The sequence below is a fragment of the Aphis gossypii genome, chromosome 1, assembly GCF_020184175.1.
Source record: "Aphis gossypii isolate Hap1 chromosome 1, ASM2018417v2, whole genome shotgun sequence".
In the NCBI taxonomy this organism is placed as follows: domain Eukaryota; kingdom Metazoa; phylum Arthropoda; class Insecta; order Hemiptera; family Aphididae; genus Aphis; species Aphis gossypii.
In genome coordinates this window covers 26612839-26734734 of record NC_065530.1, presented here as the reverse complement: position 1 = coordinate 26734734, position 121896 = coordinate 26612839, and the positions used below count along the sequence as shown (strand labels likewise).

The window sequence follows — 121896 nt, the reverse complement described above, 5'->3', positions numbered from 1 at the left end:
TAAAATTGTTTGGTACTTATTTTTTTGAAATACCTAGTTTTAGATTCTGAACGAAATGATGAATGTATTGATTTCACAATGATGTGTTTTTTTTTTGCTTTTGTGTCTGTGTACAGCATAACTTGTCGAAATAATAATGCTTGAATTTCAAACTTCAGGGGTTACATTTGTATTGTATAAAGTTTATTTACTAGAAAGTAGTAATGTATTGAGTCATAATTTTTTATGAGTTGTAAAATTGGTATATATTTCAAGTATTGGGGGCTCTGTGAATTTTTTTTAGCTTCTCAACCACAAAGACTTTTAGAACCACTGTTATATTAAATTGTATGTTGTATATTGTGTAATGTGTTATGAGTTTTCTGTGGGTGTATGTTGTCGAGTGATATAGTTGGTATTATATGGTAAATATTGATTATGCTGTATATGTATTGCATTTTATTATTTTTAAAACTGTTGTTTAAAAAAAAAATAAATATATATATATTTTACATTTATTATTTTTATATTTTACCATAAAAAAAATGCTATTACCTACAACCACAGATATATAGAACAATTATATTATTACATAAATATATTATATTAATATCATTCTATATTATAATAAATAATAATATTATCTGTGCCTACAACCGACAAAATACCAAAATGTCGGAAACTGATAATAATATACAGACCTTATCAGCTATTCTGTCACTGTAGTTGTACGTTTTTCTTCCATGTCACTATTGTCAGCTGTTTTCATATTAATTTTATTTTCCATCCCATGCTCCCCAGACGTCCATACATACCGATACCATTATTATTATTATTACTATTATTTTCTCCAGCGATCAGCACCCGCAGCACTGAGCACGAACTATTACCAAGCCCCCCGCCGGTCACAGCCAGCCACATTCTGGTTTTCGCGTCCGTCTTGTGTTTATCTCCGTCGCTCCGTCACTCGTCTCGTGGTGCTGGTAGCTGGTTGTTTCTAATCATTTTTGTTTTTTGTTATTTTTTTATATTTTTAAAATCGCCACCATCCGCTATTTCGCTCGAGCCTATCGTACTCTTCGTGATCAAACATTTAGTAGTGTTTTCTATCGTTTTTATTACACATTTGCGATTTCTTAATTCGTTTGAACATCGTGCCAATGCCGTAGACCGAAATGCAGCTGCTGTGTTCGTCAAGCGCAATATTTGTTTGATAATAAAGAAACGAGAACACGGATAACGTCTGGGACCCTTTTGTCATCTCCGATCATGTTGTTAAAACGAAATTTGGGAAGTGCGTTGACCATTGGACTAGGGATAGCAACAGTTGCTGCTAAATCAGGTACCTACAATTCTTTATTATTATTATTATTATGTTTATTGTTACAAGTGTCAATTTTCACAGGTTATCAATACTTCTCTATGTGGTTGTTATTTATAGTAAAAAAATAGAGACTTTTAAAATCACATACAAATACTTTAATTATACACTTATCATCTTATTCTACTTCTTGTCTTGTAAATTACATTTTAAAGGTAATAGTTATTAGATCGCTGTACACTCATCAGTCGACATATAATAGACCTTCTTATATGCTTACCGCTAGTGATATTTTTACAATAATATTTATTAAATTTGTATCATTGATGTAAAACTTGGGTGTTTTTTAATTCATTTAGATTGATTTAGATTGCCATATGTCACAAGTATGCAATTGGATTATATACAATTTATACAGTAACATTAAGATAGGCATAGAAAATTGTTTTGTTATTTGTTTTTGATTTTCCTTGGATAATATTATACCTATAACTACAAACAGTTAATATATGTACCAATAGTTTAATTTCTATGACTTAATCGACTAAAAGCAACTGTATTGATTTACAATAACACAACATTATTGAATTACTACATTAAAAATATGTTAGGTGTGTATTTAGTACATACTTAGATAGGTGTCTACCTTGTGTTTGGGTAACATATTGTATTTAGATACACAATTTTGCTATTCTTATATTATTTCTAATAAACGAGTACCTACATTATTATCTAATGATACAATGCTTATAATTTTAACATATTATGGTATTTTAGCACTTCAAAGTACCATAGCATTTTACCTATATAAAATGATAAAGTAAAAAGGATTCACAATTTGTGAATTTCTTAAAAAAAAATTAAAATAATAACTAAAGTAATTATTCACTTACCTAAAATAAATAACATTTTTTGAATAAGTGTAATAGGTGTGCCTAAAATTAAGTAGCTAGTGGGTACTACCTTCTATTATGTTAAACATTTTTATAACTCAGTTATCTAACATTTTTTTTTTTTAAATAAAAATAACAAGTTATTAATTTAATTTTTTATTTGAAATTTTAAATTATGTACCTACACTGTATATACCTTTAGATATCAAAAATATGAGTACATTAGGTACTGTTTGATTATTTACTTAGGTATTTATTTCCTACTTTTAAATAAATATATTTTTATTACCTAAATTTATATTTTATTATTGTTTGTCTTCAGTTATATTTTAGATATTCTTGTACAATATACTGTCTAAGGTACTGATAAATCCTTATCTATAGGTATGGTTAATAGAAATATTGTTTTTGCTATATGCGAGGCTATATGTCAAATAGGTAGTGTAAAATTAATGTCCAAAAATTATTAAGTTTTTATATGATGTACTTACCTAATAAGTAGAATTATAGTAAGTAGTAAGTACCTACATTGATTAGAATTGATTGGTCTCCACTAGATTTCATTATTTTTCCAATTAAAATTATTAATATTATAATCTATCAAATGAGTATGTGTAAATTAAATATAGTCAGTAATACCCTAGGTCCTGTTTAATGGTATGTGTGTAATTATGTGTATCTATTTCAATTTATGTTTTTTATTTATAAGTACATTAACAACAAATTTCGTTGTTATGGTGAATATTATTAACTTTAGGAGTATGCCATATACAATAATAATAGGCATTTATGTAAAGTATGCTCTAATAACTAATAATTTATTGTTAGATATTCACTTTTCAAAACATTTTTAATTTTTAGTAATTAATGTTTCTAATTTAAATTACCTAAATAATATTTATAATCTTCATATGTGGCTGTTTATTATATATATAAGTATAATAAGAAAATTGTAAAACTTAAATGGGTTTAATTGATTTGTCTTATCTTATTTTGTAGTAAGTATTATGATTTATGTTTAAATAATCATAAAATAAGTGTTTAATGGGAGTAATACTTGTTGATATTAGATATTAGTATAATATACATATTACTATGTATAGGTACTAGTTAAAATTACGTTAAATTATGATTATTTCAGCTCTTAATATTATAAAATACTTATCTATATTACTTCTTTTTATTTTATTCATGTAACACTGAAGATTTTAAGTTCTACAACTAACTGTATTTCTACCAAGTTGACAATGTTAAGAAAATAGGGACTGCCACCCCAAAAATTTTTATCCATTAAACTTTTGCCCTTCTAAACTTGCGTAACTGTCCCAGTAGTCATAAATTATGTTTTATTTGAAGCTATTGAGATCTCACCCTCCAAGAAATGTCATTTAGTTTTGGAAGTAGGGAACACACTATGTGCTGTGGACTATACACTAACTATAAAATGTACCTCCCCTTGTATGTTAATCTCTGAATCAATAGGACCCTTTTATGGATATGTATATTATATTATGTATTTATTTATAAATGTGTGTGTGTGTGTGTGTGTGTATTGTTTAGAGTTTTTTTCCTTATGAATGACTAATCTCTTCTGTATAAGAATCTGATATATTTATATTTTGTTTTTGTTATTAAAAATGTAGTATACAGTAAACTAAATGTGTTATGTGACTATAATATTAAATCATTCAGTCATTACTTCATTAGTAAATACCTTTAAGATCATATTCTTTTGTTTTGTATTTATTTTAATCTTAATTAATCTAAAAGTAAAAATAGTTCTATTAAATTATTACTATTAAAAAAATAATATTCTTGTGCATTAATTATATTTTTTATTACTTTAAAACATATCAAAAATATTGAATAAAATAAATTATTTTCTTATATTTTTAATCACACATTTAAAAAGGTATTTTTCAAATTTGATTTGCATTTAATATAATTACCTAAGTCCTAAGTTATCTAATTCTTGTTTAATACACATTTCTAAACAAAATTCATTGATCTGGTTGATTAGTAGATATGTTGAAAATAACTTGCATAATTTTAACATTGTATTAAACATTATATCTTAGTGTATGTATATAATATGTAAATATGTATGTACATATTTAAGTATATTTTATGTTTTACTATATTATTGAAATATCCATGGTAAAAGTGTTAAAGTAGTATTGATATATATGTACCTACCTATTATTATTCAAAAGTTAAAACTAATAGATAATAAAGATCAATGGTACATTATTTATGTATTATATTAACAGAAACATGCCTACATAATATTGGTAAAATTGGTTTTAATGTATTTTAAATAAATGGTTTGAATTAAATTCAATCTCTAAGCAATAATGTGTTAAACAGTAAATCTCGTTCTCTTCATCTATATTATTTTTTCTTTCTTACATGTTAAGATCAAAATTACGACCGAATATTTATTATATAGGTAGGACTTTATTTTATTGATACCTTTAAAAAATTGTCATTATACCTTATTAGAATATGTTGAGTATTTTTTATTTCTAGTTATTACTATTTTGTTTCAAATTCAAGACATTTAACATTGATTTCAGTTGTTGTGAACATATTATATTATATTTTTATGATTAGCATTGGTTCAGTGGCATAGATACATTTTTATTGAAAGGGGTGGGTATATATACCTCTAAAAACTAGCAAATTTTCGTAAAAAATAAAAATAATTTTTATTTTTTTTTATTATTGGTATAATGTATAAAAAAAGGTCATGGGGATCCCTCCTCCCATATCGTCTCTGTGTCTACGCCCAATGCCATTGGTATTAGTAGGTATTTGTTTATAAAAATAATGTTATCTTTTATCAATTACAGCTGTTATAGGTAGCGTTATGTAGGACGTAGGTATAGATTTGAAATTTTAATAAGTTTTAAAACAAAATTATTTACTATTGTCTATTTTTACTTATAAAAAATACGATTGTTTTGTATATTTATAGGCATAATATATGGTTATATTATTGTAATTTAATCGGGGTATGCTTATCTTGAAAAACGACGTTATTGTTTCGTTGTCTTTGTACAAAATATTATATTCTTCTCGCGTACGCACTACGCAGACGTTTTCTTACTAGTGTGGCGTTTGAACATACAGATCGACGTAGATACGTTTCTAAATGTAAACGGATCATTATACTTGCAGTAATAACAAATAGGGTTTCTTTGGTGTCTGAGATATTCGTTCCAATAAACTTATAGAATGCGAAACATAATAATATATTAATATGTATCAAGTATTCAAGTACCTATATTAATACTAATAAGTAATAACTTTGAATATATACACACTAAATACAGATTAATAGATACTTGCATATTTATAATATGTTCTCAGAACATGTAATATTTGCATACGTATTACATTTTTTGGGATTATCTTGGGACAATTTAAATAAGATATACATTTAACCACATCAACTACCAAATCAAAAACGAAACTAAACTATTTGCATACTGATAACTTTAAATTATTTTATTAATTTAGTTTCAATTTGTATTTTTACAATTTATTTTAAATTTTCAAGAATAAACCAATTAAAAATAATAATAATTTTAATTTGCAACTATTATTTTCAACGTATTGTCAATTTTCAAAAATTATAAATAATATTTATTACAAAATGTTTTTGTTTTTTTATCCTAAAATGATGTCTTATTTTATGAGTAATGTTAAAAAAACATTAGACATTTTAATTTTAAAGCTAGTACTTATTGATGGCGATCCTAAGTCCCACGAAATGTTATTATTTACTACCTAAACAGTCGTAGGACCTTGCAAATTGTGATGCTGTGCGGCGGAAATAACGGTTTTTTTGTTGTTGACATTCGATAGTCGGTTTAATTATAATTATTTTTTTTTAATAATCGTACTAGACTCGTTTACTGCGCAATGGGCCCGACCGTGGTCGGAAGGATTTTTTTTGGATATGTGTTTTGAACGTGTGGCGCCGGACGACGTATTTTTTTTTTTTTTAACGAGTTGTCGGAGTCTGCGGTGTCGGGTACGGAGCACCAGCACAACACCACCGCAGCCGACGATAGTGTCCTTGACCCTCCCCTCAGGCAACGCACACCCGGCCCTTGGTAGCGGACGTGGTTTCTCCGCCGCCGCTGCGTGTAATAATAGTAATAATAATCACCGTCGTATCGTGTATAATATTATGTACGTGCACACGCACCGTGTACGCCAGGCGTAAATCGCGTCGAGGTGTTGGGCGGTTCACGCCTACCACGCGCGTCCGTCACGACTCCGCGGGGCTAATAATATGTAATGTATCATTATGTATGCGCGATAATAGTAATAATAATAAAAAAACGAAGGGGGGAATATTATGGTAAAAAAAAAATATGTATATTATGTACGATTTGGATCTCGGAATTTATGAGAAACGATTTGCATCCGTCCGTCGGACGACGACTTCCGCGCCCTAAAGTCACTCGTTCGGCTGCGTGTAGGCACCGAGTCCGGTCCGCGGTGAACACCTCCCGCCCACGCACTGTCGGTCGTCAGCATCCGCCGCTGAACGGGCGCGCAAAAATAGCCGATACTCGCCGATAACACACCATATACTATTATTATTATCGATCCGCAAAAAATCGCAGCGTGATGCTCGAACAGTTCAAAAAAGTTATTAATGAAATATATATTGCATAGACATTTTTGTCTTGCTATACTTATATAATATATAAGTGGCGTCGTTTTGCAAAATGTCTATACGAGACCGTGAAACTGTAACGTTGTTATTTTAAGTTTATTACGCTCGTAGCGAGAGTATAGTGTATACGCACTTGAAATCATACGGAGAGATGATTAACAATAATTAAGAACTCGCGTCGGGTTGTTCTCCCGAGTTATTGGCACTCCCATCGCAATGATGGTAATCATAACTATTTATTAGTGGTTAATGGTTGTATTTTATAATATGCGCTGCCGGTCGGCGGTGTTGATGTAGTCGTCATTGTACGTTTGGAATTTAATTCTTCGACTCGTGTACACGCGTACGACGATACACACGATACAGAGTTTATATACTTTATAGATGACCATCAGCTATAAAACGTGTACACTGTTTGGTGTACGCGCAGGTGTTGTACAACACGATTTACGGGCTCACGTTTATTTTCATATTTTTAAACGTCTACAATTAATGTACAATGGGTTTAATAAGTGTCAAAACCCAAAGCGTTATTTGTAATGACAGATAGATTGTGGCAGGCGGCTGCGTAGTATATACGCGTTGTTACAGCTAAATAGTATAATATTTTAACACTCTCCTACATATACGTTTTTATATAAATTATATACATATGCAACGACGTCAGCGCAGCTATATAACATAATAGTATTTAATAAATCTACACTCATAAATCAATCGACAAAGAAGATAATCAATAATCGTTTTGATAAACGAACGTAATTATACGGTATTAAATAAATGATGCGTATATTATTGTTATATCGGTTATCTAAACATTAAATTGCGGTCGTTTTCTACATAGTTTGATATTATTCATTTTTTTTTCTAAGATTTAGAATATTCTCGATTTTATTCTTCTTTATAAAAATAACGTTTCACGACTCGCCCGATAACATTACAAACAACATTTGTCGGTCGTCGTGCGCATATTATAAGAATACAACGACACGCAAATTCCGAATACGGACAAGTGTCACACGTGCATTGAAATATTTCACACTTTTAGAACCCGACGGCCGCGTTTTGCTTGCGAAAATAATGTATGCCTCGTTAACGACAACATCACAGCGCAAGGCTGTTAGTGAATAATTCCATATGGGGTATATATGCGCTCGCGCGCGTGTGTGTGTGTGTGTGACTGAATGCGAGAGAAGCATATGCGGCCAGGATAGAATCTTATATTCTCATCGACGGAGACACGTATAATATATACCGTATGCGTTTTTATTTATCCGCGATAGCACGCCAGTTAAGTTCTTCGAGACGGCGACGGCCGCGCGCGATCCTTGAGAAATCCGGATTCACAGAGAGACCAGATCAAATCAGTTTTGCCATAAAAAAAAATTGTTTAAAAATAAGAAGAAGCGGGTATACGTATATTATTATACACACATATATAAATGTATTATAAGTAAAACGAAGCCGTATAAATCCTTTTGTGCATACAAAGTCATTGCGTGACAATGTGAGAATTGTTCCGAACGAGTATTATTATTTTTTTTTTTTATACCTACACACATATTATATGTATGTATACGCACGTCGTATGCCTACACGCGGCTACACGTATATGATGTTATGTGTTGTTGTTGTTTTTTTTTTTTTTATATTTATTTCTTTTACTCGCCCCCCTCTTCCGGCCGTCGCGGATCTTTTATAGCCCCGCGATCGTAATATATAATAATATCTGATGCGAAGACTTTTATGCGCGTACGTGAACACAATATACGCGCGATAGATGCGTTATCCGATAATGGGAAGAAAACGCCTGCAATGACACACACGCACACAAAACGTATTTTATACTCGCGATACGCGTGTGCACGCCGCGCGGGATTTTATAGGCCTCGACCGCCGTTGAATATAATTATTGTTGATGACCTGCGTTGGAGCTGTGCGGGAGAAAAGAGAAGACGAATGTGCGTGCCCGTACTGTACAGAGTGAGTTTGTGGCCAGATGGTCTGAGAAAATGCATCATATATATATATTATATTATATTGTAATACGTGTGGTATATAATATAATATTATATAGGTACTGTACTCGCATATACGGAAAACCGGTCGGCCACACGTTTGTCTCGTTATGGTCAACTAACCGTTCGCGTAAACCGCTGCCGGGCATTAAATTCGATAAAAACCAAACGTTTGATGTAACGTTTTGTTACAGTTCGTCTTTATCATTATTTTTTTTTTCTAAAACAGCCTCCAGCACTAACACTCGAAAATATCTCCGATACGAGATTCCACCGTCGTATATCTCGCAGTATATATATAATTGCACGCGTTGTATTATATATGTATGTATACATAAAAAAAAAAAAAACAAATACTTTTATACACTTGGGTGTGTGCAGTGTGTGGTGTAACGACATCGTCGTGTTTCGAACGTGCTTGTGACAATTGGCGGTGAGATAGCTGACCCAGAAAACCCGTTGTTTATAATGAAATTGAGGTGTCGGCGGCAAATACGTGATTTTTTTCCTCTTCCGTATGCCTCGTATTCGGTATAAATTGGATTATAAAGGTTTGCTCTGGTAATGTGTGCAGAGGGTCATCGTACAGAATAGCTGTGTCTATATACCTACGTTATTTAATAGGTATGAACATCTAAGGTTTTTTGCTTTGACAAAGAATCGGTTCGTGATCGTTAGCCAAATACGTGACTTTTTCAACGTATTCGGGATAATTTTGGAACATTTTCAAAAAAAAAAAAAAAAACACGCTGAGCGTAATCCTTATGCAGTCGTAACTTAGATTTTCAATTTTAGAATCTCTATTTTTACTATGATATTCTGTTAATCTCTGAAAGTAGGTATTTTTTCAACATAGCGCTTATTTCACAATGTATATGGGTACTTGCCCCTTAAGACGTTGATAAATTTCATAAAAATAAAATATTTACTTGTGACTATCTGGACTATCGCATCTTCTTTTGGAACAGTAAAAATTTCAACTGCGGTGAGGATAATTTCTTGCTGCAAAATGGATTGTGAATGAATCGATACTTTAGTGGATTAAAAGTAAAGCGTAATCGGGAAAAATCAGAATTTTATCTGTTTACCAGTTTTTGACAAAATTAATTTTTTATATTGTAATTATAAAAATGAATACCTAACTAAGACTTAAATTTGTATTAGTATCTTCTACTCATGCTTTAACTAAAATATTTTTGTTTTTTATACTATTAATTATTTATAGACATTTTAAATTTTTTCTATTTTGTTTATAAAGTAGGTATTTACAGTATAATTTTTGTTTGAAAGAAATTAAAAACAGTTTAGTGATATGCATTATATGTCTTATAGGATTCAAAAATCAAATTTCGGCGAGAAATAACAATTTTAGTTATTTTGTTGGAATTCAAAATTCTAATAATATTATTTGTTTAGACTTGAAACTTTTCGTCACTATGATTTTTTTTATTTATTACACCTATACATAATTACATTTTTAAAATATTTATAACATATGAACCTATATTCACACCGTTCTATGCAATCGTCGGTATTGACTATATAATAACAACTAGTAATATATAATATATGTGATTTGTAAAAATAGTTAAACTTATTTTATTGTACTAATAGAATTATTATTTCCCAATAGAAAAATATAAATTTTCTATGTATAATACAATATTATATACCTACTTATAGGCTGTTAAATCATTTTTTGTATTCAATGGTTTATCATCGAATTCAAATTTAGTACATTTATTACAGTAATCATCTGTTAATTATGTCGATGAAATGTTACTTGTATTATACGTCAGAACGTGTTATTCAATTTTTAAATTAGGTATGTTTTTAAGATGCTAAAAACTAATAGTGCATTTACGGTAGAAGGATCCAGGAGTTTTAAGAGCCAAAAATATAAATAAATAAATATTATTAATGTTTTTGAATTATATTCACTTATATTATAAATATTTGTTTTACAAAATATAATATCCATTATTCTCCCTACCTGCAGCATTAAAGCTGTGAATATCAATTACTATTTTATTTAATATTTTAAGCTGATGAATTTATTGTTTTTTGCCATGATAAAATAATTACATTTTCAAATCGTTTGTTCGTGCAATAAAATATTGAAAATTTAATTTTGTAATGGTTACTACATCATGTTTTGTATTCTGTAAATTGAGTATTGGCACAATTTCCTTGGATAGCAAACATTAACATTCTATACTTTTGAAATTGTGTGGCGAATATCGACCGATAAACTGTAAGTAGTATAACACAAATACACAATACGTATTTCTTTCGTTGTAATTGGATTTTCCTCCAATTTTCAACACTAATTTCATGTCTTTTTACAAAAAATACCCTTTATAATGATATTTCAATGACAATGAAACTGAGTTTGATGAGAACGTATTCGGTAGTTAGCCAGACAAAGCGTGACCGTAAACTAGCGTTTTTCCATCGAAAAAAAACATCAAAATAAATTACCAAGACGCTGATGTACCGAGACTTCTCGAAAGAAGATGGCAGGTATTGTATTTTTGATAATGTACTCACACCTGGCCGTATATAGTATCCTATTGTCTGATAAAATACAGGTGTCGTTGACACTGTGAGTTCTACACATACCTACTCGATTCTGTGAGCCACTACATTGAATTTATCACGTTTCTGCATTTTTAATGGTTTCGATAGTATTTTGGAATTTTATTTTGGTTAAAGATAAATATTGAAGAAACCTATGTTACAATGCAAATATATCGTTCAATTGTTTATACTATACGCTATACCAAACGATATATAAAAATATTTTCTTGATAAAAAAAAAAAATACTTATGCGTAGGTAGGTACTAAGTTTAATTTTATCTCATAATAATGTATGATATCATGTTATGTACGTTTTTCACTAAAATTACAAACAAAAATTACTATTCATATAATAGGTATTTAACTATTATTGTTGATATTTTATTTCTGTAAATTGTGACAAATTTAGTTTTTTATATTATCATACTACAATTATAATTTAATTTCTAAGCAGAAATTTTAATCTATTCAATACGTAATATAATATTAGATAGATTGCTTGAAATAATTTACGCTATTACTCATTTTCTTGTTGTGTTATATTGTTCCTTATTCCTAAGATTTAAATTTAAAATGGCATTGTATACCTAAATAGATTTATACGCCTAGAAAATAGTTGATAATATTAAACATTGTTTACAAATCTCATGTTGTGTAGGTTATCAATTACATTGATAAAAAATAAAAATCAAGGAAAACACTTTTCTTGATTTAAATAATTATACTTTTGTCGCTGGATAACAAAGATAGTGCAATGCAATGAATATATTTTTATTTTCTGTTTTTATCATAATGATTAATGAATTATGTTAGTACTTAGTATATAGGTGTGTAAAATTCACTTATATAATATGTATTATATTTTATAAATTATTAATCGTTTTAAAATTATTTATTAGTCATTAGGTAGGTACAAGTATTCGATAAACTAAAATAAATCATAATATAATAATTTATTTGATTTTAATTAGGTTTTTTAGAATAATGGAATTTCAAACCGAGTTGCTAAGTGCCAACGGTTGAAGTAATATATTATATTTTTGTTATCTTCAAACCGGTGGAAAATTTAAATAAAATATCAGAAACAATATTGTTGATTATTAGTTTTGTGTATGGTTTTCCTATATCGAAAAGATTTATTCTAAGCTAAAAAAGTTTCGGTAAACAAATAACGAAACGCGAAATGAACTCGACCGAGGTGGTGCACGAGCATATTACGTGTAATATATTATTATTGTGTAAAATACTAAAAAGTACATATCGTATCTTCGAGGCAATAGTTTTAATTATTGTTGTCGGGCGGTATGCTGTTGGCAAAAAAAAAAAAAACGTGACGATTCGTTTGAATATTACGTATTTTATTTCAAAAACTGGTACGTGCGTACCCGGCCGGTCGTTATATTAGGACTCGTCGGATAAACTGTGTGAACGCTGGTGGAACATGTGTGCAGCGTTTGCGCACCGACGAGGGGGTGTTGCATGACGTTCCTATAAACAGGTACCGAACGCTCATATTGTATATGATGATTATTGTCGGGGAATAATATAATACAATAATATAGTATAATATATTATAATAAAATATAATAATAATAATAATAAGGGTACTTTGTGCGCAACATCATCTCGTCGGCTTGGTGCACATGTGTTGCTTTCCTCCTCGGCCGTGTTCGTACACCCCCGAGAGAAGAAGAAGAAGAAGGGGTCGTTCGAGAGAAAGACGTGCGTTCTCGCGTTCTTGCTACGGCGGCGGTCCGTCCCGTCCCGCGTCGCCTCGCCCGTGTCGAACGTGATTCCGATGCACGAAAACAGATTGTTGTGCGGACGGTCGAAACGCAAGAAGAGAGTGAGAGAGAGAACGGACGCGTGAACGAGCGAGCGAGACGTATTATATTATATACAAAAACCGAAACCGGTCGCGTCGGTCGGTGCAGCTGCTGCCGCCGCCGCTGTCACCCGTTGACGACCGTCGTTGGTGTTGCATGTGTTCAGAGACCGGGCCCAGTGTTTTGTTGCGGCGGGGGCGGGGGCAGGGTTCGACGCAACAAATCACGCGGCGGACGTGAAGGGACGTGTGGCGGGGGCGATCGCGTTCCTCTCGCGCGCACCACAGTGTGTGTGTGTGCGCGCGCGCTCTTTTCTCGTACGTAAACCGCCGACACTACGGGCGGACGGGGGGAGCGGCGGTTAGAGGGAACCGGTGCGCGTCGACCGAACCGGCGGCGGCGGTGTTCGGGGCCCGGGTAACGCGCGCGCGATTGTTTCTCGGACACCCGACACCTTTGGGCCACCACACGGTCCACGGATCGGAATGTAATATTCCTCGGCCCGTACAGGATTATTCGACGCCTCCGACGTGTGTCCAGCCATCGCGTGTCGGTGCACCGTAAAACGAATAACATATTATAATATTCGATATTAAACGTTATTATATTTTTGTTATTGCATTATGATAATACTATACGTATAATAATATATTGAAAGTATTTTAAGATCGTAATTTTTTTTTTTATTTTAATGCGACACGCCGACCGTAGTAATCCGACACCCTCCTCCAGAAACCGGACGGCCGCTCCCGTCCGAATACGTTAAAAAAATATCATATTATAATAACAACAATATAGTATTATATTTTTTATTTATTTTTTACGAAACGAGTGCAACGCGTATATTATTTTATATTTTTGGATATCGAATTTATCGTCGTCAATTTTGTGCTGATACCAGTAATAATATTATTGTATGTTTGGGCCGACGTTTTTTTCTCGATCGGTGTGACAATCGACCGTGATGATCGACTATAATAATAGTTGTACATTAATACTATATTTATACGTATACTATTATTTAGGTGTATATAATTCGTTTATACCGTTTTTCAATTCGGCATCATGGCGTGCGTCCGTTATTATAAGGAAGCGAAATGTACTTAAAGACTTAAAACCCGTATATTATATTTTAGGTCAATTATGAGCCGACATTAAAACAAAACGTTCAAGTCTCTGCGGTATATTATTTCCCTTAAAAACCCAGTGGATCCCGTAGACACACCCGAAATTATGTTTTATGTACCGGAGCCTCGAGAGTAATAAAATCGTAAACGCCTAAACGGCAGGTAACGAAAAACCCATCAGTTTTAATTAGTCTTCAAGAATAAAAAAGTTACCTGCTCGCTCTCGCATCATCCACCGAATGACTCCTACGTGTTTAATAATATTATAATGTAATATCAGAGCGACAATGCGGGCATTCAAGTCTCTCTCTCTCTCTTGTTCTCCTTTTCTCTCCCTCATGCGATTTATTACCGATTAATAATTAAATGTCTCGGTAACACCATTATGCCGCCCACTGGCACATAAATCATAAATTATGTAAATGACTGTATCAAATATTCATATTATATGAATAACACGTATTCATATTTTTCTGACGTGAGTTTTTAAATGGTTTTTTTTAGGTGTGACAGATTTAGTTGTATTGTTGTAATATCTCATGGCTGTGTGAGGTTTTAAATCGCTTATCTTAGTGTGTATACTGCGGTATATAGACGGACCAGGTTTTTATTATTCAACGTTTTATGTAAAAGGGGTTAGTTGGATTGACCCAAACGCATATACTGCGTATCCATTTTGAATTTTTATGTATAGCACTGTCGTCGTTGTTGTTGGTTAACAGCTCTTTGTGTCTGATTTTACCTGCACTCTCTTTACCTTCTTTTATGATGTTTAATATTTATAAGGCTAAGCAACAGGTGTTTTTTATTATTATTTTTAAAGTAGGGGAAGATTTGAATAAGGATATTTTAATCCCTATGTATAGTTTATACAAAAAACGATTTCTCATCGTGTAGACTGAAGAGTTTACTCGTATATTATATTTCAAAGTTTGAGATATAAGACCGAGAATTAAATAAATATTTTAAGATTTAGTATTCGGAAAAAAGAAATGTAAATTTTGAGGTTTATATATTCTCTTTAATTTAACACCACCTAATATCATATTATTTATTTAATGTATTTTCATCTAACATTAAAAAAATATTTAATCATACTGTTTGTAAAAATGAGAAAATTTCTTGATTCATAGAAATTAAAATAAACAAATTATTTAAATTAAATTAGGTAGGTACTTAACAAAAAAAAAAAAAAAATTATAGTAATTATCAATACCTTAAAAAATGTTTGAATGTTCAATGTATTATTTTGTTTTTATATCTTATGTCAAGGTTTCTCAATCTTTGTATTATAGTGACATATTATAAAATATTTCATACTTTGCGACGTAATAAAAAAAGAAAAATAATGAATAATATTTAATCTTGAATAACAAGGAAAAAATATAACATTACAAATAATGGTAAATGTGGATAATAGATAACTTATTTTTAATTATTATAGAAATTTGTATCAAATACCTATTAATTTTTGTTAATCTTGTTAAAAATATTTGTAGTTTTATGTTATTTAATATACTTCGCGACGTATTTGAACTTATCTGACGACACATCAGTGAATTTCGATACACTGATTGATAAACATTGTCCTATGTTATAATTTATAAATACTTAGAGGTATGTTTTTTCTTTTCTTATGAAACTAAACTACTTAGGTGGGAATAATAAAGGTTAAAAAACGAACTTGGATAAAAAATTAATGTAACATATTTTATGGATTGTCTATATACAACGGAATGAATGTCCAGATGAATTTTAATGAAAATATCTGGGCTACCGGTTTTTAATAGTCTTTCACTTTGTTCAACGAATGGCGCCGACAATATACGAAAAGATTTTTTGATTCTTTCTTTGATCGTCTTATAATATTTTTATTGTTCTTTTTAACACATTAATTTGTTAGGTACCTAATTGAATTGGAATTTAAACACTAACAGTTTTTTTTTGCAAACTTTTATTTACAAATTAATTATGAATGAACCATTGTAAATTAATCTGTAAGTTAACAACACGACGTTTAATGAAAAGAAAAATTTAATACATTGTATTTTATTATATCATGTATTTCAACTGTTAAAAATTAAAATATCTATAAAATTTATATTTTTTTTAATTTTAGTCCATGGATTGACGTGTTATTGCGAACACCAATGTCCAGACGGCCAGACAAACGGAACATGTGTAACTTCTCGCTATTCTCAATGCTTTAGTGCTGTACACGAGGAAATAAACGAAGAAACTGGTGAATATGAACCAATAGTATCTTATGGGTGTCTTGCGGCTGGTGAACAAGGCTTCTTACAAGTAAATATTTTTAAAATTTGATGTGTATACTTATATACAACATACTGTCATAGAAATTTTACATTCTTATTTATTTATTTTTTTCTAGTGCAAAGGTGGCAATTCTTTGTATGGCCTAGCCATTCAGTGTTGTAACTCAGACATGTGTAATAAAGATATAAGACCCATGTACATACCACACAGTACAACAACAGTACCACCCAAAGTTCATATTAATTCTGTGCCTTACATTGCATTTATGTTGTCAATGATTATCTGTCTCCTAGTATCTGCAATCATCATTGGTTGGATATACCTTAGATATAGAAGAAGGGAAAAAAATCGGCTATATGCTTTAGCATCTACTGATAGTTATATATCTGGCAACAGTAACTTGTTACAAACGCTTATTGGTCATTCATCTGGTTCTGGTTCCGGAATTCCATTACTTGTAAGAACCAATATGAGATTAAAATAAAACTAAATACTATTTAAAAAAATATTTTACTATTTAGGTTCAAAGAACAATTGCCAAACAAATACGTATAGAGCGGCAAATTGGAGAAGGTAGATTTGGTAAAGTATGTTTAGCTAATTGGAGAGGTGAACATGTAGCTGTGAAAATTTTTACTACTATTAATGATCAGAGTTGGCTACGAGAAACAGAAATTTATCAAACTGTTTTACTAAGACACGAGAACATTTTAGGTAAATTATAAAATAAAATTATTAATTTTGATTGTCTAAACTCATTATGTTATTTGAAAAAATTTAAGGTTTCATCGCAGCTGATTTAAAAGTCAGTGCTGGAGGTGCTCAGATGATGTTGATCACAGAATATCATAAACGTGGTTCTTTACATGATTTTTTGAAAGAGAATACTATTGATACAGCTCAGCTAGTTGTTATGGCGCGATCAATAGCTAGTGGTTTGGCACATTTACATGAGCCAATTAATGGTACTCATGGCAAGCCATGTATCGCCCATAGAGATATTAAATCAAGAAACATTTTGGTCAAGACTGATGGAGAGTGTTGTATTGCTGATTTTGCTTTAGCTGTCCGATATGATAGGTAGTTATCTACTTTATACTATATATATCTTGAACCTTTAATAATTAATACAATTTCTATAATTTTAGTCGAAGAAATGAAATTGACATCGCTCCCAACTCAAGAGTAGGCACAAGACGTTATATGGCTCCTGAAGTAGTCAATGATACTATTGATGTGACATCATTTAGCGCATTTAAATCTGCTGATATGTACTCAACAAGTTTAGTGTTTTGGGAGTTGTGTAGGCAAGTATCTTAACAATTTTACTTATACTATGATTTAAAGTTATTCAATTTTAATAATCTAAATTTTTACTTAATTTTTCTAATTTACAGAAGAAGCAGACAAAGTTGGCCAATTGGAGGATCACCTATGCTTCAAGCTGACGAATATATGTTGCCTTATGCTAATTTGGTTGGCTCTGATCCTTCAGTGGAAGACATGCGCTTAGTATTAATAGTACAAGGAGCTAGACCAGATATCCCTATTCGATGGAAATGTGATAATGTGAGTATTATAATAATATAAATGTTATTTGTTATTTTTTTTTTACATAATTATTTGCATTTCAGAGGTTGAGAGTGATATCAGAAATCATACAAGAATGTTGGCATCAAAATCCAAATGTAAGATTGCCAGCATTGAGAGTTATGAAGACACTGCGAAAACTCGAGGATAGTGAAACCTTGGAAAACGGTATTCATCATGTATAATCCAGGATGAATTTAATGTTGCAGCCATAAAAGCTAAAATGTAGAATTTTATAATTTTGCCCAAGACTGTGTAGATAGAATTAAATTTAATATTACTAAATAATTGCTATTGTCAACTTTAAATGAACAACAATATTATTTTTTTTTCAGTTGATCATCTACTTAACATTTAGCTTATAAATGTGTGCCATTAATGTTTTATAGCAATGTAAATATTTTTTTTATCTTTAATATTATTTGTGTTTTTTTTTATATACATATATTTGGTATACAGTAGAAGTTGATTTTACAGATTAGCCAGAAAATAGCCATCATTTTTTAATTGTATTTTAACTATGAATTTTTTTGTATTAAATTTGTTTTAACCGTTTTATATAGTTAACCATAATTATGTATTTATATAATTATTTTTGTGTGTTTATAAATTATTTCCTCACAATGTTATTTAATAATCACTTCAATTTTACAACAATTTCTACTGTATACATGTGTCTTTGATTTAATGGTTTTCCTTTTTATGTACAATACAATTAGAATTTAATTTTCAATATTTTCCTATATTCACTAAAATGACGTGTACATCTCTGTATAACTAATTGTGGGGTTAAAGATAGTGTCTTAACATGTGTAACCAATTCAAATTAGTTAATTATTTAATATTGAATTTCTATAATTTTATGATATATATATTAATTATAATTATAATATAATATGGTTATATATTATAGATTATTTTTTTTACTATGTACATTAAACAATCATTGTTATTTATTTACTGCATTATAATATTTTGTTAATATAATAAATTGTTTTTATTCTAAATGTATACTTACCTAGTAGATTACAAGTCAACTTATAAAGTTTATGTAAAATGTATAAATGTATACAATATATTTATCTATAATTTATTTTTGATAGTAACGTTTGTGTTTTTTAAGACTAAATCATTTTTTAAACTGCAACATGTTGCTCGTAAAAGACTTGTAAAAATTTTTTGTTTTATATAATACTATAATTATAAATAAATTGTGTATACCTTTTATATCGTCATATTTATTTATAATCATGAATAATGTTAAATCACATTCTAAAATATTTATTTTGTAGGATGAAGATTTGACTGTACTGCGTTAACAGTTAAGAAACGTGTTGTATTTTTTCAATAATAATTTGATTTTTATTAACATATAATTTGAAAATTCTAAATGTGAAATTAACAACGTTCATGACTGCATGTTAACTATATGTGCATTAAACTTTGTTCTGTCAACGCATTATACATATTGTTCCATAGATGGTTGTGGATCGAGTTAAACTTAATATAGAATTAAAAAACTATATATTTCTAAATTTTAAAAATATGATGCAAAGTTTCTCATCAATAGTTGAAACTGGAATCGTATAGTTTAAAAAAAAAATATATAGTCAATTATTTTTAATAAACATTTAATGATAAAATTTTAACGAAATGAAGGATTATAACAATAAAGAACATGTTAATTATGTATTTATAATTTAAAAACATTATTCATGGTAACTTGAAACTTTTACGGACCTATATTATATTACTAGGGATTTCACTAAATGCAATGATATTTTTGATAAAATATTACATATTTATACCATGAACTCATTTTTATAGTTGGTGGTATTTACAAAACTATAAGTATATTAACCATTAACCTACTATAAATTATAATACTAAAAGTAAAATAAATTACAATAGATATACATTATTATTTGCTTTTAATTGAATCGATTTATTCTAGCAAAATGTACTAAACAATTTATAAAAACTAATCAATTACATACACGATGCAAGAATATAATACTTATTTAAAGTAAAGATATTTTTGAAAATATTATGACGTGTAGTATTATAGTGTATCATAAATGGTGTTATACTATAGTTCTGTTGATTAAGGTCTCGTTTCCAGCATGAATTAAGATATTATTCATGGTCACAGATATAGATAATAGTAAAAAAGTCATAGTATGGTACATTTCAATAATTTATAATAAGAATACACAAATGACCATGAGAATATTAATTGAACATTTTTACAGCATGTTATTTTCGTTAATTCTGTCAAAGTATAATATATTTAAATTTTATAAAATTAATAATAATACAATTGTAAAATAGTTATAATAATAAAAATAATGTAAAAAATGTATAAAATGTCAATTAAACCTGAGGAGTAAATTGTATTAATTATAAGGTAAGACTTGAATTAGAATATAAAATTAAATAATTTTGTCATTAGTAGGAGAATTATTTACATGTTTGACTGTATAAAAATAATTTTTTCTACTTTTTCAGTAGTAAGCCTGGTTCTTTTGCCATTGAGTATCATACCAGCCTTTGAAAAAACTCGTTCATTGGGAATCGATATTGCTGGTACACAAAGTCATCTTTTAACCATTTCATATAATCTGGGATATAAAAGCTTTCTATCAAACTACCACTTCAAAGGATCCAGTTGACGATTTAATAGATTTTCACACTTAAGTATTTGTCCAACTCAACAATGCTTGCCATAGATGGATTGTTTTGACCAAGAACAGAACTGACTTGTTCATCCATAAATCTATGTGTTCATCTAACTGTTTCCAATTTTCCGGAATACTCACGATTATAAAGGACTTCTTTAATATAAAGAAAGTATATTCTAAAAAGTAGAAAGTAAGGAAAGAAAGTATAGTCTATATAAAGATTAAAGAAGTTCTTTATAATCGTGGGAATACTATTCTTATCTATCTCAGTGTTATCACCATACAACATAATATGTTATGTTATCACTAAGATAATATCTTATTTATAAATCGCGGACTGCGATATATTTTAGTCCGTGATATTAATATATAAAATATATAATAGAATATAACATTATTATAATTTATAATGTAACATTGAAATATATTTAATATTAATACGATAGAAATAGATCCACGATAAAGGAAGATGGACTTCCCTATGTAGTCTTATTAGTTTTTCATTGTGTATAACATAAATGAATATTAGGTGAAGTCCAGAATTCACTGTTTAAGAAGTTTGCTTATGTATTTCAAATCATCGTGGCGGACGGCGGTTAGTGGTTTCTCCGATTGTTTTTTATTATTTCATTTTTTTTACAACCAGTCGTTTTAGTAAGAAAAGTATATGTGCGTTATAGGTATACGGTCTTTATTTGTCGAGTGATTATGGACATTTCCAAAGGATGCAGTTGTAGCTGCTGCGACCAATGCATGCGACACCCGACGTTCCATACAATTCAAAAACTTTGCGACATCAACGCGTGCTTAGATGGCTTAACTACACTAGATATAAGCTCCAGTAGTATCCGTGAAGTACCTGATTTTATCGGGAATCTTGTGAACCTAGTTAAACTTGATTTATCGTCAAATGAATTGAAAACGCTTCCATTGTCACTCGTTAAATGTCAATGTTTAACAGATCTCATTTTGTCGCACAATACTTTTTCGCAAATTCCACAATGTCTGATCGATGGAATGCACTCTTTGAAAACACTCGATTTATCTCACAACCAGCTCTTGGATATCAGCATAAAACCGTTTTGTATTCAACAGTTGCTAACACTAAATATCAGTAACAATTCAAAACTGAGTACATTTCCACAATGGTTATGGTCCAATGAATGTAGTTCACTAGAGTCATTGGATATATCGTTTACAAAGTGTCTAGACAACATTGAAGTGGATCCTTATCTGTACATGTATGGTATTAGTAATCATCTGAAATATTTGTATTTATCCAATACAAATTCTGATGTTAGGAAATTAAATTTTATCAAACATTTAAAAAATCTAAGAAATGTTGTTTTGGATAACAAAGATACAATGATCAAAAATTGTCGTAATTACTACTGTGATGTACCACTAGTGTTTAATTATCGATTTAAACATGTTGATTCTTTAAGTATGATAAATGTTAATTTATCAACCATTGGAAGTCGTGTTTATTTCAGTTTCCCATGTATGCGGTTTTTGAATTTATCGAATAATTCTATTGTATTATTACCAAACTCATTAAGTGAATTGACAAACTTAGAAGTCTGTGATTTTTCAAATAATCAGATTTTAACAATTCCTGAAAGTTTTAAAAGCTTAAAAAATTTGAAACGTTTGATATTAAATAATAATTGGGTAGGTGTGTTTAAAAATTTGTAAATAAATATTTTATTTATTTTAATTTAATATTTGTTATTAGTTATCAACATTCCCAGAAATTATTGAAGATCTATTAAACCTTGAAATGTTGGATTTATATGCTAATAAATTAGCTATATGTCCATCTTGGAACTTAAACTCCAATATAAAATTACTCGATCTAGAACAAAATCTATTTTCTACTGAAACTGATATTGATATAAACATTTATGTAAGTATTAGTAGGTACTATACCATTACAGACACCACTTAACTTTATACATAGTATAGAGTTCAGTGATAGATACAGATTCTATATTATAGACATTCTTTATAATAAGTAGATATAATGTGTAAATTATAGAATAATGGATTTTTTAAATAAATATTTAAACATGAACTTTTAATAAAATTAACTTGTTTGTTCTGAGTGAAAACATTTTTTGGTATCAAATATTTGATGTGTATTTTTATGATTCTTATAATGTAGTATTATTTGTTAACAGACTCAAGTCCAAAAATATTTTTACAAGTCGAGTTGTAAGCAGTAAGTTTATCGACATTGGCTTAAAAAAATGAGACTACTACTTATCTAATATATTATGTAGTTAAACTTATTCTTGTCTTTTGATCATATTCATAAAATACTATATTAGTTTTAAAAATTTTAATTAAAAATGGATAATAAGCACATAATAACATCAGCACTTGTTAAAAAATAATTTTTAGCATTTTCTTTATGAATCATGTATTTGTTATTTCTGTACTGGTCTAGTTGACCCATCACACAGGTTTAGTTGACAGCTGTCACTATTATGTTATAATCAATAATCAATAATTTAAATAAAAATGTACAAATAATAATACATTATACATTTATGATTGTACTTAAAAATTCAGGCAATAAAAATAAAAATAGATAAACAGTATGATAATATAATATGAATAAATAAATCGTAAAAAAATTATACATCAATCATATATGTATAAAATAAGTATAATGTGCAGAAAATAACCAAAAATTATGCATGTGGCCAAAGCTGCAGTTTATACATTTTCTAATGTCGAAAACATGAGATATGTAAGTGGTGGGGTTCAACTAGACCAATACCGTAATTTCTCTATAATTTTTAATACTTTTCTGGAAATCCATTTATTACATGGTTAGATTAAGTCTTTTCTGTAGTATTGTCAAAAGTTGGTGTATTACTTAATGAATTTATTATTTTTTCTTAATAGGCCAATTATTCAAAGTTATTAAAAAATCTGCGTTCATCAATTACCGAAGATCGTGTTATAGGACATTTATGTTTTGAAGAACCTAATGATACAGAATCTGAAACAGATGGATCAAGTAAGAATTATACTCGTATTACAATTATTTGGTAAAATATTGTTTTATTCTTTATAAAGTACCTATTTTCAAATAATTTTTTATTTAGGTAGCCATTGGTCAGAATGCAGTAATCATGAGTTAATAAATATAAGGTATTTAATACTGTAATTTTGTTGATAATTAGTTAAATAATACAATTTTTTTTCAAAGATACACATTTTTTGTAAAACATGTGATAAAATCTTAACACCTCAACTGTGCTTTACCTTTTTTTTTTTAATAACATAAAAAAAAGCTCCCTTATGCTCGTACATTCAAATGGCATAATATAACTACATGTTTTAAGACATGTGGTTAATCACACTAAATAATTATAAAATAAGATACTTTTTGGTTATCCCAACCTACAAAGAGTCTCAATTCAAATACTTATTTATTATTACTATGTATGTAATATAATTTAAAATTTGTAACCATAAACAAATAATTATAATATTTAACTGAAACTTCTAAACAAAATAAGCTTTAATTATAATATGTGATATATTTTAAAACAAAAAAAAAGCCGACTTGGCGCATTATCTTTTTTTTTCTTGTCCGGTTGATTGGCGTTTAGATAATTGGAATTTTACTATATATTGAACCCCAATTGGCGTCAGTACACAGTAAACGTGTTAAATTAATTTCAGTACATGAATTAGTAGACAGTAGTTATAACTTATGTATGAAATAGCTTAAACTATAATTATAATAAAACATGAGATTGATATGACTAGTATGAATCTATTGTAAATTCTAATTGGATGTACATATCTTCTTGGATATACTGTTAATTATTATTTATTTCTATACAGTTATGATGAAATTTCTACCTTTGTATGTATAAATTGTACCTACTTCTTGAAATGTTAATTGATAGATCCTATCACCCATGACAAATTAGATTATTAAATATCAAATTACCTTATTTGTCATGCTATCATCTTAAACTGAATTTCATAATATTGTAACATTAGATATTTTATTACAGTACTTAAAATTGTGATTGAATCCTAAAGTTTTAATACACTATCAAAATTTAAATCTAAATACTCCTATAGTTCTAATACATGTTAAGAGAATTAAAAAAAAATAAAATGCTGCCTTATCAAGAAATAAGTAAAATCTCCATAATATTCAAGAAAATTTGAATGCTAAACAAACAAAATAAAAATTAGTTTACCTAGTTAATAAAATTTTAATAAACCAATTTTATTAATTTTTACTTCTTGTCTAAATGTGACACAAAAAATATATTATGCAATTAATAAATATTCTGATATATTGATATAAAATACATTTTATCACAATCAAATTGTTCTTCTCGTCAGTTTAAATTAAACTCTTATAATAATTGTTTAATTTTTCAAACAGATTTTTATAATATTATGAATTAACATAAAATACTCATACATTTAAAAATATTTTCAGAGAATCCCAAGATAATACTCATTTTAAACCAGAAGAAAGCTGGGACTGTGACATCTATGAACTTACAACTGATGTGTTCGATCCAAAAAGTTATTGTTTTATTTATTAGTAGTTAAATTTCACATCAAAATATTTTTTTGCTTGATTGTTTTATTTATCTACATATATATTTATGAATTTCAGGTTTTGAATTGAATTTAATGAACGAATTAAAAACATTAGAAAAATTATTAAATGTTGATGAAAAAAAAAATGCCCGTAACGTGCGTTTAGGTAATGAACATTATTTTTGTCCAGGCGATGAACTTCCTAAATCTTCAATTACAATATAGTTGTTAAATGTAATTTATAAGTGTTTATTTTCAGTGTAATCCATTTAATCTAATCATGCACATGTTTAATGAAACCATTTTAAAGTTTGTTAAAGCTTATAATAAAAAAATTGTTGATAGTTCACCATTTCAATTAAATTTATTAAATTGTAATATAATACATATTTTACTAAATCTATAGGCAACCAAGGCTATAATAATAAGCCTACGAATAACATTTATTTGTATAAATAAAAAAATTACAGAAACTTTATCAAGCATGTTCATTATTTTAATCTTTATTTTTACTTATCTCTAAGTTCTCCCTTATTTTGTTAATAATTAACTCATGTTGAGTTTTATATTTTATATTAGCATAAATAGAATTAAAAATCATAAAATATTTTAAAACTGCTTGGCTCTTTCAGAAACAAAAGCAAATATTTTTCTGAAGTCTTCTATTAATCAGTCTATCTAACAAATTTGATTAAGATGATTGTACATTGTATTATTATTTATTTTTATTTATTTATTTACAATAAAAATTGACACTTATTCAGTAATAATAATATGTACATTATTACAAACATATTATAGTAGATTTTTGTTATGAAAATAAATTTTTTCACGTCCACATCCACCTTACGATGTATTACATGGTGTTCCAAATTTCATTGGACAGTAGATTTCAGCATGACGTGCTTAAATTAGGAAAAAATGACCTTTATGAAAAGCTTTTTAAATTGCATAGTAAGAGTTATAAAGTATTTTGATGTTAAATTTATTTTTTTTAATCGGCATGGGGAGAATTGAGGGGTAACTTTTAAAATTCAAATGGGAACCTATATTTTAGAAATATGATTCATATAGGATTTATTTTTCAATGAATTTTTATGTTTCACTCATAAGTATGCATTTACATTTGAATTTTGAATTTAATTTGTAAAACGTCATCAATTAATTATAATAATATAATATAATTTTGTGCTTTTGTTATAGGCCCATATATTGTTGAACAACCTTTAAAATCTGTACAGATTATTAAGGTTGTAACTAACACTATTTTTTATAGTTATTTTTGGTATCTTAATTTAACTTTATATTACATAGTTCAATGTTCAAATCACATGATTATATTAATATTAATAATAAAAAAAAAAACACAACGTATGAATAATACTATAATCTTCTGTATATTGTATAATTGTACTATTTATAATCAATGATATTATTGAAACTGTTTTTATCTTCTCAATAATTTTACATAATATTTGTTAATTTATGATTTATATAATATAACATTATAAACAAAGATCATCAATCAATGGCAAAATGGTTTAATTTTGTAGTTAAAAACATCATTAAATTTTTTGTGTTTATATCTAAGGTAAAATAATTCAACACTAAGTTTTCCTTTAAGTAGCTATTGAGAAAACACGAAGCATCATTATAGGATAAATTTTAAGTGCGTTTAGATTTTAAATTTTTACGAAATACCATAACGAGAATGATTTATCCTCAAACGATTTTAAATATTTGTTAATATTCAGAAAGTATAAATCGTAGACACTCGAAAACTTCAACAGTTATTTAGATTAACACTTTCTTTCCATGATTATATTTTTAAAATATTTTGACTTTTTTTGAGCTATTTATAGACAACTGAAATTTTCGACTTTTTTGAAGTGTCGTTAACATTTTTTTGGCCGAGTCAAAATACTTGAAAATCCAGTACAAAGTTCTTTATAAGTTATTCTTATAGTGATTAAAAATTATAAGAATACATAGAAACAATTTTTTTTTATTAGCATTTGAAGTTCAAATATAGACTAAAATTCGTCAAAATCATGGATATTTGCAAATTATTTTGTAGGTATAATTCATAAAATTTTTTGCATAAGTAGCTAAGAGTTGAAAATTTAATATAAGATTTTTCATAAGTTTAGATTACTTACAATAATTATAAAAGAACTTAAATTTTGGTGTATTCAGGCCATTAAAACATAAACCACTTTTTTCACCAATCATTTGAAATTATATCTTAGGCTGACAAATCATCTTCGTTCAGAATCGTTTTTCGTATACAATGATACCTATCATTGGATTCAAAATTTAACATTCCTATAATATATAATAGTGATCCACACGGCACCTAATGTACAGCAGAGCGGTACCCACTTACTCGCTTTTTTAATTTTAATTTTTATCCAACAAGCTATATTTATATAGTCGTCGTAAATCAGAAGAACAACAATTTTTTATATTTGTATATATTTGTTTATATATGTTACGTTCTAATGTATATAGGTAAATTATCTAAAGTAAATTTAAAAATACTGTTTCTTTAATGTATTAATTACTTACATTATTCTGTCCTATTTGCATTATATCTTTTTGAATTTTCGCTTCAGTCGGCTTAAAAGAGAAGGGTACAGAATATTTTACTAGGTACTGTTTTGTAATTATCCGTTAGGAGAGAATCTAAAAGGTCGACAAATGAAAAAAAAATTCTTTTGAAGGTTCAGAAGTTAATCATACAGTTTAATTGAATCCGTCGCATTCTTAATTACTATTATAAATGAGTATTTCAAAAGGGAAAAAGAAACTCTTTGAAATCTCGTAATACATTGATAGAATCATCAAAATTATTTGTTTAAAATAAATCAAAATTTAAAGAGTAAAATAAATAGGTTGTTATATTTATTTAAATACTTATGTTCAAAAACTAAGAACTATTTACAAAAATGCTGAAACTGAAATTTCTTAAAAACTATGATTTATAGAAGTCTTATTAGTATTAATGTTAATTATTTATAAAAGACGTAGAAACATTCACAGTACACATTATTACATAAACTTTAATTAAAAATAGTGTACAGGTAATATGATTTCTTTCTCGTAAATTTATTTATGATCAATGAATTTTAATGAATATAAATAACTGAAATTTACAATAATAGGTAAAAAATAGACTATTATTATGTTTGTTATGTTATAATTTAGTGTTATATGGTCAACTCAATAATATGCTTAGTATTAGTTTTTACTGAATTAAAATATATACCTACGTCCTACATATATGTATGTATAATATAATCTAATAATATTAATGATCTGGGTAGCTGCAGTTACATCATCCGACGGCTTTGCTTCTAAGAGTTTTTTTTTTATTAAATAATGAAAAAAGTTATATTTATACTTGTACAAGTACAGGGGAGAGTATAAATAATATAGAATTTCTAGTATCTATTCACCTTTTTAAGTACCTGTATAATTACTTATTATGAATAATCAATATGACGATTTATAATTTATTTATGATATGGCTAGATATAATATTCTAAGTAGTCCTGTTGACTTCTATTTTCTATATTTCACCTATTGATAAACATTTTTCCGAATTTAATATTAACCGTGATTTTTTAATTCTTAATAAAAATTTGGTACGTGTATTTAGCTTACACGTTTTTATAACTTTTTTTACTTGAGTCCGATCATAAAAAGTATCAATAAAATGATGTAATATTATATCCAATGAATATTGGATTGCACTAATACAGTATTCTTTTAGAAATACGATTTTTTCTTTTACTGCCATGTTAACGAAGCAAACAGTTGAGAAATAAATCGTTTTTAAGATAAATAATATCTTGAGTTAAATCAAACAGTTTAAAATGGAACTCGCGCTTTGGTTGGGTAATGTTCTATATCAGTTCTGTTAAATCGTCTTTTTTTATCAGTTATTTACCTGCTCCAGTACAAGATACCGTCAGTTGAATTTAATAATAAATAATCCAGTAGTCAATTAGTTGAAAAAGCTTTTTCTAGAAAATCACCTTGCAAAATCGAACGTGTTTACGCATCAACGGTAGGTATCCCTTATCAATGTTTAATTTAATTGATTGGACCCGGTCTCGTTGATGGATTGATCGTGTATTTTTCACTATTTCATTTTACCTTGCGCCGAATTATCCAGTCGATTAGACTTGAGTTCATTAATTACGCGGATTTTTTTTCTCTGCTCCGTCATTCAACAAACTTGGCAAAACGTTTTTCGAGCTTTGGTATCATTAATCGTCCATTCGCTAAAACATTCTTTTCTCGAACTTAACCACTTCCTTTACAGATTATTACTACTATACTACTATAATTATTATTATATCTATTTTTTTTTTGTTACCGAAAAAAGTCATTTTTTTAAATTAATGTTTTTACACTGTGAGGCTCAGAATTAACTAAAGCGAAACATTTAAAAATGCACTTGCTAGATTTAGTTCGGCAAACTACCATTACATGTTGCCCACTATCTTGTATACATATACCTATATAATATATTCAGCTACCTACTCCGTTTACTTTTTATTTGTTATTTATCCACCGGGTTAAGGTACTTGAACAGTAAATAAGCCTTTTTTTTTTTCAAATACAATTTGCTCTTTAAAATTCATCCACAAAGAATTATCGTGAATGTTATATTATGTGCTAAGGGAGGTAATATCCGGTGTGTACATTTGAATAGCACAAACAGTACGTGAGGTCTCATGAATATCCCGGAATCTGTACATTTGAAATATTATAATATTAAAGAACAAAAAAAAAAAAAAAATTGAACACGTTTCATTATAATTTTGCTTAAGTACGATGTTAAATTAAACAACGAATTAAAATAATTACTTCGAACTTTCCGAGTGTAAGTAAATATTTGATTTGTATAGGCGTTTAATTTACTGGATCATTATTTTATAATACGAGTATTTAATAGGCGAATAAATACCATTGTTTTTAATCTTGCATACTTGCATTGTATGAAATATGTTTGATACTCGCACCAATTCGAAAAATAATTACTCAGACATTTTCTCATATCTGTGTGGAATATTATCATACAAATTTTAAAACCCGTACGATTAGAAAAGAAGATATATTATATTATGTAAAAGCTGTGTTATTTTTGCGATTAAAAAATATTACAATGAAATTGTTTTGCTTCGTTTAAGTACTGAGAGAAGTTATTGGCACACGCAAATATCTATTACTTCATAATCTATAATATTAGGTATATTTAATATGTGCACCATCTGTAAAACGTCATAATTTGACATGGATATTATTAATATTTGCTACCTGCAGTGCAGACGTATCTAGCATTTTTTTTTTCTAGAGGGTTAATAACAAGATATTTAATTTACTGATCGCCTTGGTACATGATGGTACAATATTATTAGTTCGTATAAATACATACATAATATACATATTACATTATTGTAGTATAATACAATCTCAAACACGATGTTTCGAGGCTCAACTACTCAAATAATTAAGGTTTAATTTAATACCACGTTCCATGCATGCTCATGGTATTTCCACTAAATTATTGGATTGTACTAAGAATTACCGGTTTTAATCAAACCTCGAGGTTTCGAGAATGCGTTTCGTAAATTCCAGCTTAAAATTCGATATAGGTGCGCCACCCCATTATTAAATATGACCAAACATGAAATATTTGGGGGCTAAATTTCGTATTAAAACTTTTTTTTGCGTTTCTGTGTTCTTCATTTTTCTAATATTTATTGTACACAAACGTAAAATTAATTAAATAATTAAAGAACGTTATAATTGATTTACATTTTATGTTTATAAATATTATATTAACGGCAATATCTTAAAATCATTTATTTTAGATTTATACTTAAAAATAGGTATACCATTTTCTATTTTTTGGTAAAATGATATTGATTAAATACGTTTTGACTGTTATTGTATCAATGTACAATGTAAATTTGGAACAGAATAAATTTATTCGATTTATTCAGAATAAAACAAAAAAAGTATCACTTCTAGAATAGGTATATTTATACTTTATAGTCTCATAATAGACTATAATAGAGACCAACTGGTGACTTTATAAATTGAATTTATCCACTTGTAAGTTTTTTGAACTTTTGAACAGCTGTCTTCTAAGACAACTTATGTCTTGTTTGAGTCAAATTGACGATATATTATTGCAGTGAAAAATATTTTACAAATACCTCGAGCAAATATAGTTTAACATACTTACCGTCTCTGCTTGAAATCGTTTTTAATATGCAATAATGCATTATTGTGTTAAAATTTAACACATCAATGTTATACAATAACTTCAACGGTGAGGCATACTAATATTTTGATTTGCATTTTTAATTAAAAAGGGTAGTTTACAAGTATTTATCTAAGTTTTGTATGTTCTATAAGTGTTAACCAAAAATAAACGAAAAAATGTCATCAATGAAAAATCATCTTCATAGCTATAAGAATTTATCAACATCATTAATCAATTCTATAATACAATGTTTGAGGTAACAAAAAAAATAATTTAGTCCATAATTATTGGTTTTTGTTGGTTATAATATTGAAAAGTTATCTTAGCACTTAATCAATGGCGCGGCGGTACAAAAAAAAGCTTAAGGATTCTTTACGGAGCACGCCTTTGGTCATCTCAAATCCTTAATTATGTATAAAAAATATAATATATACATAATATGTGTGTATAATCATTTTGCACTTATGTGAACAAAACAAAATTAATGATTAAAATGGCTGTTTTAAATTTAAACGAAATTAACGGATTAATATTTTTAACGTTTTATTTTTTGTTTAATAATGTACAATAGAAAATTACAAGAAAATTATATTTTTAAACGTATCGAGGTCTATTGTTAGGTACATAAGTAGGTATATTTTGTATGTTCTATCCAAGTTTTTACACGGTGGCAAGGGGCGAATTCTACATAAATTGGTTTTGTTTACCGCGTGGACACAAATTGCACATTTTATCCACGCGAACACAAACTACACATTTTATAATTCTTAGTTAGTATCTGTTTAATCTATTCCGGAGTTATTTTTGTGTGTGCACGCGCGTGTTTCCATAGGTATTCTATCTTTTATTAAAAACTAAGAATTATAAAATGTGCAATTTGTGTCCGCACGGTAAACAAAATCAATTTATGTATAGAATTCGCCCCTTTTCACCGTGTAAAAACTTGGATAGAACATACAAAATATACCTACTTTCATAATATGTAACTAAATGTTAATTATATTAAATATTATATAATGCGATTGGCTGTTGTCAATACGAATGTCATCATACAATCAAACTAAACATTCAGAAAACTTATTCATCTGTAAAATTGCGGTAAATGTGAATCATTTGTATTGATTTTCATTCGTAAGCATTTCATAATAAATTTCATCCAAAGGCATTATTTTCATACGGAGAGTTCACACGTCCCCAACCGTTTAATTAAATGGGCATTTCACCCCTAAACATGTCCCTGCACATTAATAATAATTACCCCTAACATTAAAGATATCGAATTCTTTGGGTCTCTTCTCATTTTAAATACAAAACAAAAAATGACCCATCTCCTCCTCGCCAAGTGGTTATTTCATCAGGTCAGAAATATTTTTACTGTCCGTTTTTTATAACTTGCAAATAAACTAATATCTATACGTTTATAGTAGTATTTATATTAATTTACTTTACTGTATATTGTTTACGTGTGATAAATACTGTGAAATATACATGTAAATTGTGCTGAACAAAACGTTACTATTTATTGTTAGTAATTTATTGATATTTACTATATTGACTACATAATTAGTTATTCCATGGAATAATATATTATAAATTACAATTAATTAAAAAGTAATTTAATTTCCATAACCTGGAAAATTTAACATTTGTGAAAATAATTAAGTTTAGATGAAAGTTCAAAAGTATAGTTAAATTAATATAATAATTTAGCAATATTACGAATGTTAATAATGTAAAATAATAATAATATTCTATGGGTAATTTATATGATTTAAACATATTATATAATCATATGAATTACGAATCTATGTATTAATAACATTATACGATTTAATACAGGAATACTATATGTCTTTGGGTTTTATAAAATATTTGAACATGTTTAATTAGTTTTTATTTAATAAGGTCCTTAAAAGCATTAACTTTAAGTATATTTTAAGTTGAATATTTAATACAAGTCTTTACATAAATTACGTAAATTTTGGACTCAGTATTAACAATTGTATCTTGTTACTTTATAAAGTATATGCATCAATTTTTTTTTTTATTTAATGGATAACCTAGGTAAGTATCGCAGTGGCCATGTTAATAATAATAATCAGTTATTAGTCGATTTCAAGAAATACTATTGTTTTGATACATAGATTTAGAGATTTTATGATATAAATTTAGACAATAATTTTGGAAGTCTTGAGTTTTTTGTGTTGCGATCGTATGTATGACATAATGATTATGTATGATTTAAGTGTGAACCTCGCATAATAATTTGTTTACTGAAGCGTTATCTTTAAAAATTAGAAACTTTTTCATTCCTATTTTTACGTGGCTATAATATACCGAGTCTTGTGGTATTTACTTTAAACTTTGGTTTTAAAAATAAATTTCCGAAGAACATATTTCCAGAACCGTTATTGTTTGTGTGAGGTGTAACAGAAGTTCGGTTATGAATTATAATAGGCATTCAGTATACGCGTATGAAGCCTTCTCCGCAGTTTAATTTGTGGTATATAAATGTGGTTTTATAAACGCGAGAAAGGCAATTTATCAAAATATTATATATTATGTTAAATATTGCGAAGCGGGCGTTTATGGTAAAACTACTGGACTTGCTATAATGGGAATCACGGTTGTCAGCGAAGTTGAACATAAATTAAAAAAAAAAAAGTAGGTATAGGTACTGTATAATTGAAAATCCTACCTTCCCTCTCGCGACTACGCCAATGCAGTTACGAGTACATAGCAACGATTTCCTCCCTCTGGTCCGCTCAATTTAACATCAATTAAACAGTTGGGGAAATTCCGATATAGGTATGTATATATATGTATACGTGTATAATGTATATCTGAATAACGGCGGAAGGAAAGAGGGATAACGTATACAATAATAAAAAAATAATAATAAAAGAAACGTTCAATAGAGGCCCTAACGAACCACACGGTGAAAACTTTTTTTTCGTCCACTGTGCTTTTTGTTTCTTTTTTTTAACTATCATACGTATACATATTATATAGCAAAGTCGGTATCGCCGAAGACAATAGCGTTCAATCGATATCACGCTCACATATACACATAAATATAATATATATATGTGGTGGAATATATAGGCGAGTACGTGGAAAAATATACACCCTTCATTTACCTACGACTCCCTATCGGCCGATACGCGTACGGTGAGAGCGTAGTTCAGAGGAGCTTTTTAGCTTTTCACTTTGTACGCGTGTATAGCAGCATTGTTTCCACGCCACATACCAGTCAACCCCCCCGTGCCACCCCATATACGCGGTTCCTTTGACAACAATATTACACTGATAAGACGTTTCCGCGACCCGATTGAGTGTGACTTCGGAAATTACAATAAATAATGTATTCCATATTATAACGACCCTTTTGATATTGCGGAAAACACAAAATATGTAGTAGGTATACAATAATCTACGTATAATATTATAATACATATAGTTTGAACAAAATTTTGCTATGCACTTGATCGCAAGTCGTTTTCGTAAAACGTATACTAGTACCTACTACAATAATAGCATAGGTTAGGTTAGGGTATATTACAACGATCTCTGGAAGATTTTACCATTGAATAGGTACATATTTTATTGTTTATTTTTCAGTAAAATAAACATTAAAAAATAATCTTCTTTGCATTACGTTGATTACGTTGATAGGTTAAATATACTCTTTTATAGATTGTAATTCTAAATTAAGTATATACTATTATTTATAAGACACTTCGGCAGTTTTAGAAATTGAAACATTTTTTAATAACGTTTGTAGATTTTATTTGTAAATAATAATTTTAACATTTTACGATAGTTTTACAAAATACTAACATAATAATAGGTGAACGAAAAATTGAATATATTTAGAAACTATTTTTAATGCAATATCCTTAAACAACAAAATATAAATTTATAAATGTATCTTCCCCCAAAATATTTATAAAAATGAATGAAATATATAAAAAAAAAAAAAATAAGAAAGGGGAGAAGAAGAAAGGAAAAAATAATTTCATTATATTTTAAAATTTATATTATGTAAAAATAATGTTGGGTAATCAATTATTTATACTTATTGTAATAAATGTGATAATGTCTAAAGGGAATTATTCATGTCATTATAATATTAAATTATAAATAGCATTACAATTATATAAATGTGTGGATAATATTATAAATTTTATATATTGTGACCTGTGGGTATATCTACATAATAATATATAATTGTCTATTTATAATCAGTTGTATCCCATATTTTGTAAATATATTTTAATTTTCATCCATAATTTAACTGAAACCAATAAATTACTAATTGTTATTTTACGGATTGCAATTTACTAGTTATGAAAATCTGAAAATCTAATATTATAAATCAACGACAAATATTCCATTAATTATTTATTTGATAAATTAATTTTCAAAAATTGTTTTAAATATTTATAGGTTATCTCAATACAGACATAATTCATCGGTGAGACACTGTGGGCTGTGGCCGCACTGGGTAAATATGTTTACATATAATATTGTTCACTTTATTTTATACATTATACGGTTTAAAAAAATATTATATTTAATACAGTATTACATTGTATAATAATATATCTAATACCTACAGACTACAACAAATATTTAACTTGTGACTCAGGATCAAATCTCATTTTAAATATTTGGAAACAATAAATTATATTTTTAATAAAAATATCAATATAAATATATTATATAATATGTTTTATACTGGTAGATATTGAAGGCTGACATAATAATATTATGGTAGTAGTATTTATATTAACTATAAACTGACAACGAAAAATATCCGATAAATGTCTTTGCAAAGTCATTATTACTAATTTTTTTTATCAAATAAACCTTTAGTGACTATGGCTAATGGCTATAACAAATTAGCATAATATATGCTATATATTTCAATTGATTATTAATTCGGATTTAATCATAAAGGAAATCATGGATTTTTGATTATCCGGGTGAAGTTTAACATTATTATATGACAGCACATATTGCAACACTTTTAATATTAAACAAAATTATTTAAGTATAACTAAATATTTTATCTATTTCTATTAAACATATTATAATATGCTCTAACTAATTAAGACAATTATTATTAAAATTTGAAACTAGTAGTTTTGAATGTTTTAGTGTTGTCAAAAATTATTAATAATACATTAAATTACAATCCTATAGTTACTGAACTAAATTCAATAACAATTCATTTCTATTTATCATTAGTTCAGTCCGGTGATTATACAGTAAAATTGTATATAATAAACTTATTGATAATTAATATACCTTAGACATAAATCGTCCTCTTAAAAACAAAAAAATGACATTTATCATTGGGAGTTTAAGATAAATATAAACTAAAAATAAAATTTTTAAATTTTTTTTTTAACTGTTGAATTGTATTAATTCATTAATACGACAATTAATTAATTTATTTATCTTAGTTGAGCTTATAATATGGTAACTAACCATTATCGAAAATAGTAAGTAAACTTGACGAAAGAAATCAAAGACTGAAGAGAAAAAATAAAATAGAAATTGTAAGAAAGTATTTAACTCTTTTATGCACAAGGTTTTGAGAATTTTTTACACCCCTGTTGCACAAGCATATACATTTTTATAATTTTTTTTTCGTTACTGTTTTATACTTAGAAATATATTCAAACACAGATTTTAGAAAAAAAACCAAAAAAATTAAAAAACTTAGGAAGTTACCAAAGGTGGGACAGCGTATATTCCACCGTGCAATAAACGGGTCATATATTTTAGATACTTACATAGTGTCGGCCCGGCTAGGGCCCAGGGAAAATAAATGTGGTCGAGGCCCTGAGCTTTTTTTTTTAGTTTATAATCATGGCGGAGGGAGAAAAATATACACTAATTCACTACCCTATAAACAACCTTGTTCATAGTAAATGAAGAAAAAAAAATGAGGCTCCAGAGGAAAATTGCGGTCCAGGCCTTTTATATGCTAAGCTGACACTACCTACATAGATTAACTATTCCTTTCAAGCATTTCATACGAATTAATTATTAATTTAACTTTAATTTGACAATTCTCTTAAATACCTGTATGCTCATAAATATTATAAACAATTAAAACTAATGATACAACGAGTTAAAATAAAATAACCCGAATAGCTTGATACAAATTTAAACTCTTCTTGAAAATTCGAATTTGTATCAAAATAGTACTTCACTTGCTGTATGTTGTGTTAGGTTGATATCTTACGCAAATAAAATTATTAAAATAATAATATTATATACTGGCGAATAACAGAAAAAAAATCAATATAACCATACATGGTTACGTTTCAATGCTTGACAAATTTAGAAATAACAAATCATTTTGTCTAAAGGTTTTGTGATGAAAGCTTGATCACAGTTTTTTAAAGTAAAATGGATTATAATAAACCTTGTATAATTAACGTAAATAAATATTATAATGGTTTTTAATTAATTTGTAACTAGAAATAATATTGTTAAGTATTTTTTTTTTAGATGGAAGATTTTTACGAAAAACCAAAAGAATCAATATTCATCAATCAGTATATATATCAATATCAATATATGATGATATCGTGACTATTAAAAATAAATTGAAAAATATACAACAACAAGGAGTTTACCCTGAATGTATATGCCAGGGGCGGTCAAACAGTCGATCTTGGACAATTTCAAAGTCGATTGTGTTAGAATTTATTTTTAGAGCCACTCGCCCTATATGTTTCTAAATAATTATAGTTATTCAATAATAAAAAAAAAATTTATATGGAAGTCGATCCTCAAAGGTGAAGTACATTTTTAGTAGATCGTGACCAAAAAAAGTTTGGCCACCCCTGGTATATGCCGATCATTCACAAAGCACTGGGCCACCACCAGTTAGTAGAAAGAAAAAAAGAAAGAAAGTGAAGAAAGTGGACATTTCAAGCTCCTAATAATTATATTATTAATTTAAAAATAACAATGTTTTTTATGTATTTATTTAAAATGTATTATCAAGTTTGATTCGATAATACTTAAAAATTGTAATTTTAATATATTTTCATGGGGAATCGTAAGTTCCTACACGAAAAAAAAAGATACGTATGTTAGTTCATACATAAAAAAACATTGTTATTTAAAATATGTAATTAAAATAATCTCATTATGTAGGCTTTGCTGGCTTACTGTGGTTGTAGATGAATTGTTTTTGCAAATTTTTGGTATAACTCTTGTTATAGCTTCGGCAGCTTTTCATACCCTTTGCTTAAGTTTAACAAAAAATTACAATTTCGGGCTTCTATATTAACCGGCCATGGTTTTTCGATAATATATATATATATCGAATCTATTTTTGTATTAGAGATAATTTTTTTTAAATTTTATATTATAATTATATTTATATTACAACTTATTTTTTATTGTTCATATATTTTTAGAAGTTAACACGCAATAATATGATAAATTATAATAAATTATATATTAAAAATAAGTAGTTATTTAATAATTAATTGATGATATATTGATTAGTATTCAATGATATCTTACACTAATTGATCTGATAATTTTCACAATTTGTCAAATTAAATTTTTATATTTTGGTATAATAGGTTAGACGGTTATCAAAATAAGTTATAAATTAAGCAAAAATAATTTCACTATATGCATATAAATTAAATAAAACATTTTGGAATAAGAATTTACTGAAGAAAATATACTTATGTTTGCATAAATTTAAAGATTGTTCAGACCTGAAATATTACAATATACTTGGTATTTGAAACTTATGTTACACTCTACTTTTATAGTAATAAGACTAGAATAGTCATCTGATTATACAATATGTATAACAAAATATACATTATTGTTAAATAAATTAAATTTGCAATTATACTTAAAATAAAAACATTGGAAAATATTTTATTTTTTGAACAAATATAAAATATAGCTAATTATTAGCTATATCCTCCAACTTATACAGTATGTAATCTTGTTTATAGCTCCGCCAAATTTACTACCAATACAGTAGTACAGTCGATTTTTGATGCCTCTGCAAATTCTCATTATTCATTTTGAAATATTTTCTGTGGCTTACTACTCGCAGTGTGGTTTGAGTAAGTAAAAGTTCACTATTTAAATTTGTGTTATATTAGTATTTATTAAAATAAATAATCATTATGTTCAGAAATCAATAAGACATAAAAATAGTTTATTGTTAGAATAAAACTTACAATGAATTTTTTTTTAGTAAATGGTTAATACGTTGTTAATATTTTCATTAATATGTTTTTAACATGAAAAATTGTTCTTCATAAAAAAAATACAGATATCATTCACACAACTTTATTATACTATTTGAAGAAATAAATTATTTACTATACCACCTTAGAATTTAGGTTCAATTAACAGATTTACTATTATAAAAAATGTAACCATGTACTAGAAAAATATTATTGTAGAACTTTTATACGTAAGAATGTAAAATACCTATATAAATGCACTTACCTATTTAATATTATATAGTAAAAATATTTATCGATATAAACTTTTGCAACGTTATTTTTTAAAAACCAAATATTTATTGTAAAAGTAAACAAATTTACATGATACTAAATTAACTTGCTTACAATTTAAACTTATAATTTTTTTTATACTATCAATTTGTTGCTAGTTTAATAGGTATAGTTATATACACGTTTTAATTACACTTATCTTCCTAAATTTAAAAATCCTCTCATAAACATGTTTTATTAATAATTTATGCTTGACAATTTCAACAGTAAATAAGAAAATTTATAATATTTGGAAACGCATTATGTATTTATGATGTAACTATATAGTACTAGGTCTATAGCCACGATAATTTAATAATTTAAAGCAACCGGCTTGGTTATATATATTGTATATGTTATATAGATTACATTTTCCCACCACTTTGAATTATTAATTCTTCTTGAAAACTCAAAGCTCAGTGTTTGAATATCCTTACGGGTGTAGGTAATTGAAACTAGTGAATCGTGTTAAAATTAAACTTGAACTATTAATCCGTTTGAAATTTTACATTGAATACCAATGAACTTTTTGATTCTTTAGCTCCTGGCATTCTTATTTATGAATTATGTAACATTTTAAAAGTTTAATCTATCGTCATGTTGTATAACATAAAACAGTAATGCCTACCTGTTTTGACTGTTTATTAACTTGAGTCATCATTTAAATTAATCTCAGGTTAGTATAGTTTAGTTACACGTTTTATAAAGGTAAAATATCTAAGATAATTGTTACATTTATAATTTGCATGGTATTAATAAAAAAAATGATTTTAAATACTGATTAATATAACGAAACATTTTCAAATCATACATTTTTTATATACGTATATGTACGTATTATAATATATACAGAACAATGGCTAATTTTACCTGCGCGTGTTTGAACACCCTCAAACCCGAATAAAAATAATATCAATTTGTCTTTCAAAAAGGGTAATGTTGGGAGAGAAATAATAATTTCTCGGGGACGGTCGTGGAAAATGTTAACGGGTCTTGGTTGTTTGGTTAATATTGTCATAATGTTATGCTAACTCGATTTGCCGACAAAACCCGTCATAATTTTAGGCTAACGCAATCAAGTAAGTCCCCTCTTTCACCCGGCCAAGACAAACACGGGACACCTCCTCTACTCACGTCGTTCTGCAATTACGTGCCGCTGCGATGACTGTTACAGCAGGAGATGCAAATTGTTTTAGTCGTCGTCCAAAATAATGCTATTTTGAAACCCGGTGGGATAAAAATTGACTGAGTTATATTATTATATACGAGTACAATACATATATATACATGTTATGTACAATATACATTTATAATTGCGCCCTCGTGCGGTTTCTCTTAATGTGACGTATATATTGTTATAGATGAATTAATATCGATTATATTCTAAATATTTGACTATATACCTAAGTATTTGGATCTGGTGTGGCGCTGCAAATCCGCAATGTATGACACTGTTGGAAAGTCGTTCGCGTGTAACGTGATGTAAATTAGTTGAATAAGTCTGTATCGACAATATTGGCAATGACTATGCTATAATTTATTCAAAGTACCTATCTATGATGGTGGTTCGCAAACGATAAACTGATATCCAAATAAAAAAAAAAAAATTTAAATATTATCTAGCATAATGTTATAGCCGTATACGATATTTTATTAGGTATTGTCTCTGTTCGGAATAAATAATAGCAGTATACACTACACGAAAATAGTTTTGTCGTCAAATATTAGTGATTTTATATCATTTTTTTTTTTATCATGGCTTCTTCACCAGGGTTTATTTTTGTCATCAAATAAATAAATAAAAAGTGCGCCCGTAGTTCCAAGTTGGTTCAAATATTTGATTTATATTTTATAATAGGTAACATACATGTAGTAGCGGTGCCCAAAGTATATTACAACTTTCAATCTCACAAAACTTAGCTTTTACTTGTACGAGCAATAAAATATTTTTAAACATACGCCGGTCACGTATTTATCTTTAAATCCATGTTACGGCAATATTAATAACTGCACTGTCTACATGCTACCATCATGACAGCAGTTAGGAAGCCGAAATTTTTTTCAATAAATGAAGAATTTGAAAGAGCCGAACGAGAGCTGCAATGATAATAATACCGTTGTCATTAAATAATACGTTGTACGGTGTATAGCGTTCTAGCTGTTTAAAATGTTGTAAACATCGAGAACATAATAATAATATGAGAGTGACGACGCCCAGGAATTCGGGCTCGTGGTGCGCTGGCGGGGGTGGATGGGTCGAAATTACACTCTATACTAACCATGATAGACAGGGTGTGGTCGTGTCGATTTATCAACATTTCAAGAACGAGACACGGGGCGAAAAGACTTTGACAAATGATCGACTCCCAAAGGTTTCACTAAAACCAACCCCGCGGCATCTCTTATACATATTCCTGTGTGCTAGTGTTCACGTACGCTTATGTACCTATATGTATAATATCGCTCGTGCGTGTGAGAGTATATGTCGGCGTTGTAAAAGGGCTACCGTTAATTTCTCAAAATGTTAAACGTTATTGAAAACAACCCTCCCGCCACCGTTTCCACCGTGTAAATATTTCGCTAACACCCGAGCGCAATTTTCCTAATAACTTTGAGAGGTATTTGCAATACACTTAAACGTGATTGACGTTTTTAAGAATAATAATTGCCGCGGAAGACGATTTTTCATTACTGCACCTCCGGCGGACGCGAGAGAAAAAAATAATAATGCCCGCGGAGAAAATTATTTACGTGTATGATCCATTGATATTATATATCCATCACGTCGAACGTCGGTGACATTTTGTAAAAGCCGTAATCGGAACATAAAAATAAAAAGATAAAAAAACGTAGTATAGATACCCAACGAAAAACTAAATTTTTTAAAGTGCTTACGGACGCTCCTTTTGGTTTTCAGTCGAACTATACGTTTACAAAGGTGCGATAATGATGACAAGTCATATCGCCGAAACGGTTTTTTAATCCCATCAATACACATTCATGCGGGCTCGTGGAAAAATAAAAATTGAAATGCTGTGTCTTTGATTGCGGAATGCGTGAAACGCAGCTAGTTTAAATTGTATATAATTATTTAAATATTTAATAAACATACAAATGTCGGAAAATCGAAACCAGCTGTTTTTTATTGTTCTAATACATTTACTGAATGACCGTGTCAATTATAATGATCGTTCACCACCAAACCGCCATTTTAGATAACCTATAGAATTAATTATGCCATGTCGACTACAGGTCGTCATCGGCTGGGCGCGCGCTCGACATCGAATGGCAACAACGCGTTGTCATCGGCGTTCGACGAGAAACACTTTTGTAACATTTTATTAGCTTTATTATAGTTGTCTATTATTTAATATTTTTGTTGTACTGTGCAGGTAAATACGGGTCATACGTATAATAGTATTAATGAAATAATTGTCGATGTTAACTTCATTTTATAGGGTACTGAATATATAATAATAATAATAAAAACAATAATAATAATTATTTACTGTTATAACACACTCAAGTTGAAGACGGTAGATGGAAAGTATAAGTATTGATTTTATTTTGTTTACGAAAATCTTATGTTTTATCGAAATGTTATTTTAGTAACATTTTAATGAAAAGCCGGTGCTTATATATTATATTTGTTTAGTCGAGAAGATTTTATGAGCCATGATTACATCTAAGTACAAGTGTATTATATCACTATATATATTTACACATTCAACAAGACTACCAAATGTTATTAATGTGTACTAAATAAACTTCCGTTTTAACTTTTGTTTATTTGGTACACCTACACTTAGTACAATGTTATAAAATCAATATAAATAACTATGATGATAAAAAAAGTTTATCCTAGAAAACAATAAGCAAGTATAGGAAAAGAAATATAATTTATTTTTGTTATAGTAGATATTTGTAGAATTTAATATAAAAGTCGAGTTATTTTTTTTCACAGTATTGAAAATAATAAATAAGTCACATTATTTTATAATATAATAATATAACTATATTACTATTAAAAATATTTTAATTTAATAATTAAAAATAAATAATAATTTATTTTAGATTGTGATTAGGCTAATGAAATTTCTACAGATACGTACTAACTGTTTTCTTGATAAATCGTTAAATGTTTCAATATTTACACTATATAAGTGTTAGTTTTAATAATACTTAGATGATTGAATTTGTAAAATATACAGTGGAACCTCGATAAGTAAAAAAAAAATGAATTTCCCTAGAAATTCGACTTATCGAGGTTTTCGACTTCCTAAGTTTTTCGAGTCACCAAGAGTTCTTAAAATATAATTTGTAGGAATGTATTAAAGTCATTTCCAATCGTTTGGCCTCATCACAATGAGTCATTCATAATTTTTTTTTTTACATTGAACAATTTAGGATTTGAAGGTGCTTTAATATTGGTTATTTCACCTCCAACAACCATAATTGATTGATAAAACAATAGCATCAAGGGGTTACACAAACAACCTCTCGGGATATGAAGCACCAGAACTTCTTTTCTGCTATCTTTGTATTTTGAGCGCCTCTGGTTTTTTGAATGTAGTTTTCTGTTTTGCTTTCTTTTAACCGAGGTGTCCTCAGTATTCGATTGTGACTTCTTAATAGAAGTGCTTACCATTTACAAAATATTGGATACTTCGAGGAGAATAGATGATAGGTTATCTATTTTATCCCTACTCTTACAAGCAAACTTACACATCACAGAGCTGTTTTCCAAAGCTTTTTCGGTCAATATCTTCAACTTTTGCACCAGTCCTTCATATCCTGGAGCAGATTTTTCGTCTCCTTGGCGAACGTTAACATCTAAGCAGCCAAAGCTGGATGTGCTCCATGCTCGTATTCGTATTTTGACAATCGTACAGGAAGTTTCCCATATCTTTGTTTGATGACTTCTTATATTTCTGCTTTGTCTCCATTATCTTCTTTATCCGTTTATTCCGTTATCTTATTTCCCTAAATATCTTCATATAATTAATTTAGCCAATTTTACTTAGATAATAAATAGAAAATAAATTAAATTTTTTTTTTATTTTACTTGAAAACATAATTATATACATGCAATTTTTACTCATAATACAATTTTAAAAATATTTCTTTTCTTTTTAATATTTTTACAGATATTCGAATGTTCAGTATTTTGATTTTATCTCTTTAAATTTTTTTCTGGTTCAAAATGCTTGAGAATGTCCTAAAAGATAATTTCACATAATTTCTTTTTATAGTTGTAAAGAAAGTAAAAATATTAAAAATAAATAGGCACAATTTATTATAATATGCATCAAAAATTCAAATGCTGACAAATTTCTACAAAATCATGAAAATTCGCAAATGTTATTGTAGTTGAAAATTTATGAAATGTGCAATTTTTATGTCAAGATTTAAAATTTTAAAATTTATTTTATTTATTTAAAATTGTTCATAAATAGTTCATATTATAACATAAAATTTTAATATTAATAACACATTTTTCTAGTCATTTTAAGCTTAAATTTAAATGAAGTTACCTATTTATTTGAAAGATGAAAATAGATATTTATTTTATTTTTTAATACAGCTCAATAATGTTATTAGTTTTAGATAAGACATATTATTTTATTTTATATAAACAATGATATTTTCAGCAAAATAAATTCAATCTTGAAGTTTAAATAAGTTGATATCCTTAGCAATTTGATACTTTTAAAGTTTTAGATAGATCACCCTTAGATTCTGATCCTACGATTTGAAATAATAAAGTATTTATCTATAATAATTTTAATAACAATTGAATAACTATAGTGTTAAATCATACTTAAATACCTTCTTAAAATATTCATTATGATTTATATTTATAATTATTAATTAGTATAAAATAAATATGTTCTTATCAATAATACTTATGCCATAAAATAATACTGTAATTATAATAATTTTTTTATGATATTCCGTATGCTATACTTATGAAAATGTTTTACTATTATCCAATTTATAATCAATACAATTAAAATAATTCTTATTACTTATTTAATACTTATTTATATACTTTCATAACTGTAGGTATAATAATTCGTTTGCTGAAGTATTTTATTGCTTTAATATTACGATGTCTTATTTTTTTATTTCTTAATGGAAACTTTTAAATTGAATAAAATAGAAATGTCCATGTCAAATTATAAATATTATTCATAAAATAAAATATAAATAATAAACAATTTGCATACATTTATTTTGAAGCACTAAGATAACACATTAAGCTATACAACTTCCAAGAGTTTGAATATTATGCAAATAATAATAATAATATATTAATTTGATTGTAAAAAATATAAATGTTTTTTATAATAGTATAATTATATTATAAAATTCCAATAAAATGTTATATTATTAAAATAAATAGTTTCGTAAATAGCGGTAGTATTAGATTAAAACTAATTTATATTTTTGCAAATATTAACGTCTAATTATCATTAGCTGTCAATGAAATAAAAAATTTCGTACAGACCATTTGTTATAAAGGTTTGTAAGAAAAAAATTAATGTAGTTACGTACATAGTATTATAAAGGAGCTAGCTAATATAAAAAGGTTTTTATTTATTAGTACATTAAAATTTATAATTATATTTATTTAATCTAGAATATAATACGGAGAAAAATTATCAAATAACTTTTTTGTAATAGTTTGCATAATAATAATAAAAAAAAAAATACATATTAAAATTATAAAGTATGAAAAAAAATTTTGAAACATTTAGCGCATAAAAAAAAGTACAGCCACGCACCTTCCTTGAAAATAATTTGGTTTCACTAATGTTGCTAGCAGTGTAAAAAAAATGTACTGAACTACTGACGATTGGCAATACAAAAAAATGGTATTGGAATAATATACATATTATTATAATGTAGAAAGGATAATCCATTTATTTGATACCATAATATAATATGTTGATTTATTTTAAATTCAGGATTTTCAACGAATATATAGTATAAATGGCGAAAGAGGGTTTTCTTTCGCACCATCGAATTTGTCGTATATATTATATACGGCGAAGAGAGCATTTCAAGTGTTGAACGAATATCTTTAAAGACATACAGACAGACGGCAGTTGTCGAGTTTATTGTGTACGACTGAGCGGTCCTATCGATTTATGGTAATAACATATGTATATATAAATATTTATTTGTGTGTATGTGTCTATTTTTGAATTCAACCATTTAAATAGGTATATAATATTATATATAATAGACTGTAAGTATACATAATATAAGATGACTCTCTCGACTGATGTGGTTTTTTAACGTTTATTTTTTTTTTATCCCGGGGAATCCTACTCTCATAACTGCGCTGCTGCAGGTTCGCGCTTCCTCGTCCCCCATCAATTAAAATCACACTAATGAATATCTCAGTCTCTGGAAACTTTTTAGATTTTGGAAATTAATTTCCATGTCCATGTTGCTTTGATGCGGTCCTGTGGTGTATACAAACCTCTAGGGGGTTCTGCCGAAGGAACGACGCATTTCATTCGACATCGCGCTGTTCAAGGGATTTTTGGTTTTGTAATCGAGTCTGTCCCGTTCAAAAGATCGACAAAAGGTCTTTTCAGTCTCTTTTGTCGGAAAAGAGTTCAGCAGATATTCCGTCCGTCTCCCGCTATCATTTAATAGAATCTGTATTATGAAAATAAGTTTTAATTACCGCTGCTGTGGCAAAAAGGAGCGCGTAAAGTTCACCAAGTTTATGTATTCCCAAACTTTGGAAATCTTAAGCAAACCAGCTCTTATTGAATGGAGATAACTGGAATATAGCATACACATTAATCAGAAATTTCATTCTTACAAAACACTGTTGTTTATTTTAATTTCATTATATGATGCGATGGATTACTACTTACTGTGTTTTAAATTGTATTCATATTTTATGATATAATAATATTATGATAATACACCGGTTTTAGTACAATACGAAATAAACGTTTTAATTTTTTATGTTTCAAACTTGTAACAGATAGACAGGTAATGATTTACTATTTATAATCTTCAATACGGGTTGAAAGTGCACAAAGTGAAATACCTACATGTTTCTATAAAACTACGCAGAAGTTATAATAATCTAGCGTTAGACAAACCATATTAATTTCATCTACGATAATAATATATTATAAAAATACAGGTAAGTGGATATTAATATATTTTACAATAACTTTACATCCAATAAAATGAGGATGTGTGAAAGATGGAATTATATTTCAAATTAAAACAATGTTAAATGTTGATATAATTAGTAATATTTTTTAGTTAATTTAGCTGATAGAGACTGTATTTACTATTTAGTATTATATTTCACGTATCTATTAGTAAAATGTTCGTAACAAGGGTAAGATATTTGAACCATATTATCACAAATTTGCTAAAATTGAGTATAATAATATAATATTATTGTTTTTATAATTTTATGGAAAAAATTGTATGTGTATTGTGTACGCTGTACGTTTATTGGAAGAAAATAACATTAAATTATTTAAAAAAACACTTAACCTTCACTTTGATAATATGAGAATAATTATTAATTTTTATAATAACAACTTTTAATTTCAAATACGAAACGATTTATATAGGTATATAAATTATATAAAGTAATGGTAATACGATACCTAAATAAGATACAAATATATTTTAATTTAAGTGTATTGCTTAATTAGGTTCTTTTGATATTGATTATTTAAAAAGATTTCCAATTATAACTATAAGTAAGTATTAGTTTTGAATTTTTCAATGGAACGTAAATATTGATCAGTGTCAAATTAGCTATAATTATTTTCTCATCTGATTTAACAGATATTAACTATTACCTAAATATAAAATGTACTCCGTGGAATAAAATTTAAAATATGAATATGTTTTATAATTTATTTTAAGTACATATTATATTATAAATATTTACTTAATTGAAAATAAAATAAGTACGAGTACATTAAGAGCATAAATCTGTTAAGTTTACTATTTTTATAGCACGCTTTTGTGTTGATAATTAACTAATATTTACGAGGTTAAATAAAAAGAAGCTCGCTGTAGAAGCGGAACTGAACAAACTATTTTAAATAGTTTTTTTCACTCGATTAATTTAAAACATTGAACAATAAAAAAAATAAATAAATAAACTACTTATATATTATTCAAGTATATAATTCATACACGTAGATACTTAGCAATATATTTTAATAAGAATAAACTATTAAGTTCACTAACATTATTTTGAAAACATTTTTTAAGGTTAAAATATAATATTAAAATTACAAATAATGGAAAATATTTTGTTCTTTGTGGTAATAGCCCACAAATTTACATAGTGGTTACATTCGAATAAACATGTATTCTATTTGGTTGTAGGTAAATTCTCGAAAGTAAATTACTATAGCTTTTTAAGGCTGCCTTTGAAATTATTTAGTATACATTGATTTACCTATAGCCGGTAAGTCAACGATTACCAAAATATGGATAGTGTAAAATGATTACTAATTATCTAATTATGAAAACTGTTGTATGGTCTATAGATACTATAATATAACATTTATCGTTTTAAGTAGTTAACGAAATTATACAAGTAAATCATACGATGAGTTACAAATGATATAATGAATGCAGTAGTAGGTATCTACAGGCTAAGTTCCTTGAAGTTTATTTGGATGTAGGTACTGGATATATTATCAATTAACTTAAAATATATGATTCAGTGAAAAATATTGTATGCTAAATTAATACTTCTGATTAGCATATTATTATGCGAAGTAATATAATTAATAATATTTTGACATATTGTGAGGTTTTAAAAACGATTGAACAATTGTTGTATTTTTACCTAGCAAGTTTATTTTATCAAATTGTAATTTGTCAAATTTTTAAAAATTTCGTTCTATAATTATTGTATTATATAGTACATTATATTATAGACAGCATATCATGCCAGTTTTGTTTTTAACTGATACCATTAATAGCATATTTTTTAAACTTTAAATGTAATACATTCAAAATATAGTATACAACTTTGTGCGACATAACTTCCGAGCTTGAACTTATCATCGTCTTTGTTTTTTTTTTTTACACATTTTCATTATCATATTTAACCTATTGAATAAGAAATAGTTAGTTGCATGAATTATTATTATTCAACATTTATATTTTTTAAAACTTACTCGTAATTTTTCTAACGAAGTATTAATGTCTTGTCCTATGCTTAATAATTTTGTCTGCATATTATTTGGCAATGTATTAAAAGATTTATTTATTAAACCTGTGATAATGTCCTTTGTTGGATTTTGCATGTCATATGATTTTGTCAAGTACGATAAATTTTCTAATATTTTATTCTTAATTTCTTTCATTCCTGGCGCCAGTAAAGAATCATCATGGTAGACCTTTAATGATGTTGAGTAAGATTAAATTGAAATTCAAACAAAATATTTGTCCATTTAACTTTAAAACTTATTGTAAGAATAAATGATTGACGATTTTTAGCCTGTATTTTCAGCCTATACTGATGTAAAATGCGATTTTCTTAAATATAGCTTGTATGATAATATAATAATACGGTTAATGCATTTAACAACTAAAAATATGTATATATATATATATATTATATTATACTATATATAAATGTCATGAAATATGAAATCTAGAAATTAATTAATTCTATGAACTTATTTATAATTGATTAAATTGGTACTAAGCAATATATTAGAATATAATATTTATATAACTGAAAAGCACTATGTATTAAATTTATGGTTTAAAAATTACAATTAAAAATACTGTTTCTATGTATTTTTTGGGTTATATGTTTTAAAAGTTTAAAAGTAAAAGTTTAACAGAAATTAAACATACCTAGCGCGTAATTTATGTCTAAAAAAACAATAAAAATGGTAGCTACTTTATAATAATTAGATAATATAACAGTTGTTATAGTTAGTTATTAAGTTACATAAAAATATTATAAATTACCTTATTGAGTTCTTTCTCTATCTCGGTAGCTTTTGATGATAATTTATATGAAAACATTTTAATTTGATCCCTTAAAAATCTTACAGGATCTTCCTTTTCCAAGTTTAAGAAAGGAATTTCTGCAAGGCGAACCAAGGACTCCTGTACTTGGCTTGTTATTTTGTCGAGTTCAGTAGGTTCAGAAGAAATCTAAGTAGGTGCAACAAAATACATAAATTATTATTAATGATTTAAAACTTTAAAATACGATTTAATTTTTTGTATAGTATTGACGTTTAAAAGTATTTACCTGAAATACTAGTGTTGATAACAAGAGACTTGACAAATATAACAAACGCATATTTGTGGAAATTAAAGAATTATAATAATTGAAAGATTAATAATTTATGTAATGAAATAAAGTGTTTACATTAACCTTATATATACCTACATTTAATTTCCTCGTATATACTTTTTTATGCTAATATGAAATAAAAATCGTGATAAGTAATTATTATATCAATATTTTTATTTAACTACGATGTTAACTTTATAATATACAGATAATAAATAATTATTATAAACTACAAGGTGAAATTATTATCAGTTTTTTTTAATCATTCATTAGAAATAAATTTGAATCATCAAATAATATTGTTTGCATAATTGACAAAATGCTTATTTGATTGTTAAATCTTTATATTATAACAATTTGAACTATGTAATACATGTAATATAATAGCCTGATATAAGAATGCAATAGTTATATTTAGCTAGTATATAATATTATTTTAATGACTGTAGTAATTACAATCTTAATAATAATAACATGACTGTTTTCTTTTAATTTAAAATCGGCATAAAATTAAAAGAATAAAGTTAACTCACGTAATTGCAATTTAAAATATAATATCTAAAAAGTAGATATAGTACATAAGTATCTTATAGTATATAAAACAGATAACCCATCATCTATTATCCTCGAAGTATCCAATTTTTTGTAAACGGTGAGTACTTTTATTAATAAGTCACAATTGAATACTGAGGAAATCTCGGATAAAAGAAAGCAAAACAGGAAACATTAAAAAAACCAGAGACACTCAAAAGATGAAGACAATAGAAAAGAAGTGTGGTGCTTCGTATCCCGAGAGGTTATTTGTGTAAGTATACATATCATACAAATTTTAGTGATTTTCTCTCAGTGCAATATAGATGAACCATCAGAAATATATTTTTTTAATGAAGTTAAAGATATGCAACTCTTGGCGGAACCAGGGACTGAAACCAAAACAATTTTGGTGGTTTCGATTTTAGGTTTTACGGTTTTTAGGTTATGTTGGTTACGAACCGACGGACGAAGTGCAAAATCAGCAGCCCTCGTGTACGTCGACATTAGAGGTACATGATGATACGGAATAGCCACCAATAACTCCGCCGGAAGTGGTGGAGATTGAATAGAGGCAGTCACAACGGCCGACATTAAGCCATTAGAACAATTAAAAGAATTGCAACATATCCGGTGTAGGTCGATGTAGGTTGTAGGTCCTATCACGACTGGGTAGGCGACTTCTCAAGTTTGGTAGAAGGTTATATTGCTGTTATTGGGTGAACTCGACTGACTTCGAAGCGACGTGGACGACGAGAAAGTCTGAACGAATATTAAATGTTAAAATAAATGTTTATATTAGTATTTTATATATATATGTATATTATATGTATACTATTGTTACTACGTGAGTTGCTGGGATCATTGATCAGTGTGTTCATCATTATTGTTTACTACAAGTAACATATAACATGTTATATTGTAAAAATTAAAACATATCACTGCGTGATATCAGTAACATATTTAATACCAATCGGAAAAGAATATATGAAAAGATTTTGATGGGAATTTTTTTACAAATATTTGAAGTTAAAATTTTAATATAATAATTATTTGTTTAGTTGCGAAAATATTTACAAATTATTTTGTAGTTAAAAATGTAATAAATGTTCAATTTTGATAGCTAAAGCTCAACAATTTAAAACAGGATTTTTCATAAGTAACTCATAGATACAAGAAACAAACAATTTGGGTACCTTGGAAGAGCCGACCACCTAGTCGTTCTATTTTTGCCTTGTTGTGGTAGTTCAAAGGAACGTATTTCAATAGTGTGCTGTAGTGCGCATTTTATACTTTGTACTTCCACCTGCTGTAGACCGCTTAAGGATTTATGATAAAGGTAAGTTATTTTAATGATTTATCTATTTGTCTTGTATAACGAATTATTGTTTGAAGACATTGGAATATCCGGTTATAAAATCTTTGACGTGATTTCCTTTGACCTTATACTGCTTTTATTGTTACAGATTTCATCCTATTTAATACAATGCAAATTGTAATAAAATACAATTTACTATAGACAGAATCCAAAGACTAGTAGTAATAATAGATTACCTATTTGTCTTTACTTACTCAGCTCATCTTGCAAGTTTCTAGTGCTAGACAACTGATGAGTTGATAACGGTAATTAATAATAATTGGGTACCTAGTGTAGAAACAATTTTGAACAGACTTCGCATGTTCGATACATTAATTCGCGTGTAACAAACCATAAAAATAATGTAATTTTCGTGTGGCTACCGTTTTACTGGCTATACATTTTCAGGAGTTTTGTTTAAATTTAATTTTGATTGGTGGCGTAACAATGTGCTCATTATACAACTAATAATAATAATAATATTGTATACCTATTATATAAATATCTAACTTAAAATAAATACAAATAAGATATCAAATCGTCAAATAATAATAGCGAATTATTATCAGGTCACCAAGTTGTATATATTATATTTCCTTTTTAACATGATAAAAAGAAAAAAATTACATTTTTATTAACTATAAGGAAAAAAGTAATAAGTATATATGTTCTGTTATACGACTATATCTATATCATAAATTATTTTTTTCAAAAAGATTGTATCCAACATTTAAAATGTTTTAAATTTAACAATGATAAAATAATGAATAATAACTCGTTTAAATAATTTTGAAAATGATATAAATTAATTTTTTAGATCAAATTTTACTTATTGGTAAATTGGAATAGTGAAAAATTTGTTCACTGAAAGTTGTATTATAAGTATAATTTACCTAAATATTTACGTATAAACAGTAATTAAAATTAAAAGCCTTTTTATTTATTTTCATGTTACTTTTTCGTTCATTTTTAAGAACAATAACTTTTATTTAGTTAAAGACATCTAGTGTTTATGTTATATGAATACAAAATAATTAATATTATAACAGTACACAATATAGAGTTGATTAAATTTGTTTATCACTTTCCATTGATCAAAATATTGTTAATTATTAATATTTATTATACGATGTGGTCCAATGTGTGCTAAATAAACAACGCACACTGTTTTCACGAAAATGTGCAACTTAGTTCATAAAATTTATTTTTATTTGAAAATTAATTTTAACTTAGCTAAACTTTAATTAGTTTAAAAAAAATGGTTACTTGCTCAACTTTGATACTACCTATTTATATAACTTGTGTATGTTCACATATGAATTTTATGATATTATATCGTATTTCTTGAAGTTCAGTGTTCAAACACTGATTACTTGCTGGCTCTTTCACACAGCCTATACTGTCTTGATAGTTGATATTGTTATATTATATAGTGTTTAGTTAGGACTTACATAATCATTCTGCATAATTAACTCATTCATAATTTTCATACTTAATAAAATTTACTTTTATTTGTTTATTATTATATAGTGGTTTTTAATATAACCACGATATATTAATAAATTATTGCATAATACGAGTATATAATATTTTTGTGGTCGATATTCGTTTTATATAAGTTATTTATAATTTAGAGTTTAGACCATCGCAATAAATTTACAAACATAATATAGTTTTTATGGATAATTATATTATTATATACTAAGGTGATTGATCATTATGTGCTTATGCAGTATATGCTTAAGTAGTTTAAATATTATTATAAGTGTGATATTCAGTTTACAAGTAAAAAATCACAACTATAACATCCACGTCCCATATGCATAGAATATGCATAATTTTCTATGTAACTCAAAAAATAGTACCATACTTTAGACACAATGTTAGTATATTTTAAACTATTTCTGTTGTTTAATTATAAATATAAAAAAAATATTTAAATTTGTCAGTAACTATGTACTATGTTTGGAATTGGTAAGAAAAAAATTGTAGGTCATATTTTGACTATTTTAGTCACTAATAGAAGTTTAGTACTTACAAATTATAAAAATATCATACTAGCATTTTTTATGTGATATAAAAATGTTTTAACTGATTCTAAATAAATTATTTAACAAATTAAAAATCGCTTAATACAATTGAAATTAAAGCGCTAAAAATTTGATAATAGTTTTTGAAAACAAAATCTAGTGCATAGTTGCTATAGTTACAGCATTAATAAAAAAATCCAAAGTGTATTTTGAATTATTTCAAAATTAAAGTTTTGGGTGTTAGAGTGAACATTATTTTAATGACTAAAAGATTTAATTAAAAAAATATTTTTGTACAATTAATAACAGCTTTACTTTATAGTTATAACATGATTATATCGTCTAATATTTAGTACGATTTGAAAATAATTGTCGAAGATCTTAATTCAACCATATTTGTGAACATAATAAATAAATATGTTATTATTTTTTATTAAAAAATATTATAGATATTAAGATATGTCGTATGTGTATAAGTTATAATTATAAATATGTATTAATAAACTACATACATATTACAAATTACAATATTATAGTGGTATTGTTTTAATGTTTGAGTTCATTATAAACGACAAAGAAGGTTAGTTGAAAATGCATGTACCTAGTTAAATAAATAAAACAATATTATTGATATGAATTCATAATCATTAGTCGCAGGTAGTTTAAAATGATTCTATAATATTGACGACATGATTTGTTGGTTCTTACAAATAATTTTGATCACGTAGAGTTATTTATTTTCTTCATCAGGAGATTCGTTTTTGGATTATGCCTGTTACAAAAATTATATGTTTTATTTTTCAATTATCTACAGATTTGTATATTATTAAATATCTATTTAAAACTTAACAATCTTTATTTATTTATTTATTTTTTTGATTTTACCTTTATTTTATGTAAAATATTATTAAGGTCTTTTCCCAAATCAATTAACTTGTTCTGGACATTTTTTGGTAGGTTGTTGAAATATGTATTTATCATCAACCTGGCTGCTTTACTAGTGTCCCGAATTGAGTTAGCTATTCTTTTCGAATTATTGGCATATTCGATAAATTTCTTCTTTTCCAATTCTCTTTCTTCCGGTGTTAGTGATTCCAAGTAGGTCTTAAAATAAAATTAAAACGATGTTTAATATATTTATTGATATATTACTTTGTTATGTGTGTAATGTGCAAACATTAATTGTGTATCTGTTAGTTATCTTTCATCATATAGGTTTATAGCCAATAACTAATATTTTTAAATTAGAGTATAAAAAAATTATGACAAGTAAAAACAAGGCAATAAGGTTAGGTTAGGCTATAGGGTATTTTATAATATTATACTTTTCCGTGTTTTTTTTTAACATTTTAAGTTTTAATTTTTATAATATAAAATATTTCATTTTTTAGAATACATGTACCACAAAAAAAAAAATTCGAACACTCGTAGAAACGAATTATTTGAATACATTATTGACGGTCTTAATGTTAAATTTATTGAAATTAACTAGATTAAGGAAACAAACCCACACATCGTGCAAAATATTGTTCCAGTTATATATAAAATACATTCATACCTTCATATGAAATTTACTTATAAGTTATGAAAACATTTACTAAAACTTTATTACTCGTTTCTTATTAAATAGATTTTAGACATTCTTTAACCGTAAAATAGGCATATTCTCTAAATTATTATAATAATTTACAAAACACTAACTACTTTCCAAAACAAACATTTCTTATAAATGATCGATTTTCTACGTAGTAAATAATTTTATTCTTCTGCAATATATTTCATTTAACTAACTTCTCCAAGTTTTAAAATAATAGTGTGACTATTTATATAAAACATTTTTAATTTATCATGGTTGATTTTTTTCCCTAAATATTTTTGTTTTTTACAGATAATTTATGACTTTAATGGTTTTCAAATAATTACGATAAAAAAACATAATATTTAAAGCAGATTCTTAAAATTATAATATAGACAATCATAAATCATAAATACAATTAAACCAAAGTAATTGTACTAACCTGTACTATTTATCTTATATGTTGTAAAGTAATGAAACTAATTAAAAATATTATTACCTTTTCGATTTCTTCTTTCTTCCGATTAAGTTTGGCTAGGATATCTTTTAAAAATGGTTCTTTTTTTTCACTAGCTACAGATGGATTTAAAACATTTTCAAGTTTTCTATATGGTATTTCTACAACGTCAACCAGAGAATGTATCAAGCTCATTGCCATTTTATCAAGCTCAGAAATCTCCTCAGATGAAATCTATTTAATAAATTTATAATATAATTAAAATCAAATTTGTACCATTTCATATCAAAAGTAGAAGTTCAAAAATACTTTCCTGGACTACCAATACCGACATTAAGAGAACGCAAAAATATGATGTCTTCATCTTGGAAGTGAATTCGAACGAATAAATTGTCAACATGTATTCACAGAAAATATAACCTACTATTTATATAGGATAAAAACAACCTTGAAAACCCTTTTTTTATCCATCAATTCTAACACAACCAATGTGTTCTTTTATTCATTTCTTTCAAAAGCGGTCGATGCCATTGCTAAATCTGATATTGTTTACGTCCGCTGTTGGTATTACGCTGTATTATATATTATTTAAGTCCACTGCAATCGCTTTATATTATTAAATTGTTTACGTCCGCCTACGCTGTATGCAATTAAATTATATTTAACTATTTAAGACTCTGGAGAAGACGTCCTGAAATATTTTCATATAGACCTAACGGTAGCTATTTGCATTTTTAAATTTGAACTCACTAATATTTAGAGAAGAAGTTTTACGGATAGAAGTACTACTCTACACGTTTAATTTAAACAACGTCAGGATACATTTAGTACATTTAGATGCATTAAACACCTAACATATTTTTGAAAAAAATTTAAGTATTAACATGTTGCAACTAATGATTAACGCCAGTGTTATAGTTTCAGGTTATCAGTTCATAAACTTATATAACTTATTCTAAAGGGTGAGTGAATGTTTGGTTGGATATTGTCTTTAATTGTTGTGTCTAAAGTATTATAACTATAAATTATAAATAAGTACTATGATAGCTGATAAAAATAAACACTATGTAATCTATATATTTCTTTTTTAAATTAAAAGTATAAATGATTTACGAGATGATTTTTAATTTTAATCAGAGTTTTTACATGGAAAAATAATGTATCGTGGTAAATGGTTTGAAAAAATTTCAAATGTTCAATCATTTTTATCTTCTGGAAGACTGAAAGCTAAATATATTCTCAGGGTTATTCCACAAAACATATTTTTGAATAAAACATACTTTAAGTAAAGGTTGGAACAAAAATCAAATTTTGTCTCTGGCCAAATAATGGCCGACGGTGATTAACGTTTGTAGATAAATAATATAAAAATGTCTCATAGTTTTTAGCTACAAGTATAACAAAGTTCGTGAATTATATTGTTCTAATAAAATATACTAACAATCATAAAACAGTATTATTCATTGCATAGAACATATTATTATTGTGCAAATTTATATAATTACATAAACAAAACAAATTATACTTATAATTTATATCACATTTAAAAAGACATAAAGTATATAGTGTAATGTACGTTTTAAGTAACCACACCATTAATATGTTTATTACTATTAAGTGTTTTAATCGATATTTAATAACATTAATTGTTAGTGTTTCAATTAGATTGTAGGTGTATTATTAATTATAATAAACTATGTTATTTATTAATGCTTCATAAAAAATATAGGTAATAATATATTATTAGTCTATAATTATTAATTTAAATACATATCTGTAAATACAATAATTGTCTTGTTTCTTATAATATAGGTAATAATAATGGATGTAGTTCATTCATTATTACTTACAATATAATTTAAAAATTAACATTGAATTTTTTTTTATTGAATCAACTATAAATATTCAATTATTTTTGATTGAGTATTAAATATTAATCATTCTTCGTGGTTTTTTTGTGGTGTTTTTGATTCATCATCAATGGTAACCTGTCCATAAAAATGTATTTGATTAAGTAATAATTGAATCAACTATGATAGATTTTCTTTAATACCACTAAACTTACCTTTACTTTCCTCAAAGAATCATTAATATCGTTTCCGAAAGCAAGTAATTTGTTTTTAATATCATCCGGTAACGTATCGAACGATTTGTTCGTTACGGTGGATGCCACTTTTGCTGCCTTCGAAAATGCTTCCGACGCATACATCGACAAGTATCCAAGAAGTTTTTTCTTTTGTTGTCTTTCTTCTTTTGGCAACAAATTAAACAAACCCTTGAACAATATTTTATTTAATATTAATAATGATTGCACATGCTCTGTAGTATACTACACATTATGATTTTGTTTATTATTATCTTTTTGTTAAATATTTTTAATTTACTATATATACAATATAAATTATACACATTATACTCAACTATTACTTTTACTTGAATAATCAAACAAAAATATAATTTTCATCAGTATAATACATTTAATTTCTTTTGAATGAAGTCAAAAGTTGATTTAATTACGAAATTTGTCTATTCATTTTTATATAAAACACGATATTATTTAATGATTATTTTATACAAAATTCAAATTATAAATTATGCAACTATACATTATTTTAATACGTGTGTAGTTATATTAAATATGATAAATTAATAATATTTATCAGAAAATGAACACTAATATTATTTAAAAGTTATTGTTTTGTTTATCTCCACCTTGAAATCTAAGGTGATTGAGAGTGTCTAACTTGACTTCAAGACATGGGTCAACAGATAAAAAAATATCCAATTCTTGAAAAAATATTTAATGTTTATATTAATTACAAATTAATATTTAGCAATTGATAAAGGTATGTTATTATATATTTTTTTATAATTTAAGCATTTACTAAATACTTTAAGACAATTCTTATCACATTTTTTTTTTTTGATTAACTAAAAATCAATTACTTTTAAAATTGTACCTACTGACAAATCATACTGTGCGTTGTTAAATTTATTCTGATGTGACTATATATATTTTATACATACAAGACATAATATTATATATACTATTTAATATTTTATGTAATATATGGTAAGAAATTAGATGTTATTAATTTCCAAACAAAATATTTAAATGATATAAAATTAATATTTTATTTCAAATTTTAAGGTTTTTTTTTTTATTCAATAAAATATATTATAACTGCAGTTTAACAATAAGTAACATAAAGTAAACGAGAAAGTGCGTAATACGAAGTATGTGAAGAGAAGACCGTTCAGTATCAGAACATCGGTTTAATTTTAAGTTAAATACAGAAATTGTTGTACATTTTTCATTTGAGATAATAATATGAATTTAAATGACGTAAGCATAGTAGTATACGCAGCTTATAAGACTTATAGATATAATGGCCAGCCTCTGTAAATTGCTTGTAACAGTTCGGACGTATTCAATTGTATTAAAACTATTCTTTTATAAAACTCATCACTTTAGTTACTTATGTATAAAAACTTATTCATAAAAAAAAAAAATAAAATGATAAAAATGAATATATTTTAGGTAAAACGTTGAAAAAAAATTGATTTTGAAAAGTTATTTATGTTGTAATGGTTTCAATTCATATTTTATTGCACTTAACGTGCGAGTAAGAAAAAAAATGTGTGAAAAGGAAAATAATTTTGAATGTGCGTTGAAAATTCATTACTTTGTGAATATTAGAGATAAAAATGCTTGCGTTTCAGGCTTTACTAAAAATCTGAAAAATTATCAAAAAAAAAAAAAAAAAAGTGGTTAAAGTTAACTTAAAGGCAAAAAAAGGGGAAAAAAAAGAAAATATTTCTTACCAAAAAAACTTACAGAGAACAAGGTTAGTTGCATTAATTTTAATATATATATAATACGAAAACCGAACAGTATATTATTAACAGAATATTAGAATGTAACAAAACACGAATAAAAATAATATGTAAAATTAAAATATTAAAATATAATATTTAACATATTATGATATGTGAAAATAAAATATATAAAATTAAAATAGCAAAATAAAGTTAAAAATTAATTCATTTTATTTAATTTTTCCCCATTTTGCCAATAAGGTTCTTCGGTTAGGACTTTATAAAACTCAGTTTGTACTGGTCCCAAAGCGAGTCTTATAAGCGGCGTCCATTATAATACCTTCTATATCGTTCTATTGTCAAATTATTGTAATGTATTATTTTTATATAAATGAATAAGATAAAATGTATTGCCCATTATACTGTGTTATCATGTGCACAATCTAATCACTATACAATATTTACTCTAATATTTTTATATTAAAGTATTGTATTAAAATTATAATTGCGCTATTGTCTTAAACGTACAAACATCTCAGATTAAAAAAAAATAACAATCAATGATAATTCATATCTTGAGTTATTGAAATCGCTTTGCAGGGTAAGCCAATTTGACGCGTGAAACATAGAAATATATTATTAGGTGGCTGTTTGCTCTTTGACTCTTTGACGTAGTCATATTCATATTTTCTACACTCGAATACTTAATATTATAATACCGTTAAATAATATATATTTTGACTTCAGAGTTTTTTTAAATTATTTTAAATCGACCATTAATTATGAAACTTAAGATAAACAAATACAAATTATTCTATAGTGTAAAATAAAAAAAAAATAAAATAAAATTTTTGAAATATTTTTGAGTTATTTATAGGCATGGCAATTTTTTTAAGTTTTTTTGTTTTTTTGTTTTTCGTTTTTTTCTTATGAATGTTGATAACAAATTTTATTTTATTCTTTATAAGTAGTTCATAATATTGAATCCATAAAATTAAAAAAAAAATGCATAATGGCGATTATTTTTATAGACATTTTTAATTCCAATGTTATGGGCTACGAGATATCTATAAGATATCTACGAGATTACAAGGCTAAGTTAGTATGACCATGCCTCGTGTCAAGGGTAATGACAAGGGTAATTTTGGACGAAATTACTTATTTAAACGATAAAATACGGCATGTTAATAAAATATTTAGTTATAATTTAAAAAATTTATTCTTGGGAACTTAAACTTTATGTATTTTATACACTATAACATTTTTGATTTAAATTAAAGTATTATCTATTTAATGGTAGGTACTATAGATCTATTTTAACCGTTTTACGGTATTTACAAATTAAGACAGATTTTATTTAACTTGAGTTACATAGGTTGATATAATATGGTATAAATATATATTATCATAATAATTAAATACTAATAATACATTTAAATTCAATATTTTTGATTAAAATTTATCAATCTACTTATCTATAGTTATACTAAAAAACATATAATTTGGTGATAAATGATAATGACAAAAAAATCGTTTTCTTTTAGAATCGTTTATTGTATACAATGATATATCATTGAATTCGAATTTAACATATCTACAATAATTATCTACTTGACATCTTTAATAAACAGAAGAGCACTACCCACTTCTCTACTTTTTTAAGTTTATGAAGTTAATTTGAAGTAACAATAGTATACATAACGAAGTTTCAAAATGATTAAATACATAGTAGTATATTATGTATATTATTTTATAGTACCTATGCTTATTGTTTAATATATTAATTATTGGTCTATTATTGAAACAATAATTAGGTTAAATTGCAGAGATATATTTTTATCTTAATCTTACAAAAATTAATGGTAGGAAAAAATGCACTAGGTATACTATATTAAATAATTATTATAATAATTAAAAAATATTTTGACTTACGTCTTGGGTTTGTTCCATAGTTCGCTTTACTTCATACGTAAATTCTTTCAAGAATTTATCTATTTCTGTTTTCGCTGCTATTTGATTTGCTATATGTTTGTAAGGTACTGCTACAACTTCAAACGTAGATGATGTAATCTTGTTGAATAATTTATCTAGTTCAGTAGTTTCAGATGAAATCTATAGTATTATTAGAAATTTTTTTACAATTAAATTAAATACAAAATATTATATATTTATTTTAAAATATACTTTCCTGAACTACCAATGTCGATAGTAATACGATTAAACAAATACGTGAAGTCCTCATCTTGTTGATACCTAAATGTTCGAATGATAATCCTAGACTTCAATAAATCAATATTTATACTGTTTTCCCTTTTTATCATGTAAATAACTTATCAAAAATAATGCAATAGCTATATTATTGGTTACAAAAAATGTTACAATGTCCAATAACTATTATTTTAATTGGAGTAGAATAAAATACATTTCATATAATAGTTGTTCATATCGTTAATCATATTAATGTTCTTTGTACCCAAGTATATAGATACTTGGGTATTCCTAAAGAACGCTAACTAAACTTAAATATAGTATTTTTATTACATCATAATATTAGAATATAATATATTGTAACATAATATTATTATGTTAGTAATAATAAAAGACCAAAGTTTCATAGAGATTAGACCACTGTTTATCACTAATTCTTGATAAAAACATTCGAAGTACCTATAAAAATGACTCGCAATAAAGTAAATGTATGGTTGTAAAAAATAAAAATCAAAAATTACGTTAAGGAATCGTAGTTGACAGTCAAAAAAATAGCATATAAAAATATTGTTTAAGTTTCTTATATAAAAACAATGTATTGATTTTAAGAAATTTAAAAAATAGTTTTATGTTTAGTAATATGATTAAAAATATTGAGCTATTTCAGTAACTCTTACCGAGTATTGTTAACTAAATTATTTTTTTTTTAAAACAAGAATACATTTGACTTTGGTGATTGAACCTTTAGTACGTCACTACACACACATAGATATAACATATAAATTATGACTAATAATATTAATTGTAATATGAAATTAAACAAAATAAGGCATAAGTATATACCTAAAGAAAATGAGAACACACAGTGAGATGGATCACTATGTTTTTGAAAGTAGCAGTCATTATTAAGAATAATATAGTGAAATACTATTTATTATGGATAAGTAGACTAAATTGGTTAATAACTTAACTAGACTACCTATCGAATTAAACCTTAATTTATTACTATAAATGATTAGAGTACATATATTGTATTCTGAATTCTCTATGACGAAATATATTTTATTTATATTATATTATTGTTTGTTGTAAAAATGTAAAATGTAAATATCTATTTAGCGTTTTATTTTTGTTATTATTTTCATTGTTTTGTATTTATTATACCTTATATAATATATATAACAATTATTTTAAAAATCATAAAAATTTATTTATTTTAAAAAAAATTTTATAATATTATATAGCTAAAGTATAATGTCAGATAAAAGTAAAATACAATATATACCTAAGTAAATGGATTATTTTCATACTTTGTTATGTATTATTATTATGTTAAAATGCATTATAATGGACAACATTTTCAAGGGATAATAATTACTATTACAATGTGTTACCTTTAAAGAAACTTACAAACTATACAATATAGTAAGTATTATGTAAAAAAAAACTAAAAGTAATAATATTCTTGTACTTTTATAGTTAAATTATCTATCTTAAATAATATTATTTATTATTACTAAGTTATTTTATAAACTAATTGTTTACTATATAAATATTGATTTAAAATAAAAATATTTGATTATTATACTAATACTAATACTAATACTAAAATTATTTTTAAATTATTTTTCGGCTTTGTGTTTAAAAGATTTTTTTTAAATATTGAAGTTTAATGAAATAGGTAGTAATATTAACAATCCTTTTTAATTCCGTCTAATTATTAAAAACAAAGCAAACATTATTTAAATCATAGTAATCATCTTATTATAACTTATAATGTAATTAAAAATATAATTTAATATTTCAATATTAAGTTGATGTTTAACACATAATACTACTACGTTCACTTTGCTTAGTTGTAAACCGATCTATATTAGATGGGATGATGGGAATCTTTTAATGTTGTCATCAGTTTTTGACCAAGACCTTTTAATATATCGTTGACTTCTTTTAAATGGTCCACGTGATTACCGATAAATCTCTTGGTCGTCTGTATTTTGTCCAAAACCGATTTAATTTTTTTTTGTAGTGAGTCATTGGAAAGATCTTTTAATCTCTAAATCAAAATAAATATTATATAGTTATATAATGGTTCAAATCACACAAGAACAATGAGACATAAAGTATTTGGGTAAAAATGTATACTTTTTCCTCGTCAATTATATATTTTTCAAGCTGTTCGAGTTCCTCGATAGACTTTGTAAGAACATCAATTTTATATACTACGTAATCTACGGTTATCGCAGTGTTTTCATACATTATCAATCCTTTTTTTTGAAATTCTTTCATTTGCGTATCATCAAAATTTGAACTATTCCGGAGACTGGAATATTGCTGTAACTACAAAACAATTGCAGATAACTTAATTTAGATAAAAAAAAATAACGTTTACACCGCAGTTGTACTGCACATAAGTCTTCATACGTCCATGATCGTGATGTTTAAATTTCCTATGAACAGATCAATCATGGCCTGAATTTCGTGATCTACGAATTCTCTTGTTGAATTTCTCGCTATTTCCTCAGTAGTCAGTTCAATGCGTTCCAATAGCTGTGCATCTAGTTCTACGAACGTGTTTTGCCTAGAAACTGGACCAGCCTGCGTCAAATACTTGAATTAATATTTTTATTCTTTATTTTTCTCTTAAAAATATAAATGATAACAATTTTTTTTTTTGTACTATACCTATACCATAGAACACTAGTGTTCTATGCCTATACCTACGTCATACATTTCGACAATAAACCAATATTATTGTTGAATAACTTTTCAAAGTGTTTACATTTTACATATATATGTCATATATAATATAGATTCCATATTATGTGCTAGTAAAGTAGTAAATAAATGTATAAGCATTGAAGTGTTCACTTGGTAAAATCATATTTTATATATTATATATAAATCTATACAGCCATATAGGTTGGCGGCAAAATAAAGGATAAAAAACATACTCTGCATTATATAAATAATAGTAAATATTATAATTTTTAATTTTTATAAAAACAATGACAGTATTAAAAATAATAAACTTTCCAAATCGCCAAGACAAACAAATCTAATAAGAGCTATTAATATAATATCTTTCTAATATATTTTAATAATATTTAGAAAATATCGTTAGTATATACCATTATTTTAATTTTTGTCAAAAATTTACTTCCGCAAGTTCTAATAATAAAATATGTTTTAAACGTTTACGATTTGCTTTTTATAAATGTGTTGTAACAATGCAAGTGACATATAATTACAATAAAAAATAAAAGTTTTTTTTTATGTTTAAAATAATCTATATTAGATTTTTTTCAAATGTATATTTGAGTTATAGCATATAAGAGAATATATAGTTATACTTATAATATGTTATACTAAATACAGTTAAAATATTTTTTTAATATTATTTTTTTTTTTTAACAAAAACAAACATAAAAACGATGATCGAAGTTCTTTATTATATTCTTTACAATACAACAGAGTAACACGCATTTATAAACCGTATACGTAATTACGTTGTTGTATGCAATATTTTCGTTGTTTAGTAAACAAATTCATAAAATTAATTAATTATCATTGATCAATTGGGTGTATTATAAATAAATAATTAAGTCTAACATATATATTTACCGCGACACTAGCCAGACACCCAGTTGAAATCAAGGCTAACCACAGTACGGACTCCATGACGGTTAAAAACGATCTGCTTTGACCAATGTGTACAGTTCACTAAAACAGACTGAAGACTAAACTTGTATAATATAGGTGTACCTATATGTATTTGTATTTGTTTTTTATATACCTTTTTTTTTTTTTTTACTGGGTACTGTTATTTTGTTTCTGGTTTTGTAACGGACGGTTGTCCGCTCGTGTTCACATAATAAATATCGTATAAAAACCGTAATACACATAATACTCGTATAATTCACAGATTTTTACAGCATGTGTTCTCAAAGTGGCGCTCAACCCCTTTTCTGGTGCGTATCACCCAAACTACAGCACGCGCTACGTTATTGCTGCAGCGTTATTACACAACACATACAGTTACACACATATTATTATTGTCAGTTGACAATGAATTGCAATTTGCAGATTATAAATTTTAATGATTGGAACGATAAGATTTTAATATAGGTATGTAAATTTACAATTGATTATCGGCCTAAAGAATACAGAGGTACGAAACGTACACACATGTTCCAAATTCGTCAGATTTATTAGATTTAATAATAATTAGCATAACTCTATCAAAAATTACGATAACGAGTTCAATTAAAAAACAATATTTACTCTTTACACAGTTACATTATACATTCCATTTTTATTTTTTACATATCATTTGATTTTGGTTCTGTGCAATTGCTATGAATTTAAGATAACAACCTACCTCAAGAATTTTGGTAAATGTAATCGAATCTATAATAAAAATAAATTACAATTAGTTTTTTACATAATGGATAAAATAATAATTATTTTTAATTTCATAATGCTAAATCTGTTTTTTTTTTTTAATGGAAGACTGACGCTTAATTTATTTTGATCATTAAAAATGTGGTCATATTTTTCTCCATAGGACATGCTATTCGTATTTAAATTACATTAAAATATGAAATTGACGTATTATTAATAAATCATTATAATATTTTGTTGCTATAATACCTATAGTATATATATATACATATTATATATATTTAATATGTATATATTCGATCGGATTAATTGTTACGAAAACCCTTATAAAGATTTGTTGTTCATATTTTAAATATTAGTCGCAAGATCGTTAACAAAATTACTATACTACGAATTTCTCCCTAATTATGTTATCATTAATTGCAAATGTGAAGCGAGTAGGTAGGAAATATTTAAGCATAGTTAATTAGTTTGATTATAAATTATAATTAATTAGATTGGATATCAATTAATTTCTTCAATTTAAATAAATACTTAAAGTAACACTTATATTTTTATGTTCGAGTTATTAATTACTAACAAATTACAATAATTAATATCTGCTATCAACTATACCTAGTCCTTATAAGTAAAGTACATAATTTAAATTTAAATATCATGTATTTTATGTTTTACCTCATTAATTTATGGAAATATTTTATATTTCGAATGAATGCGTGTATAATTTAAAACAAACAGTACCGCTATGACTAGGAAAGTTAAATACATTTTTTTTAATTTAATAAGCAAAATGTAAATAATATAGACAAATAAGTTAAAAATAACTTAGTTTTTAAACTTAATTTTAGTTGTATTTTAAGAAATAAAAAAACTTCCAATTAAATATTAAGATTCAATATTTTCTAATTATTAGTCAGCAGTAAAAATAATTATGAATAGTCGAATTAAAATTAATTAGAGTCGATGAAAGTAGTATGAAATATGATCTCAACTATATTTTAAGAATAATACTTAGTTAATTTAATTTAGATACTTTTACATAAATTCACTTGAAATTAACACGTTCATAACAACAATTGACTCCGTATGTAAATTAATTATAATGGTTTTAATTTTAGTTTTTTAATTTATTAATACCTAATCTTGATTCGCCGCTTAATATATACTAACATTGTGATAGCTTAAAAATTATCAGTACTACTTATTATGTATAATGTATATTTCAGGGTAATTCATTAAATTAATTATATAAAAAAAAAAAAAAATAATACGTATCAAAATCATTACCATTTTAAGTACATGATAGTTTATTTAAATACAATAGAAACTGAATTAATTATTTATTTTATGTGGATTATAAAAAAGAATATAACATAGCTTAGTAATTAATTGTGTTAGTTAAATAATATAGGTCATTGTAAAAATATTGTGTTTAAGACCTTTTTATGGCTACCTACTATAATTCTCCAATCGACTATTATAGTATACATAGTACACCTAGGTAAAAACACCTGTTAAATAACTAATAAATACCTCCAAAAAATATATAATATACATATTTTTTTTGGTAAACCATGACAGAGAATTTTTTAATTTTCGTTTTTCTATATTATTATGAACACAAATAAAATAGTATATATTATTTTATAAATAAACATAATATTTTGACATTTTGATGCCTAACTTTATATAATAAAATATTGAGCTTCGAACAAATATATTATAAATGGGCTATTTATGAACTGCTAACACATATTTAAACAATCTAATTTAGAAATTTCAAATTAGTAAATGTTTAAAATTTGAAATTAAAATAATATTAGAAAATAAGAACTTATCAAATATCTTTAATGAATAATAAAAACAACTAATAACACAATTTATTTCTAAATTTTGACTTTTATTATATTTTCTTCAAGGGAAAATCAATTTATAATAATTAATTTTTTTTATCTATAGATAAATAATACATTTTACGATTAAAATAATTGCAAAACGTAAAATCCAAATTAACACAAATTTATAAACGACAAATTTCCGGTTGATTTACCAACCATAACTAACAAAGTTATGTTCGGTGGTGGTTTCGACCATATTAGCCTTTTTATACTAAAAAAAAAAAAAATAAAATAAAAAAAATCTCATTAGATTAATTTTTATGGTACATATTGTAACAGTGCTGTAAAAGTATCAAATATTTTAAATTACTTTTCGAATACTTTTGGTTTTTTAATTTGTAGGTTTAATTTAACACTGTTTAAAAATACTTAAGTCTAAATTTTTAAAAAAGCTGAAATATATTTTTTAACCCTTTTTTATAACATTAGATACCTATACTAAAATTTCACACGTTATTATATTTTGTATTGAAGAATTAAGTTATTGAATAATTATTGTAATTTAAAACACGATAAAGGAAGGTATTCAAAATCACAATAAAATAAAAAAAAATATTAGAAAAAAACCAAGTATTCAGGAAAAAATGAAAGTATTTCAAATATCATCTAAAATATTTTATGTTGAAAGTGTTTAAAAATTATTTAATACTCCGACAATATCATTTGAAAAATTATATTCGAATACACAACAACACTGCACATAGGTGAATGGTTTACGGTGTACAAGACATGTTACTATACTTCAATAAACGCATGTCTTAAAGTATCCAAGTACGAATTGTAGTCCATAATTCCATTAGCTGAATTCCTCATGAATTCCTCATTGGTCTGATTAATGTATCTGAATAACGCATCTACCTCTGAAAATTGACTCTTTTTTTTCCGATGTGCTGACCTAGGTGCCTACAGGCACAACATTTATTTTGAAATATTTGTATGAAAAAAAAAACTATGATCATATTACAATATAGTATTATTATAACATCAATTTTCTACGTTACCGTTAAGGCATCAAAACATCAATAAAATTGCATTTTAACGCCACATAATATTAGACATGATATTGTAACGCTTTAGATACTCTATATTATAGTATATAATATAATAGCCATATCTCATAGTATTAAGAACATTCTTGAAAAATGAAATGTTTACTCGTAACACACAATACGTTAATTAAACAAGATATAAATTTAAAAATAAAGTATGGTTAAAAATATAGGTACCTAATATACTACATTACGAAAAAATGTCCATATAGATGAATGCAAGTATAGAAAAAACATATAAAATATATAATATTTAATAATATTTATATTATAATTAAAACGCACTTGAATACGTCAAAAAAGCAAATGTACTTTAGAAAGATTTAAATTTATTATAATAAAGATTATAATACCAAAGTCGGTACTAGATACCTATATTAAATTACATGTATTGCATGTAAGGCTATAATAGTGTAATATTTTTTACGTTTTCGAATTTGATTTGACATGAAAATGTTCAAATATACACGAAATGTATAATTTATTATTTATAGCAATATAAATTACAATATAATGTTATTTTCTAACTAATCTAACTGAATATGTTTCTAAAATTCGTTTTTCATCTAAAAAAGTTTTTAAAAATAATTTCTCAACATTGTGTTCCTTACCTCGGTAATTGAATTGTCTATCACAGGCGTCTCTGCAGGTGTTAGAATCAGGTTTTCATCTATCGTTTCAGCCTAAAAATTTATATTTTAATTTAACAAATATTATATAGGTATAGTGTATTTTAATTTTCTAGTCTCGAACAATGGGGCGTAAATTATTGAAAACATCGATATTTTACAATTAATTCACATTTTACGCGAAAGCTTATTATAATAAAAATACAGTAGGTACACAATATTGTAAACTAACGAAAATACAAATGTAGGTATAAATACCAGTGATTCCTATATAATGTCTCATTTTGTATTTATTTTTAATAAGTTTAAACCACTTTTTGTGTTATGAGTAGAACGCTATTTTAGTTTGTCTATATAGCTATACAGTCAATATATTCATTGCTTAGAAGAATCAATTACTGAATTAATTTAATATTGATGATCAATTTAATTGTAAATTATTATTTATTATTTACCTCTACATTCACAAGACACCCAGTCGAAACCAGGGCCAACCACAATACAAATGACATGACGATTAATGGTTTTGAAGTTCCACCTTAAACAATATGAATTGTCTACTAAATCGGCCCGAAGACTAAGTACAATATGCTTTATGTGTTTACATTGTTATACTATGTAAGTAATATTATTATTCAGTAGATAAAGAAACTTTTTAGTGGGAGTGAGGCGCTATTGGCTCTGCAACAATGTGTTTGATAACAATTTGTGTTTTCATACCATTAATTACTTAACTTAAAAAAAGTTATACGCTTATTATACACTTCATGTATTGTATATATAATATATATATATATCAGTTGAGAATAATCGTGTACAAATAATATGTATGTAGAAAATAAAAATTGGTTAAATTCATTAAAATTTATTTTTATAAAAACTTAATGATTTACCCAAATTGCTCCAAATTGTATTATTTTTACAAAAATATAATACTTTTTTTAATTTATAGTAAAATGTTCACTGTTTATTATTAATCATATCCAATATTGTAGGAAATTTAAATAAAACAATTATGTTTGTAGTAGAAAATGAATATGATTGATATCGTCATCATATTACCTACTAATAGTAATTTTTGTTAACTATAAAAGATTGAAATCACTTGATATTTTGTCGAAAAATATTAATTTAAATCTCTGTAAAAATTAATTTGTTCAACATTAAATATTGAGAAGCAATTTATTTTAAAATATACGACATGCCCACAGTAGGACATTATGTAATATTAAAACCCATTATTGTCATTAATTGTGAATATTTATATACATAGTAGGTAAGCATTTGTCGTAACAAAAGAAGATTTTGAATGTACATCTCATTCAACGGCCTAATATATTAATTAAAATGTATTAAATTATTATACTTCTGTCGTATAATCACTATTAACGTTGTACTAATCGTATTGTTCTGAACAAATATGTACTATTCAATTATAATAACGGACAATTATTTATTCGTTTACTCGACCGCATAAAGACGAACGCGATAAGACTCGTAAGTTTATACATATTTTATAACTCGCATCATAAACCCAAGCGGGCTAATGTATTTTTAAATAAGTATAATCCGACTTAATGAAATAAAAGTGTATTCTAAATGTAGCGTTCGCCGTTGCGTTATAATAATATCGTTACGTACTTAATTATTACGCGTCTTGCGCATACAACGGGCATAATAATAATAATAATATAATCATAATTCATAAATCACCTACGAACGGAATAACGAAATACAAAAAGCAAAAACGAAGTATAATTTTGAGATAAATTGAAAATCATTAAGGTTATCTGATCGTTTATATTTTAAAGACGGAAAAGTCAAAAAAACGTATACGAAATTACGAGATATTTGTGTCTACCAATAAACGCATCGATGTTTGACGATGATGTTATATTTTCGGGTCAAGCGTGTATTTTTCGGTACGTCGACGCACATTATAATATTACCCTTCCTCTCATCACAACTCCTTTAAGATTTATCGCGCCGTCGGGAAGCCGAGGAGCATTTTTAAAACATCGGCACACAAACGTATATATTCGACCGCCCTCCACAACAGACCATTATATAATTACTATATTCGTATATTATTTATTTTATTATTATACAAAATGCCGTATTTAATTACACGGCGACGTGGTGCCACACAATAAAACGGGCGAATTAAATGCGTGCCCGTACGTCGCAAAGGCTCGCCGTGTACCGCCGCGGCGTTCGTCGTCTTGGTTACGAGACCAAAACACACGGGACCCGGAAAAAAGCTTTTGGCGAGCCGACGCGCGAAGAACGGCGAGCCGAGGAGCGTGATGTATTACGATATATTCTTATACATTATAATATTATACATCGTGCCTTTGATCTTGGCGCGCGTTGAAGAATATTAATATTATATAACGTTTGCGTGTCTGTGCACAGCGTACATATTTATGTGCCCACTGCCCATGTATCAAGACTCGGGCCCACATTATAATTTTCATGACTCGGCGGTCATCAAAAGTCAGCTATAATATCGTGTAGACAATAGACGGAATCATCATCGAACGAGATTTTTTCGCGAAAAACGTTTGTTTTGTTCTGCTGTGGTTATTTTTTTTTCCCCCGTCGCCTGTTCCATATACTACACAGGAGCTGTTCAATTTTAATTAAAACCCGAACGCGATTGGATTCGATGGCGTGTGTATATACGTATAGTTTTCCTCTACATATATATATATAGGTATACATATGCGGCGGATGCAGAGAATATCGCTAAGTAGCGAAAGTCATTAAACACGCCAGTACTGTACGCATTATTATATATACGTCGTATACTCTTTGCCGTTTTATGGTTTAAAAGCCGAACAGTGTTTTTATATACACACACGACGCGAGTACACAAACGTAAATCGCTTACGAAAAGGGTTTTTGCAAACTTTATTTCCCCGTCCTCCCCAGGTTCGTTATTATTATTATTATACACCGCGAGAGTACAAAAGATGATCCCCTTCACGGCTGTTCAAACGTCCTGGGACTCGTACTCGTGAACAGGACGCAGGTGAGACTAGGTGGTCGGTGATCCAGGATGGGCCACCGTATATTCTCGTTATCCTATCCATACCTAAGTAGCCAACACACAGTGGTCCACTACATACGTGTAATGTCTACGTACTTATTTATTCACTATAGCGTATTGAATACAGAGCTGTGTCAACATTTTTTTCTTGAGTTACAATACATAGTTTCTGACACCGAGGTTCTATGTCACACTAGCTGTATAGAAAATATTACTCGGTTTTTAATAGAATACCCTTAAAATGCTTGTAATAGCAGATGATCGGTTTAACGCGACACTCGTTGTTTCAAAAATCATTAACGTTTACGAAAATGTTATTTTTTAATTTTTTATTTTGCTTAATTTTATTTTTATTTAAAGTCGTTAAAACGTATAATTATTTAATATATATACATGTCTACCATTTTTATCGTTGTATTTTTGTTTTTTTAATGATAACACATACTTAAAGTTCTTTACTTCAAAGCAGAATATTTTTTGGAGAACTTCGATGTATAAAAATCGAATTTTAAATGTGTCATAACTCACGAATACTTTACGAGTTATAAGTATTTAAAGTTTAGTTGAGATTAGTGTGATGGTACTACTTCGCAAAATATTGGTCCATTATTCCGTTCATCTGACCTAACAACAAATAAACTATTTGTTCAAAAGTATTTGTGTATACATATATTGAAAGACTGAGTAATATTCTTTTTCGAGACATGAAATAAAAAATGCTTGTTTAAGAATAAAAACTATTAAAAAAAAAAAAAAAAAAAAAATGATAAAAATAATAAAATACTAGAAAAGATTATTTTTCCCAAAATGTTTTTAAGTAACTAGTAACTATATGTATGGTTAATATTTTTAAAAACGTTAGTGTTTTTTCAAATAAGAATTATTTAACGTTTAATTGATCACTCCATGTATACATACTACAAAGATATGTTTGAAAACAAGTAGTTATAACGATTTACATATTTAATGGATCTAGATAATACTATATAAATGGGTTATATGTTGTCGGGGCACTGGGAGGTCGACATAGAATAACTACCTATATTGTTTGTAACGATAATAATATTGTTGATCTGTAAAGCTAAACACTTTAAAGGTTCGTTAGTTTATGCTTTCCCTGCAGTCTCCCCCCCCCCCGCCCCCGTCTTATTTCGTAGATCTGTATACTCCTGCGGGTAGCGAAGACGTCGTTGGTCGGCAAACGCGCGTTGGAATATTTGGACAGATTTTGGACACGTTTTCTCTGCGGAACAAAGGCTTCAAAGCCGCAACAACAGTTTTGAATTCCATTAGTGCACCCGTATCATTCGGATTACGAACGTTATAACGAGCCGAGTCAGGTCTCTGAGGATTCCGTTGCCACCGCGGCCGCCGCCGTCTCGTTGCTTTTTGAGGGTCGTTTAATTAAGAAGTTTTGGGGATTCATTACACTGTAAAATAATAACCCAAGTCTCCCGACTCGCCCCCTCGATCATCCCCGCCATCACGCTGGCTAGGGTAATTTCGTCTAATTATGATGTAAACGTCTGTACCTACATTACAGTAGTGGGCCCCCGTTATTTATAATGTTATACCGGGGTATTATAATAATATAACGCATAATATACATATATATTATAAATGTACCTACATAGCCAAGCGTGTTAAACTAAAGAGCAAAGCTGGATACCTACTCATTCTACGTCATGTAGGTTCAACCAGTAGTTACCTACGCTGAGAAGAGAATAATAATAGCTCTCTTCCAGCGTATAACGTAATAGTGTTACACAATATTACTTACACGTTACAATATTATGATATAATATTCTGCACCAGGTTAAAACGCATCCGGATTCGCGCAAGTTAAAATCGTAGCTTAATTCAATGATATTATGATATTGTATTTAATTACTGTCAAAATATTAAAATACTGTAATTTATTGTTATTATATAAATAATAAATGTACACTAAATAATAATATTATAATTCTATAGTAATAATATTAACTATTAAGTATCTGTAAGTGTTATAGCGATAAGTAAAGTTGTAACAAAACACGATAGTGTGCCATGACGTATAGTTTTTAACTGTTTAAATTTAAAATAACTTGAAAATATACAATTTAAATCGATTATTTTATTAGTTCATAAATCTATAAAAGAATTAATTGTTTTTTGATACATTGAAATACACTAAAAACTCACATACGTTTTACTGCCCAATCTCGTTTTCCAATTTAAAATTTCTTTTTGTCTAAATAACTATAAATATTTTATTTTTTTTTAACCATTTCATCATTTACATATTATACTTTGTTAAAAGGTCCAACATAGATTAAATCGAAAACTTTGGAGGATAATATTTAAAAACATATATTTTCACAACTTTTCTTTAATATTCATAATCAGGTGTTTATGCGATGGTAAAATAACGTTATTAATAATATAATATCGGAGTGTTTAGGCAAATGGACACGTTTTAACAGTCTGTTGGTAATAAATTTAATATAGCCGACGTAGAATACATTTTAAAAGCTATAAAATAAATTGTGGACTACGGTCTATGACTAAACAGTAATATAAAAACATTTAAGGGTTCACAGCACCGAATATAATTAATTTTCCAGCATAAAATCATTGTGAACATTTAGCACTACACGAAAAAAAAAGAAAATAGAATATCATTAAACAATTATCTATACGTTGGCGGGGCAGACATTTACAATTCTGAATATCGAGTATGAAAATATATTTCTTAGTAAAATTATCATACTGTGTACATAATATCATTTTACCATCAATGTATGGTCCACGACAATATTATTGATCCGGAATAGAAAACTTAAACAATTTACCTAAACGTCTTAAATCTTATATTATTATACATTATATTAAATGTGGTCCGATTTCTGTCGAATTCTAGGACTGTGCTTCGTACTTTATGTGGTAGAAAAGTGTTAAGGTGTAGTTAAAGTTCTACACAACAGCAATTTGATAATGACGCACGTAGATAATAGTTTTTACTTTATACGAACAACTAAATCATACGCTCGATTCGAAATTATTGTTGCATATTATGCCCGCTATTCAAATACGAAATGAAAGCGCGTGTCGTACGGTGTACACATATTAGTTATTATTATTATTATTCGTAGTAAGTTTCGACTAAGTCTCCTCACAGGACACAGGTTACTCGATATTAGTAATATATAATTATTGGGTTGCCTGTATATTATTATGTAGTTCAGTAAACATGGTTGGTCTGCATAGACTTAGTCCTTGTTCCTGAGAATTAACGTGTAAACTTTATGACAGGCCGAATCTTATAGTAGTATGCCATTGTACACATTTTGTACTCGCGTTATTTTTCTTTTAAAAATACAAAATTTGTATAAAAAAGACGTATTTCTTTTTTTTTTAACTAGTAATATTTTTAAAACAAGTTTAAAACTTTTAAGCACAGCTGCACCGACAAAACACACTTTATTTTTAAAATAATAAAAATATTTTTTATTTAATAAATTCTGGTAGTGATTTTTGTTTACTATTTTATCAACTGCAGCCCTCTAAAATTTAGAAATTTAATTAATAATAATGTATATATTATATTAATATACAATAATTAATAATACTATCCAATCCTTCTTGTGATGCATATGAAATGCACGAGTATTCACTTACAAAATAGAGGTGTAAAATTATAATAAATATTTTATTTATTAGGTAATAAAATAACTGTGAAAACCACGTTATAATCAATTCGTCAGGATTTCCTGGACAAATAAACTGACGGCCAAATGTATTTGTGAGAGTTTCTCGAAATGTTACATTTTATTTGTATACGTTTATAAGCCACATAATATAGCGTAAATACAATTTTAATGCTTTTCATTTGTGATATACAAAATCAATAAGTGGAAAAAATAAAACAAAAATATGATCAATATTTTAATTGCAAAAAAGTCAATTTTACAAAGCTATGCGATAAACCTATAACAATTCTATAGTCTGTTGTCTGTAACCAATGGTAACTATGTATGGTTATATACATATATATATTATATGAATGTAAAAAAAATATAATCATTTTTATTTTTCGAAACAAAATTCCTTTCATCTTTAAAATTGAAATTTTTTGAAATCTCTGCTTATTGCATATCTAGCGTATTAGAAGAAGGAATATTCAAACTTTCAAGTTTATATTATGTTTTGAAGTTATTGACGATAAATTAGTGACATTTGAATTATATATTTGTATAAGCTTATTATATTTCACAAATTTACATATTGATGAATAACTACAAGTGTTAGTTTATACAAACTAAAATTTGTATAGTTGATTGAAAAATAGATTTTTCTATTGAACACTTTTAGATGATTTGTGGTTGTACTCGACTGATAGGTAACTATTTAAATACTAAATGAATAATATTGTTAATAAACTACGGTGTTGGTAATAGTAGTATTAATTAACTACCGAAAGTAAACAGAATCGATGAACGTATATATGCGTACCTATATCGATCAATATGGGAGCATATAAATGTATAAAAAGTCATTTTCTTTTTAGCCACATTTATCTGTTGACAAGCTTTTTTCAAAAAAATTAATTTTAAGTGATTTTAAGAGTGTAAAAGTAGAATACACGTAAGACTTCTATAAATAGATCAACATGCTCAAGAGAACGTTGATATTTTTATTAAAATATCTGAAATTTTGAAAATTCAAATATTTATCACAAAAGACCAAAAAAAATTAGTTTTTTAAAAATATTTTGTAATTACTAACTATTAATTTTAGGGTGAAGGAGTAAGTTTTGAATTTTAATACATTACATGCATGGTTAGATGTATTCTTGAAACAATATGTAAGAATAAAAATTTATAAAAAGTTGATAATTTTTTTTTCTTTTTGGTCCCACGGTTACTTGTTGACGGTCTTTTCAAAAATAACTAATTTTACGTCATTTTATGTGTGTAGGGTTAAAGGAATTCGTGAGACTTTTACAAACACGCTATTCAAAAGAACTTAGGGATCATTATTAAAATAACAGAAGACTCTACATGCATATGATTTGGCTTGTTGAAAAATTAATAAACGCTCAAAACACATTTAAAAATTCGATTTTTTTTTTTGTTTTAGTAGGGCCCTAGTGATGGGTTTTCCCTCCAGAAAAAAAATATATTTTAGATAATTTCAAGCATATTATAGGGAATATGTGAGACATTTTCAAGGTAACGTTCGACTTTTTATTAATTAACTAAAATTGCAATTTTACTAGAAGCTCGCTAATATACGTGGGCGCCTTGGGTCCAGTTTCGTCAAAACTCGAACAGCGATTGAATAGTATGTGACACCGTGTACACACCGCTGGTAAACGCTGAGACGTGGACGCAGCAGTTGTGTCCCAAGACCAGTGGGTGCGTCCGGGGTAGATGACGCATCCGGTCATCGAACCTAACCTATTTTTCCATTAGAAGTAACTAGATAACATTTAGGGAGGGGAATAATAATTTATTCACTAAAATTATTTATTTTTACAGAAATCTTAAGAATTATTTTTATAGCTTAGATACCATCTGTAGGTATTATAATTATTTTCTTATCCATTAGTTAAGTAATACTAACTATAGGTACGTAGAGTTAATGAAAAAATAAAAAAATATATTATTACTTGTTTGAAAAAAATAAGGTAATTATAATTATCTCGTAATCGTAATTCATGAAATTATGTTATTGAATTATTTTTAAAACGTGAAATAAATATACTTAACAAAATAATTTTAGTAAATATTTGTTATCTTAAATATATTATGTTAAATATATTTTTTTTTATTTCAGAGGATTTTGAGGTTCTACGGTTGGCATATCTATAAGAGGGAGGGGATAAATGATACCTTTGACCACAAACAAAAATTTTAGTGGTGCAAGTGTCCTCCCTTTCAACGACCACGCCACTGCGTACGCCGCACCGTACGGTATATCAGGATGATGGACTTTGAATGGTGATTTACATCCTACCGACCAGGATATAGTCAGCCTCATCGACACCCGTCACATCAGAGCCAAGAAAGGTCGTTATTGAACACGATTCCCGTCGCCCGACGATGACCAAGTAACATGGCGGACGATTACTGTCGCGACTTCGCGAGTGCGTTTACTCCCTATCTTCTTCTTCCGATTTCGCAGCGTGTCGACGATGCGTTTTGATGTTATTATTGTTATTGTGTAATGGTTATTTTTTTAAACCATGTATCGTTATGGTTTACGTAGGCTTTTGTAAAATTCAGAATAAGAAAATCTGAGCAAAATACTGTGAAGACTATACTTATATAGCAAGACACTCAGCAGTCATATTTAAACAGTAAAGCCAATAAAATGTATTCATATTTGAGTCATAACCTACTAAATAGTTAAGTCTCTGCTGCAACCGCACCTGCAGATGTGTAAATAAATATTTATAAAACACTCGAACACATCACAAAAACTATAAATAGACACTCTACGTTTTGTCGATGAGATGTACACTATTATATAATGTTTATAATTCCAATGATTTTGAAAAAATGATTTTTTTTCTTATCTACAAGATAAACATTATTTTAATACAGTATTTTATCATTATTAAATTCCCGGTGAAATCGAAACATTCTGTGGGAACGCGTAAACGACGACACGAACACCGCTGGCAAGTGTATACTGGGTGGGTGAGATAACTATATTGAACACTTCCCATCAACATTAATTGTTGATCGTGAAACGTTCTCGTTTTCGTGTGTTTCTATACACTGTTTTATATACACATGTTTCCGGCCATACAAATAGACAATTCGCGAAAAACGATACTACGATCGAGTTTCTTGATTGCTCTCTCTTCGGAAAAATAAATAAATAATAAAAATAAATAGCACTTAAATTTTCCTCAGAATTTATATTTATTTCTTCACTATTGGTACTTAGTTGTAGAGCGGACGAGTTGAAAAGTTTTCGTTTGGAAATAAGTTTGAATCGTTAAAGTAGATAAACAATGTTTGGATTGCAATAAGTTAGTTATTAAACCTACCTATCTACAGTATATACGGCATACATACATATTATTATTATAGACTGCTGAATGTACCTACCTACTGTTTAAATTGAAATCGACAAAAACGAAAGACTAAAATTTTATTATTGTCAACCAATGAACAGCAAATTTACAATGAATATTATACAATTATACATTCATAGAAGCGTTAATGATTTCGTTTTGAAAATTACGGTACCTATGTAGGCTAAAACTGTTAGTCGCATAAAAATATATTATGTACAATAAATTACGACTGATCACTAAACACTCCGTTGTAGTAAAATATTTAAAACAAAATCCATTATTTTAATATACTATATATAGGTACCTATTGTCGATTATTTTGGCCGGGTAAATGAAGTGATGTCTGATTCACTTGATTGTGAACAAATATTGTACGTGTTCATTTCCAAATAATATGCAAATTGATTGTTGTTGCTTTATTGTCAAAAATAAAAACAATAGGACCAAATGAAACGATATGAAAATATGAAACGTCAATCTAGTTATTCTCCGAAATAATGAAATAATAAAATACTATTTAAATATGGAATCACTTTTATGCAAATCGAATAGTTGGCTTCCAAAACGTTGAAAGTTTTCTGTCACCGGTAGTGTAAGCAAACCAAGTATAAATTATATATATATATATAAAAAAACAATTAATAATAAAGGTAGGTAAATTATATTATACAACTTGTGAGATGTGTATGGTAGTGATTTCTTCGCTTGTTTAAAATTAATATTTAATAAAAACAAGTTATCGTGTTTAACTCGTCAACGTGCTTATAAACTTGATGGTAAAATATTTAAATGCAATTATCAATTATATAATAATTGGGAGATATATCAGTAAAAACATTATTGCTTAGGTACCATACATAATAGGTATATTAATGGTAAAAAGGAATAAGTCAATTTGGCCATCCTTTGATTATCGTTGTGCTATCTTCTAGTAAAATGTTCTACGTTATGTTTTTAACGTTCATTTTAGTAATTTTATTATCGAGATATTATTTTTGACAAGTGCTCGGCTATACATTCGTTTTACCTACTAGACTCATCGAAAAAAGAATAATATTTTTAAAAATAATCCCAAGTGTATTATTTGCATAATTCCATAAAGTTTGTCAATTGCGTTCTTGACAAACGTCAGTAAACCATAATAGAGAAAAGGAAAACTCTAATAATAATCTAATTATTTCAAATTTAAAAGTTTAAAACAATAACGATTTAATCGTGTACAAATATAATTTTCGTTTTTACCCTGTGGGTGGTGATTGCCGAGGGGGTAAAAAAACACGTTATTGATTGAAAAAAAACATTGCAACCACTCGTGGCCGTCGCTAAGACGTAAATATTGGCTTACGGGATGAATTTAAATTTTCGTTCAAATACCTTTTTTGCTTATTATTATGTTATTATTATTTAGGGCAACTGCGTGCGCTTATAACGTATAACTACTAACCGTATTGGGGATGTCTAGACAACAAAGAAAAATATTTATGCAATAACGTCACTGTATATATACTCATATAATGTTCGAATGTCGTGTCACAGAATACAGAAGCGAATTCGCAGTAGCACTTGAAACGATCGAAACCGTCCCAAAGAGCCTCCGAGGAAGCAAATTATTAATTTAGCTCTATTATAGACTTATAATTATAGTACTTTGCGTGTTTTCGACGGAACGATCGTATATAATAAGTTATTTACAAATTCTTGAAGTTTAAGAACCTCCGTTTTAAGTACTAAATTCATAATATTTTCATATTATAAAGCTGTTTCATAATACGAACCTCGGTAAATTATTTTCTAGCAGATTTTTTTTTTTTGTAGGTACAATGATTTGTGTAAAAGAATTGATTCTTTTAACCTGATGTATTATTTATAATATTACAGTGTACGATTTTTTCCTCATTCCCTAAATAACATATTTTGATATTAGAATTGCACACAAATGAATAATAATGATGACGTAACGTACGTACAATTTTTTCTCGCTAACACTATAGTTAGCCATTATACACGTCTCTGCTAAATTATTTGCCTATACAAAACTCCTCTCTGTCACCAAAATATAATGAAATACTATCATAATGTTTTTGTGCACAATTTGTGGACGCTCGATCATCGTCGTTCACACATGATAAATATACAATAATATTATGTTGACGTTTCATTCACCAAACACGCCTATAATCTCAGTTTTTCCAATATAGCTGAAAAGTCTTCACCGCGGCGGAATTTTTAATATCCCTCCGTAGGAATTCGCCTTGTTTACATTTGGCTGACCTAATATAACGGACACGTGCTCTGCGGTTCCAAAATATGAATGGCCTCATCGATTTGTAGTCACCCCCTGCCACCGGAATAGAGTGTGCGTCGTACAGAAAGTCACAAATAATATTTCGATTAACCGAAGTGCGTCACCTTTTGTTGTTTCAACAATTAATTGTGCGATCAAAATGTTAAGTCTACATAAGTGGATGGACTCGATATATGTCGATAAAGTATATTATACAAATATTATTATCTATGTGTAATAATACACATTGTACATGCTACATTGCAACTACTATTATATAGACATATGGGTTAGTGTTATTTTTTTCCAATACCCAATATTGCTATATTTCACATAAAATAGTATAGCTGAATACATTTTGAACGTAAAATCACTAACACGTCACGGCATTTGAATAATGTGTAATTTATTGTAAATATAAGTAATAGGAATAATGTAATTTATATTATTTTAACAATTTTAGATAATAGTAGGCGTTTTATAAGGTCAATGACTTTGTGACTTTGGAGTTTATATTATAATCTATTAAATTCAGTGTATTTACAAAACAAAAAAAAATTATAATAACAATAATAATTTTTGCATATGAAAATGGTTTTTACGCTATTATAATGATATTATTGTTGTACTTAATGTTCTTTCATCGTTGCGGTTGACGACAACAGTGGTGTCTACAAAATACTACTAAAAAACGCGTTCAAAGGGCTGACATGGAAACAAAACAATACAACACTGTTATAATATTATATACCCGTAAAATGTTTAAAACGTTTCTTGTTCCACATGTTTCAGTTCAAAAAAAAATATTAACAAATAATTTCAATAGAATATCCGTTTTATACATGTATATTCGCAGCCCTTGTAGAATAACTAATGTAACGTCTCGCGTGACATATATTATCAAAAGTTTTGATTAATGAATTATTTCTCACGAAAAATGTATAGGCTTAAAGTGTTTAATTCTACGTAAATCAATAATAATAATAGATACTATTATGTATAATAAACGAGTAGGTATAGCCCACAGTATTTATGCTTATTTGTATTTCTCAATACTATAATAGCTTTTATTTTTTAAATAATTTTGTTATATTTATTCAATGCATATGATTGAATTACATTGTTATTAGTTATAAATACTCAGATTTTTATAACTAATAATAAGTTTCATAATACATATTGATTTAAATAAATTGTTTTTTTTTTTTTTATTATTATTATTAAACAGTTATACTTATAATTATGATGGTATATTGGTATAATAATAATAATCATTATGATTTACAATTGTATAAAACAGCGACATAATATATAATTGTGTACAATTAGGTACTTATAAAATAATGAAATAGGTATTGTGTGTAAGCTGTATATTTACAACCAGTAGGCCGTTTTATCAAAATTATACATATATTTTTATAACATGTACATATTCGCGTATTTTACTTTAATAACATTACTGATGTGTATTTATTATAACTTACTATAGATGATATTGTCTACATTGTATAATAATATGACAGATCTTCGATAGCCTTTTCTTTTATAATTCAAAATAATAGGTACCTATGTTTTACATTGGAGTGTTTAAGAGTTTTTTACTCACAGATATTATGTGTGAAAAATTAAAAAATTGTATTATACATTGTATTTTGTAATAATTAATAAATAATTTATTTTAGATTCATTATCTTTACTATAAATTTTTTTTTCGAGTACCTTAATTTTCAATATTAACCATTTTTAAAACGTTTTAATACATTTCTCATACTTAGACATTTAAGTCGTTACAGCAGCTGCACTAAAAATATGGTAGAAAAAATTGAAATACAATACTAAAATTTAAATTTACTAAAACAATGATTACAATAGGTAATAATATGTTTATGATTTAATTGTTAAATTCAATCATTGCACTCATAAAAGGATATCAATAAATTATATATATCTTAAAATATCCACCACAATCTTCGGTTGAATTCGTGTACGTAAATCGATGTTAGTTTTTTGATTTTTTTTCTTAACCTTTTCGTGGATTATGCACTTTAACGTATTTTATTCGCATAATTCTATGTCTATAAGGACTTGTAATTCATTTTCACGCTCGTATTTTGGCTGCAAAAGCTCTGCGTAAAAATAAATTATTATTTACACATATACAGATGCCTGTAATATAGCCTCGAGCGGTGGATAAAGTTTCATGGTTTCCAAAAACGAGGAAGATGCCGAAGGCTCAGTGGCGTGGGGAGAACGTTGGTGTATTTTGTAAACGGCCCGTGGGAAATCATCCGATTGAAAAGATCCGTAAAAACCGCTGGTCAGCAATTAAATAAAACTGCACCCCCTCGTGGCACCCAAAAAAGACGCACTGCAGACGCCAATGACATTGGGTTTTCGGGGAAAAAAGCATTTTTCCCTTTTTTTTATTATATTGTTATTATTATTACTATTATTATTATTATTACTACGCCATTTGTCGTTTACTTTCGATCATAATGGTTAAGTGATTGGAAATGCGGTCGTAGACTACGTCACCCGCACAATTTCAGTAAAATATATGTTTAAAACTGAAGCCCAAAATGATCACGCATTATATTCTCCTGTAAAATATATTATATAGATAAACTGCATAATTATATTGATTAATTAAATACATGAATTTTAAAATATTAATTGCATACTTACAACTATTACCATCTATTGTATTCATCATAGGTAATATTCATGCATAGACGACCAGACTGATAAATGAAATAATTACATTTATTATAACTTTCGACAGAAATCCGCAGTAATGTTGAGCACGATTTTATCTGTACTGCCCGCTGTGAGAAGAAGACATATTATATGGATGTAGCAATAATATATTTTTAAACTGTCAATACAGTTATATTTTATTGAAATACCACCAGCCAAGAGTACCTATTTTATTTAAACAATAATATGATAAGATCATATTATACGTATGCACTTGAATTATACGGATTCCATTATTTCCACTACTTGATTGTAAAAGTATAGGTACTTAGATTTCAATATTTTAATTAATATAATTTGTTGAAAATAAGAAAAAATACATTTCGTTTAAAAACTTGTCTGCTGTCAATGATATCTAACAAAAGGCACTCACGTACTGAATTATACTGGAGTAAAGATATGAAAGTCGATAGTTTCAAATGTTTTTCGATCTCATAATAATTACAGCACCTATTTTTGAAAATAATTATATTGATTGTATTATTTTGAGATTTTATCTATGCCGTTAGATGGCAGCAGAAAATAATATGTACACGATAAACAATAGCCAATGGTGTTTCATCACTATCTATTATCAGATAATTACAGTATTTTAGAGTAATTTATTTTTTTTTATCTATGTATAACATACACTACATTATTTTTTAGGCATAAAAATAAATTACAAGTTATACATTTATAATTATGCAGTTAACATATGCTACTTTAGTAGATATAATCAATACATAGAAAATAAAATTGAATTTATTAAAGTGCCCTTTTTATCAACGTGTTTTTATACAAGTAAATATTTTGAATAAGAATATTATAAAATAAATATTAAATTTATAAAAAAGATTTTTAGTGCTTGCTCAAAAAATGTTAGAATTCTATGTATTTATTACTCTAAAGACACACCAGAAATCAATTATTATTATAGTATTAGACTATTTATGATTTTTACTACCGACTTATAGGGTCTATAAATAGGTAAAATAAACATCATCACTCCGCTCAAAATCTAAAATGATTAAATATTTATAAAATCCTTATTAGAATTTGGTATAGTAAAGATGAGGAAAATATATTTATAACATTTTTTATTTTTTAATTTATCTAAATAACGTAATGTATTGTTCAGTGACATGATTTAAATTTTGTATTATTGTTTTAATATGTTGATTAGTGATAAAATAAAGTATTATGTTTATTTGATACCTTAAAATTAATCAAACATTTAAAACAATTAAACCTGGGTAAACAAAAATCTTGTGGACAGTAGAGACTAATAATATTTTACCATTACACTAGTCACTAACAATTTTTGGTCAATTTTTTTTATAAATAAAAAAACATTATTTTAAATTTATCAAAAATTAGTAGTTTATGATAATTATAATATATAATGTATAATGTTACTACATAACACACATAGGACTAAACATCGAAATTAAAATCTAAAATTATTTAAGTAAAAATTATTTATTGTATTAACAACAATATAATATTATTCAATGTGCTGACTATTATAATTGAATATTAAAATTTATCAAAAAATAATTAAATATATATTGTACTCTTAAACAATATGTCAAATAATTTTTGAGTTTTAAATTGATTAAAAGTGATTTAATATTAAATTTTAAACATTTTAATATTTAACAATAATTTTTAAAAATAAAAATAGTATATACCTAAGGCAAATTATAAAAAGACTAGTTTTTATTAGGAACTAATATAATTACAAAAACTTTTATGTCTATATTTTTTAAATACAGATATTTCCATGGACAATGTTAATATTCATCTAGTTAAAATATATAGTATTTTGTACTATTTTTGCCTCATTGCTAAAGTCTTATTCAGGCTAAAAAGAATAGTCGACACGTATTTTCAAGAATAAACTTTAAACTTAAATTTGTTACAAACTAATTATTAAATTGTTTTATTTATATCATTATGTATTCTAAAGTAATTGAGTATTTCGTGTTCATTTTATGACTAAAAACAAAAGTCTTAAATATGTTCAAACTTCAATGTGAAAACCTTGGAAAGTATAATAAAAATATATTTATTAACTGAATGCCATCAGTTTAACATACAACGAAAAAGAAATCCACATGCCTGAGCAACTAACAAAATCTAGTGGGCAGTGACAAAAAATGGAAATTGTAATTATAGCTAGTAACCATTCTGGTTCTAGTTTAAGTTTAGCTTATAAGATATATAAATAAAAATGTAGTTGTTCCAAGCTAATCTGATCAGGAAATATTATTACGTTTGCAACATTAGATATATAAAAATCACATTTATTTTATTTTCAAGTTAAATTTTTTGCTTAATCGAAAGAAGGCTTACAAAAAACTTAAGGAGCATTTATATTATCTAAAAAGTGTACTTTTAAAGGATTAAATTACAAAAATAATGTCGTAAAATAAATATTTTTTACATCCAAATTAAAAAAAAAAAGAATTAATTTTTAAAAAATTATTACAATTGTTACTAATTATAAATGTGCAACTGTATAAATACTCTATCGTTATAAGTGTTTTATATCTCATTCTAAAAATTACGATACGTTTATTAATAAAAATCGGATTCTCATTATGTTATTTGTTAACAACAAAAATATTGCTTTGTGTTTAGCTTGTACAATATTTTTTTTCTTTAGTCGCTTTATAATACTTAATTTAATGTCAGCTCAAATAAACCATACTATCTTTTTTTGTCCTCTACATTTATGGAAAATTTAATTATAAAATCGTGAAAGGTATATTACATTTTTTTTAAATATATATATTTGATTTTACTTATTATTTAGGATAATTAAATTAAAACATTTTGTTGAATTTACATAATATTTATTATATAAAAAAGCACAATACTTGTCGCAACAAGAAGTCAAGTTCTTGGAATTGATGGCCGAAGTTTCACGAGCAGCGGCCGCATTACCAAAGCCAGCTATTTATCCTGGATGCAATGATGACGAATTTTCAAACGCACTGTCCTCTGATGGAGTTGATGTCAATTGTCTTCCGATGGAACCGGTAAGTTTGGAAAGTGAATCAGAAGCTCGCGTGAACTCTGAACATGTCATACCGATTCTACGGAATGTTGAAAACGCGACAGTACTACAGTTGTATACCAAATTTGTAATACACGTCGAGATTTCGATACCACCAATCGCATACCGTAATATTCGCAATACGCAAAGTAACATCGATCCGTTCGACGAAATGGCCATTACTCCGGCGGATATTCGCAATTCGTTTGAGTTTTCGACGACGGTGCTTTTTCCTTGGCGCGTTGCTGATAGATCATCGACTTCGTTATTTACCGGTGAAATAACTGAAAGGCGTTTACCAAAAGTACCATTGCGTCTAGGAAATTCGATAGAACTAGCCAATGCGTTAAGTACGTCGGCTTTCCTGAACGCTTTACAACTTCCAATCACTGTGGCATTTCTGCGGAGTAATACGGACATTGTGTCGACATATTTTTTTGGAGGCAGTGGTACTGCCCAAATACGGCTTATCGGATGTGAGAGTTCGGTTCTAGGTGAAGTCGAACGAACCGACGGATGAAGCGCTGCAAAGTCAACAGTCGTCGTGTACGTCGACATTAATAATTAATACGATAACGAGTTACCGTGGCCGGACACAGATTTCTATAAAGAACTAGATAGCGAGCTCCTGCTATCAATTGAAGCCAGGTTTTTCGGTTGGCATTGTATGGTATTTTATATGGTAAATATTAATTATGTTGTATTGTATTTTATGATGTCTAAACCTGTTGTTTAAAAAAAATTAAGAATATTTTATAGAAATCATTTTTCATTTATTTCTATATTTTACCATTAAAAACGATGTTATTCCTAATACATATTTTATAGGAAATGTAATGTTTTGCCAACCGAAAAAATGGCGGAAACTGATACGCGAGCTTCAATGTTAATAATATAAATAATATACGAGTTCCTTATCTAGTTGGTGTAGAAGTCTGTGTGGCCGGACCGTTGATCGTAACAGTTTCGCGCCGACCGTCTTCACCGTGGATCTCCAAACACCGTCGTCCGCATCGACCAACTTGTGAGCAGAGCCGCGGAAGGAAAATATATTAGATTAAAGAAAAATGTCCGTAACAGCCCGTGCTGGAATACGATAAAATGTTGTTGCACCCGCGTGCAGAAAATGTATATAATATAATTAGTCGAAACACTTTCGCACTATAAAAGATTCACGTCACATGAAGTACCCGTGCACAACAAAATAATGTGTATAAAATAAAAAAGTATAAAATAAATGCCACCGACGGCAAATATGACCACCCGACGTGACGCGTAAAAAATAATAATAGGTATATACGGACATCGGTGGTATCGACAACGACAACTCGAAGACTGACGATGGTCAACGACCTTGGTAGGATCCCTGGTGTCTGGCGGCCGTACAGACGGGCCGACTTCGACAGACACGAAGGCGGGGGTGGGGTTCTTTCGGAATATCCCATGTCTTATCGGCGAAATATTATAATTTACAATAAAACAAATAATTATTGGTCAGATTCGGCACCGAACAACACGACTGAATGACTTCAATCGTTGTCTCCATTTTTAAACGAAGTCCAAAAAACAGTACCAAAAACCTGAGTTTTCAGACCGTGCGTTCTATCACATTACGTGACTTAAAAAAAAATCCTTCAAGTTAGGTATATGAGTTTCGGGTGTTTGATTTTTTTAAGGGTTCTCAGAGGTGTTAAGGGTTCAGGTTTATTCGGGCACAGGTCTCGATTTTTATGTTTAGGATTTGTGAACACAATACACTTGAGTCTTCAATCTTATAGATAATGCGCCTTATCCGTGAACGTTAAACCAATAATTGGAAAGAATTGATAAAACCGGAAGTCGTAGAGTTCATACAAAAAAAAAATGTAGTAAACAACGATTCCACTCGACAAATCATACAGCTATTGCATTCGATAGCTACACGCCTGACGTGTGATCTACGTAGTTATTAAAGTCGGTAGTCGGGCCCACGTGTCCGAAATCCGATAAAAAATATTATATTTTTTTTTTATCTGTGGTTTTCGAGACTCATCGCGTTTACAAATACATAATATACATGAATGATATACATATTATATACATATATACGTACATAATATGTATGCGTGTACTATGTATATATGCTTTCATAATCCTCCGGTATGGTTCATCGTCACGCGGACGTACACTGTCCTCCGCCACTGTTTTTTAAGCCAGTTTGTCATACACGCAAACACGTCCTACGCCCGACGCTGTCACATTAATCATCGCCTGGACGCACAGCATCATATCTCTATAAAGTCTACACTCAACAATGCCACCAGCCGACCGACGGCCGTTGAGAAGATTTATAATAATTTTGTTTTATAAAATGTTCGATACAAACCCCAAAGTCTTATCGCGCATTATACCCGTAGTCGTGCTACCGCCATGGCGGAACAACACTCTTCGGAAAACGCTCAGTTATATTTTATTATTTTATGTCACGTTACTACTGGTTTGTGTGCTTTAGATTGTGGGAAACGTTCGATGTTGTCACCTTATAAGTCTTAAACCAATTTTAATATGTGTGTGATGTACAATATAGGAGAGGTTCGTTTTAAACTTCTTGAGTCAATGTCGTTAAACGTTATACAAAATGGCGGAGTTGTATATTCATAGCGATAAGTCGACGATACCGTCGAATAATAATGTTAGGATTTTATTTTTACAGCAAAATTGTACTCTAATATTCCTATGACGTCCCTCGCTCACATTAATAAATAAATACATTTGACGGGCACAGGCGTCTGTTTATTTCGGGACCCTCACAAAGTGCCAATTAATTAGAAACAAAATATGTTTTTTAATCAACTACTATACTCACTACAAAGTATTAACGTAGTATAAATTGCGACGCACTTTTTCGTATTGTTTTCAAATTAAATATTACACAGTACGTTTTATAAATTCAGTTGTTATTACTCACATTCAAAAGTAGACATTTTTTTCAAATTACCTATATATTATAATAAGTACATGTATACATTAATATCATTATTGTCATATTCGTATACGAAACACTATACATATTATCATCAAAACAGGCATCCATAAATAATGCAATATACGAGTACTTCAAAAGGAACTCTGGCTGAACCGAATCCTCCGTCAGAAAAGGAAAGGGATTCTTTTTATGGCGCTCGTAAAAAAAATAATCGAATGACGGTGTAGCCGACACTTATATCCGTGACATACGTATAGTCGGTGGCGGTGACGGTGGTGTCGTCGTCGTGTATAGCGGTCCGAAATTAAATAAACAACTGGGGTCCTCTTGATTAACATTCTCGGTGCACGGTCCTTCCAAATCAGATTATACGGAGCGCGCCCGTAGGGGATTGTCGGGCGGGGAGGGGTGGAAAAAAAAGCCTAGGACGGTACTAAAATCATTTAAGCCCCTCGATATTATACATATATAAATAATACGACGTATCAACAAACCATAAGTCGGTCCTTCCGAAGGACGGTGCAATGCTGCAACCCGACATGAGTCACGACCGCATACTGCGAAACCGTTTCGGAAGAGGGTAAAAGGTATAATATTCCTTATAGCTCGAGCGTACGGGAATCATTTTGCTTCGCTATGGTCGTAAAGTCGACGTCCGTTTACCGTCACGCGACAGTTATTATAATATGCGCGTTGTGATCTTATATATTATTTTATGTGTTTGCTGCGTCGGTGCTGAATAGTTGCAGTTCTTCCAAACGAACTCGAGGCATCTGTCGCCGTTGCAGTACATATATTATTATATATATTATATTATACGGTGCGTACGGATTATACACATCGCGATTCAGCCCCGGACGTACCGGACTGTGAAATTAAGACGGGAGAAAAAATATTACAAACACCCCGAACATTAGGTGTGCAGTAGTTGCGTATACGCTCGACGGGGAAAAATAAGGGGTTTTCCGCTCCGGAGATCGGCGACGACGCGATGTGATTTTTCTTATTCTCCTCGCGGTGCACTTAACCGAATGCGAGTGACGTCATGCACACGAAATAACGGCTTGTCCTCGATACGATATATATATATATATATACGCGGGACAATACGGTTCACGTGTTAGAACAATACGGTAAACGCTTTTGGGTTTGTAATGGAGTGAAAGGGAGAGGGTTTTCATTGATTTTTAAACGTCGCGAATTCAGAAAAGAAAAAGTCACGACGGCAACGTTTCAACCTGAACGGTCGAGCACCGTGTGGATTATCCCGGAAGTCTCGACGATCGCTAGGATTATCCTGCTGCTTCAGATCGGTTTGTTTGTACGTGCTTCTGTTACAGCTGCAGCGAGCGGTAAACTCACGCGAAGACCGAGAAAAATGATTACTATATAGTGCGGGAAAAAATGCGATTATTGTGCGTGGGATTAGACGTAAAAATATAGAGGTGTATCCAAATTTCACAAAATATAACTGGAATTATTTTTACTGCGAGAGAGCTTATTATATAGTTATTTCGATAACCGTTACTCATGCGCCTGTCACTCTCTATCTATCTTTCGCTCTTTATACATATATATATATATACAATCTTGTAAACGGAAAAAAAGATTAATTTAACAACATTTAACGTTGGATCTGAGTCGTTTATCAAAGCGGAGAGAGGAAAATAAAGAAGAGACGGAAGATGGCCTCTCTGGGGAGCCACCGTCGGGTGTAGTCACGCTAACCGGATTAGAAAAATTACCGCCAATGTACACAAATTGCCACCCACCTGCCAAAATGAAGTAGAAATCACACGGAACAGTTTTTCTGGTCTCGCTCTGCGTGGTATTATACACATACGTTCTGCGTGCGTTGTACTATTGTGTATATGTACCTATATAATTTATATGAGTGGCTACTGTATAAAATAATGTATAAATACAAAAGGGCAGCGTAGTCGTTGTGTTTTCATATATATATATATAAGTGTATAGGCCGTTAAAATAGTGTTCAGTTAGGTTTGTTTCGAAACTAAAGCGCTTTCTCGCGAACCCACTATATGAGTACTGCGGTTGTTTAATGTTAACAGTTTACACTTATCGAGTTTAACGATATCGCTCGATACAGCCGATCGAAATGCCAACGATTCGTTCTGAAAGCTTTGTTCCCTCCAAATCAACATTATAATAATATCATGGGTATTATTATATATTTAATAGCACGTGTATCATATTATTATGTGTTTCGTGTGTTTTCTTCAAGCTTTTGCAAAAATAAAAAATAAAACATCTCTAATCACGAGTACACCGCCGAATACGTCATTATAATGTGTATAAAAAACCCCTACTATCGCGTGTTCCTATAATTACGAGATCGGCAAAGTGACTGACAAAGCTTAAAGCGAACAGATTGAACTGTCATTTGTTTAAAGCCGCACGTTAAATCAAGTCGTATAATATACATAATATATCGTACAGTATGCGTATTCGCTAAATATATATATATATTATATAATGTACAGAAACGATTTGACTCTGTACATTTTATTCACCGGTAGACAACACAAACAGAACAAAAAAAAAAAGCCAAAGCTATGTCCAGTCACCCTTGTCGCGGTCTCGGGGACCCTCTTTTTATACGAGACACGATTACCGCCACCAAATCTTCTCCCTCGTCCATCCCTTACGAGCGACTCCGCCGGGTTCCGGCACCTGTGACTCTACAGGACGTGGGTCAAACGGCTTTAAAACCGTGTCCACCTGGGTGTTGGACCACGTCACATCGTTATAACACGCGTATATATAACTACCAGTAATACGTACGTAGTATGTGCAGTGTGAGTATTGCGACCGTTCCAACCCTGCAATCACGGTCATGTGCAACGGACCGTCGTCGTCACATACCCGAAATCGTGGTATACTTAATGAACCGGGATTAAAATCCGTGTTTATATTACAGTGACTTGATTACGTTATTCGTGGTTACCCATCGACGGCTCGACGTAAAACGGTTATATAATAATATAGTGTAATATGTGCGTATAAATAAACTATTCTGTATAATGTATATGGTGTACGGTAATTAAGTGATTTAACGGAAGTATTTACCATTTTACCATAGTGTTGTGCATATATTATGTATACTCATAATGATACATTTAAGCGTCTACATTGCTAACTTCGAGAAGTTATAACTTTTTTTTCATAATTTTGATGATATTATTGCAATACAAAATTGAATAAAACCCGAACATAATATTATATCGAAGTAGAATAAATTTTGGATTTAACGATGTATCAAATCACTTATGACAAATTATTAACAAATCGTCTAAAATTTGATTTGTAGGACGTATCTAAGTTCTCCGACAAATATTTTAAAATTTATGTTTCTTATTTTCAAACAATACAAGTTTGAAAATAATAAAAATTGTAAAAGATTTTTTTCTAATTTTTATTTTGTCATAAAAAGTGATGTAAAATAATATTTTCAAAAACGTTAATCCTCAAGTGAATGGAACAGTTTGGACATTTAATTTAGGTAATTATCTAGTTGATGTCTACTTAACACGAATCATTTTATATTTTCATAGTTTATAAGTACATAAGCGTACATCAAATCGCACAACTAATTGGTATTGTATATTCCTGTCAAAAAAGATATATTTTTCATAAATATAATTTATAATATAGGTATAGTTATTTTACAAAAATTTTCAAAAATTAGATCAAGTTTAAAAAATCATTATTTATTTAAAAAATAACCCGTAAAATTGTCTAATTTAGTAAGTAATTACGTAAAGTTATATTACAATTAAGTTTAGACAATAAATTAGTTATTTTCTTTATTCAAAGATTATTAAAAATGGTTTCAAACTATATAATTATATCGATTGTTTAATAAATGATTCAAAAAAAGGCTATATAACAGCTATACACTATAGTATGTAACGTTTTAAAATCACACTTTTTTCATATAAAATTTGTTATTTTTAGTTTAAGCTTTAAAACTTTTACTTCCCCAGTATTATTCTAAGTTCTGTGTGTAAAGTATTTCTTCTGAAAGCAATTTAGGACGATTATAAATCGACTTTAGTCTTTAATATACTGTGCTAGTTAAAAAAATAATAAAAACAATTATTATTGATCGACCTAATTTATTTATAACTTGTGTTTGCTATAAATTTAACTTTTAAGACATTCGAAAATAAATTGCTTACGTTTAAAATAATTTTAACGACGTATTTAAATTCAACATGCTGTTCAAAAGAAATATTGAAATACAAAATCCATACGTAAATCGTGGCGGGTAGCGGGTTATACAAACATAATATTATAATAACGATAAGTTTGTAGGGCATATGGTATACGACCGACGTTTCAACCGCACCGAAATTATTTTTTTGTTTATAATTACGCTACAAACCAAATCCAATAATATTTCGTGGGCGTCAGACCGGTGCCTAACCCATCTATCGGTCGATTGCTCAACTCCTAAAAACGTAGATAGGTCTTAAAGATCATTTAACATTTCATCGGGTTTTTTTTCGATATTCAAACACCACAACACAACGTTGTTTATTTAAACCACATAATATTTTATAATAATATTATTACGATATCGTGCGCGCGACCGTATACACATTATTATTTTGTTTATATGGGTTTTTTTTTTTTTTTTTTGAGGAGGAGGAGGTCGTCTGCAGCGGAGACAGATGAGGCGATAAATTATTCGATCCGTAAACCGTTCGCCGCCGCGGACGACGTGTAAACTTGTTACTTGTTAGTGGCGCGGCGGTCGTCACGCGATACCTGGGTACAATATCGTACGCGTACGACCTCAAAGAAGTTATTTACTTATTACGGTCCAGGATTTGGATGCGGGACCGGGACCGGGACGAATCGGGCACCCCGACCGAGGAACACGCGATGCGCGCCGATACACACAACCGGTTGTGGTGGACGTGGCGCGCCTATCCCGCTGGGCCGCGCGTTTCCACTGATAGATGTGCGTTTATCACGTCATCGCAAACTCCAACACACGTTCAAAGATATTATTTTAGTGGTGGTTTGTGCCGACCGACCGACATTTACATAAACTTATTATAACGATATTATATATATATAAAAAAAAAAAAATACGTCCGGACGAGCATTAACAATACGACGTGTAATAATAACAACGACGACAAAAAACCGACGACGACGACGACAACGACTATGATAATAATAATAACGAAAGGAAGACGGTGTGGCTTATGGTCCTGCCGGTTAATAATAATAATAATGAGTTATTGTAGTACATCCGATACCGCGTTTATAATAACCTAACCGTAGTCGAACGTCATCGTCGTAATAATAATAATAATATTACGCGTGTCGGCCGACTCGTAAATCTGTCGAATACACGCCCGGGACCAGACGTCGATGGTTAATATCGTTATTATTGATAAATCTCACGTGCCCGACAAATAAATATCTCACCCTCCGCCGAGATTGTTGGATCGCGTTTTTATGGTTTGGTATTTCATACCTAGCTATACTAGTACGTTTTGGTTTTGTGACGTTACACACTACCAATTACCATACGACATACCGTTTTATACGCACGACCTAATAGTAAATAAATCGTATATTTCGTTTTTTTAGTTTCAGTTTCACATTTTAAACCATATCATGTTTTCATAAATAGTAGTAACACTTTTTAAGTTAGTAATGCCTATGTATAAACCGTGCTCGATTATATTTTAATAACTGTATAAAATTAAAATTAAAATTAATTTAACACAATAATAATATTAATTATTTAAATTTTCCATTAAGGTTTAGTACTCTTAAGAATAGTAGTATCGATAGAGTTTATAATCTTATAATAGCATTTAAAATATAATCATTCCAATTCATTTATTTTACTGTGGAATATTATTTCATAAAATCTCAACCAGAGCACAATAAGTTACATTTATTATTATAGTAATATAGTATATTAAAGTTTATTTAAAAGTAAATTGTCCAAGAACAAGAACCTAAAAATAGTAATTTTATTTTACAATAAGTTATTATTCTGATCTTATTTTATAACTAATGATTATTTTACGTAGATATTATTCTTTACGTTATGTTAAGAAATAAAAATTTTTAAATTCTTTCATAATTTTTTTCATTTTAACATGGAATAATGTAATTATAAATCTTATTTTCGTTGTATTTTAGAATCATTGTTACTTACCTATATAGTTATATAGTATAATATAAATATATAAAGTTGTAATAAATATATTAATAAATGGGACAACTAATAATAAAGATTTAAATATTTTATGAACTTAAAACAAAAAGCATTGTTCTAGAAATAATTTTTACACTCAATTATTTTGTTCAATTATAGATGTACGTTTAACGTACTTACTACTTTATAGTAAACAATAAAAAAATAAAACCACATGAAAAGCACATAACTATGTATACTTGGTATATTTTATAAAAAAATATTTTTAATTCTGTATTGAAATAAGTGAAAAAAATAGCATAGCTTCCCATATGGTCCATATGAATGGCAAAATCCTTTATATTCTGTCCCCGAGTAAACAGGAAACTCATAATATTTATGTTACTGATATTATATGGTATAATAATATTAACATTTTGGTCATTATCTATTGGTTGGTGAATAAAAAAAAAATATTTAAAAAATTAAACTATCTATTTTCGCAATAGTTTTTTTTTCATTTAGCCGTAGATATAATTTATGAGTTATTGCTTATTAATTAGTACTATATAAATACAATTTTTATGTGTATATTACATTTTTTTTCCTAATTTATTAAATTTAATAATTAGTTATTTTTTCAACGAGTGCTTTAAAAATATACCAATGATCTATAAAAATTAAACACATAATTTTTTATTTATGTAAGTAATTATTTTGATAAAATCATATTTTAACTAAATACAGTATACACAATGAGAGAGCAGGTAGATTTTGAGTATTAAAATTTTGATATGAATATTTAATTTAAAGGTACAAAGTACATATTTGAATAAACGACTTTTATGTTTTAGTAAAATGGTACTTGAATAATGATGAATATATATGGTTGAGCTTTAAACTTAATTAATATGGATGTTTATTTTATTTTGTAGTTATAATGGTTTATTATTCAAATATTCCTGTTTCATTGAAAAATTAGTACCTACCTATTTATAGTGTTAAATAAAATATATATTGTGACTTAATCAGTTGAGATATTAATAAATTATAATAATAGCTGAGTTAACAATAACACAATTTCACAAATTACAATAATAAGTTATAATTAAAAACAAACGCATTTTCATTCGTTTTAACGAAATGCAAATATTGAGAAACAAGAGGGTCGTATTATCAATAAAATATTTTGGTTATTCCTACCATTATTTTATACGAGTGTATAATTTTATAACTAATTATTGTATAGTTTGTTTTATGTCGATTTTCGGAATTATATTTATGTATGATGGAAATTAAACATTAATTTTGACCGCGTGTGTGTAGTGTTTTTACTACAAACGTATAGTGGAAGTAAAATGTGTGAATAGAGTAGCTAATGAGTTAATGAGTATTCGATATTTTAGTTTTCAGTATAAATTAAAAAATATGATTTTATATGTAGTATGATATTTGTGTACAACTGTAGCAACAAACCTAAAATCTCGAATCGAAATAATAATTAGTACGTTTACAGAATGTATAATGACATGTTTAATAACTGTAATAATCTCTACTAACGAGTAGTTAGTTCTTAATCTATCGGTTATTTCATCGCCAAATGATTCAATATGCGTTGCTCATTTCAGCCATGTGTACGAGTATAAATGAGTCTGATAGACTTTGCTCTTATGATTTTTGCTATTGAAAATGAGCTAATCACCTAGCGACATTAATTGATAAGAACGTTAATTAAATGAAACATAAAATCTAGAGAATACTTAATATAATATTCAGGCATTATATAAGACGACACAAGTTGGAGAAATCCAACTTAAAGTGTATTATATTTATAAGCAAATATTAACTGTTGATAAGTTTCACTTAAAAGTTTATACTTCACTAAAACTTTTGAACATCAAATACAGCACAGTTTTCACACAGGTAGATACTTTAATTCTTTTTCAAGAGTTTTTTTTAAATGTTAATACTAGTCAATTCATATTTATTTATTGAAAATAAAATATTATTCTCATCGCGTATAGGTGATAAAACTGAAAAAGAAATAAGTACATTTACTATATGGATGGTAGTTATAAATTACAGTTGAGCACTTATTATTATTTTGAAGATAGTTACACATCATGACTGAATATTATACCTCTTATCTTGTTGCCTTAAAGTCCGTCGTTGAAGTACAAATGTCAATCGGTAACATTGCCGAAGGCTTCTGCGTCATTCCCAACTTGAAATTAATATTTATTTGCTTGTTTTATTAAGGTTACCTTAAATGTAATAATGAAATGTCAGTGGGACAGTCAGGCTTTTCTCGGAAGTGTGGTGGTCGGGAGGGAGTCCAATCAATAAATAAATTTACATAACTTTTTTTATTTATTAAAATGCATTTATACCATGATATATATATTTTATGGTAGTAAATAATGTTAATTATTATTAATTACCTAACCCATACTTAGCTGATGATAAAAAAATAAAAAACATTTTAATTTTGATTATTTTGTTAACAGTGTAGTCAGCGAGGGACCTGGAGTTCAATATTATTTTTACAAATCTAAAGACGTATTCGGTACATTTTATAACATTATTAATTAAATTACTAACCATCCTCTCAATACCAACCTTCACTTGGACTTGATGAACGTGCTATGCGGTAAATATTTAAATGTAACGTGCTTAGTATCCAGCACGGCGCTCATACATAGTCACTGTTATACACGTATGTATAACTTCATTGCAGTTTAATATTGAAACACTGAACATATTAATTTTATAATCAAACAATAAAAACAATACACGATATTAAAATGTATGTACTTAATGAAGATTACGCGTGTGTTTTCATGATAAAAAAAAAAAAATCTAGAACATAATTTCAGTCGATAAAATCGTAATTAAGCACGATTTCTGTGTAAAAAGCAAAACGTGATTTGAATGTTTATATTGTATTAATATTACACGGCAGTATGAGACAAGGTGATTACTCATTTAATTTACTTTTTTTGAGCTTCAGATAAAAAAGAAAAACAACAACAATGTGGACACGACATAGGTACCTACCTACCACTTATAGTATACTGTTGACAAACTCGACACATGTTCAATTTATATCGTGATCATTAATATTGATCCTATCGATTGCATAATATTATAATGGTTATCGTTACCTATAAGTACTGTGATATAATAATAAACCTAGTATTATAATATTATAAATTTATATTTATTTATTTTTTATGAGGCTTAATTATTGAAAATTGCATGTGACTTGACTTATAATTAAATTTCATCCTTCATTTATTTTGACATTGTATAAAAAGAAATGCAGTGTATGTTAGGTTATAGGTTATGATAATAGGTATATGAAGTGTAAAGTGTAATAATATTTTTCACATTTACTATTTGATATGTTTTTCAACTATAGTTTGTTTAATAGTCTTAATATCTTAACTAACTTAATTATGTAATTTCTAAAATGTATTATATTTATCAATAAAAAATTCTTACTTAAATAATTGCTGAGAAATATTATTATTATTTTTTTTTAAATATGATTACAACTAAAATAACTATCGTAAAATCATAATAATTATAATGAATAGAACAGTATCAAATAAAAAGTTCAAAGATAGTTTATAAATCATATAACTATACTACAATTGAATAAAATATTGTTAGCTATAGTAATCGCTTATTGGATGATATTTTTAATATTACGGTTTATATCTACTTTCGATCTCAAAATATTACTTTAAATAATATTTATTATTGAATTCGTGTATTAAATGATTAAAACATTTATGAAGCTAATACAACATTCTAGCATGATATTAATAAATAATAATTGTAAATCATTTCATAATAAATGAAGTATCTCGTTATTTTAAATTCTTTTTGGCTTTCTTATATTTTGAAGATAATTGCCTGATATATACCTTACTTACTATTATAATATTGCATATTTTTAAAACATAATTTATTCTAAAAGTCACCAGTAATAATAATACAAGTAGGTATACATTATGATAATGGAGGAGTTTCTACGTGTATAAATATGTTAAATTCCATAACTACCTCCATTTAAAAAAAAAAAAAACTTTAAGTAATACGAAATAGTAGCTTTACTGTTATTTGTAAACATGATATTTGATCATAAAATAATATAAAGTTGGCCTATAAAGTATCTTATAGAGAAAAATAATATATATATTATGTATTTATATTATCATATGGTATATATTATTTTATATTGTACCTACTCAATTTACTGTTATAATATCATATAATTTATCATGTAACAAGTAATAATAGATGACATCCCGGTAAATGTATATTTTATTTTTGCTCTCTTGTATTTCTGTTTTCAATTACGAGTGTGTAACGAGGTGGGTATAATTACAGTTGGAATTCCAACGAAATACGTAATATCGAATACGCACCATTCCGGACCATTTAGTTTGGCGATATATATATTTTTTCATTTTCATATAACATACCGTCGAATTATATATATTTTATAACGGTAATACCTGCAGCTAAAATGTCTATAAATTAAACCTATAATTATTAATCGATTTACTTAGCAACCACAAAAATGTGATCAAAGAAACGGAAAAATTAATCAGATATTGATTTCATTCAATTAGTATAATTTATTATAAATTTATAATGATATTATAATATTTATATTCTGTTATTTTATAACCTTAAGAACCAAATATGAAATTGGTTCTTTGAGGTAGTTTTCGGTGCATACTAAAATCGTTTTTCTTTTTTATTCTAAAATATACGATGATTGGTAGTACCGTGAAGTAGTAATTTTTTAACCTTTGCACAGTTAACTTAGTTCTTTGAAAATTGTAATTTTTACCATTTGATATTATGACCTTAATTCAACGTGTATAGGGTTTTAGTGAGTTTTTTACTCGATGTTATAATATTGATTAAATAAATAAGCGATATTTGTTTGGTTTTTAAAAAATGCAAGGGAGTATTATTTTTTAAATGCTTTAATGATATAAAGCGTTCAAACTTAAAAGTCCGAAAAAATTCACTAGGTCAAAATATTTAAACTTTAATGTTTTTAAATTTAAGAACGATGTATATTTTTTGATTTTCTTTTATACATTTATGTCAATTAAATTTATCTGTATTTTTGTAAATTGATCATCAATTATTATTTTTTAATTTTATGATTAAATTATTCATGATAAAATATGTATATGCTTAAATGCCTTAAAGTAAATCCATCTTCACTTACCAATCAGTTTTGATGATTAATATTTTACGGTCTAATTCTTTTCGTAAATATAAGACATACAACTTGTCATTCTTTTTTTTTTTTTTAATTTCCAATAAAATAATAAGGATTAAATGTTTCCACGTCTTAATGCCATGCCACCGTGACAGTTACAAAATTACTCTTATGATATCCTTGTTTATGCGTAAGTTCCTTGCGATTCGGATGTGTACACAAAGCTTGTAGTACTGTTAGTAAAAGAGTGAGTTTTCATGAAGGTTCGTGGGCCAGAAGTGTCCATTGCCACCCCGCACGTGCGCAATTGGTCCATTCGAGTCTGTCGAAAGTGTAGTGGAACGGGCAAATTGACTGACACGTTAAGAGCTTAACTAGTGTACTATGCAAATGTCGGTCGTCCGTAAATCATCCAAACGCTACGCTGGTGGCTTAAGTGCCATAGAGAGAGAGAGGAAAATGATTCCACTACTCTACTCCATGCATATCAGGTTCCACGTGTGCGTTCATAAATCAATTTCCTTTTTCCCTCCCAAAATAAATAATATTATAAAACCTCCGTCGAGAAAACTCCTATTAAAAATAATAATAATACTTATAACGATAGGACTTTTATTCATACACAAAACGTATATAATATATTATATTATACATGCGAAATGTATACAGGGTGAGTAACCAAGTATGTTCACCCCCTGTTTTTTCACCTACAATGTAGCTGTTCAAAATTGTTTGTTTTTTTGGAATTTTAAAATATACTTAAAGACTATATTTTTAATATTTGAGGATTTTTATACGACATATATATATAGACTTATATGAATATTGGACGTATAAGTTTATGTTTTTTCATTAATAAACCTTCCCTCTTATCTATTATAAATTATTTAGAAGATTTTTTTGACAGTGTTTATTTATTAGAATTAAAATTCAAAAGATTATTTGTTTTAAGGTTTTTTACTTTAGCAGATAAAAAGTCCGTGAATAATTCCATGGAAGAATTTAAAATCACATATTTGGAATATATGATGATTTAAATATTGTGGTGACTAAGTTAATCTCTCAGCATTAATAATTTGTAAAATAATAAATCTATACTTAACATTTTTGTAAAACGATTTTTAAGAAATACATTTTTATAGTACCTACCTAAATGGACATTTTAATAACTATAAAAATATAAAAATATTTGTTTGAATAATTAAGAATTAGGATACAATATTCAACAGAACTAGCCGCTAAAAATTTACTGCTAAAAAGGGAGATCCATTTAAAGAATAGAAGTTTGTATTGCCAAACTGTGTTCTTTAAATATTATAAAAATTTAAAATTATGGTCTCTAAGTAGGTATATTTAAAAATTCAAAAATTAGAATTTGAAAAAATGTATTATTAAAAGAAAAAAAGTGGTGGTGCACATGCTTAGTGAATCACTCTGTATAATGTATACGTGTATATTACGTTGCACATAGCCCTATGTGTGTGTAATTTGTCTTTTAGCGCCACGAGTGCAAGCAATAGATAACGTTTTCTTTAAATAATTTAAGTACTTACACCTGTCTGACCGATTTCCATAAACTTTTGAAGCTCTTTCCAGTGTTCAGACGGTGTTCAAATACTAGTGGTAAAATGGAAAATGTAGAAAGTTTAGAAAAAGTCAATTCCCATACGTGTTACCTACTGTAAACTACTACTGAGTTAGGAATCCTAACTTAGAACTTGTTATTGGTCTGATGGACTTTCAATATTTTGAATTTCTCGTTTTTCTTGATCAATTTTAATATAGTATTTTAAAAATAACCTATAGTACTTTATAGTAATCAAGGAAAACAAAAAAAAAAAAAAAAATTTTGAAAATTGCTAGTATTTTCACAACATCTATATTTGACAAAATCATTTGTTTTTATTTTTTTATAATTCAAGTGAATTTCTATTCTAACTTTTATGTGAGCCTACTTTTATTCTATGTATATATAAGCGAATGTTTGTCTGTTTGTCCTTTATGCATTCTTACACTATTCAATTGTTTTGAAACTTTATAGGAAACTGTTAACCACATTCTCATGAAGGTTTCTGACATATTAATACTATCAGTAGCGTATTTAGGGGGTAACCACCCTACCATTTTTTTCTAGTTCTATTCATACTGAAGTATCGCAAAATATTTTATAACCGCTTTGAAGACTGAATAATGTATTGTTTTTTAGCAAAGTCTTAATGAATTATCTATGTTATCAATCAATCTAATAGATTGCATTGAAAGTAATTAAGTACTGCCGGTACTGAATGAATTGACAGTAAAAAAAAAAATATGTCTAGCTTTAATATTGTAAGATTAAGGTTTTTAAATTGAAGTGTTTTTTTTTTTTTTTGATAACTCTATAACAATTAACATGGTAGTAGATAAAATGAATTAAACTGATCTGAAAATTAATTACTCGGGAAATTCAAGTGTTAAATTAGTTTTAATTTATTCATTCATATTTTTTATGCTTTATTCTTGTCGAAATTATAATCAAAAATAAAATAATTAAAAAAAAAACAAACTACATAGGTAACGTCTATACTCTATACTCAATATCAGGCACGGATCCAGAACATATTTACAGGGGGGGAGGGGGCATCTTGAACAAAATTTCGCTAAAAACGCTATCGGCAAAATAATGCGGATATACATACAGTGTAAACCAGAGTCTACGGGGGGAGGGCATGCCCCCCTCTTAGATCCGCGCTTGCTCAATATATTTATCATAAATCATTGAAAACCAAAGGAAAAAAAATGAATTGTAGTGACCATACAATAATAATAATATGTTCTGGTGGTAACCTAACCTAACGCGGAGTGCGTATATTAACGTTATTAACAGGCGTGCGTGTGTTATCTGAAATCGCACGTTCCGAACCGATGGAAATGGGGCGTGTGATTCACGCGCGTGCGGCCAAGCCACCGACAGAAGAGCATGAAAACACACGAAAGAGTATTAAGATGGAACCGAGCGATTGTTGTCGCAGTCGGGGAGCAGCAGGAGATCGCCGGAGAAGTTTTGCCGGGTAAAATGGAAATGCCCTGGGTAGTGATAATGGGTCGATGAAAGGGTTGCGAACATATCGCGATCGAGTGGCGGCAGTGGCGGAGAGTGCTATTTACGGTGTGATTTTAAGCGGAATGAAGGGGACCTCCTAACTGATATATAATAATAAGGTTTGAAAACAAGAAGCTGCAGAGTTGCGGCGAGGAACATAAACCAGAAGGGTATTGGTCTTTAGAAGTGAATGGTGAGCTGGCGTGTGTGTGTGTGTGTGTGTTCACGAAGGGATGAATAAAATGTGATTATATTATACGGTAGATATAATTATGTACGATTGGCTGATACGGATCGTGAGGGAGACGGCGATTGACTGAACAAGTGTGCGAAAATGGACTATTGATGCTATTGAAAAACGCAGACTGTCATGTATACGAATCTCCTTGTACCTAATGGTGAAATCGAATTTATCCAGCTCTGCAGGTTCAATAATATAATTTATTAAACGTTTGCGCATTACTGTTGAGAATTGATTTATTTTAAACATAAGAATTATACTATGATATTATGATATAATATGTTATTTTTAAGTAAACGATATCGATATTATAACATAACACATATTTTGCAAGATATCCCAAAATTTATCGTAGTAATATTCATAGACGTGCATAGTTGTTACGTATTGATTTATAGCTTCTTTTAATTATTTTTTTTATTTTTAAATGTTGACTCATATTTTAACCACAGAGTCAACTGCAGTATACTTACACCAAATATTCATAAATAATAAATTTGATAAAATTAGTGAATTCACTGACAGCAAATATTAGATATCTATAGGAAAGATAAAGATAACGTCAAATGTTCGTTTCGATATACTCCATTAACACAAACTTTGAATCTAAGAAGGTATTAAAAATTTGGTATAAAACTGTAGTAGATTTATTTTTTTAAAGATAAATTATGCTTGATAATATAAATTAAGTTAAACGTAGTATATTGTATGCTCCTGTGATATAAAAATAAATAAATCGCTGCCTATAGTAAAATATCAAACAGTTCAATGTATACTCCTATAATAATATATTAAAATCAATGGGTTTTTATTATTTATTTATTTATTTAAATAAAAAATTATAAGCTACAAATATATGTCTCGATCCTGAAAACCACCACTTTAGTTTACGTTATAAATTTATAATAGAATATTATACGATTGTTTATGACTTGTCATTTTCTTCGAAAAATATATTTCCTTACCTGTGAATATCAGTAATTGTTGTAACCTATTTATTATGTGCACAGTGCTCTGATTACAAATTTTTCTATCTGTGTGTTAATCATAAAAATAATATATTAACTAACAACGAACTTTCTCATATTTTAATAATAAGTACGAGAACTTTTACACCAACGGGTATCATTAAAACAATTAATTAAAAAAGAACAAAATACAAATAAACTGTTTGTTTACGAGTCTGTTTAATTTAATCGTAGTTTGGAAATTGTTAAGACTTAAAAGCTTTCAACGTTAAATTACATTTAGATAGATTTAAATAATTCATTAATCATTATTCATAGTCAAATAAAATCAAATCCATTAAAATAAAATGTAGATTTTAAATTCGTGTTATAATAATGCATTGGTAAGTAAGTTTTAAATTAATTGTATGAAATTACGATTTAAATAATAAAAGTCATTAGTTCACCATTTAACTGAAGGCTTATTAGTTTTAAATACCGTTTTTATTTATAGAGAATTCACAAATGTTGTGTATATGCATACTTGGAAATAAATATATACAATACACAACTTTGTTAATTTTCAAAAGTAGTACAAAAAATAAATTTGTCTACAATTATTTTGTTTTTATCCCATATAAACGTATAAACATATTATAAAAAACTACATATTTTGAACTAAAATAAAAGTTCTTTTAAAAATGTGTGATGGTCTCCCAATCTCCCTAAAATCGATTATTATCACTTGATAATAATATAAACACAGAGTCTCATCATTATTCACCAATCACCGTGTTTATTTTAAAAGACACCAAACCCATGAATTACTTCCACTTTACTTTCCTATATAAACTATAATAATAATAATAAAATAGTAAGCTACTTAACGGCATTTAGTGATTATCTAAAAAAATATTCAAATACCTATACCTATACGGCTATACCTATACTTTTAAAATAACACTAATATGAAACAATGGTTTTAATGTTGAGGATTCGTAAGTGAAATAAAAGTGGCTATTAATTGTGGCTGTTTAGTAAGTATCTAATACAATAATTATTTTACAAAAAAAAATATTTGGAAAATATTTGTTAAACGAAAGTCATTGCAAAAGGACAACGCAGTAAAATATTCTGCGTATATCGTAGAGTGAGAGATGTTGAAAACAATTGATGCTTCCGTGACCGAATAGCAGTGGCGCATTACAGTGCGGGTGTGATAACTGCGGACGGAGGAACGAGGTATGATTTTATGCGTTCGTTTCACGCCACCCCTCGAGACTTATGGCTCCAAACAAAGGGGTCCAGGCGATTCATTAAGAATGTTTACCCCGATTTTCACTTTTATTTCTTTTATTAATTTCTCGTACCCTTCGAGGATATTTAAAGACCAGAGGCATTAAACGACTACCAGTATACTATATATTATTATATATATATAGCATACGTTATATTATATTATAACGGCTAATACATTCTGCGCCATAGGCCACAGACATCATAGACGTTTTTCAGTATTGAACAGTCGAGATCGAAAAACAAAACGTCTCGGACCGCATTTATTTTTAAACGTTTTTGCGTCGGAAATAAAATACGGTACATCGATGCGAATCGAATTGATGAAGCCTGCGAATGCGTAAATAAAATATTTTAGAATACGCATTTTCCGGACGGCGAACCCCTTGCAGGTAGTGTTTTCAATTTTCGTCAAATTCAAAGACACGTTATTTTCGATATTTCTGTTTTGCATCTGTGATATTTTAGATAGGTATTTAATCATCTAAAATCGGTATTTTAAAGTAATTTTAAAAACATCGAATGGGATACATTGGTGCGTTTTTATTTATGGAATCACCAGTTGCGTAAAAAAATATATTTATTTTTTGCCTCGTCAACTAAATACGTAAATAAACTATCGAACGTAAAATCTGTTCAGATAATATCATACTTTACTAATGTGCGTTAAGTGAACGTCATCATTTACTCTACACTCCAACCTCGCCGAAATGCACCTCAAAATTATTTAGGAGACAACGCATATTTTTTAGCTTCCTCATACCAGGTGGATTAAAGACAGCGGGCTTTAAAACCTCCGTTTTATCGGGATCCGGCAATAGGCATTTCCTCCGGTCACAGTGACCAGGGAAAAGCTTGGCTTATTCGAATCCGTCACAAATTCTGATTTACCTCGTGCCACCGATGACAGCGGCGGTGTTGCTTTAAGAGGCGGTGGCGGGGTAAAGAATGGTGTCAATGTATAACAATATGTTAATTTTCAAACATATCATGAACATTTTAAGCATGCACAGATATTCGCTCTCACATTAGGTAAATCGATAAAAATAAAAAAACCGATTTTGTTGCCAACTGATTTTCCGTAAAAATTCCCGCCTATTTACTAATCTTTTTCTACACTATTTTTCGTACACACAAACACACACAGATCGTAAAACAAGCACGTCATTTATCACTACACTCATAATCTAAAACTATTTTTTTCGTTCTAATCATTATACTAGACATCCGTGGAATATAAGTCCATAGACAGTATACACAACATATACCCGACTGCATCGTAATGACGTTATATACACATTAATCTGCAGACAGCATGTGGATTTAACAACAACGCGTATTAAATTAAAAAAAATAATAATAATACACTTCGAATAATTATTATAATATAGTTTCAAGCAGACCGAATAAATTAGTCGATACTATGTCATTATTATTATATACCTACGTCGAAGAAGAATTCGATTAGTTCAGCGACCATATACGTTACGGTGAGCTATCATCGCACGAGCCGTCGTCATCGGACGACCTGTGACGCTCACGCACAAGGAAAAATTAATTAATCTCTCTCTTTCTTTAATTCTCAAGACAGAGATTCATGCGTTGTCCAAATATGATTAATATGCAAGTGACATGTGTGTATATTGACGCCGGTTCCGACCTAAGTGATTGATACGTTAAATCAACAGAAAGATTTTAAACAAAAATATAATTGTTTGTGTTCGACGTTTTTTCTACCAACCACCACGTCGTCTACCGATCATCTGTAGCACGGTATTTGCGTACGATACCTATCTACTTACGATAATTATGCTTTTGTCACGACTAAAATATTGTACACAGGTCGTTCTAGTACCACCACCAATCGTTAGTCATCTCGAGAATAATCCATGTAATAATTGTTTGAAAACGTTGTAATAATCTAAACTATCACACCGTGATCAGCCATTACTCTTAAGTTTAAAATTATTACCCGTGTGATACTACACTATACCGTATGTAATATAATATTATAACGGTATTATAATTATACGTACATAATTTTTTTTGTATAAAATACCATTTGAGTTGCATTAAATTTTCAACTTAATCGATTCGATACCTAAAAAAAAATATATAATAATAATATTTTCTTTAATAGAACGCTATACTTATCGGTTTGAATTATTTATATTTAACTGAGTCTTCAATTCATTTATTTATTTGGCATTTTATTACAGTGTTGACTAACACACTACTTAATATAAGTTATAACTTATAAGCTTATTTTATTTGTCTGAAAAACAAAAGCGTGACTTATTTATTAATTGTGTTAAGTCGGAGGGTAATTATATTCAAAGTTGGGGAGACACTTAATGCGAAAGTTTCTTTTTTTATGAAAGTATTAACAACTAAAAAAAAAAATACCATTACTATAAATATTAATATTACTATTATTTTTTGTACTCTTTATAATTAAGCACATCAGTTAGTTTGTTTAATTGTTAATTATGTAATTAACTGTTCGTGAAAATTGACAGGCCTCAGCTACGATGTTATGTATTGAAACAAATATAAAATGTGGTATCCCATAAAACTGTAGTGCGTGTGTTAAAATAAAAAATTAAATAATATTAATATCTCATGAACAGTCCAGTTCCGAGTGATCAAACGAGACAGTTTATTGCAAACGAACCTAACCGTCATAAAATATTCCCGTAAAAAGCTCGTAGGAGTATCGTATAATGTAATTAGATAGCAGTGTCGGCAGATTAATGGTCCCGGTTATTAACCTATCATTAATTTTAAGTTTTGGTTTTTTGACTTAATTATTGTGCTATTACATAAAAAATCACTCATTCGTCGTGATGAAATCCCGTGGGCTAGTGACTTGAATGTTCTATGGGATCATCAAGTATATATGACCTAAGGTTATTATTATTATTTTTTCATAATCATTCTAATAATAGTAACCTGCATTTCAACACAATATTCAAAGCCAAATTTACACATGATGGTTTAGAAAATTAATAATCTCGAGTAGAGTGGATTTTTCATGAACATAACATTAATATCATATTTAATTATGATTTATCATTTATGTGGACCTGTTATTATTTTCTACAAGGATAATATACACACAGGGTGAATCTCCTTAAAACTCGTTTAATCCTCACTAATTCGTTAGTAATCTGAGCTCTTCACTAAGGACGTATAATGGTATGTACCGTTTTGTATATCCTTTTATCGCATGTATCATTCATTAGACGCATATTATGTCATTTTAATAACCGATTTAGTTGACATGAAAAAATTTTTTGTACATATATTACATTTATATGGTATAGGTTGCATCACATAACATGAATTAAATAGTTGTGTATAGTTATGTAACATTTTTATCTATAAAATATACGTTAATATTTAAAACGAATACGAGCGTTTTGATTACAATTTTAAATTGGATATAAAATTTTAAGCTTGGACGATTTTGATTTTATTTTTACATTAAATTTATAGCGGAATTTGATAAAAACCAAATTAATATTTATTTAAATTGTTTATTTTTAGCCGCGATCAAGTTTATAAGTTCATTAAAAATTAATTTATCTTGATGGCTTTTACAATAAGTTATTCTAATTATCATTCGTTATAATTGTATTGAATCTTAATAAAAAAATATTATTTCATTAAAAATTCTAAACAACAATATTATACTATATCATTTCATTAAAAAAAACAACCTATGTGTACGATTATACTAATTAACTTTAATAGCACGACGAACAAAAACAAATATTATCAGCTGCTCTAGTCCAGTGAAACGGCATGTGGTGCTCCTCAGCTGATGGTTCGGACCTAAGGATTAATGAATTACATATTATTGCGCTCGTATATGTTTGAGGTTTCTACTTAGGCTTCTACTAGGCTTTAAGTCAGTGTAGTGCAGTATTCTAATGACGACCATCTACTCCCCATGTAATTATTTCTCTGGAGACACGTTTATCGCGATTATCTAGAACTTGGCTTGGTCGTTATAACCCTCAAACTCCTTCGTCGGTGGAACCAAGCCAGTGGCAGAAATTTCCCTAGCCTATTCGCTCTAACAAAATATCTACCAAAGTCCTAAATCTGGCTTTAAGTTTGTATTCGTAAAATGATGATTATTCGAAATAGCGTGATGCGCCCATGCATTTACACACAAACTAATCACACGCGCACACACATGCAAGCGACCGCACGCACGCAAATGAACTTAAAAAGTCACGGAAGCCGGATGGGATTATTTTTAGTTTAATTAACTAGGGTCCCTTCCACGCATTCGGCCTAGTATAATAAACAACAAACAACATCGTTATTTAATAAAATATATTCTTTTTTATGTTTTTTCTTTTCGAATGGCTATTTTATCACTATTTTAATGAGTGGGCATAGTATATATTTATTGTTATACTTGAAACAGTCAAAACTCGAAATAATCAAATTTATAGAATTATAAAATTTGCAAGTTCCATAAACATAATATTTACAAACCGTATAATACGAGTTTGGCTTTAAATCTTAAATTATTTACTATATAATTACAGATTATTGATTAAAATTTATAACCTACAGCCACTGAATGTGCAATTTTTACTATAAAAATTGCTCGTGTTTTGTGCAGTATTTTACATTATATGTATATAATACGGACTCGGAGTGTTATTCGCAACTTCATTATAATGTTTTGCGGAATTGAATTCCACCGGTACGTCTAGTGATAATATATGTGCACGTGGTATGTATAAACGCAATTCAAATTGGTAATGTATAGTGTATATAATATAATACTACCCGTTACGATTTGATAAACGACCGACAAAAAACACACCGAACGTAATCAAAAGGTAGGTACGAGGTGAAGAGTGGTTATGCGGACAGCGTCACAGTGTACACAGAAAAGCAGCTGCAACCACAGAACAAACGAAACTAAAATGATACCGAAATAATGCATTTAAGGTGGCAAATCACATGCATTGGATTTATTTCGTGTCGCGAGTAAATACTAAAAATCGTATTTAATCACCTCGCGTATGCGCCGGACAACAGAGAAACATAATATTTCGACATTTTGATGTCAAAAATAAAAAAAATAACGATCATAGACTTATTTCTTATTACTTATAATTCTCATAGATTAAAACGCAATTACTTTTCATTATGATTAAATTATCATTTTGAACTTTCGTTATTTTATTAATTATAGTATAATAAAGTATTAAAACATATAATCTTATAAATATTTTAAAAACCCCATCGATATGACGCAGTGATATGATTGAACGCATCATAGCAAAATATATATCCTACCGATTTAAAATATGAATATGCATTTTCATGCAATATCACTATTATTTCAGTTATGTTTCAACGAGTTTTTATTGATTATGAAGTCTGAATTTTAAACAGAGTATTGAGCGCAAAACTGTTTTATAACTCAGCTACTTTATGAATACGGTTATTTGTCGCGATTCGTCTCCGTGTATAACGCGGAAAAAAGTAATAACTATTTGTTCGGTTATCACGAGGAGCTACTTGTTCGACATCCACCCTTCAAGTCAGATATCGACATTTACTTAGTCGGTAATAGGTGTTCGGTATAAATTTTGCTACTGAAATCAGGTTGCCGCTCACTCCACATATGGGAATAACGCATGATGTAGGCATTGTAAAATATGATTGCTCTGCACTAACATTCGCGTATTATATTTCCATCTTGTTTTTGAACAAAAGGTTTCAATGTGGCACTCGACGACCGAGTCGAATGTCACATTAATGTCGTTCAATTTTACGATTCGAACACTTATCGGATACCCCGCACAACCATTGCACTGACGTTTGCAGGACCTTTTTCCACCGAACTTCCTATTACATTGACCTATTGGTATATCGCAGTTGACACTTTATACTTTTTTTGTTTTACTTGGATACGTGAGACGACGTTTATTATTCTCACAAGTTTCGCCAACATAAATGTTAAAACTGTCAATTGAATTACTAAAGGAAAAAGTTTATTATTAGAGAAAAAACATTCTAGTCGTCGAGAACACACACACACACACACAAACACACATACATATATATATTGTAATGTATAAACGAAACACGCGCGTGTTGCTATAATTCAATATAAATACCCATCTAAACACGGCTAAATTAGATTTCCTATTTTTGTTATAAGACCTCCGAGTCTGAACTACACCGTAAGGCAAATACAACTGTAGTAGTTATCTTTTCGACCGTTCGTATCAATAAAACAACTCGTCATGAACTATCAAGCTGTAATTATTATTATGGTTTAAATAAATTGAATGCGAATAGGTAATTGCGAGTAGAAGTAGTTGAATAATATAACAAACATGAAGGCAAAAGCTGTACCATTATTTACGTACCTACGTAATAAAATACGGCGCGGGAATTTAAATGGTAAGTACTTGAAAATCAGAAGAAATGGATAATAATATGTCGTTTATTGTATTTTTTTTTTTATCGTCATTTCAAATATGCTTGTATTATACTATCATGACATATAAAACATAAAATACGTGCACTTGCCGACTGTAAGGGGAGCGATGGCGGGAAGAGAAGGGTTTGCGTATACAAATTGCAAAGGGAAATATTTAAGAAACAAATACCTCGAGTGAATTAAAATCACTATGATATTATGTTTACCACGAGAGCGAACGTGAAATATATTATTATATTATTATTTCGTCCGAGAATTCACTGGGGAGTTCATTAAATATTACGGAATAAAATTGCGGCGAACCCGTCTGTTTCTCTTTTTAATACCTGAACAACCAGGCTATATATAATATATATATTTATATAACAACGCAGAATCACAATTTTATAAAGGGTTTTTCTTTCAAAATATTATATTTCTAGTAGGTAGGCGCACGCGGGTTCTTTTCAATACGAATTTAACATTTTTTTTTCCGTGTCAATAACCACGCATAGAGTACAAAAGAAACTCGGCGCACACCGGGTATTGGTTTTTATTTTATACCATATATATTTTAAGATCCGTATAAATTGAAATCGTTGGTGGTACACGACACCACACACTATGCCTTTATAATATACAACTACCGCTGTAGATCGGTAATAGGGGTTTTTCTTTTTTTTTATTACTCGAAGGTCTCCGCATGCGACTATAATAATAATATATACAGTGCAATATTGCCTTTTATCTACGAACGGTGATGGACTTCAAAACGCTATTATTATTATCATTGTATTAAAAGACGATCCGGATCAATAGTCGTAGAACTAGAATTATTATATTCTTGAGGAACTGCAGCGAAATTAATATTATTATCAGCATCATTATTATAATGTCCGTCTGCTTTTATAAACAGACGATTTACAATTGCGTCGTAATTACTTCGCGTTTTTAATGAAATGCACCAGCTACAACAATATTATAAACTTTCTACAGATATTCGTTTTTATTATATTTTGTTTAGCCGGGTTTCGTTTGTTCTGACGCCGAAATAACGATATCATTGTTATTTGTTCCGAGTAATATAAACATTGTACGTTTTTTACGTTAAACAGTTTTTAAAATTAATATCGGACGAATAATTTTTGAAAAGTAATTTCAAAGTGGCGCGCGTGATTGAAGTTTGTCGGAATATTAAAATTGAAATTTAATATAATATGCTACGCGCACTTTGTTAGAACAATACGCGCGTAATAAAGAATAATGAATGTTATTATTTATACTTTGTACTAAGTTTCGAGTGTAACAATAAGAGAAGCGGCTTTGGCTGCAACACAGAAAAATATTCACTTTGTAAATTAACCATTATTGTGTTTTTAAAATATCAGACAGCGAGCGGAGAATAATATTATAGCGGAGACTCGAGTACACCCGTTTTAGATTTTGTTCGAAGTAGGGATGATTGGATGTAATAGATGAATTACGAGTAGTTTGACAATAACGTGTCGAAGAGTTATGTTTATAACCCATTGAAATATTTGAAAGACGAACGCTAAACACTCATCATATATTATCTTCTACGATATTATGTACATTTTAACTAATGTGGCATAGATTCCACAAAAATATTATTTGCATTTATTTTAAAGAATAATGGGCGCCGCTGAGTATGCATATTAAATGAGTCTTTACAAAAATACAACTTCTCTTATATTTTATGTTATTATTTATAGTTAGTTTTATCAGTTGTTGTTTTTTTTTTATTATTATAGAAATTTTAGATATTTTAAAAGTTAATGTAATAATTAGTTATAATTATTTGATATCTACTAGTTGATTTGAATAAATCTGTTAGTTTTAGAATAAATAGCTAAGTTAAAGAATAAATTTTTATAATTATACTTCTGAAAAAATAATCCTATAAGTTTATGCATTTTATTAGCTTTTGATTTTTTTTTTTTTTTTTTTAATAAATATAAATATTAATTTATTCAGGTTTAAAATCCCAAAATTGTGTTTTCTTTCGATTTTGTTGTAATTAATCTTTTTAACACTTGTAATACATTACGAGCTTAACTAAATAAATCAATACCTTCTATAGGAAATTATTTCAATAATTACACAGTGTTGTAAGAATACTCAATCATAAAATAATCTTAGGTCTTATCGTAGAAGAACAATATATCGTATTATCCTATACTCTGAAACGAAACGAACGGTGAGTTGTGTTATTGTTCTTTTTTTTCTAACGCCTATCGATAATTGACAATTGTTTTTATGGAGTATTTATAAACTGTGTCAAATTAATATACAATAAGTAATACATTTAATAAAGATACAAAAAAAATATAAAACAATAATACTTTAGCGAAGTCGGTGTTCGCCGATGTACTTCAAACCGATGACTCGAATAAAAGACAACCTGTTTTTCTCGATAAAACGTATTATTTTATTATTGCTCACGTACCGACTGCGGCAATGATTGTGATATTATTAGGTAGGTAATGGCGCAGTAATGCGTACAGTGGTTTGCGCATGATTCGTCTGGTATATGTATTCGCACAAATAAACCGCGAACGCAAGCTAGTCGGACGCATTGCGTAAACCCGAACGCAATACAAATCATAATAGATCAAAATATTCGATTTATATTCAACGTTTAATGAGTTATCGTGAAATACACGATAACGAACGGATTTCTGCGCGAACTATGCACTTTATATTGAGAATAAACAACTTTGTGGTTTTATTATTATTTATGATGTTTTAGGAACGCGATGGAATTTTAAAAATATATTTAATGTCCTATACATAAACTATACATAAAAAAAAAACGAGAAATTCTCCTCGTTATCATCAAAAAAAAAAAATTGGCTACAAAAGGCTATCATAATATCTCTCCGTATAATAGTGATCTGGCTCCTCGTCGGTATACTTTTTCATAAAAGACAATAATATAAACGCTACCGTTGCGCCGTTTCCAGGAAATAAAATCATACCATAATACGTCAAAACCTGCAAATGTTTTATGAATAATGCGACAATCATATTAAAATATATCATACTGATAGAATATATTATAGTATTGCGCGTCACATGTGCAGCTGTGCTATGCAAAGGGAGAGAAAATAATTGTTCGCTAAACCTATTCCATTAAATACGTATACATTGTCGAGACGAGTAACGCGCCAGTCGGATATTATTTTAATATGACCTGTTATAAAAAATGGCCCTTTTCAAAAGAAGAAAATATGTTTTATTATCTATTAAAAGAAAAAAGTACAGTTATTTTATATATTTAATACGTTTAATATTATTGTACTTTTACAGTATAAAATTTTCATATTTAAGTTATTATAATATAGCTAAAGAAAATCAATTAAACCTATGTGCGTACTTAAGATATACTTAAATAGTCTTACTAAAAAATATTACGATCGAAAAATTATTATTTAAATTTGAAGTATACTGAAAAAATAACTGTGTATTATAGTATTATATTATTTTAGTACCTAGAGTTCTAGGAAATAAACAGGACAACTGTGTACCCAAATTGACTATCCATAACGCCGTGTGATCATATTTGTATTATTTTTAAATATGTCGCAATAATAATATTAATATGATAATATAATGTTAGTATACTACTTCATCCACGAAACATTTAAAACGAGTATAAATTCAGTATTATAAGTGTATTTAAGTATATTAGCTGTATATTTTTATTAACCTTTTGTATCTTTGGCTCTAGACATACAGTCGATTTTTATAAAAACTAATTAATTTTTTTTTTAAATTTTTTTCGGAATCCTGGTAATATTAATTTTAAGGATTTATAGTTGTCATTGATTTAAGTACTTTCTAGTGCTGAAATATTATTTTGAAGCTTCGTATATTATAATTATAGAAGATGGAAAATAATTAAATTCTTAAAGCAATAACGGACTATTACAAAAATAAATTAAATAATCAATTTATTTCATAATAAGTACTGATACTATTAATCCTCTTTACTGGCTTATTTTGCAGATTATGTATATTTCGCAATTTATTACTGCAACAAAAAAGTTAATCATATTTATTGACTTAAATATTATAATTTTTATATTTACACCATCGCCATAACCAATAGCACGTTTCACAAATAAAATAAGTAATCCCACGTGTAAACACGTTAAGGCGCTTATGGGTTTATGAATTAACTATTAGGTTAAACCTAACCTAACTAGTGCCTAAATTGTTCATAAAAACAAGTTTCCGCTCTGTCATTTATTATACTGATATGTTAACTATTATAGCGTTGCTTTATTTTACTTTTTCAAAATATTCATGTGTTATATAGGTACGTTATATACCAAGTCATGTCAGTCAAATTTATGTTAGCAATTATACATGAAACCCCTTTAAAACGTAACAGCTTTACCCTCTTACAATAATAATAATATATTAACGTGTTCATAGTGTGCAAATCGTGAACGAGTCCAATTATGGTAACTCGTTATTAATCATTCCCAGGGAAAACATTTTCGGTAAGTATTATTAGTCAAATACACGCACTCGGTACTCGAGATTTTGTATTTTTACATAAGTACTAAATTATTGTATTTAAATGCATTGCTGATGACGTGTAATTATTTATGTGAATACATTCTTTAAACTGTTGTCTAAAACCCTATAGCGATTTAAATCAATTTATAGAGTGGTTTTCTTTTGATATAATGTCTGATAGGGATAATATTTAAATTTCTACGTTTGATATTTTGGTGTCATTCAGAAGTTACACATCTGTTGGCGGCATAAAGTATTCTCGTATGACTTTATAATATATAAATATATAATTCGTTTTAAACTTATAATTATCAGATTAATCACTACGTTAGGAACGCTAGCTTCTGTTTTCATATACTCCTGTTTTGCCAATAAGTTTTTGTATACCATAATTATAGGTACAATTATGAAGTCTTTACAAAAAAATAAAAATGTATATTCTTATAGGATGTACGTAAATACGATTTAAATTTTAAACAAAGGAAAATATTGCGTGGCCTACTAGGCAAACAAATGTATTAACTTCGTTACAAAAAGCATAACTTCTGAATGGCAAATAATTAATGAATTAAAAATACACATAGCAGTTTAACTGCTATTGACAAATTGATAATCATAGATACTTATCATCATTTATAGAATATATTCTATTCGTGTTTTGAGTTACCCCAACACTAAATATCCATTTAAATACAATTGTGTAAAATACTAGAACTCCTGAAAGTGTATAGATTTATTTTAAATCAGTAAAACAAAACAATATGTGGACACATATTATACTACAATCTAAATTCCATAATTAAAGTATTTTTTCATGTTATTACGCATCTTACTGTGTAGTGGTATAACAACCCCAAGAGTGATTTAAGTCAACGTGTACCTTAATGTTCAATGGCGATTTCTTCGGTTTACTGGCTATCTACTTGAAATTCTTTTCCCAACGGCCAAACACGCTGCTATTTCACTAATCAGCGTATATTGGCTGGTACCCTTTA

General features: G+C 27.9%; 6 protein-coding genes, 2 long non-coding RNA genes and 1 pseudogene across 9 annotated transcripts; 3 read left to right on the top strand and 6 right to left on the bottom strand.

Moving 5' to 3' along the window:
- The first annotated feature begins 843 nt into the window (after window positions 1-843).
- LOC114133078 (bone morphogenetic protein receptor type-1B-like) lies at window positions 844-18786 on the top strand. The gene is made up of 8 exons (XM_027998702.2): window positions 844-1321; window positions 16558-16742; window positions 16831-17172; window positions 17237-17429; window positions 17498-17795; window positions 17864-18022; window positions 18113-18284; window positions 18350-18786. The coding sequence occupies exons 1-8, from the start codon at window positions 1249-1251 to the stop codon at window positions 18488-18490; spliced, it is 1563 nt and encodes a 520-aa protein (XP_027854503.2). The 5' UTR covers window positions 844-1248; the 3' UTR covers window positions 18491-18786.
- Window positions 12823-13222, bottom strand: LOC126550671 (uncharacterized). Its single transcript, XR_007604748.1, has 2 exons — window positions 13094-13222; window positions 12823-12973 (listed from the first exon to the last, which is right to left on the bottom strand). It is a non-coding gene; the product is annotated as an uncharacterized LOC126550671 (long non-coding RNA).
- Window positions 18787-21339: 2553 nt separating the features above from the next.
- LOC114133088 (leucine-rich repeat protein soc-2-like) lies at window positions 21340-26051 on the top strand. Of its 2 annotated transcripts, XM_027998711.2 has the most exons (7): window positions 21340-21581; window positions 21667-22657; window positions 22722-22892; window positions 23900-24014; window positions 24103-24148; window positions 25467-25555; window positions 25650-26051. In XM_027998711.2, exons 2-7 carry the CDS (start codon window positions 21695-21697, stop codon window positions 25796-25798), a joined length of 1533 nt encoding a protein of 510 aa, XP_027854512.2. In that variant the 5' UTR covers window positions 21340-21581; window positions 21667-21694; the 3' UTR covers window positions 25799-26051. The 2 variants fall into 2 exon arrangements, with proteins under 2 accessions (XP_027854512.2, XP_027854511.2); XM_027998710.2 differs by having other exon boundaries at window positions 21340-22657.
- Window positions 26052-39442: 13391 nt separating this feature from the next.
- On the top strand, window positions 39443-47557 carry LOC126549236 (uncharacterized). The gene is made up of 3 exons (XR_007603382.1): window positions 39443-39638; window positions 39866-39979; window positions 47179-47557. It is a non-coding gene; the product is annotated as an uncharacterized LOC126549236 (long non-coding RNA).
- A 2707-nt stretch (window positions 47558-50264) lies between these two features.
- Window positions 50265-51874, bottom strand: LOC114133082 (uncharacterized). Its single transcript, XM_027998706.2, has 4 exons — window positions 51708-51874; window positions 51419-51607; window positions 50614-50835; window positions 50265-50545 (listed from the first exon to the last, which is right to left on the bottom strand). The coding sequence occupies exons 1-4, from the start codon at window positions 51756-51758 to the stop codon at window positions 50519-50521; spliced, it is 489 nt and encodes a 162-aa protein (XP_027854507.2). The 5' UTR covers window positions 51759-51874; the 3' UTR covers window positions 50265-50518.
- A 4204-nt stretch (window positions 51875-56078) lies between these two features.
- LOC114133093 (uncharacterized) lies at window positions 56079-58132 on the bottom strand. The gene is made up of 4 exons (XM_050205305.1): window positions 58019-58132; window positions 57746-57939; window positions 56556-56774; window positions 56079-56442 (listed from the first exon to the last, which is right to left on the bottom strand). The coding sequence occupies exons 1-4, from the start codon at window positions 58101-58103 to the stop codon at window positions 56437-56439; spliced, it is 504 nt and encodes a 167-aa protein (XP_050061262.1). The 5' UTR covers window positions 58104-58132; the 3' UTR covers window positions 56079-56436.
- Window positions 58133-59098: 966 nt separating this feature from the next.
- On the bottom strand, window positions 59099-63845 carry LOC114133094 (uncharacterized). The gene is made up of 4 exons (XM_050205316.1): window positions 63713-63845; window positions 63455-63636; window positions 59769-59978; window positions 59099-59691 (listed from the first exon to the last, which is right to left on the bottom strand). The coding sequence occupies exons 1-4, from the start codon at window positions 63762-63764 to the stop codon at window positions 59641-59643; spliced, it is 495 nt and encodes a 164-aa protein (XP_050061273.1). The 5' UTR covers window positions 63765-63845; the 3' UTR covers window positions 59099-59640.
- Window positions 63846-64979: 1134 nt separating this feature from the next.
- LOC114133084 (uncharacterized) lies at window positions 64980-67519 on the bottom strand (annotated as a pseudogene).
- A 2494-nt stretch (window positions 67520-70013) lies between these two features.
- Window positions 70014-72321, bottom strand: LOC126551567 (uncharacterized). Its single transcript, XM_050205320.1, has 4 exons — window positions 72166-72321; window positions 71693-71764; window positions 70774-70935; window positions 70014-70243 (listed from the first exon to the last, which is right to left on the bottom strand). The coding sequence occupies exons 1-4, from the start codon at window positions 72220-72222 to the stop codon at window positions 70181-70183; spliced, it is 354 nt and encodes a 117-aa protein (XP_050061277.1). The 5' UTR covers window positions 72223-72321; the 3' UTR covers window positions 70014-70180.
- Between the last annotated feature and the right edge of the window lie 49575 nt (window positions 72322-121896).

Excerpts from the sequence above, each read along its gene's own strand:
- LOC114133078 (XM_027998702.2), top strand. The coding sequence starts at position 1,249 with ATGTTGTTAAAACGAAATTTGGGAAGTGCGTTGACCATTGGACTAGGG. Across the intron at positions 1,322-16,557 it reads AACAGTTGCTGCTAAATCAG|TCCATGGATTGACGTGTTAT; the intron begins GTACCTACAATT and ends TTTTAATTTTAG. Across the intron at positions 17,796-17,863 it reads TTAGCTGTCCGATATGATAG|TCGAAGAAATGAAATTGACA; the intron begins GTAGTTATCTAC and ends CTATAATTTTAG.
- LOC114133088 (XM_027998711.2), top strand. The coding sequence starts at position 21,695 with ATGGACATTTCCAAAGGATGCAGTTGTAGCTGCTGCGACCAATGCATG. Across the intron at positions 24,015-24,102 it reads ATCTGAAACAGATGGATCAA|GTAGCCATTGGTCAGAATGC; the intron begins GTAAGAATTATA and ends TTTTTTATTTAG. Across the intron at positions 25,556-25,649 it reads TGATGTGTTCGATCCAAAAA|GTTTTGAATTGAATTTAATG; the intron begins GTTATTGTTTTA and ends TATGAATTTCAG.
- LOC114133082 (XM_027998706.2), bottom strand. The coding sequence starts at position 51,758 with ATGCGTTTGTTATATTTGTCAAGTCTCTTGTTATCAACACTAGTATTT. Across the intron at positions 51,608-51,707 it reads TATCAACACTAGTATTTCAG|ATTTCTTCTGAACCTACTGA; the intron begins GTAAATACTTTT and ends GCACCTACTTAG. Across the intron at positions 50,836-51,418 it reads TAGAGAAAGAACTCAATAAG|GTCTACCATGATGATTCTTT; the intron begins GTAATTTATAAT and ends ACATCATTAAAG.
- LOC114133093 (XM_050205305.1), bottom strand. The coding sequence starts at position 58,103 with ATGTTGACAATTTATTCGTTCGAATTCACTTCCAAGATGAAGACATCA. Across the intron at positions 57,940-58,018 it reads AATGTCGGTATTGGTAGTCC|AGATTTCATCTGAGGAGATT; the intron begins AGGAAAGTATTT and ends AATTTATTAAAT. Across the intron at positions 56,775-57,745 it reads AGAAAGAAGAAATCGAAAAG|ACCTACTTGGAATCACTAAC; the intron begins GTAATAATATTT and ends TTTTATTTTAAG.
- LOC114133094 (XM_050205316.1), bottom strand. The coding sequence starts at position 63,764 with ATGAGGACTTCACGTATTTGTTTAATCGTATTACTATCGACATTGGTA. Across the intron at positions 59,979-63,454 it reads CTATGGAACAAACCCAAGAC|GGTTTGTTTAATTTGTTGCC; the intron begins GTAAGTCAAAAT and ends ATATTGTTCAAG. Across the intron at positions 59,692-59,768 it reads ATTCTTTGAGGAAAGTAAAG|GTTACCATTGATGATGAATC; the intron begins GTAAGTTTAGTG and ends TTTTATGGACAG.
- LOC126551567 (XM_050205320.1), bottom strand. The coding sequence starts at position 72,222 with ATGTCATTTGTATTGTGGTTGGCCCTGGTTTCGACTGGGTGTCTTGTG. Across the intron at positions 71,765-72,165 it reads GGTGTCTTGTGAATGTAGAG|GCTGAAACGATAGATGAAAA; the intron begins GTAAATAATAAA and ends ATAAATTTTTAG. Across the intron at positions 70,244-70,773 it reads TAAGACATGCGTTTATTGAA|TATAAAAAGGCTAATATGGT; the intron begins GTATAGTAACAT and ends TTTTTTTTTTAG.